Genomic DNA, 139,304 nt, shown 5'->3' on the forward strand with positions numbered 1-139,304 from the left:
CTTCACCGGTCAAATTATTTTAAGTTTAACCATGGTTACCAAGCTTACCTCGGGAAAGGGTAACCACATGCCACATATTGATGCCCACTGCGCAAAGTTTTTCATGAGATTTATGTTTATAAACATATTTTAAATCATGTCTCGAGTCAAAACTAAAACCCAAGTGGGTGTATTTATTCTACAGTAGTCCTGCACTTCCAACTTGTTTGCATGGAACAGTTTGATATGCAAAACTTCTGCAAGACTAGTTTATGATTGTGATATTAATCAGTATATGGAGCAGTTTTTATTATCCTGATATTGATAGCCCTCATTATTACTCTAAAGAAATATAGGGAGAGGGCGTCACGTCCTCTTATCATACTCGACGCATGAAAGGGATCACGCCAAGGAGAAGACACCAGAAGACAATATCCCTGGCCGTCACACACCAGTTCAGTCAGCAATGACGAAATAAATGGCCATGTCACTCCTATCTTTTAAGTTCCAATCGGCCGCCAAAACAGGTACATGCCCCAATTCTCACAGCAGTTTCTGCCCCCCACAAAAAAGAAGTGATCAGCTGCTACACCATCTTGACCAGATGCCAGATGCAGTCCCAGATCCTCAGAAACCATCGGTACACCACCGAACAGCTTCTGCAGTCCACCACAGGTAAACAACCAAGGTGCAAATGTAAAATGTTACGATCCCCAGACATGAGAAGCTCGCACTAAGTAAATGGCAAATTGGCCCTGGCTGCATGTGATTGCCACTTTGCCTGACGACCTTGGAAGAGAGATACTCCTTGGACATATGCAAAACAATCCTGATCTTTAAGTAGCCTTGATACTGATTCTGATTTCGGTCTGGTGGTCCGAAAGAAAGTATAGATAATTTCATAAATTGTCCCCCAAAAAAAGTGTCATGGACTCATGGTGTCAAGATTCCCCAACATGATGCCGTTGGAAACCAAAGATAAACTATCCAATGGAATCCACAAAGCTGTGGGATCAGCTAATTCCAGACAGGGCAACAGCAAAACTGATGCTCGTTTGGTGTTCACAGTTTGTGCTTTAACCACTTAGCTCATGCAGCAGCAATACAGCAGCGTGATTTCCAGTAAACAGATCACTCAGCTCGTTGACATTTGGCTCTCCCTAATCGCTTGTAGTGGGGTACTGATTAAATCCGACCTGGCTCTACTTTACCAAAAGGAATTCCAAAATATCCTCCAACAGGCAACAGTAGCAAAACATTGATTAAAGAAGTGCAAAAGAATGAATGATGCGACAAACAAATTGAATCATATGCAGACGGCAAACTCAAAATTAAAACATCTTTATGAAGGCTAGTACACAACCACTCGTGCAATCCCCTTTTTAAAGAGAGAAAGAACTGAGTCAAGTTTAAGCAACCTCTGAAACATCACACGATGATAATCTCTTCTGTTACATAGAACTTTTTTAGGCTTTTCATTGTCTATGACATCTTAGCAAGCAGCACAACAGCCAGCGCAGCAGCTCTTTGGCAGCAGTAGCAGATTTAGCAGCAGCAGAGCGGTAGCAGCGGCAGCAGGGCAGGGCACTCAATACTGAGGAAACAACGAGTACCCATTTGTTAAAGAGAGCTAATACCATTGTCAATTAAAAAATCTAAAAAAATAAATAATAAGAACTCTCTGCATTTAATATTTTGTTGATTTGTTCCATAAAGGGAAATAATAAAAGGTGAAATCTGCATGTTGACCCCATCTGAGTTGTCAATGGAATATAGATACACTGTAACTTAAACACTGGAGTAGACTTGAAACATGTCAAATGACAGATGACTCAGCTAACTATATTTTTAAGCCACTAAAGCACACCACAATAATTAATGATCATGTTAAAGCTGGAAGAATAATACAAGTATAGTGCGCTAATGATTACACAAAAAATTGTAACTTCACTTGATAGGAATTCATGACATGAAATAAATGATTCATTTTATCACAACCAAACTTCAAAGAATAATTGGAGGATAACATATCATAGATCATTTCATCAAACATCAGCCTGCATTGCAGACCAAGTCCACAAACTAATATAATTTTCTGAAACACTATACTCATATAATAGATAATATGTCATTGTTGTGTGGTTAATATGTCGAGAAACACTAATGGAACTAAGGAATAGAACTGACCACAATGGCAGCTGATGTTTAATCAAAGACAATGGAAGTTATCTCATATTAAAACATTTCAACAGTATATATCAAATGGCATGACCATATGGTGAACAAAATTAGCACATTTTAGAGAACATTTTCAACAATGCTATACCTCTTTGCATGGAAAGAGTACTAGTCTATGCTAGCATTTCATAGGTTCATGCTATATTACCCACATGATCAGTTGGCAAACAAAATTTTGCAACCTTAAAACATCATATGATTGCTCCAGCTGTTTTGAATGGACAGAACATCCATAAGGAATTAAGGTCTTAGGTAAATTTGATTTGGACATTTCTAAGGGTTGTATGCGCTCTGTGTATGTGCTTTGCAGCTATTTGATGCTAATTTGATTCTGAATTCAGAGGAAACAAAACATTGGATATAAGTTACTTTACTTTATCCAATAGAATTTGAGCTTGCAGGTGGATGGTAAAAGCGACAGGCAGGTCGATTGCATTCTCCTCGCTTAAAATCACGGCAAACTTCAACTTGGGTATTCATCACCTATTAGAAAATGTTTGGAAAGAACTTGCTAATTAGTAGCCTGTAAAACAAATGGTTCATGCCAGAAGAAGAAAATTATAAAAACCTCATTATTCAAATCCGGGTGTGCAAATCTGCAGGATTCTCTATTACACATGTTCTTCAAGTAGTCCCTGCAAACTTCCACTCCGTAGTTATTACCTGCAGAAGAGCAACTATCAAAAGCTTGCCAAAATAGCAACAGAATAGGGTAGACACTCAAAACTTCATTTACCAGAAAAGGCTGAACAGTAATAGGGAAAACTAATGTACCTTTTTGCTAAATTCATTAAAACTGAACATCAGTAGTAAATGGTCTATCATGCACTATTTACCAGAAAAGGCTGCAGGGGCTGAAGGGGGAGGCATCATCATAGGTACTCCAAGGGGTGCTGGTGGTGGCATGTAAACCTTGAAGGCAGTGAATAAAATTTTAAGACTATATTACTATAATCAAATTATGAAAACAGAAAACAAAACAGTAGAACACTCTTTACGATCAAAAGACAAGCAATTATCTATTTAACAATTCATTTCTTATTGCATCTGAATTCTGAACAAATAATGGCAAGTCTATGTGAGTTAAAGGAACACTAACTGTCTTGCTTCCAAAAAATATACTCCCTCCGTCCAAAATTATAATGCCTACTTTTTTTACACGGTCTTCAATGACATACTTTGACCATTAACTTATTCCATGTTATGTTCCCAACAAATATGAAATTAGCATCATATGAAAGTACTTTAAAATATGAATCTAGCAATATAACATGCATAATATTTAGCATATATATGGTTAGTATGATTATTAGACAAAAGTTACCGAGTTTGATTTTCCTTAAAAAGAGGACGCCCTATAATTTGGGACGGAGGGAGTATTAAATAAGGCAAGTACAAATACTCCATAAGAAATTATTTTCAACAAGCAACAGCGTAATTCTGTAAGACTATGTTCGGTACAACAACTTACCATATCAGGGTATTGCATGGGAATATCCCTCATTGGGGGTGGCATTGGATGGGCCATAACATGAGAGTATCTACATGATTTACGATCACACCTCCCACGCAAGAAATCTTGGCAAACCTTCCAATGAAAAAGAAAAACCATCATACAAGTGCCAAGAAATATGGGATAGCACAAGCAAAGAACAACGTATTCATAGTCATATATGAGTTTCTTTGCTTTGAGATTGAGTAGGCAAAGGGGTATCTCTATCTCTACAGTATAAAAGAACCTAGTGATGGTTGTGGTGAGTCTGCCATCCTGCAACCAACTCTTGAGTCTTGAGTTGGTGGGATAATCCATGATCATCTGTGCATGTGGTTGTATTAAGGATATTTGTGGATTGATATATCCTTGCAAATTGTATATGCATTTTTTTAATAAATATGTATTAATTTATCACAAACTTTTGAAGATAGGACTTACAGTATATTGTTTATTTGAAGCATGTTCATTACTTGGTTATATAACAACGAAGCAGAGCATTACACATGAAAAATACTTTACTTGCTGCCCTGTTACTTTGGGCTAGCGAACTGATGATATAATTTATCATTAAAATGGAATCTTACAATTGCACAATCCTCAAGGGGTGAATGGTGCAAGAATCGGCACTCGTTTGCTGATCTTGAACATCGTCCACGTGTAAAATCTCTGCAAACCTGCTGTTTATTAAAAGGAGTAGACTCAGTTGGTCTGTCATAAATGTTGAATGCGGAAGAGATATCCAATGAATTCATCATAATTCATACTAAGCTGCATAGAAACTGTAACACTTCATCTAATATGAAGCAGGACCTTCCACGTTCAGGTGATAGATGGTTTACAGCCCTTCTATGTGTTCTAGCTTTCAAAAAAGATTACTTGTTCCTTATGGACATACCATGCAAAACATCAAGCCAATTAGCTACCTTTTTTTTCTTGTTTGAAGCAGATAAACAACCTTTCCAATTAGCTTTACAATAGATAGTAAAAAACCATTAACTACTTAGAGAAATGACAAACCGATGCATGATTGATGAACAGATGAAAGGTTAAACAGGAGAAACTTACCATCTTCACCTTTGGGTCTTCCACACCAATTGATCTCAATAATGACCTACGTAAAAGAAACAAAAGAAAGTTGGGATCAGCTGGTTGCATCCAATGCCTGCATTTCATTTACAAAAATATGCTACCCTGCCTCCAAAGAGATAATCATAGGTCACAAAAAAAGCCATCAACATTCAAATATAAGTTTTCTTTTCAATCGCAAACTAGCATAAAATACAGTGCATTCCCATTTCAGCATTCTGCATCATTCCACTCCAGTGTCTCCTTTAACCTAGAAATCTAAAGCTTCTCCCATATAGCACCCAGCGCATACACGTGTGTGTGTGTCAAATAAAGAGCTACGTAATGTGAGCAGTGGCGCAGCTAGGGGGGTGCTGGAGGGTGCCAACACCCCCCTATCCAAAGACCACCACCACCACAACCCCCCTGTTTTTACTCTATATTAAGGTTAATTAAGATAAGTATTCATCTAGTTTATTTGTGTAACTTGAAAGTATTATCAGTTTAGTTAGTTAGCAAGTCCAAAAACATTAGCAAGAAACATGATATACAAAATTAGTTTGTGATTTCTCATCTTTTTCAAAGTAAAATAGATGATACTTATTTGTGAGATTATTCAATAGTTTACATTGAAAGAATTTAGCAATAAAGGCTAGTTTCAATCTTTCAATGATATTATTAAAGATCTAAAATTCAAGTTTTTTTTAAAGGACTAGTTTACGCATTGATTGTTATTGACGGTGACTATTTGACCTCCTTTGCTATCAATATTAGTTATTTGGTCTCATGGCTTATCCTCACCCCCACACCCCCCCTAATCTCAAATCTTGGCTTCGCCCCTGAATGTGAGAGTAAACACAATGTTCAAAAAAACAAAATAATATCAATTTACCCAGAGAGAATAAAGTAGAAAAAACAAGTTTTTCTCCCAAACAGCCAAACTCTGAACACATAAAATGTGTGAGAACACCTATACAACACACCGAGGGAATCATGGGTACACATGCCCATGAAATATAAAAACTGTGAGAACATAAAAACACGATAATGGAATTTTAATACAGAAAGTGGCTCATAAAACATTGTTCCAAGAAATTTCCATCAGAAGCACAAGTAAAAAAAACAATGTCAGGCAGCTAATTTAATCCTCCAGATAGCACAGTAGAGCATGATCTCATGTAGCCATGATGCTGTTAATATTTCAGGAATTGAACTAGAAACGGAAGACTGTATGCTTGGAAGCACTAATCGAGTATTAATCGACTTGCATCAATAAATGGACTTGCAGCAGCTTGTGCATCTCTAGAACATAAGACCATACACGCTACCAACCCTCGTCGACAAAAGCACGCAATGCAAACGGAACAAACAGCAACCGGGCATCATCGCATACTCCTGGATATGAGGGGGCGGGTGGTAGTAGCGGCAGGTCCTTCCCCGGAAGCAGTTGTTCCGCAGCGAGTCCGCGCACGCCGTCACCTTGCTGTCCCTGCACATACAAAACCCCCCAAAATCAGACACGGGCGCCGCAGGAAGGGGGGGGGAGCGGGAGGCGAGATCTCCGGGAACGGTGGGGGGGCGGCACCTGTCGACGGCGACGGTGGGGTGCGGGTGCGCGTACTTGCACTCGATGTCGGCGCGGGCGCACCTGTCGCGGAGGAAGTCGCGGCACACCTCGACGTTGAGGTCGTTGTGCCGCCTCCGCTTCCCATCGGGGTACCGCGGGCTGGCGCTCCGCCCGCGGCTCCTGCTCCGGGAGCGGCTGCGGCTGCGGCCGCGGCGCGGGGAGCGGGAGCGGGAGCGGGAGCGGGAGCGGGAGGAGCGGCGGGTGGGGGAGGGCGTAGGGGAGAGGCGGCGTTTGCGGGGCGGGAGCGGGGGCGACGGCGATCCAGCGGCGGCGGGGTCGGTGGTGGCGGCGGCGGCGGCTGGTTCGGCGGCGGCGGCGGCGGCGGCGCCGGTGTTGGGGATTTCGGCGTCGGGGTTGGGGGTCTCGGCGGACGCCATGGTGGTAGGGTAGGAGAGAGAGAGAGAGAGGGGAGGGAGGAGGTGGACTCTGCGGCGGGGGGTTGTCCGTGACAAGACAGGGATCTAGGTTTTGAGGGTGATTTAGCGGAGGATTTTGTTTATAAACGTCCACTGCTAGCCTATACTCCCAAAATACAAAAATTTTCACAATTTGACTCTTTGCAAAAACTATTTTCACAAATGAAGCGCCGCTAAAACTTATTTCAAAAATAACCTTTTGTTCAGGCACTGAACTTAGACACCTCAGCGCCAAATAGCGTGGCGCTGAATATGCGTTGGCACGCTGACTTAGTCTCCCATCCACGGTGGCATGGCATTCAGCGCCAGTTGACATGGCGCTGAGTTGTCTAAGTTCAGTGCCAGGTGATTTGGCGCTGACCAAAAGGATCGTGATTTAAATAAGTTTTGGCAACGGTTTATTTGTAAAAATAGTTTTTGCAAAGGGTCAAATTGTGAAAAGTTCAGCCCAAAAATAAGTTAATATAGGCTTTGTTTAGATCCAAAAATTTTGGTCAAAAACGTCACATCAAATGTTTGATACATGTATAGAACATTAAATGTGAAAAAAAAATAATTATACAGTTTCCATGTAAATTACGATACGAATCTTTTGAGCATAATTACGTCATGTTTTTGACAATGTGGTGCTACAGTAAACATTTGCTAATGATGGATTAATTAGGCTTAATAAATTCGTCTCGCGGTTTATAGGTGGAATCTATAATTTATTTTATTATTAGTTTATGTTTAATACTTCAAATGTGTTTATGTATACTTCAAAAACTTTACACACAAAGAACTATACACACCCATAGTCCTCTCTACATCTCAAAATAAGTAGTAGTACAACTAGTTGAAGGAAACTGCTCCCTATAGTATCAAAATGTAAAAACTGAAAAGGTCAATTAGGCCTAGAGGGGGGTGAATAGGCCAATTTAAGAACTTAAGAAAAGCGGAAGCAGTAATTTCCGGAACTAGGGTGGGAATTTTCGGAACTTCCGAAAGGATTTTCGAAACTTCCGAAAATGCACAGAGCAGCGCACACAAACAGAAGTATCTAGATATAGAAGACTACCACATGAAAAGAAAGGCACATACAACAACTAGACCAATAGCGGCACAAGCAAGCAAAGTTAGAGGAGAGGGATGAAGAGATATCACCAAGGTGAAGCTTGCAAACTTGTTCCCGGAGTTCAAATCCTTGGGGGATTCTACTCTCCGTTGAGGAGCTCACTAAGAGCCGGGTCTTAGCTAACCCTTTCTTCAAGAGGTTGCACTAAGCACTCCTCCTTCCACTAAGAGGTATCTCTTCCCTTGCAGAGGCGAGATCCGGCCTTCACAAACTTCTCCCGGCCAACCACAAATAGATCGGTGGCTCGGGAGTGACACCTAGCCGTCTAGGAGTCCTCAACCTCCAAGAGTAAAAGATGATGCAAAGAACTCCCGGAGATGATGCAAGTGCTCACAAATCTTTACAAAAGACTACAAGAAGCACCCACACAAACTCGAATCCACACTCTCACACACACACCAAATCCGAATCAAACACGGGTGGAGAGATGAATCGAGGAAGCAAGGCTCAAATGAACTAGAGAGAGAGCAAGCCAAGGGCACAAATAATTGGAATGAAACCGGCAGCCCTCACAAGTGAGGGGAGGTGGGTATTTATACCCACAACACAAATCTGCCCGTTGGAGTGCAATAAAAGTAATTTTCGGAACTTCCGAAAATTCCAGATCTGAGAAATAATCGAAGTCAACGCACTTTTCGGAACTTCCGAAAATTTCCAGAACGCTTCTGTGTATTTTCGGAACTTCCCGAAAATTTCCAGAGAGCTCTCAAATGGTCCTGTGTATTTTCGGAACTTCCGAAAATTTCCGGAATGCCCAAACACGGTTCTGTGTATTTTCGGAACTTCCGAAAATTTCCAGAACGCTCCAAAAGAGAAATGCTTCGAAGAGAAATTGATTTTGAGCACACGCATCTCTCCTTATATGTCTATGCATCATCTCCCTTAATAGTACGACTTTCCTACGACACAATGCGAGGAAAAAGATACAATATACCATTTGATCATTGTCGCATTGCATCGTGATGTCGCATTCACGGGATATGCATTATATTACAACACGTTGAGGACTTAACAACCTTCACATTTGCTTGAATAAAAATGTTAGTTCTCTCTAATCACATTGTAATCAATCATCAAAATCATTAGGGGCCTAGATGCATTTTCAAAAACCTCGTATACAATTTGATACTACATACTCCCTCCGATTCTATAATTCTAATGTTTTTGACGATGACACGGTCTTTTGACGATGACACGGTCTCTAAGATATATCTTTAAAAAAAATTTATTAAGAAGAGATCTGAATTACCTCTAAAATTATTTTATCCTTAACTAAAAAAATCAAACAATTTATACCCCGAATTTTTTAAACCGGACAAAGAAAATCCCTAGTCAATCCAAAGCGGTTTGGATCATACGAGCAATCCAGTCAGTCAAAAATAATAAAAATCAGTGGGCTGCACTTGTGACTTGTGAGCATCTTCTTCTCCTTTTCCTATCTCTCCTCTGCCTCTCACCTACCTTTGTTTTTGTCATTCTCCGTCCTCCCCCATGCGGCAGCCGCTACTGGTGAATGCGCGAGCTCTGAGCAACGAGGAGCTCAAGCTCGAGGCGGCGCGGTTGGTCCGAGAGACGGCTAGCAAATGAAACAACGGTGTTGCCTCTCGGGATCAAGCTTGGTGGGGGCTGGAGCTTGATGAGGATGTCCCGACGGATGCAAGCGATGCAGATCCCGACCGGCAGCGCCACGGCGGTAGGACCAAGTGGTAGCCGTCCCAGTGACTGGATCCAGTTGCAGAGGCCAAGGGAAAGGCAAAATTTGCTACAGGACATCGAAAGATTCTGATTTTTATTGTGAGACATCCGAAGATCGTGTATTTACTCGTAGACACTGTAAAAAAAAGTGGTAATTAGCTGCTGGATCCTCCTCCCATTATTTTATTATTTCCGGTCAAATGGAGAGAGAAAGAGTTGTGTAAGTAAAAAAAAAAAAACCCGTATACAGTGTTCTTCCTCTCACTTCTTTTCTTTTCCCCTTCTTCTTCTTCTTCGTGGAGCAGAGAGCGACGGCGGCCGGCCCGAGCCGGGACGGCTCGGCCACGACGGGGCGGCGGCGGCGGCGCATCGCCCACGGCGCCGCCGGCGACGCCCTCCGCGTCGGCGCGGTGCGCGGCGGCGGTGGCGGGCTCGACTTCTTCGCGTCGCGCTCCCACGCCGCCCGCCTCGTCGACCTCGTCACCTCGCCGTGGCCCGCCCACGTCGTCGCGTCCAAGCACGCCGCCGCCTCGTCGCGTGCTCTGCGGCGAGCTGCCCGAACAGCACGTCATCGGCATCATCGAGGAAGCCGCGCACCGCGTCACCATCTTTGCTTCGTCGGCGGCTTTGTGAAGGGAGGCTCCACTCTCGTCATGCGGCGCGACGAGCGGAGCCGATTTGGGGCTGCAGGAAGCAGCCATCGAGTCGAGCGGTCGCGAGGGAACAAAGCTCACTAGCTTGAGCGGCCACATGCCGCGTTTCTTTCTTCTCCTCTCTTTTCTTCTCCCGCGGGTGCTGCTCCGCCACGCGTGCGTTGTCGAGGTGAATGACGAGGTTGTGCGCGTCAACGGGCCACGGCCGGAGCCGAGGAGCACGCCACTGTTCCCGACCACGGTGCAGGTCAGGTAATGGTGCCCGAGGAGGCCCGTGAGGTCCCTCATCACGCCGGCCACATTCCTCCCGCGGCAGCGACGAGCGGTGGGCGGCGAGGAACGACCCAAGCGACGTGCGAAACGAGGCGAGGAGCTTCCCGTCGGGGGGCAGCACATCCACCGGGACGCGGTGGCCTGCTGGCCTGCTGCAGCACGCACGTGAGAAGTAAGAAGGTAGCAGGCCAGCAGCACGCACGCAGGAGGAAGAACCGAAGAAGATGAACATAGAAATGGAGAAAGAGAGATTGACAAGTGGGCCATGGGCAAACTTATCTTTAACCAATGTTTCTTTCTCCATTTCCACCGAAAATAATAAAATAATGAGGTGGGTGTCCAGCAGCTAATTACCATATTTTTACAGTGTCCACAAGCAGATACACATTTTTTGGGTGTCTCATAGCAAATGACACAAACTTTGAGTGTCCTGTAGCAAATTTGGCCCAAGGCAAAAGACAATGACCCCGTACTCCAGTTTTGTGACCTCTTACATTTAAAGAAAAATTACAAACTTTCATGACGATTTATAAAATTTAAGACCAAACTCAATCAATACATGGATGGAAGTTAGGGTATTGTCCTCTATTTTAGGGCCCCTTTAAATTGTAGGAATGAAAAAAAAATAGATGAATAGAAAAACACAATATTCGAGCAGAAATGTGAAGTGTAAAATAGTGGATTGTAAAACACATGAATGATCGTTTAATTGAGCCACAGGAAAAACGTAAAAATTGAATGAAAGAGACAGAATCAAAGGAATTTTTCCAAGAGGTTGGACCTCTTGTTAAATTTTCTCCAAAACCTACATGCAATGAGTCATTCCATAGAAATTATATAGGATTTCGAAAACTCCAATCATTTGAATTAAAGGGTCAAATAGGATATTTTCCTATAGGATTTCAATCCTATGAAATTTCTTAATAAATCCTTTGATTCAAATGGCCCTTATACTACTACGTCCATTCTAGATAGTTACATTCTGGTAGGAACCTGGATATACCCATCCTAAATTACTGCATTCTGGTACGAACCTGAACGGAGAGAGTGAATGTTTTGGTTTTGGGGTGGACATCTGGGATTCCCTGTTGTCATCTTGACCATTCCTACCAGGCTACCATTTGTGTTGGGCCTCATGTAGTCAAGGGCCCCTGAAATATGAAGCTGAACCTGAATTTCTATTTCTGAAGAAAACGAAGCTGAATCTATGACTATGACCATTGTCTTGTTCGCATGGAGGAAGCAATCTGAGCAATGTCAGAGCTTTCGTGTTGTCGAACGGATGGGAATGCTCAATATACAGCTTGAGCAACAGACAGATTATCAAACTGCTTTTCGTTTCAAGGTTGGAACTTGGAAATCATGCTGTCGATGAAGGAGTCGATTGGCGAGGGTATTAGGCGTAAGAAGGGATTTCCATGCTGTTAGGTGCTACTTGTTCTTAACTGTGAAGTTCAACGATTCATTGCTGAACTCTCCAAGGGTTCATTTGGATGGAAGGGATTAAGTTGCAGACTTGCCGTAATTCTGTTTGAGAAGGATTTCAGTTCAGTTTTACTGCCAATATATGGAGGTTAGCTCTAAATTCGCCCTTTATGGAAACAATGTACTCTGTCAGATATTCAGATTGTCAGGCTGTTGTTTTTTATGTCACAAAGAACAGTGGGTCTGTAGCAAAGTCTGAAATTATGTTATCTTCTCTAAAACTAGTCTGAATATATCCTCTGAAAGACAGAAACTAGTCTGAAATTCTGATCTCTGAAACTAGTCTGAAATTCTATTATCTGAAACTAGCCTGAGATTCTACTCTGAAACTGCACTACAAGAATACAGGCACAGCAACTACAGAAGTTCTTTCAAATAATATATCAATTACACTAGTCAGGACATTCTATTATCTTAAACTAGTCTGAAATTCTATTATCTGAAACTAGCCTGATATTCTACTCTGGAACTGATCGATGATTCAATACTACAGGCAGCACAACTTAAAGAAGTTCTTTCAAGGGACATATCAATTACACTAGTCACAGACATGTTGTACAATTTGAGATCAACATCAAAGACGAACAGAGATTTCAGTTTATATATCAGAGGATCAAACAAAGAATCATCAATCACAGACACAGATTAATTGATAGGAAAATCAACAAATTATCAGATATTTATTGAATTGGATCAATTTACATCAATGATATAATACAAAGATCGATTTATCAAAGACTAGATGAGGCACAAGATAATTTTGTGCCATACATTAGTCACACTCACATCAAGAACCCAAACTATGAATCTGCCCTATTACAGGACGCCTAGTATCCGTACAGGAAGACATGGCGATGCCGGCGACCCGCGCCGCGCGCGACGAGCAGGCGGCGCTGGAGCCGCTCCTCAGGTACGGATGGTGGCGGCGCCACGGCGGAGAAGTGCGAGACCTCGCATCGGACGGCGCAGGCGACGGGGGCGGCGTGCTGGGGTTGTAGTCCGGCGATGCGGCCCGGCGCGGAGGGCTCAACGGGGTGTACTCCGGTGAGGCAGCTCGGCGAGGGGGCGAAGACGGCGAGTAGTCTGGCGACGCGGCCCGGCGAGGAGGCGTCGATGGGGTGTAGTCCGGCGACGCGGCGCGGCGCGGAGGCGTCGATGGCGAGTAGTCCGGCGACGAGGCGCGACGCGGAGGGCTCCACGGCGTGGACGGGGCGTAGTCCGGCGACGCGGCCCGGCGCCACGGAGTCGACGGGGTGTAATCCGGCGACGCGGCGCGGCGCGGAGGCGTCGATGGCGAGTAGTCCGGCGAAGCGGCGCGACGCGGAGGAGTCGACGGCGAGTAGTCAGGCGAACCGGCGCGGCGCGAAGGGCTCCACGGCGGGGACGGGGCGTGGTCCGGCGACGCGGCCCTGCGCCACGGAGTCGACGGGGTGTAATCCGGCGACGCGGCCCGGCGCCACGGGGTCGACGGGGTGTACTCCGGCGACGCGGCGGCGCGCGGCGGAGGCGGAGGCGGAGGCGCCACCACCATCGGGCCGCAGAAGCACGTCGAGTAGAAAGCGTCGTCGGCGGAGGCGGAGCAGGACGCGTAGGAGGAGGAGGAGGACACCGTCGCCATCAGCACGAGGCCGCAGGCTACGTCGGAGGAGGAGAAGAAGAAGCGGAGGCGGAGGCGGAGGCGGAGGTGGAATGGATGCGGGGATCGAGAGGCCCACGCCGCTATGTAGGGCAAGGAGCTCCCATGTCGACTCCAAGTCGGAGTCGGAGTCCCATTGGCGGTAACTCGGCGTGACGGGAAGGGAAAATGGGGAAGGCGCGCGCGCGAGCCCCTCGCGTGGAGGCGACGCGGAGATTTGGGAAATTGGGAAGCAGGTTACCTCCGTGGGCCAGATGGCCCAATTTTTTGGGCTGGGTGATTCCCTGTAGGAATAAGTTCACTTAAGATCCTTCATCTTGACGTCAAGTTCGAATTACATTCTCAAACCGCAATACCAGATATAACATATCCCTCAGCTTATAAAACTGGTGTATCAGAGACCTTAGAGCAGTATAGTGCCCGGTGTTGGCCAATGTGACCAGTTGACTACAATCAACCTAGCTGAGTCTTCCTCCTCTCTCCCCCTCTTCCCTATCTCTCACCAGGCTAGGTTGTTGGAAGGCGGGTAGTGTAGAGAGGGACGGTGGTTGACACAAACAAGGTGGGGTGTGGCAAAAGGCGAGCGGTGGGATTCCTCGAGGAGGCATGTACAAGAGGTCAACGGTGAGCACGGTGAGGGAGATCACTAGCAAGCTTGATGGGGTCGACGATGGTTGCAGCCTTAGCGGCAGTGTCCTCTGAGCAACTGGATCTATTTAATGGCCCTCTCTCTTCCTCCCTATGTCAGTGTTCGGCGAGGGATCGAAGGGATACGAAGGAGGTAGGGAATGCATGGTGTTTGACTGTCGCTCGTTGCCACCGCTGCCGCAACCAACAGTAGTGGGAAAGAATCAACGAAATCGCACATATCAAGAACCAAAAAAGACATAGAAATGCGGGGGCGACGAAGCATATCGGAGAAGACGGCGACCCCATAGGGGTCAGAGAAAAGCTCGAATAGGAGGTCGACTGTCGGTGTGTGTTTTAGAGATAACGAAGGAGGAGGGTGAGGAAAGAGATGAGGAAGAGAGAGGAAAGGGGGAGAAAGAAGGAAGAAAGTTGGCTGCTGACATGTGCGACTCATGCTGTCCTCAAAGTGAATTTATTTCTTCCCTATATTACTGATATGAGTTGTATTAATTTGAAAATTAGGCCCATCTGCCAAGTCTTTAGTCTTATCTCCGAGTACTTTACATTAATCTTACATGTTCTTTTCTCATTTCTCTAATTGCGTGTGTTCTGCCATCATCATCTATTTGGTGAGCTTAAGTTAAGTTATATGACTTTGTTTGTGAAACCAGGTGATTTAGTCTTTAGTGAGTGTAGATGTGCTCAATATAATCCTTCACGTTGCATACTCGCATCACACAAATCAAACCTATGCATGAACGACTGGTTCAGCCATCATCTGAAGAAGGAAAAAAGAAAAGCCGGCCCTATGCATGAACTGCGCGCGCGAGGGCCGTTGGATCGATGAATCCCCAACACATGCAAAATCTACCTCGACACGCGGCACCAACACGCTAGCTTAGCCCCCCGTGCGACGGCGACACATTGATCGACAAGGACACGTACTGTCCAGGCTTAGCCCATTACGGCATTCGCCCCGGTGACCACACCTCGCACCCGGCCAGACTCCGGCAGCGGCCGCCATCATGGTCCCTCGCCTTCCCTTCTCTCGCCACTGCACTGAAGACGCGAGGTGGGGGTCCGACCCCATTGATGGGTCGGGCGCGCAGCATCCGGCGCCGATCCCCGCGACCGCGACACGCACTCGGACAAACACACCGCACAGGCGAACGGTGAGACCGATCGATGGTCCATCGTCTGAAAATGCTGAGAAAAAACGGCCTAGAATCTGTCAATCTGTACTACTCCTTCCTTTCATTCCCAAAAAAAAATAATACAAATTTATATAGCAATTTGACACCATCTAAAATAATAAATTTGGATATAAGTGAGAATTTGACATCACCTATACTAAAGAATCTGAACAATCTTACATATAGATTCGTTGTTCTGGAGGATGTAAAATCTCTATCTAAATTATCTTTCCTTTTTAAGGACGGATAGAGTAGCTAGCTCGCTAGGGTTGGATTAAGCTAACCCAAAGGTACTGCCCTGACGTTCCGAGGCCAAAAGTTGAGGACCAAAATGCCATGCGTACAGGCTACAGCGTACATCAGACTCGTCCACAGTGCTCTTGATGTCAAATTGCCCTAAGATATTTTATACTATCAACGATGGCAAAAGTCATCGTGTTTTTATGCTAGATACAGGAAAAACACACAGTGCATTGAACAATGCGAGACAATATGATTAATTTGCACTAATCAATGATGCGTGCTGGGCCTAGCTAGAACGTTCTCTCCCACAATCCATGGACCAGATGTGTGTGCCCTTCGTGATGACAAAGACCACTTTTAATCTTCTGGTCTGTTCGCATAATAGCATCGCGCGCGTGCATCCGTATGTAGATGTAGGACGGATCGTCACTCGTTTTTGCTCGGATTGTGTCTCCCAACTCTGCTCTGCTCCACTCCCAGCCCCAGAATCATTAGCCTGTCTATCAGGCTATCTATCATCGATCGATTCAGCACTATCTGCTGTTGTTGCCGTTTGCTGCCCACTGATAAACTAAAAAGAGTGGTGGGGAGAGATTTGGATATTGCGCTTATCGATCCATGACAATATGGACCACATGGAATCTCTGGTTAAAATCTGCTTGACAATATGTGCAGGTTCTTGACAATTGACAATTTGACACTGACTTTGCCTAGCAGCTGTTTTTAGTACAAGAAGAAATTTATCAGAACTAAAGAAGAAGAGGAGGAGATATCTGGGTGCAGAAATAACATCGGTTACTGTTGTTTGTATGACTCTTACATCAGAGTTTCCGTTTCAACCTGAGAACGACAGATACTTGTGCAGTAAGCGAATCTACTGGAACTTGCCCATATGCTTCTTTTGTACTGCACACGTTGCTTTATTATCAGATAAACAGATACTCCCTCAACTCCCTCCGTCCAAAAAAAAGCAAACCCTCAATTTTCGTGTTCAACTTTGATGGTCCGTCTTATATAAAATTTTTTTATAATTCGTATTTTTATTGTTGTTAGATGATAAAACATGATTAATATTTTATGTGTGACTTGTCTTTTTAATTTTTTCATAATTTTTTCAAATAAAACGGACGATCAAACATTGGACACGGAAACTAAGGTTTATCTTTTTTTAAGGACGGAGGGAGTAGATATGGTCATTGGTCAACGAGTTCCCCGGCCAAATCATACGCTAGCAGTTTACTAGTTTCCCACAACTTATGTTGCAGTATGCGTCGTCGTCGTCGCAAACGTGAGGCTGCCTTCCTAATCCCCATTGCAGATGTGCCGTGTGCGGCGTCAAACGCGGCTGTCCGCGCGCCCTTGCCTTCCCAGGGGACGGAAGCGTGGAAGCGAAGAGTTCTCGCCCCGCACGCAAGGGCCCCGGCCCAGGAAGAACGCACGAACCCATGACAAGGAAAGAGTAAAAAAGAATAAGGTTCTCTCGTTTCCTCTTCACGAAAGAAACAGCCTCTCATTTTGCTTGGGTCCATCCATTGCCCATTACCAGCCAGCCATCAGGCATACTATTCCTTTATCTCAAAATAAACCAATATAAGAGTTTCACTTTGATGACATTTTCAACATTACTAAATTTTGATAAAGTTGCTAAAAATTAGCTACATTTAGTTTGCTGCCAAATTTTGGTAACTATATAAGAAATCCTGCTAAAATTTTATATAGTTACCAAAATTGATGCTAAAATTTAATAAGGTTTTTTTCATCAAAATGAATAGGCCCTAAAATACTTATCATCTGTTCAGGTTTTGTTGCATAGAAAGATAATATTCTACTATATTTTAAATTAATTTATTTTGGACGGATGGAATATGTGATATATCAGCGTGACAGCTTTGATACAGTGTATGTTATGCTATCAGCTTACATAGTCGCACCACTGTTAATTAATTAAGTGACCATTAATCATTCAATCCTCCCTTTCATACATGTACACGTCGAATGGGCAGGTGATCGATGACCCAAGAAAAGGAGGAGGAGAAGGCATCGGCCACACGGCAGCTCGGCTCTGATATGTGCGTGTGCGTGTGCGTTATCCGTTGGCATCTGGTCAGTATCTGGCCGTGGCCAACCGATCCATCGCCCATGTGCGTCGTCATGACTCTAAAACGTGATTATAAAGTCCGCAAACTGTATACTCCATATTGAATCTATCGGTGTTCTCCATTCGCTTCATATTACAATTTTTTTTTCAAACTTCTTTAAATTTAAATAAATATATAGAAAAATATAATAATATTTTTAGTACAAAATAAACATATTATTGGAATATATATTTAATATTAGATTTAATAAATATGTTGCTAATTTTTTTATAATCTTGATCAAATTGACCAATAAAAATACATTTAATATAATATAAAACGGAGGGTGTAGCAGTTTTTCGGTTGGTTCTCCTGCGGTGCCGGTCGATGGAGACGAAAAGAGGGGGGGGTACGTTAGTTAGCCGTAGCTGTCTGTTCCGTCGCAACGGGCTTTGGCGAGGTAGCCACGGCGGCTACAGCGACGTGGACTTCTTGTGTCACTTGTGTGCTGTGGACCTGTACGGTGTGGGCTATATGATGCGGGGTGCGTACGTGGACGCGTGCGTGCGCACGGATTCAGAAACCATCGATCAATCATCGTCGTCGTTGTCATCACCGGACACCGGGCAAATGTTTGTTCCGTTGCCGTGGTAACTTCCTATTATTGGTGCTGCATCTGCTTTGTTGCAGCCTGATCTATTATCGTAAGCGTGTCCGGAATCATCATAATAAAAAATTTAGACACTCTATTACAGTGGTATAAGATGTGACATATCTTGAAAGAACCAATCTGAACATAAGCATGTCCATATTCATCGTATATGATGCGTCATATCTCATAGGAGGTTGGTTTATTTTGTAACAGAGGGAGTGAGTATCATCATGAGTTGTCGCTCGCTAGATATGATAAGTTATATTTTCTCTGCCCTAAAATAAGTTAATCTAGTACGAAATATAGCATATACTAGTACTATGAACGGTAAGACATATATCACCTGTCCAAATTCATAGTACTCCCTCCGTCCCATAAAAATTACATTTCTATCTAATTTAGGACCCTCCGTCCTATAAAAATTACATTTCTACCTAATTTAGGACAAAACAGTATGATTGGAAACTGATCACAATGGCCTTATTTAATGAACCCACTGCATGCACACATTCCATATATACAAAATGATTAAAAGGAAGTTCGAGAGAATTAACCCATATAATTAGCATACTAAATTACAAGCATTAGTAGCCCAAATTACATGCTTTAGCGCCAAATGGATTTGGCACCAAAAATTTGCTGCTTGTATTAGGAATCTTATCTAGATCAATCAATTTGCTGGGCCCCACATGGCTACAAATATAATTTTTGTGGGACAAAGCCTTAGAGTTAGAAATAAATTTTTTTTAGGACGGAGGTAGTAATAGAATATGCCATATCTCGTGTTAGATTAATTTATTTTGTAATAACGGAGATAGTAATAGTACTAGTTGTTTTACTATTTTTGAGGAGATACTTTAAAGAACCATAAAAGTTCTCGACAAAGTTGCATAGTAACCACGGGACACAACATAACGGCGTTGTTTAGATCAAAAAAATTTTGGCCAAAAACGTCACATCAAATATTTGATACATGTATGGAGTATTAAATGTGAAAAAAAACAATTGCACAGTTTATATGTAAATTGCGAGACGAGTCTTTTGAGCCTAATTACACAATGATTTAACAATGTGATGCTACAGTAAACATTTGCTAATGATGGATTAATTAGTCTTAATAAATTCGTCTCGCAGTTTATAGGTAGAATCTGTAATTTATTCTATTATTAGTCTACGTTTAATACTTCAAATATATATCCGTACACTCCAAAAACTTTACACCCAAAAAACTAAACACACCCAAAATAGCCCATCTAAAGAACGAGGAAATGCTTTGCTTGAACAGACGCTGTACCTGCAAGTCATTCGGCCGCGGCTTGGCACCTAATCCCAGGGATCTCCCCTGTCCCATCCCATGGGGCCAAGTATCTGATGCAACCGGCCGGAGATCCCTCTGAAAGGCCTTTTATTTTAGGGCACGTTCTTATACCTTGCAGTCTCCTCGGACAAGGAACCAGGTAAAACTCCCAGGAGATTACACATCGATTTGGGTAGTAAATAACTCTGCGGTTTGAACCAGATTATTGCAACCACAAGTTAATTATCTACTTAAGTTAGAGATATTAAATATTTCAAAATAGTTGAACAAATACTACCAGCTTAGAATAAGCGGTCTAAATAATACAACACAATAAAAGTTTTTTTTTCTTTTGAGAACTCACGTTTTTAGAAGCGAGGAGTATAATCAACGGCAGTAATCCGATAGGGAAGCTGAAAATAAAGAGCCCAAGCATTAATCTTGCACACGAAAAAAAAATGTTCACTGAGCTTAATATGTAATACTCCCTCTGTACTCATAAAGAAAGTCGTTTAGGACAATGTTTAAGTCAAACCTTGGGAATATAAATTATGAATAACTCTCAATTTGTTGAGGTTGAAAATGTAAAAATTATATGAATAGATTTGTCTTGAAAAATACTTTCATAAAAGTATACATATATTATTTTTCAATAAATATTTTTATAGAAATAAGAAGTCAAAATTGTGTTTTGGAGATCGTGTCGCTGTCCAAAACGACTTCCTTTCCGAGTATGGAGGGATTAAAAAACAAAATGCTTGTCATAACATTCCAGCAAAATTCTTGTGTAAGAATGCTCTGTTTCAACGGCCCCCAAATTAAATTATGTGCCGCATGCATGAATATGTATATATGTCTCGATGCATTGAGAACGCTTTATATTTCGCTGTAGCAATTTGCAAGGACACCAAAATTATTTTTCCCTGCCATTTCATTGTCTACATTTAAGTAGGCCGTGTACGTGGTTGACTAATGATGCTCGATCATCGGAGCATTAGCCGGTAGTGTGGTTCCTGCGACTGTTCGTTCAAGTTCAGTCGGTGCATCAATCTCAGCAATAAAAGCGTTATAACAAGAGAGACTTGACTATATATATTTTAGCCTAATTACGTATAGTGCGTGCTCTAGCTACCAAACTGGTGTACCAATTAGTTAGCGCATCCCAGCAGATTAAATGCAAATTAAACGGTTGCTCATGCGTGCAAGCATTTGATCAAGAAGTAGCTTAAGCTAATTAAGCGTCAACATTGACCGTCTCTTAGCTAGCAAGGTGCATTTTACGTAGAGTTGTCTTCACTTTTCCTTTAATTTGTTCCCTAGGTTTAGTTTAATCTATACAGCAGAAATTTTACATAATTTTTATAAAACAAGTTCAAGCTTTTATAGGTCCTACGAATTAATTTCCTTTTCTTTTTTCAAAAGAGACTATAAATTTGTGAAACTCGACTTCGCCAAACAGCTATCACACCGGTTTAGGGAAACATGTTGTATTGGATAAAAAGCATACCGTATTCTTTAAAATACAACTCCAACTACTGTTGTAATATATCTGCAGAAGTTGGTAATATCATGGCAGGAGTAGTTTACCTTTCCAGGCAAAATATATACATGTTATGATTTATGTGTATTAGGTATTTAGACTCAAAACTAGGTAGTTATATGTGTAGACAAGTTTGGTGGCGTTAGCTTATCTCAGCCATCCGTGCCCTGCCAATTACCAAACGCGTAGCACGAGGCCACGACGAGCTACCAAACCCACAATCGCTTTCAGTACGTGATTTTGCTAGGGTCACCTGTGAAACCTTACCCCCTGCAAGGACTTGGTCCGGCACCGTCGCATTGAGTGTTTGGCTTCATATGAATAATTGGTCAGAGAGAAATGTGCATTAATTAGTAGTACAAAATTGTTAAGGAGACCAAAACAGGTTCACAATTTATACTGATATTTTAGGACTGTACAGCAGTATGCTAATTAATCAAACTTTGTTTATCCTTCGCATTATATATCCATGTGTATCATGAAAACCCGGTCTACTCTTTTATACAATAAATATATTGTCTCGTTACCTGCATTTTGCAGGTCGTAGAAATGTCAAACTCGAAAATCGAAGTCAACTTTTGTGCACTTCCTACAGTGTTCCTTGGATTGGATAGGAAAGAATGTAAGCCCATCCAAGATATTGAACATGGACTTTTTTAGGACAGATGAATGACATTGTACTAACACCTGTTTTGACTTTTCTTTATTTTTTTTCCAATATGGAAGACATATGTACGCGGACACCACACTTACATACTCGCAAACCTCACTAAAATCCAGCATTATATATTTAACCCATGCTATTGCACTACTGCAATTATAAACTTGTTCTAACTTAGGTAGAAGTATTCAACCCCATCATCTAGCCTTCGGTTTGTAATTATAAGTATAATTTTAAATTTTACAACTTTATTTTAAATTGATTTGGAAGTTCTTTTCGCTGTAGTTTATTCAAGTATTTACTTCTAAATCACTAAAAACACATATATAAACATTATATTTGTAAAGTTAATTTTAATTACTAATAAACGGCTTGTTATGAGCGAAATGATTATATGTTTTAACCATGTCACTGTAATTAGAAACAAGAAATGTGGTTGATCCATTTCTGCTGATAGAAATAAGATTATGTTCATGGCAAAGTAACATATAATATCATTCCTGACTGGAATATGTCTAACACAATACTAAGGATTTGTTTAGTTCACGCCAAAATTAGAAGTTTGATTGAAATTGAAATGATGTGATGAAAAAGTTGAAAGTTTGTGTGTGTAGAAAAGTTTTGATGTGATGAAAAAGTTAAAAGTTTGAAGAAAAAATTGGTAACTAAACTAGGCCGCTATATTCTAAAAGGCAAAATTTGCTACAGGACACGCAAAAAACGTGTAATTGGCTGAGGGACACCGCAAAAACGTGACGCTACCCATGGACACTACGAAAGTTGTGTAATTGGCCGTAGGACACTGGACGCATTATTTTATCATTTTCGAGGTGAAAGAGGGGAGAGAAATTTCTAAATGACGGGAATGCCCCTCTACTCCTCTTCCTTTCTTCTCACTGCAGCCGACATGTGGGCCCGCGCACAGTGTCGTCCTCCTCCTCTCGCCAACGCTCAACGTCGGCCGCCCCTTCTTCCTCTGCCCGTTGCCTCAGAGTGGCAGTCTCTCCATCTCCCCCGTCTCCGCCGTGTCCACCGGCAAGTGTGGCAGGTCACCATCGCTGCCGAGCCCGGTCATCAGCGAGGGCAGGGATGTTGAGGACGCCGACCCCAACCTGCCTGGCTTCTTCAAGAACCCTTCCCGCCTCTCCGACAACGAGATAGGGGAAGACGGGTTGCCTCTTGCTGCCGAGCCTGATGGATTTCTTGGACATGACGAGGGGGGCGATGCGCCGTCAGAATTTGATATTGCCGCTGAATTGGACGATCTGGACATCGCTTGATGCCCCCGCTGCGGAATCCGGTGGGGTAAGCGCGGGTGTGGGTGAGGGTGTCGCGGAGGAGGGAAGGTGCGGGTGGGGCAAGGGGGGAGGTGGTTTGGGTGTAGGCGCGTCGACAGGCGAAGGCGACGGCGGCATCGAGGGCGGGGATACGGCCGGCGTTGAGCGTTGGCGAGAGGAGGACGATGACACTGTGCGCAGGCCCACATGTCGGCTGCAGTGAGAAGAAAGGAAGGAGGAGTAAAGGGGGCATTCCAGTCATTTAGAAATTTCTCTCCCCTCTTTCATCCCAAAAATGATAAAATAATGCGTCTGGTGTCCTACGGCCAATTAGATAACTTTTGTAGTGTCAATGGGTAGTGTCATGTTTTTGCTGTGTCCCTCAGCCAATTACATATTTTTTTTTGTGTGTCCTGTAGCAAATTTTGCCACTCTAAAGACAAAAGAAGTGACACGTGCAGAGAGAGAGAGAGGGGGAAGCTGGCCAGAAATCCAGAAATGATCGTGAGGGCAGTTGCGTAATTAGACGAGAGAAAGTAAGCGTTCTCCTCGTGCCACGTTTCCCCTGGCCCCTCCTGCATAGTGGGGAAACGCGTGTCCCCAACTAGCAGCAGCAGCAAACGCAATCACCTGAGAATATACCGCACCTCCTCACTGACCCGTGGGGCCATCGTAGATCTGGCCCCACGTGTCACTGACAAGCAGGCTACGTGGAGGATGCACACGTGGACGTTATCCGCTTCCGGTTTCCGACGCCAGGCGTGAGCCTCGCTGACGTGCCCGTCCCTGCAGCAGCTCAGGCAGATGCACCGCAAGGCAAATGTTGGAGTACGAAGTACTATCCATTGCCCTTTTTTTAGAGGAGGGTATTTTTTATCGGTCTCTATATCCAGCCGATATATACAGTCTTTATCCATTGCACTTTTATCTAACACAATTTAACCATTTAAAAAAATATCAATGGTCAAAGTCGAAGCAACGTCGGGCCAACAGTGAGTCAGCCACAACTGACAAGTGTATTATGTAGCTAATTCTCAAATTTTAAATTTGATTTTAAGTGTAAAAATAATTCTTCATCAATAACTTTGTTCCACTTTGTTCCATTATTTTTTACTAATATTTTCCTAACTTTGTTCCATTATTTTTTACTAGTATTTTCCTATGATTAATAGGAAAACAAGTAAAGATGCACGTAAATTTTTCTCAAATATCAAAATTCAAATCAAGATTAAATTACAATTAGAAAATGAGCAAAGTACACAGGTGCCTATATCTAAACTTGTATAAGTGTGTCATCTAGATCGCTAAATTCTTAAAATATAATATGCAAGTCTCCAAACTTTATCTAATGAGTGTCATGGAGATCAAAATGCTGTCTAACCCGCTCTGTATATGCCACGGTGACGCATACGTGTTAGCCAGACCTCTATATTAGTCGCATAGAAAAAATAAAAAAAAACATCTTCTCTATGCACGTTTTTTTCCATAGCCTCGTAGACCTCCATTATTATCCACCACGAGGAAACAAAGTGATCAACTCATTGGCCACAAGCAAAAGCAGCCTAACCTTTGCAAAACCGGATTCGGACACCAAAGCGAAGCCGCCTACACTACAGGGGCAATTCCGTCCAATCCAAAACCCGATCCACAAACGAGAAAACCGCGCGGGGCCCCACCGCCCCGAACCGTCTCGAACCCCCCCACCCCCGCCCTAAGGCCTAACGCCGTCAGTGACACACCCCTACTCAAATTACCGAAACACCCCTCCATCCCCGCCTTGCCGTCCGATCCGCCTCGAGATTCGCAAACCGCTTCCCAATACTCCCCCCACCCGCCGTTATATATTGACGCCTCACGCGAACGGCGGGAAAGCGTAACAGAACAAACTAACTTCTTCTCGAGAGAGGAAAAAAAAAAGAAAAACCAAGAAGAAGTCGAGGAGAAGAGAGGAAGAGTAAAGCAGCGCGAGGAAGGAAGGCGAGTCTGCTTTGCGGGATTCGCCCGTAGTAGAGTTTGATTCCGCCGGGTTGGTTTGGTGGTTTGATCGGGGGAGGAGGAGGAGGAGGATGGTGGTGCGGGAGCCGGTGGCGATGGAGATACCGGCGGTGGAGTCGTCGGCGGCGGGGAGGATGCCGCCGAGGATCAGGCGGCGGTTGCTGGAGGGGAGCCGCGTCGGAGGCGGGGGGCCGACGAGCGCGGAGGAGATCGAGGCGAAGCTGAAGGATGCGGAGCTCCGGAGGCAGGTAGGTGTCCCTGTCCGGGTTCCCTTTCCGTCGCTTTTTTTGTTTTTGTTTTTCTTTTCTTTCATTTCGTCCTTCGCGGTGGATTGTGGGGGGACGAGAGTGAACTGTGAATTCGAAGCTTTTGGAGCCTTTTGATTTAATTTGAGTTGCTTTGTTTCGGTTTCGTAAGAAATGTTTTACTACTGATTAAACCATAGTGCCCTTTACATGCTGATGAACAGTTCAGAGTGGTGGTTTTGATGAATTTCGCTGCTATTTTTAGACTAGGATTAGTCCTTAATTTTCAGATTGTTTTTTTTTTTTGGGGGGGGGGGGGTACTCACGACCAGTTCTTTCTTAATCACTTGTGTTCTACTTTAATTGGAAACTTATTTTGGCTGATTAGTGGAGACGCAAAGTTGGGATTACGTGGAAGGATTTCTGTGCAGTGAGGTTCTTTTTTGTTTTTGGTGGTTGGGATTCCTGGTGGGGAGTTGAAGTAACATTCTTTGGGGGATTCTGTTCTTGGTAGGTAGTCGTGAGATGAAGTTGGGTTCACGTGTGCCTCGAATTCGATTTCTTTTCCATTCGATTTTCTCTCAGCCGCATGATTTTGCGGCTCTGGATTAAAGCGTACTTTCCCCATATAAAAGGTCCCGTTTTTATCTGTTTGTTGGATATACACTGCACTAATAATTTAATGCAGTATATAATTATCTTTTGGTTTCTACCTGCGGTTTGCTAAAGAGTAATCAGTGGATATCAGTAACATATTTAGTTGTCTGCATCGAGTTACGACAGGTTGCCTGTAAAATAATTTCTTTTTTTTTATATTCAAATTAGGAAGATAATATTTGTTGTAGAAAAAGGGTCATGAGCAAACAATTCAGCACATGGTGTCCCGTCGGTGAAAAGATTATGGTAGTTTGGTATGAATAGTTTGTGTACCACCGACCACACTTGGATTCGCTTAGAAGTTAGAAGTAACTTTCGTCGCACTTGTAGTACTGAAAATTTGGTGACCAGTAAGTAATAGGGGTGAAACTTTTGTTGGTTGATGTGATTTGGTAGGTTCAGTTCACTTGAAGTTTTTTTCTTCTTCTTTTTGGGACCGTATCGTATGACTCGTATTTGGGTCTAGTATATTTGATTGATTTGTTATTAAGATGTTGGTACTGTATTTATTGATAAATGATTGATCAACATAGCTTATGGTCATATGTTGTTTGCACTTTGCAGCAATTCCATGAATGGGTGTCCTGCAAAGCGAGGAAGAAGCCGCGGAGCCCATCATGGTCATCACAAGAGGAAGATCAAGGTCAGCGCCTCGAAGCGAAGCTTCAGGCCGCCGAGCAGAAAAGGTAATGAAAAAAAACAGTGCCTGATATTAGTTATTTGCGGTCTTATGCAATTAGAGGAGCTCTGAGAGTCTGATACTAATTATTTGTATCTTGCAGGTTGAGCCTCTTGGCAAAGGCACAGAACAGGCTAGCCAAGTTGGATGAACTCCGACAAGCGGCGAAGAACGTCGTGGAAATGCGGATCGAGAAAGAAAGGGAAGAACTCGGGACTCGAGTCGAGTCTCGTGTTCGTCAAGCAGAGGCAAATCGCATGCGTCTTTTGCATGCACATATGCAGAAGCGGGCGGCAATGAAGGAGAGAACGGCGCGGTCCCTTGTGCGGAAACAGACATCTGAGAGGAAATACACGGAGCGAGTCAAGTCTTTGATCTTACAAAAGCGCAATGCTGCTGAAAAGAAGCGACTGGCATTGCTGGAAGCTGAGAAGAGGAAAGCCCAGGCTAGGATTTTGCACATCCAACGAGCTGCCAAGACTGTATGCAGCAAGAGAGAATCAGAGAGGAGACAGTTGCAAGAACAGCTAGAAAGCAAGCTTCAGAAGGTATGTTTGTGCTCTCATATTATACTCTGATATTGTTGTTTTAGCCCTTCTATTCTATTTCTTACAGTTAAGTTAACTTAATGGAACAGGCAAAAAGGCAGAGAGCTGAGTACTTGAAGCAGCGGGTAAGTCCCCGTAGTTCTGCCCATGCTGATTACATCAAGCATGCAGAATTTCTTTCAACAAAGCTGGCAAGGTATGGTGTCACACAGTTGATTTTTGGAATATTATTTTCTTGCATTTGCACATGTGAAAGTTTTAACTAATTGGCAATGTTTTTTCCATTTTGTTGTACTTCAGATGCTGGAAAAGATTTTTGAAATCTAACAAGACAACATATGCACTGGTTCAAGCTTATGACGCCTTGGGAATTAATGAGATGTCTGTCAAATCTATGCCATTTGAAAATTTAGCTATGTTGATGGAATCTCCAACGACTCTCCAGACCACCAAGGCAGTGCTTGACCGGTTCGAGAAACGTTTGCTTCTTTCTCAGCCAACTGGTTCATCATCAGCCGAGAACATTGATCACCTTCTGAAACGCCTTGGATCTCCAAAGAGGAAGGCACCTGCTAGCAGATCTAGGGTAGCTGCGAAAAAGCCAGCGAAGGGTTCCGAGACAAGCAAGCTTTCTAGATACTCACTGCGGGTAGTCCTCTGCTCTTATATGATACTGGCTCATCCAGGTGCTGTATTAAGTGGACAAGGGGAGAAGGAGAATCTACTTATGGAGTCAGCAGAAAACTTTGTTAAGGAGTTTGAGCTATTGGTTAAGACAGTACTTGATAGACCAGGAGGTGCCTCGACGCAATCGACTGATGCTGCCAGTCAGAAAAAGTTCAGGACTCAGTTGGCTGCTTTTGATAAAGCATGGTGCACTTACCTTTACCACTTTGTTGTGTGGAAACTGAAGGATGCCAAATCATTGGAACAAGATCTTGTCAGGGCTGCATGCAAGCTTGAGCTGTCAATGATGCAAACATGCAAGTTAAGTTCAGATGGGCAGTCACATGACCTTTCTCATGATATGAAGGCAATTCAGAAACAGGTTACTGATGACCAGAAGCTGTTAAGAGAGAAGATTCAGCACCTGAGTGGCGATGCAGGCATCGAGCGGATGAACTCTGCTCTTTCGGATACAAGGTCAAAGTTCTTTGAGGCGAAGGAAAACGGAAATCCATTAGCAACATCTGTTGCAAATGTATCTACTCCTTTGAGCATTAATTCATCTGGACAGGTTCCAAACCCTACTTCCAAGCCTACTGTGGAAGGATCAAGTTTCACTGCCCAATCTTTGCCTGGAGCTGCTTCATCGTCAAGCAGTACATCTCCAATGAAACCGCCGACGGACAATGAGCAAATGGTCAATGAGATGCTTCATGAGGACGATGTTTCTTTTGCTCGCAACTCTGATAACGTCAGTTCCGCGGATGACTTTCAGGCCAAAGTGAAAGCAACGATGGAGAAAGCCTTTTGGGATCTTGTTACTGATTCGATGAGAGGGGACAAACCAGATTATAGCCAATTAATTAACCTCGTAAAGGAAATCAGGAATTCGTTACATGAGTTGGCCTCAAATGAGTTGAAGGAGGAAATTCTTGAGAACATTGACCTCGAAATTTTGTCTCAGGTAAGGACTCGGTGGTCTTGACAAAATAAAATAGTTAGTATTAATTTGCTTTTGTTAAACCCGGTATATTTTGAATTAATGTTGTTGTTATTTTTTATGGATGAAAGGTGCTTCAGTCAGGCTCCCAGGACACGCGATATCTGGGGCAGATTTTGCAGTACTCCCTGGATATGGTCAGGAAACTATCTGCCCCTGCAAAGGAAGATGACATGAAGAGGAGTCATGAGAAATTGTTAAACGAGTTGGCTGCAAGTTCCAAAGTTAATGACAATGGTATCAGCTCCTTTGTCATTGCTGTCATCAAGGGCCTGCGTTTCACTCTCGAAGAAATAAAGGTTTGTTCCTTGTTAACACCTTGAATTAGTCCTGACATAGATTGCACTTACATTGCGCCGTGTTTTCCTAACATTTTTCTGTGATTAACAGCAACTGCAAACTGAAGTTAGCAAGGCTCGCATCCAGCTCATGCAACCAATTATAAAAGGCTCTGCCGGAGTGGAATACCTGCAGAAGGCTTTCACGGATCGCTATGGACCTCCTGCTAATGCATCAGTGTCTCTCCCTATAACTAAGCAGTGGGTTTCGGCAACGAAGAGCATCGTGGAACAAGAGTGGAGCTCACATTTGGAGTCTCTCCAAGCTTTGCCAGCAGATCATGTATGTTTGTACGATCAAAACAATTTACAGTTGTATTAGCTTAGGCAGCAGTCTAAGTTTTTCTCTGACTGACACGAATTTATCCCTTATTGACAGGCTCAGCACGTTGTTCCGGTACTTCGAGCTGGTCACGGTGCTCCAGCGCCGCAGGCTTCTTCGTCTGCAGCTAGCAGTTCTGGTCTCCCAGAATGCAAGGGTGAGAAGATTGACAAGCTGACAAGGGTTGGCTTGTTGCAACTTATCAGCAATGTGGAGGGCCTGAACATGCAGTCAACCCCTGAGACCTTCCAAATTAATCTGCTGAGGTTGAGGGCTGTGCAAGATCAGTTTCAGAAGGTGATAGTGATCGCGACGAGGTAAATAAATATCATCCCCCCCCCCCCCCCCAACCCCCAATACTTTGAACTAAACCGGTCATTCAGAACAATTGATTTCTACGATAACTGAAATCAATTTACCATGTCTGTCTGTTCCAGCATGCTTGTCCTGCATCAAGTTCTGATGTCGAAGATCGCTCCTCCGGAGTTACAGAATACCATCTCAGAGCTCTACGACGCTCTCGTGAAGCTCCTCGACAACAACGCTGACGCATCAACGAAGGAGATCGTGGAGGCGATGACGCGCTCTCTGGCCTCGGTCGGCTCTCTGCCGGAGGAACAGATTCAGGACACGACAGAGCTAGCAACCAAGATGCTTCTCAAGAGCCTCCAGGCCGGCGACATCGTCTTCGGTAAGGTGTCCCGGGCGGTCTACTTTGCCTTCCGCGGCGTCGTCCTCGGTGGCGGCGCCAAGGGCAAGAAGCTAGCCGAAGCGCCGCTGCGACGCCTCGGCGCGGCGAAGCTCGCCGACAGGGTTGTCAAGGCCGGGGAGGTGCTGATAAAGATGGCAGTCATATCAGAGAAGGTCCATGGACCATGGTACAAGGCACTTGCCTTGTGAAGAGCAGAATAGGGTTTGTGTTGTTTTGTGAATATACATTACGGATTACGGACTGTAAATTCTTGTCCTACCGGGGTGAGGTAGGAAATATTGGGCATTGTACATAAATTTATATAGGTGTTAATTGGTAGGCTGATTTCAGTGTCAAAAATTAATTCTGGGTGCAGGGCTAATATGGATGACCCTCACCCCAGAATTTAGCCAGTGGTTAGATGTGCTGAATTGCACCTGGGTGTAAGTTAAATCTGGTGTAATCTATTTGCTCTTGGAACTGAAATAATGTGAATATTTTAATTTAAATATTGTGATGTAAATATTTCGATCGGTTGTGCAGTGGGGTGATTGAAATTTGGTTGGCATTCACCAGAAATCCTCCTTTTTTGTTCTTAAGATCGTATAGGTGTGATTAACTTCTTACAGAAATATAACTTTTACAGTATATTATACTGTGAGTATATACTTACATTATATAGAAGGGTATGTTAGGAATTTGACAGAAAGTGGAAAAGAGCTTTCTACGTTTAGAATTAATCCAATCCAATAAATAAGATTCAGTTCGTGCGCTCGCGAAAGACGACGGCACGCTAGGCGGCGGTGTGATTCGTCCCCGGCGTCATTCCTGTGCTCGCGAGGGACGGTGGCGCGCTAGGCAGCAGTGCGACTAATTCTCTTGGCTGTCATTCGGCCTTACTCCATGTGTTTCCATATGTTCTCTTGAAACTTATGTGTAATTGTTCATGCAGTTGAGCACATGAAGGATGTTTAGAATATAATTAAAGATGGCACAATTTTCATATCTTCCCTTACAAGAAAAGGCAGTACACTTATAACAATTCGAATGTGCTTATCTTGTAATATTGCTAGTATTTGCTTGTGAAGTGCTGAAGATTTTATAGTACTGCTTTCAGTACCATGGAATTGTTTGGTTTTATTGTACTGAAAATTCAGTTAATCATCTTTGCTTTTTAGGTATCACATTCACCGAGTTCAGAAATCATGCATATCAAAAAGAAGGTTCAGAAGTATCTTCAAATATGCAGTCCTGAAGCAAATGAAGAAAACAAGTGTGTTTTTTTTTTCACTTTTGGGAACACAAGCCAAAAGAGCAAATAGCTGAACTGTTCCTGCATGAGCATCCGCCATCCGGTCATGATGCCTTTTCACTTAGGCTCCCATCGGATGGCCTAAATAAGCCTAAAAAAAAGCCAAATTTTAAATTTTCAAACTTAATTTTGAGAACGATTTTGAGATATTTTCAACGTAGTTTTTTTTTTCAGTATTGGCTTTTAAGTCACCAAGAACACATATATAAAAGTTTTATTTATAAATTTATTTTTATTCTCTAATAAGCCGTTTTGGCGTATTAGAAAAAAAGCGAAACGATGACGCCCTTAAATTCTTCCGTCTCGAGAGGGAGAAACCTCATTAAGTACCCAGCCTGGTTGTGGCGTTGTGCTACTTGGCCGTAGTCATACGAGAGTCGAATCAGCAATCAGATACGATCATACGAGGCCGTTGTCGCCGCGGGGTGGAAGACAAAATCTGCCATTGAGTACACGACCCTCTGCATGCATGCTGCTGATCTTCCTCCTTGAGCGCCGTCGCGTCCGCCGTGGCTGCTCCTCCTCTAGATAGCGCATGCCTTGGGTTTTTTGGTGGATGGGAAGGCAAGAAGAGGAGGAGAGGAGAGCGAATCGATTCCCGTTGGCGGCGGCGCGGTGTGGTTGCGGTCGCCGGCAGTGGTGGCACGGCGCGCGTGGATTCGCTCGTCGCCCGTAGTGAAGAAGAAGGAATGGGGAGGGCCGAACGACAATTTTCTTTTGTCGAGCGGTAAGAAAATACGTCCACGGGATAACATGCAAAGTCGAATTTACCCTTTAAAATTTTATAGTACAATCTAATTCAATGAAAGATTAAATTAATCTATACTGTTAGATCGGTTATACTTGTAGTATATACTGTTAGTATATCTATCTATCTTCTATCTATTATATATTAAAATTAAAAGTCCATTAAACTCCCTACAAACGCTCTCAAACCGCCATATGTCATCCTACAAACGCTCCTAAGTCGCCACATGGCATTCTAATAAATAATAGAAATTCCTAGAAAAAAAAAACAAAACATCTGTCCATCCGTTTTCATTAAAATCGGTGGACCCATTATTTCAAGCCATAAGATTTATCTAAAAAAAAAATCTTTCCACCTCCACCTCCTTCCTCCCACACTTAACATCACTTTCCCTTGTATATGTAGTCACGTATAAATATACAACAATTGATTTACACATGTACAGGTGTAGAATAGATTAGATCAAATCATATTAAAGTAATTAATCCCTCTCTTCTAATCTCGTGTATTTGCGAGAGAGAAAAATAAATCTATACTATTCATCCGGAGAAAATATATGTATGTATATATGCATGTACATGAGATTATTATTTGGAAAAAAAAGAAAACATGCATATGTCCGTACATAAAAACACCATATCTTCCTAAAAATACTCCTAAACCACCACGTGTACTCCTAAAAACACTCCTAAACCGTCATGTGGCACTCTAATTAACCAGTGGACCCACTATTTTAGATTTTTAGCTATTAGATTTATAATTATATAGTGGACCTAATATTATACCTCATTAGATCTTTTTTTAAAAAAAAAGAAAATAGCATTGATCCCCTCCCGTCCCGCTTAAGTACATTTCCATTTACGTGAACTCCATCTGTGTACGCCTTCCCCTCTGTTCATTTTCTCTCCTATTTTCATGATTTTCATGCTATTTTAGTTAGATGGAAATCACAATTTATAATAATATTTTTTTTAAAAAAATAAAACTAAATCACCGTCCTATAAAACTAAAGTCCTATAAAACTAAATCACCGTCCTATACACTTTTGTAGAAACGGACGTATGCCTCCTCCTTCGTGTTCCAAGGCCGGTGTCCACCCTCCTTTTTTTATATATTATTTAAATTCAAACTAGACCTTATTATTATATCAAATATATTTTTAAACCTTTTGATTAACAAAATGCACTAAAATTAGAATAATTTAAGTAGTTTAATTAGAAAATACAACACCCAAAGTATTTTAAATTAGATCTAATATTAAATGTATTTATAAAAATAGATAACTCTAAATTATAGTGCACATTCGATCTATTTTAAAAACACTAATCTCCTCCCATCATCCTGTCTTTCATAATGCCACTCTCCTCCCACTCTGCCTCTCGCATCCTCTCTTCTCCAATGCAATTATCGCCTCTTCTATATTTTTCTAACTAACATAATATAAAAATAGTCATAACTATTATTTTATTTATAATTAAACATTCATTAGCCATATTTTGCTATATAAAAGTTAAAATATATCATTTGAAGGTAGACCCTACCGTTTGCATGAACACTAAATAAACACGAAAATTAATTGAAAATATGTATCGTGTTATACTAAATCATTGTACACAATCAAAATCAATTAAATGCCCTTCGGAGTGTTCGTAAGTCACTAACTACATAATTAAAACAACCATAAACTACATATATGGAATACTCCTATGCTTTTTAAATCTGTGAAACCATTATTTCTAACCATTAGATCTATCTTATATATAAAAAAAACAAGTGTGTATTCATGGTACATCACATTTTAAAAATATTATTGCGTAATTATATTTCGTCGTTATCGTATTCATGTTAGATTGCGTGGAGCCTCTCACTCACTCTATATGAAATGAATGTTCAGATGGATCATCTCTCAAACTACATCAATCATTTTAGGCTATATAAACCCATACATTTACTGGAGCTTCATGTCCCACCCAATTTATCCTTTAGTAAACTATGATAATATATACGCAACTAAAAAAAAGAAAACCAACTTACTTTTACTGACATGTTTTCTAAAGAAAATAAGTCTACCTTCTTTCCAAATGATGAAGAAGATTATAAATAATCGCTTATAGATATTACTTAAATATGATTAACATAAAGCTAATAGCTTATAAACTTATAAAAGCAATTAATGCCATGAAAACAATTTATAGAGAAATCATGGGAGGTGTTCTCCGGTTAATATTTCACTTTTATAAGTATCTTAAACTTAGCGTACGACATATGCCCGTGCATTTGCGCGGGCTACCTTCCTAGTTGTACTTTAAAAGTTCTCTATATCTATCGCTGCTACTATTTACAAAGTAGTATAAAAGTGCTGATATTGTTCATTCTTGGATATACTACTAGGCACCGTACAATACTATATGGAAAGCAAACAAGTATATAAACTACTAGGCAGTAGCACAAATTTTGACAATTTGACCCTTTGTAAAAACTAATTATACAAATGAACCGTGACCAAAACTTATTTCAAAAATAACCCTTTTGTTTAGCGCCAAATCTCATGGCGCTGAACTTAGACACCTCAGCGCCACGTCAACTGGCGCTGAATGTTGTGCCACCGTGGATGGGAGTCTGAGTCGGCGTGCCAACCTGCATTCAGCGCCGTGCTATTTGGCGCTGAGGTGTCTGAACAAAACGGTCGTTTTTAAAATAAGTTTTGACTACGGTTCATTTGTATAATTAGTTTTTGCAAAGAGTCAAATTATCAAAATTTGTGAGGCAATAGTGTACATACTATAAAACAAAAAGTTTGTACTTGTGTGCCGAGAAAAAAAAATACATATACTAGTAACGTGCTTCCTCAACGATATCAAAAAATTTGAACCTGCATATGTAACGGCCGGAGTGCATGCACGCAGAAATTAAAAAAAAGAAGAAGGGAACAGTAATTTATTTTTCTCTTATAATCTAACTATTCATAATCAACTAATGGATATCCAATGAGAAAAAGGAGTACATACACTGTATATAAAAAATATAGATATATTTAATTTTTTATATGTATACATTTTTAGTGAATAAAAAATATATACACGTATATAACCTTTGTAAACGTACATATACAAACTTTACATATGTATTAAAAACCAATAAAAAAACTACAAACTGTGTAAATGTGAGATACTACGTACCTATACAATCTTTGTAGATGCAAATATTAAAAAATAGTAAAAAAGGAGAGAAAAAACCCAAAAAAAAGCGTACGTACACACGTATTAAAAAACCCAAAGAAGAGAAAAAAAACAAAAATACCGAGAGGAAACCGAGAAAAGAAAAAAAAACCCGGAAAAATAGGGCCTCCCCGCGTCCTCCATCTCCGTCTCGGACCCCCCTCCTCGCCGTCCGATCCGCCTCGGGATTCCCAATCCGTTTCCGAATACTCCCCCCACACCCGCTGTGTATATATTGCCACCTCAAACGACAGAGGAAAGCGTAACACAACAAACCCAACTTCTTCTCTCTCGAGGGAGAGAGAGAAAAACCAAGAAGAAGTCGAGGAGAGGAGAGGAACAGTAAAGCAGCGAAGGAAGCGAGTTTGCTTGCGCGCGCGCGAGATTCGTCGCCACCATCGTCGTCTCGTCGATCGGCGCGCGAGGGAGGGAGAGATGGCGGTGGTGGCGATGGAGCTACCGGCGGTCCGAGCCTACGACGCCCTGGGGATCAACGAGACGTCCGTCAAATCCATGCCGTTCGAAAACCTGGCCACGCTGATGCAGTCTCCGGCGACGCTCCAGGCCACCAAGGCGGTGCTCGACCGGTTCGAGAAACTCTTGCCTCTTCTTTCATCGCCGGTCATAAACATCGATCACCTCCTGAAACACCTTGGATCTCCAAAGAAGAAGAAGACACCACCACCTGCTGCTGCTGCTGCTAGCGCGTCTCGATACTCGCTGAGGGTAGTCCTCTGCTCCTACATGATCCTGGCTCATCCGGGTGCAGTGTTGAGTGGACAAGGGGAGAAGGAGAAGCTACTTATGGATTCTGCAGGAAGCTTTGTCAAGGAGTTTGAGCTATTGGTTAAGACTGTGCTTGAGAAGCAATCGACTGATGCTGCTGCCGGTCAGAAAATGTTCAGTGCTCAGCTGGCCGATTTCGATAGAGCATGGTGCGCTTACCTCTACTGCTTTGTGGTGTGGAAACTGAAGGATGCGAAATCGCTGGAGGACGATCTTTTCCGGGCTGCGTGCAAGCTTGAGCTGTCGATGATGCAGACGTGCAAGCTAAGTTCAGATGGGCAGTCACATAATGGCCTCTCTCATGATATGAAGGCGATTCAGAAACAGGTTGCTGATGATCAGAAGCTGTTACGAGAGAAGGTTCATCAACTGAGTGGCGATGCAGGCATCGAGCGGATGAACTCTGCTCTTTCGGACACAAGGTCAAAGTTCTTTGAGGCGAAGGAGAGCGGAAACCCATTAGCTGCATCAGTTGCAAACGTATCTACTCCTTTGAGCATTGGTTCGTCTGGATCGAGCTTCACTGCCCAATCTTTGCCTGGAGCTGCTTCATCGTCAAGCAGTTCATCTCTGATGAAACAGCCGACGGACAATGAGCAAATGCTCAATGAGATGCTTCACGAGGACGATGTTTCTTTTGGTGGCAACTCTGATAACGTCAGTTCCGCGGAGAAGGAGTTTCAGGCCAAAGTGAAATCGACGATGGAGAAAGCGTTTTGGGATCTGGTTACTGATTCGATGAAAGGGGACAAACCAGATTATACCCAACTAACTAACCTCGTGAAGGAAGTCAGGGATTCATTACATGAGTTGGCTTCCAAGGAGTTGAAGGAGGAAATCCTCGAGAACATTGACCTCGAAATTTTGTCACAGGTAAGGAATCGGTGGTCTTGACAAAATAAAATAGTTGGTATTAATTTGCTTTTGCTAAACCCAGTATATTTTGAATTAATGTTGTTATTTTTTTTTTTTGGATGAAAGGTGCTCGAGTCAGGCTCCCAGGACACGCGATATCTGGGGCAGATTATGCACTACTCCCTGGATATGATCAGGAAACTATCTGCCCCTGCAAAGGAAGATGACATGAAGAGGAGTCATGAGAAATTATTGAACGAGTTGGCTGCAAGTTCCGAAGTTAATGACAATGGCATCAGCTCCTTTGTCATTGCTGTCATCAAGGGCCTGCGTTTCACTCTCGAAGAAATAAAGGTTTGTTCAATGTTAACACCTTGACTTAGTCCTGACATAGATTGCACTTACTTTGCGCCGTGTTTTCCTAACATTTTTTCTGTGATTTAACAGCAACTGCAATCTGAAGTTAGCAAGGCTCGCATCCAGCTCATGCAACCAATCATAAAAGGCTCTGCCGGAGTGGAGTACCTGCAGAAGGCTTTCGCGGATCGCTATGGACCTCCTGCTAATGCATCAGCGTCTCTCCCTATAACTAAGCAGTGGGTTTCGGCAACGAAGAGCATCGTGGAACAAGAGTGGAGCTCACATTTGGAGTCTCTCCAAGCTTTGCCAGCAGATTATGTAAGTCTCTCTACGATCACAACAATTTTTACGGTTGTATTAGCATAGGCAGCAGTCTTAAGTTTTTCTCTGACTGACACTGAATTTTAACCCGTCTTGTCAGGCTCAACGCGTTGTTGTTCCGGCACTTCGAGCTGGTCACGGTGCTCCAATGGCTCAGGCTTCTTCGTCCGCAGCTAGCGGTTCTGGTCTCCCAGAATGCAAGGGTGAGAAGATCGACAAGCTGACAAGGGTTGGCTTGTTGCAACTTATCAGCAATGTGGAGGGCCTGAACATGCAGTCAACCCCTGAGACCTTCCAAATTAATCTGCCGAGGTTGAGGGCTGTGCAAGATCAGTTTCAGAAGGTGATTGTGATCGCGTCGAGGTAAATAAATATTCTCCACCTTGAACTTTTGAACTAAATCTGTCCATTCAGAACAACTGATTTTTATACTTGATGCATGTGATAACTGAAATCAATCTACCATGTCTGTCTGTTCCAGCATTCTCGTCCTGCATCAAGTTCTGGTGTCGAAGGTCGCTGCTCCGGAGCTGCAGAACGCCATCTCGGAGCTCTACGACGCTCTCGTGAAGCTCCTCGACAGCAACCCCGACGCTTCGACGGAGGAGATCGTGGAGGCGATGGCGAGCTCTCTGGCGACGGTCGGCTCTCTCTCTCTGCCGGAGAAGCAGGCTCAGGCCACGGCGGAGCTCGCGACCAAGATGCTCCTAAAGAGCCTCCAGGCCGGCGACGTCGTCTTCGGCAAGGTGTCCCGGGCGGTCTACTGCGCGTTCCGCGGCGTCGTCCTCGGCGGCGGCGGCGTCAAGGGCAAGAAGCTGGCCGAAGCGCCGCTGCGACGCCTCGCCGCGGCGAAGCTCGCCGACAGGGTTGTCAAGGCCGGGGAGGTGCTGGTGAAGATGGCAGCGATATCAGAGAAGGTCCATGGACAATGGTACAAGGCGCTTGCCTTGTGATTAGCAGAATAGGGTTTGTGTAGTTTTGTTAATGTATATTACAATACGGATTATGGAATGTAAATTTATATGGGTAGGAAATATTGGGCATTTTGTACATGAATTTACATAGGTGTTGATTGGTAGGCTAATTAAATTTCAGTGTGTCGATTCTGGGTGCAGGGCTAATATGGATAGATGTGCTCAATTGCACCTGGGTGTAAGTTAAATCTGGCGTAATGTATTTGCTCTGGGAACTGAAATAATGTGAATATTTAAATTTAAATATTGTGATGTAAAAATTTCGATCGGTTGTGCAGTGGAGTGGTTGAAATTTGGTTGGCATTCACCAGAAATCCTCTTATTTTTTTTCTAAGATCATATAGATGTGATTAACTCTTACAGAAATATACTACATTAGGATTTAGTAGATACCTGTTCCTCCAATATCTCCCGTGGACCCTTAAAAAAAGTACAAATGCAAGAACAAAACCAACTTCTCACTATAAAACAGAATATGAAGATTAGAGCCTAATTTTCTCATTAAAACAAAACATAATAACGAGACAACAAAACAGAACAGTTGATAATAAACAGGTAATGGTATAGATTCATGGAACTCGACAAGGCGGAACAATCATATCCATAGTTCCATACAACGGATGGACCTCTGCACTCTCTTCACTATACAGAGGATTTCTACTGCTTAACAACTCTCAGTTACCCAATCCTCCAAAATGGATATGGGATCATCAGCTTATAGCAGCATGACTCCACTCGAATGCGATCTTTCCTTCAAGCAGCTCGCCTAAGCCGACTATGTCTAAATGACAGGTTTCCTCTTTTGGTGTATCAACAGCTATCAAGGACCCAAAACAAACCGCTACAAGGGTTCAAAGGGTAGGTAGTAAAAAAGAAAAAGAAGATGTCAACCTATCAAGTATCATATCAACCAGTAAGAGCTCAGTTTTCCTTCCATTTGTTGACATACTTGAGGAATAACATCGAAGGGTTATCCCTTGGTTGGGCCTGTACACGAGAGGATCGCCGCAGTGCAGCCTCTTGGAGTAGCATTTTCTGGGTGACGTCCTTCGTTCTTTTTTCCAGAGCATTACTACATCGGCCAACACAAAGGTCAATTGCTAAACAAACAGAGCAAAGAGTTCACCATAATAAAACAAAACGGTAGCCTAAGTGTCCAATGCCCACAGGCTGAAAAGTAACATGAGAGCATATGGTGCCCATGCTTAAGGTTTCCTTCATGTTTGAGAAACACACAAAGAACATTTTACTTGTACAAATAAAGACTGCAACTGTAAGGCAAACAGGTCTCAAAAAACCTACACTCGATGATTAATCTTTCAAGATATATTTTTAGGAGCTTCGATCATGTCTAGCAAGTATAGCGCGTCCATTCAGTGAAAAATGGAGGCTACGGTGTGTTATTTAGGCCTTGAACTGAATGTTCCACCAGTAAAGACCATTCTGGACCATTATCTACATTAAATAACATTTTGTTTTTTAAAAAAATTAGATGTAGGCCTTCAAAAAATTGACATGGGATGATTAACTTCTTTCCAGCTAATCTGTCACTTCCAAAAATTAACAGAAGCAACCATCAAACATGCAAAAAGTACCCAACTACAGCAATGAGTGAATTATCTTATATTTTTTTCTTTGAATGAAAATTGAGCACCTTATCGTATTATAGAACTTATCAAGCTGCCGTTTCAGTGCTCTCTCCCTTATGCCTTTAACATTTAACGATCCAATAAGCGCATCAAGCTGTGGATTACAAATTGAAACAGAACTGTTAGCCAGAAAATAAAACATAGGGATTCCCAAAGTTTGTAAAGTGATCACCTCTTCCTTAGTGCTGTAGTAACCCCATTCTTTGGAATCTGCACTTTCGACAAAAAGTCGTCCTTCATGCCTAAAATACCAATATCTGTTGTAGTACCTGTCTTTTCCAAGGGAATTGCTTTGTACAGATTGTTTCTCCATTTCTGTTCCAAGGTGCCTCTGCTATGCAGAAAAAGCAAAGATTAGCAACAAGACTTGCACCTGCTGTCATGGATAGCTTCAGCAGAGACATGCATTTGCATATGTAAGAATGAACGTGCACATGCAAGTTCACATGAAGAAGGGTATAGGTTCTCACAGGATGTACTTTCCCCTCTCCCATCTTGTTGGCATAAATGTTTTTCTTCTCCTTTCCTTCTTTTTCCACAACCTGACCATTTACATTCCCGTTGACATTTTCTGCAGCATCTGTCTGACTCATTTCCTTTTCTGTCACCCCTTCCATGGCCAGCTTATGCTCTTCCTTTTTATTTCTAGCAAGCTCTCTTTTTGATGCTGCAATAGCTTGTTGCTGGTCAATCTTTTCATCTATATTCTGTCTTACAGCAGAAGTTGTTATGGCTTCATCTACCAGTTCCTGCAGAATTTTAAGCTTCACGGCAGTGTGAACAAGTCCATAATGCCCCCTTCTTACAGTTGATAAACTACTGGAGAATTCTTCTTTACTTGTCATTTCCAAGAAATCACATAGATACTCAGCCCAGGTGACCAATGTTACCTACGCATAGTGCAAGTTAACAAGAAAGGACAAAAAAATATGCATGCTTAAATGATGGATAAGGCAAAGTCACCTTTAATTTCCTTCTCTTGTTCTGGAGAAACATAAAATACCCGCCTCCATCTTTAATGAGCAAATGGAAGAGTGCAGCATGTAATTCCACAAGAAGAACAAGGTTGCTTTCTTTGTGGCAGATTGCATTCTCCAGGTCCGAGAGGGAAAATGGAGACAAGCATAAAATCCTCCCGTAAGTCATGCAGAAGTCCCAAACCATAAGTAGATCCCCAACAGAATCTACAGGCACTCTGAAATCTGTAGACAGTGGACGTCTTTTTGACAGACTGGGATCATCTGCTGTAGGCCTTAATAAAAGATCATCAATTGGCTCACCTGCATAGTCATGCAAAAAGTGAACAATAAGAAGCTGGGCAAAAATGTAGTTGTATGGAACATCAAATGAACTGAGAGGATGACATGGTTATCTGTTAAGTCACCTTTCTTCAATTTTTTTCTGACATCATCTGTGGTTCCATTCTCGAGTCCTCTCCTCAGTTTTGGCAACCCTTGACCATTCTACAAGCCATGGTTTCTTTAGGTTTAAGATAATAAGGAACACAGTAAATAAAATGAGGGAAGATGGTTACCAATAAGTCTTTTGGGGGCTCAGTGGGTATTCCATATTTCTTTGCAAGATTTGCATGTATAATCCATGGGGAATTCTGTGATGTTGACTCCCTAATATATATTTTCAGCATGCTACGACTAGCACGTGCCTTCTTGCGAATTACTAGATCATCGGCTTGAAGAACTGAAGTGTTAGTCACTGCATTGTCCTGACCAATCCAACCCACCTCATACATCTTGGTGTTACCAGAGCCAATAATAACCTTTAAGATCTTGCAAGCAGACACAGAACCATCTTTTCTACCATTTAGTTCTAATCCTTCAAAAAAGTCTTCTTGGAGAATACTGTATATTTTGTTGACAAGGTCAGTCAAGCTAAGAGTGCCTGAAGCAAATGTAGTAGAAATTCCACTCTATCAAAATCATCAAATAATCCAAAATATTGTAAAGGGAATAATTAACTTGCCTTCACAGAAGAGAATTCAAAAAACTATATAAGAACACTAATGATACACATCAGTGATACCACTCAAAACACCAATAATATAGTACAGATACTAAATATACAGTAGATCAATAAGTCACAGATTGTCCCTTTTGCAAACTATAGTGAAGTTGAGGACTAGGCAAACAACCTCCACATGGGCGCACAATTACAGGACGACATCTCATCAAAATTATAAAAAAGAGAGATTTGTCACACAGAAAGCCTTCTGCGTGTTACACTACACCCCAAGGGGAAAACTACGGACCTAATATATCTTTCAAACAGTATTAGCTCAGTCAAACTTCATATAGCACAGGAAAAATGAGAAAATGCATAGACAGAATACTAATCAATTTGGACACAGACCAACAGTGTGCACCATAAAGAAATAAAAAATCATTGCATTTTCTGGAAATGTGCAATCATAATAACGCTGCCAAGAACTGTAACAGGTTTAGGAAAAGCTTGGTGGTCATACTGTATTGAATCATATGTAGAACAGGCGCTATTAACTCTCTTGGCAACTGTTGAGCCTTCTCTGCAGCATGATGCTCTGAGACCAGCGCTTCCTCATATGTTAAATTTGATTTTCCAGACACCTTACATGTCCAAACTCTTTCACGATAAAGGTTTACCCTATTCAGGTATTCCCTAATCAATAGTCAAGGACATAACCATATTACTTCAACATAATCTAATACAAGTACATAATATCAGATTAGAATGGAAATTATTCTTCATATAAAGGACAACTCAATAAGCAGCCATTAAGGCATGAAAGAGGATACTGGTAATCTCGGAATATCTCCTTGGTATACCGAACTTGGAACACCTTGTCCTCTGGATTCAAGTCCTTTGGCGGATCCAGTAAGAAGAACGGTCTCCTTTTTAAGAGAGGCATTGCATCCCTGTAATTCAACAAAAGACACCTCCATAAGTTTTTAAACTATTCACTTCTTCATGGGAAGCTCTAAATTAGCAACAGCCAAATCACAGATAAAGCATGAATCTCTTATAAGAAGATATGGCATATCATATAGTGTCAAATTTTTCATAACATTAGTTCAATACTGCATGGGATATGATAGTTTATCACATTTAGCACCAAATGGTTAAAAAAAGTCAATACAATTTTCTTTTGTCGTTTGTGTCAATCCGACTTAGAACGCTTCACGTGGATGCTAATCTTCACAACAAAATTAAACAGTGATGAGTTAACATTTATCTGATGTAACCACACAAATATGAACTAAAATGCAGCACCGCAACACTCATAAATCCAATGAGCAACTAGTTCTTTTACTTGGTGTAGCTGCACTAACACTAAGTCAACAATACACCCTTCATGTTTCGTTAATCCAGCAGCAACGTGTTGATATCCCTATACCGCAAGAACTAACAAGCCCCCGAATGCACAGCCACAAAACACACTTATCATTTCCATCCTTCGGTTCGGTCGACAAGCACAAATTTATGGTAGAAACAGAGTAGCCACTTTTAGCAGACAAGAATGCAGCATGAAGTAGTCATTCCTCAGCTCCAATCCACGTCCGATTGAAGGATTGAGAACACCTAGGGGTAAACCACCAGTTCACCACCCAATGCCCCCCACCTTCAAATCATCAACCCAAGCTCCCCGCAAAACCCCCATTCAGTGCACCGAAGCTCTCCCATTCCCCACGCCGAATCCCCAAAACCCCAATTCCCCCCAAATCGAGCGGCTCCAAACCCTAACCCAACCCCCAAACACAACACAACACAACACCACCCCCGCCGCACCCAACCGCCAACCTGACACCTCCGTAGTCCGTACCACCCTCGGGTACGAACAAAACCGCACAACTCAAACCCGCGATCCTGCGTCACCCACCCCACAGCCCAACACGACGGCGGAAGAGAGCAAATCATTATTCCCGAGGCGGCCTCACCCAGAAGTCCGGGCCCCGGTGGAACGCTACGGCCGACGGCGCGCCGCAAAAAAGGCGACGCTCGCCGGGGGAGTAGCTGCGGAGTCGGAGGTTCCAGCGGGGGCGGAGCGAGCGGCGCGCGCCCGGCGGCCTCGCCGGGCTCCGGTGGCGCGGGCCGGAGGCGAGGCAGCGACGGCGAGAGGAGGACGGAGGGGGGAGAAATCGGAGAAACGCAGGCGGCAGCAACGGAGAAGAGGAGAGGGAGCGACGCGTGGCTCAGGCGAAATTTATAGCGGTTTTTTGATGTGGCCAGAAATGGGCCTGTTTCCTTGGAGAATCTCTCCCGTCTCGTGGAGGTTGTTTTATTTTGCTCCTGGGTACCTCGGTTTTAAGAGTATTTCTGCGCCCACCGTCCCCAGAGGACTTGATGATTAATGAATACTCCCTCCCTCTAGAAAAAAAATCTCCCGTACCAATACAACGAATCTAGACAAATGACTGTTCAGATTCGTTATACTAGGTGGGATCACATCCCCTACTAAATTATTATTATTTTGGAACGGCGAAAGTAGTATTTAGCCGCCGTTCGTGCCAGCCGTCGTCGAAGCCACCACCGCCACCGCCTAGGGTTAGATTGGAAGGGGATCGGGGGTGTGGAGCGTGGGCGACGAGTGTGATTTACCACACCTTATCAGGCTTACATACGACTAAGGCCAGAGCATTTATATTCTTTTGAAATTTCTCTCATCTTTTTTCTCGGGAGTGATAAGATATTGTCTCGAGTGTCCACAGCGAATTACACAAAAATTGTGGAGTCCATCGGAAGTGTCACTTTTTGCGTTGGATGTCCAACTTTTGTCTAATAATAAATACTCGTAGTGTTCTCACGTAAGGTAAGGTAGGTAAGGCTATTGAAGAGATAAAGCCTATTTAATATATCTCGATTCATGAGCCGATCTGCCAATGTTAGGTATGGGGCTAGAAATCAATTCTTTTGAGATAACTTTGATGAGGTAGAAAAATCGACTTATTCTTTTACGGAGGAAGTATATATCTCAAAACGTTCGGTATGGTTGAAACTCATACAGTCATAATGTGTGAGTCTGTGACTGACTAGCTGGAACACTAAGGTCTGAACATTACAAATAGCATTTGATGTGAGTTCATGTAATGTTTCATGTACTCCTGCTACCTTCATCCACACAATTGTAGCTAGTGAAGTTCAAATAATATCGCGCATTGAACAGGGGAGAAAGATTGAAGATGGCCAATTCACTAAACGGAATTAGGGTGTTACCTCTCATCGGGAAAGTGTGAAACATGTCTAAACCTTTGTCTCCTTGCATCCATCTTCTTTTAGGTTAATTTCTTGAGCTACCCTTTTATTATTTCCAAACATCGACACAAACCATGAAGATTTATTATTGGTAAAATAAAGTTAGCTTAAATACAACTAGATCTATTTGTTTTGCGGGACAATACAACTAGATCTATAAATCTGAAGAGAGGGTGAAAAGAAAAAGGCAATTTTTTTTAAACGACTCGCACGAGACGGTGCGAAGTTCTATTGATAGAGTAGGAAAAAATTACAAGATTACAACTTTGGAGGGCCGTAACTAGGAAAAAGGAAAAAATATATCACCACCCGCACAACGACATCACCAACACACAAGCCCAGAATAAGGCTAGCACCGGATCGACCGCCGCTAAGCATGACCGACCGCCACTAGTCAAAAAATTTGGTGTAAATGTGAGTTTGTAAAATGGGTACTGAAAAGGAAACATTGCTTGGTTAGCTGAAGTGATGTTATTCGGTGCAAGTGTGAGGTGCATCACCCAATTATACCTTCCAACTTTCCTTGGTTTATTTTTAATTAATTGCTGCGTATATTAGTTGAAAGAAAATTGAAAATATATCTTTTTTTATTATTTTATGTTTATATATCTATGTAGCGAAAATTTGCACAAATATACCTATCCCCCGATGTGTTACGTGGGACCAAGACGGTCCCGCACTACCATCCCACGGGGACCGGTGGTCCCGCAGCACGGACGCACGGTACCGCGGACCGGCCGCGCATGAGCGGGCAGCCAAGCTGCACATGTATGCATATAGCACTGTTTCGACACTGTTCTGCACTGTTTCGACCCTGTTTGATACTGTTCAACACTATTTTGACACTGTTCATGAGCCGGTTCCACATTGGATCGGCGGCACCGCTGTTTGAACAGTGCAGAACAGTACTGATACCGTAGAAAAATGTGGAACCGAGCCGCTCCCGCACGCCCGTTCCGTGGGACCGTGCCGCTCCCGAGGTGCTCCCGCATCCCCGCCGCTCCCGCATACTCGTGCCGCGGGCTGCATCGCTTCCGCGCAACCGTCGTGCGGGACCAGCGGGCGCGACCGTGCTTACCGTACCGCTCCCGCTAACCTAGGATGAGGTATATTTTCACAAATATATTTTTGTAAGTATATTTTTGTAAATTGAAAGGAAACAAAAGTATATTTTCAATTTTATTTCCCTATTAGTTATCACGTGAGAAAATAAATAGACGAAGGTGACACGTGAATTGTGCTCGGAGACGCAGTTGCCCACGTGGCCGCACGTACAGCACCACGCACGGCCTATTTGGGGCCCACTTGAGGCCTGGGCCTTCATTTCCTGCGGTCAGCAAAGGAATAATGGCATTATCTTTTTGCTTTGCTTGTGCTTACACTTATCAGCTAAAATTTTAATTTTTAACTTTAAATTTGGAGTCGATTTTAAGGTTCTTCCATTAAAGTTTTTTTCGATCTTTGATTTTAGATCGCTAAGAACACGTATATAAAAGTTTTATTCATAATTTTTTTTTCGTTTGCAAATATGTTGTTTGGCTTATTCCGCAGATAAGCCAAACGATGAAGCTGTAAGTTCACTTGCCATCCCTAAACTTTAGGCTGAGTTTGATTTATATCAGAAATCTTCACTCTTAAACTATAGAAAAAAATACAACTTAGGTACATGGCATTATATATAGGCCTCATCTTTTTATGTTTATTCTTAACTGGCATATGATTGGGCCCACTTGTCGGTCTTAGAAGAGGAGGAGACCTCGATGTCTAGATGGGTGTGCGCACGTCGAGCGATTTGATAATTTACCACTCCTTTAAATGAGTTTTGATTATTTGACATCCTGACCCACTTTCATTCACTCAGATGGTCCCACTTATCATCCTCACAAGTACCAATTTAAATAATTGGGCAACAAAAAAAGTGTCAAATTATCAAATTTTTCGCGCGGGTCACGGGCGATGGAGGAGATTGAGGGCCGGAGCTCGCGGAGGACGACGAACAGCGCCGCGGCCCCGCCGAGCACGCCGCCGTTCCTGGTCGCCGCCGCCACCTTCTCTTCCGGCGAAGCCGTGTCACGTACGGCATCTGGTGTCCTCCCCTTGCTCGCCTCCTACTCGTCCATCATCCCTCCTGGGACGCAAGAACCACAAGAAGAATCGTACTAATCCATAAAATCCCCAAAGGATCAAACAAGCTAGCCATGCAAAAGAAAACATCACAATTTAGGATGGAACAAGAAGGCTAAACGAGACAGGCGAGAATCATCAGACAGGTTGGCCGTTAGCCTCGACGACCGATCCAACAATTACCACGCCACGAACCATAGTGAACCACGAGAGCTCTCCTCTCAACAAGCGGGTAAACCATGAACATTCCGGCGAGGAACCACGAACGCGGCACCGCCGCGGATTTCTGTTACGGCACCAAGTAAAAAGCCTCCACCCGATGGCGCGCGTGTCGGATGTGCAGGGTGAGCTCTTCGCGCTGGCCGTCGTCTTGCTGTGGCGACCGCAGCGAGCATGAACCACGAGCAGCGGTACAGCTGGGGCTGGATGGACGGACGGACAAAGGATTTTCAACACATAACTACCATGACATTTATCATTTGCATACGACTCAAATAGTTGTAGAAAAAATTTAGTAACATTATTTGTGATGATATAAGTTTATATACAAACATGCAAGACTAAATTCGATCTACAACTAGAGAAATAAAAATAATAAAATCAGACAATGAATAGTACCCGTACAGTGCAGATAAAATTTGTTATTTTTGTTTCTTTATATATCGATCGAATTTACACTTACATGTTTACATATTGTCTTATATTATCATGGGCTATCTTATCAAATTTTATGAAATTTTTTATAACTGTTTGAATTACATGCATACACCTAGGCACCTAGGTGTAGAAAATACTTTTTGTTGGATGGACGGCGAGACTGCTATGTCGCCAGGAACAGCATGTTCGACGGGGGCCACGGCACTGGTTGTCGTTCTCTGCGAGCTCCGGCCCTCGATCTCCTCCACCGGCGCCTCCGCCATCTCCTCTCAGATTGCCAAATGGGCCCGGTCATCTGCCATGTAAGCAAAAACAGGAAAAACGGGTCTATACTGTCATGGGACATAAGTTACGCACGGTTTTGTATAGTTTAGGGGCGAAGATTTCTGGTATCGAGGATAAGGGAGGTCAAGACGTTAAAGTTGAGGTATGACAAGTGGACTTATTCTGTCAGGAAATGGAAGGAATAGTTGGGCCCAAACTCAAAATTTGGCCCAATGAATGAATCGCTAAAAGATACTCTGAATTTTACTTCTAGCCTATCTTTCAATCTCCATAACTAGGCCCAACCGACAAAGCCCAATTAGACTTTGCGCTGCTCTTCTCTCTTCTTCCTTTTTTCCCAAAAAAACGTCAGTTCGTTGCCGATGATTTATATAAAAAACAATGTGACACATTTTAAAGAGTAAATACGAATAAACCTTATAGTGCACAGTTAATTAGGAAAACCTGAGCGAAAATCACAACCACAACAACTAATCTAACCTAAACTACCACGACCTATACCCAACGCGAGGTATTGTCACCGAGCTTATCGTAGAAGTGACACAACAGCCTCGACTACACAAGACATGTGTTACCATTGCGAACTTGCCACCCAAGTTACATAGGAGCTTCGACTTCACTGTAAACATGTCATTATTGTCAAACCCAACGTCAAAAACAAATAAACAGTTTCGACGTTCCACGATAGAACATCAAGATTTTCAGTACTCTCTTGGAGTTGCAGGATGCAATGTTTCAGTTTAGTCATGGTTGCTATCTTCTCGGAAAGATAGTTCTCCAACCTGTAATTTGATTAATTTTCACCCTCGCAAAAGGAAAACCTGTAATTTCCATATTGGAAATTGAACAGCTGAAATAGATGAGCCGGCTCCAATAGTCCAATACAAGAGTTTGTTTTTTTAAAAAGAGATGTTTGGTTAATCTTTGAGAAAAATAATTGTTTTTTAAAAGCAGTTGTTTACCGTGTGAAGCAACAGGGGCAGGGTGGTTAGTAGTTATAGTCATCAGCTCTATTAGCCGCCTAGGTCCCAAAATTTCAGAGCAAGTCCAAAATGTTTAAGCATCCTTACACTATTAATAAAACTATTGCTAATAGCACTTGTCAATTCCTACTCAAATATAAAAAAGAACGTCACAATAAGCAATCCACCATAACAAACTATACTCCATAAAAAAAAACGATATTTTAGCTTGTGCATTTTGAGATTTCTGTCCACGTCGAATGCTAAAGCTGCCAAGTTATCCCTAATGGAGAATGATTAGGAGGAATAAAAACGCTTGGTAGGTGAGATGATTCCTCTTCTGCTTTTGTCGATTCGAGCTGCGAGGTCAGGGCAGCAAAAATCCCCGGTCAACAAAGCTAAGCACAACGCAAAACGTAGAGCAATATAATGACAGGTCAGGAATGTGATTAGCTGTAGGGGATGAGACAACGATGCGTCAGGGTTTTGCATAATTATTGCATTGCTTGCTCAGCAGATGATCTCTTCTTCTTCACTGAAACAAAGAGGCACGGTTTATGAAGTAATTTGTGATGGAGAAAGCAGGGAGGAGTAGTTGTGTGTAGAATTGCATGCGTAAAGCACTGACGAAAAAGTTTATTCAGACTGAATTTTCAGGTTTGACTGAACCGCGAATCAACTGTTCTTTGTGATGCCTGCGTTTTATTTTATGTGATCTTTTGCAAGAAATCGCAGATTTACGATCCTAGCTTCTTCTGGAGTAGTAGACAATTGAGGCATGCTTTGCGCCTCTTTTTTTGGATAGTAAAGTGAAGTCAAAATTGGCCCTAAATAACAACCAACCCTGAACATTTTTTTTTTCATGGATCATGAGAATTTAGAAGCATTAGCCAGATCGAGACGACGACCATGCACATGCACCATACTTAATCAAGGCATCAGTTTAATTATGCTCAGCAATTCTTCTTAGCCTTAATAAAAGAACTGTATGATGAAAACGAATGTGCAGAAGAGCTCGAGCACGTCGGTTGCACTTATGCTGACAGTAGCCATTTGTTTTTTCTTTTTTTTTTTTTGCAGCCGCCGAAATGGGATAAAAACTTACACTGCAAGTGTTGAACTGTCCAATGTTGTTTATGGATTAAGTACACCAAACTACTTTATTACATTTCATTTTAGAAGGTTCGCTCGGTTCACCACCGTCCGCTGGGATATGCTAATTAAACTTGACTAGTACTATGCAATCAGAGTGTTCAGAACAGTATTAATTCCAAGAAGGGTTAACGAATTAAGCGGATTGTTGTTAAGAATTATCTACTTGATTATATGAATGAATTAATTTTTATATAAATAAACTTAGCAAATAACTTAAAATAAGTGTTTTGGATAATATAGTAGAAGAAAGTTCTTTTAAGGAAATGTATTTTTCGAAGCTGGATCAAATAATCCATTTCAACGATCCGATAAATAACCTGAAAAGAACTTAGCTTAAAAGTACTCAAATTCAGTGCGTTATTCTATGAATCTAATAAAGATATGGAAGAAACCATATCAGATACAAATCTCGATTGGTTCTATCACTAATCTTGCAAGAGAGTATATACTGTTCTCCATTTATCTATTATATTATTAAAGGAATAGAAAAAGGAGCCTCCACGTTCGCTCTCATGACTTGGAAATTCTCACATTAATCAGAGAAAGAAAAAACAGAGTCTATATAGAAATACAATTTAGAAATAACTGAAATTCGGAATTAAAAAAATAAGGAATATTAGAAGAGGAGACTAGAGTCCATATAGAAATACAATTATGAAATAGCTGAAATTCGGAATTAAAAAATAAGAAATATTAGAAGAGGAGACTAGAGTCCATATAGAAATATAATTTAGAAATAGCTGAAATTCAGAATTAAAAAATAAGAAATATTAGAAGAGGAGACTAGAGTAGAGTATAGAGTTCATATAGAAATACAATTAGAAAATAATAGAAATTTGGAATTAAAAATAAGGAATATTAGAAGTAGAGTATAGAGTCCATATAGAAATACAATTAAGAAAAAAAAGAAATTCGAAATTAAAAAATAAGGAATATTAGAAGTAGAGTCTAGAGTCCATATAGGAATTTAAAACTAACTAAAATTCAGAATAAATATAATAAAATGAAAAGTAGTGTTTAGAGTCCATATAAAAATACATTTTACAAATAACTAAAATTCAAAATTAAGAAAAACATGGGAAGAAGAGTTTAAAGACAATATAGGAAAACAATTTAGAAGTAACTGAAATTTGAAATTAAAAATTAAAGAATATTGAAAGATGAGTTTACAGTCCACATAGAAATAAAATTAGAAATAATAAAAATTCAGAATTTAAAAAATATATTAAAAGACGACTCTAGAGTCCATATAGAAATATATATAATTTACAAATAACTAAAATTTGATATTAAAAATAATTAATAACTAACACGTATATAAAATACAATATGAATATTACACATTAATAGTTTCGTAAAGTTATTGCAAAACTTAAAATTATATTGTCATTGTAATATATTTTAATAATATAATGAGAAAACATATATGCTATTATATGAGAGAAAATATAATGATGCTAGCCGCGCAATCTGCGCGGGCCACCATGCTAGTTTATATTATAGTAGCTGCAACAAGTAAAGTTCTGATCTTTCTTCTGAACTCATGTAGTTAAAGGACAGAAATATCTTATCAACCCAAACTTTGCTTCCTCCAGCCTTGTGGTGAAATTTCGGACGCCAAGAACTCCATCCTATCCGGGGTCAGCAAATGTTAGGCAGCAATGAACTGAAAACGATTTACCCTTGTCACCTCAATGGAATCCCATCATCAGCCTAGAAAACGCGAGAGCCCTAACAACTCCCGGAGAAAGATGAGACCCTTGATGCTGCAGATTGCGCACACACACATATATCCAGTAAACGGATCAGCAAATTAATGTGTGGTTTTAGCTAATTTCAGGACCATTTGCATCTGGTGTTTCAGGGGTAGGTAGGTGAGTAGGTAGGTAGGCGAGGTGTGTTCCTTCAGAGATTCAGGCTAAGTTCTTGACCCTGACGGATCATTTCGACAAGCAGATTTCGGTTAGGTTCCATCTGATCTCAGTGGTGCAGGTTCTGCAAAAATGCCAAAGAGGATGATGATGATACAGATCAGATGTATGCATGTTGTCACAATCTCAGAATGAGAATGTCAGACCCGAGAATCAAGAAGGAAGATATTGTAGTAAACAACATTGGTGGTGATCACTGATCAGAGCATATTGTACAGCTCAGGTCTGGCCTGACCTGAAAGAAATTACAAATAGTATATACTATTACTTGTTCTGTTTTTTTTTCTTCTGAAAGAAAAAAAAAATGTTCCTTGCGTGGTCAGAATTAAGCCGATAATAAACATTGATCAAAGAACTGATTAGATTTTGTGTTTTGTATTCGGTATTTGCATGAATCTCGTTGCAGACATCTCATATGGTCAGAGCATATCTAACCACTATATTACGTAAAATAAATAGTATTTTCATTCTGCATGAGGGCACTATGCTTTGTCTTGCCTTTTTTTTTTTCCTTCGGAGCATTATGCTTTATCTTTTGATTGGTGTCTATGGGCATAATATTCAGATACCAAAGTTGTAAGATAGTTAAATACGTTTTCATTATCTAAGAAACAAAAGTACACTGTACACACTGTTAAGGGTATGTGCCCTTAACATATACTCCATAATATTATGAATGCCTAACTGGAACACAAGATAAGAAAAAAAAATGTTCCTTGCGTTTTTAATTTAGAGCTCTGGTCTGACTTGAAAGAAACTACATTACTTGTTCATTTTTAATTTCCGAGAAAAAAATTGTTCCTTGCGTGGTCAGAATTAAACCAATCATAAACAGTAATCAAAGAACCAATTAGACTTCGTGTTTTATTCCGTACTAGCATGAATCTCGTTGCAGACATCTCATATGGTCAGCAAGCATAGTTACCTGCTATCACAAAAACTAGTAGTACCATTCTCATTCAACATAAATACACTATGGCGTTTCTCTTTTGATTTGTGTCAATGTGCATAATATGCTGACACCGATATAAAATAACTTATCATTATGTTAAAAAAAAAAGTGCATGACATGATGAGTGCCTAACTAGAGCACAAGAATTTCGCAGAAATTTCATGGTTTTCAGTTTTCAAGTTTCAAAGGGAGGACAACGAACATTACTATAAAGCAGACAAGTTGAGTTTACTGCTTACTATACGTAATTATCATAGCTAATATAGGTCAGTAAAAAGGGACGTCCACCACAAATCCCCATCTCCTACACGCAAATATTCAGAGATCAAAGTTGTAAAATACATAAATACCTTATCACTGCTTGGTAAACATAAATGTACCATACGGTTCTATAATTCTTAATATTTTAGAAAATGACACGGTCTTAAAAATTTATCTTCGACTATGATTTTTCTATTATAAACATATAAAAAATAAGTTGTAAGATTAATATATACATCGTGTTATAGTGTTTTCAATCTAAATAGTTTAAAATTTATTGATTCTCAGTCTTATCTTAAAACGTCAAGAGTTATGAAACGGGGTGAGTACACTGTTTAAGGGTATATACTAGCATACATGACATTTATGAATTGCCTAACTGTGGAACACGAGAATTCCTCAGAAATTATAGTTTTTTCACTTTTCAAGTTTCAAAAAGGAGGAAGACGAATACTCCTGCAAAGCAGGCAAGTTGAGTTCACTGCTGACTGCTACCTCATTATCATAGCTAATCTAGGTCTGTAAAAAGGGACATCCACTCCAAATCTCCATCTCCAACACGCAAAACGAGCCGCCAAGAACCTGTCACCGACTGAATCACGTATTCTTGTCCATCAAATCGGTAAACCAGCACGAAGAATTTTCCCCCATGTGATGGATAAATAATGGATGCATTCAAAATGAATTCAGAATTCTTCAGAATTCGACACCAGAGAGGCAATGCATGGTCGGTATGGGATCCGCGTTGGTTGGTGAGGTGCTTCACTGCCTAAAAAATAAATTTATAAGGAAAACAAAATGGAGAGAAGTTTGATCATCGATGAGGACTTGGAGTGAGTTCAATGGCTGTTTGGTACGACTCCACTATATATGCACACATATCAGTACTGTTCCCTGACTTTGTTCTTCAGTTAATTGCGTATGGGAGAAACCTCTCAACAGCAACAACTACTGCACACCAACTTGTACTAGAATTGCGCCTTGTTAGCAATATGATAGTACACTGATTTTTTTTTTGTCGAAATCACAATGATTTAATGATTTTAAGTTGTTTGGTAGAGTTCATGACTAGTGATTGATTAGGTTTACGGCCATAGAGTCAACGCATCAGAATACATGGGCGATGACAAACAGCTACAGTAGTTCTATTCCAAATACCGCGTACAAATTTCATGCGAAATATCTTTCAATAAGTAATGATGTGGAGTATTTCTTAAAAAATAGTAGAATATACATTTTATACAAGGGCATATGTATATATAGTGTATACATGTTCTTTTTTTTTGCATCTTCTTTAAAAAAAAAGAATTTATTTGATATGTACTTGCAACTACCCCAATGTTACATCTTGCTAATCTTGTCAATTTATTTGATATATAGCTGCAACTACTCTAATATTGTAATACTGCATTTACTAGTCTTATAGATTTATTTGATATATGCTTGCAACTGATATATAATACTATATTTTGCTTAGGGTTTAGGGCGACTATTGCAAGAAAATTGTCGAGGAAGACTTCAATATATGTATATTAAGACCAGAAAAGAACAAAAAAGGGGGGGAGAAAATCCAAAAATATTTCAAATCAAAACAATGTCAGAAGACCATTTACACTAAAATTTTGATTCTTTTCTATAAAATACTAATGAATGTTCTGTGACTAATGCTAAGCAATAACAATAAAACAAACAAAAAATCCTCAAAAGAAAACTCTCCTCCCCGTTGTTCTTGCGCAAGGGAGGCCAACCATGCAAATGGGGGCATTCCATTCCACGACATGCCACGTCACGTCGCCGTGGACCCATCGGTGCACGACCGTGACAGCGCGGGCTCGCCGCCGGCGCCGGCGCCGCCTTCCTCGTACTCGTCGCACGACGCCACGGCCCGCTCGAGCACGCCCACGACCTCGCTCATGGTGGGGCGGTCGCGGCCGGCCAGCCTGACGCAGTCGGCCGCCAGGTAGCCGACGTAGGCGACGGCCTCCATCTCCCACGGCGTCGGCAGCGGCAGCCTCGCGTCGAGCACCCGGTGCACCCGGTCGCCCTCGATGTGCGGCACGGCCATGTCCACCACGTTCTTGGGCGAGCCGCTGCCCTCGTACTTCTGGATCGCCTTGCACCCGGACAGCAGCTCCAGCAGCACGACGCCGAAGCTGTACACGTCGCTCTTGTCCGTCAGGTGCTGCAGCCTGTAGTACTCCGGGTCCATGTACCCCACCGTCCCCGCCGTCACGCACCGCTCCTCGTCGTCTCCGTCGCCGGCATTGCCTCCGTCGCCGGCGGCGGCATTGTCACCGTCCAGGGTGTTGAGGAGGGAGAGGCCGAAGTCGGAGACCTTGGCGGTCCAGCAGGAGTCGAGGAGGATGTTGGAGGACTTGATGTCGCGGTGGATGATGGGCGGGACGGCGTAGGTGTGCATGTACTCGATGCCGCGGGCGGCGCCGAGCGCGAGGCGGAGGCGGGACGGCCAGGAGGCGAGCGGCGGGGAGAGCGGCGCCGCCGCCGACGCCGCACGCCTGTGGAGGTGGTCGTGGAGGGTGCCGTTGGGCATGAACTCGTAGACGAGGATGCGCTCGCCGCCGTCGGCGCAGAAGCCGAGGAGGCGGACCAGGTTCTTGTGGTTGACGCGGGAGAGGAGCGCGAGCTCGGAGACGAATGCCGCCTCGTGGTCGACGCGCCGCGCCGCGGCGGCGGAGGAGGAGGAAGGGCCCCCCGTGTCGCGGCGCTCGGCGCGCTTGATGGCGACCTCGCGGCCGTCGGGGAGGGACGCGCGGTACACCGCGCCGAAGCTGCCGGAGCCGATGCGCTTCGCCGGCGAGAAGCAGTCGGTGGCGGCGCGGAGCGCCACCAGCGGGAACTGCTCGACCGTCGTGTTCGGGCCCTTGGAGAGCAGCGCGCTGAGCCGCCGCTCCACGCGCGGCGCCGTGCCCGTCGGCTCGGCGTGGATGCGCCCGGAGACCGGCGAGCTGCTGCCACGGTGCCGGCGCAGGTAGTAAACCGCCGCGAGCGCGGCGAGGAGCGCCACGAGCGCCGATCCAGCTCCGGCGCTGATCAACGCTATCGCCAGATTGCTCGGGCGACGCTTCCCCTTCGATTGAGAGCTCGACGACGACGACGAGTTGGACGTCGGGGACAGCGCCATCGGAGGAGGGGTGTAGCCGCAGGGGTAACAAACGGACACGTCTCCGCCGCCTCCCCCGCCGCTGCCCGCGCAGAGCTGCGCGGAGCCCGACCAGACGCCGCACGAGCACGACTTCGACGGCGCGCACGGACCCGGGAGCACCTTGTCGAACACCTTCCTCACCCCGCCCGCGACGCCTGCGCCCCAGCACTGCAGCGAGTAGTCGGACATGAGCACCCCGCACACCACCTTCCCCTTCGCCTCCAGCGCGACGAACTGCTGCCCCGCCAGCGCCGGCGGCGGCGACGCCTCCCCCTCGGGCCAGCACGAGACCGTCCAGTTCCCCCACAGCACGCACGTGACCGCGTCGCCCACCGCCACCGTCGACACCGCGCGGCTGATCCTCGGCGGCGACGCGGCCGCCACCGCCGCCGCCTCCCCCCAGCAACCCACCACCCCGCCATCATCCACGCCGCACGCGTGCCTCTCGCCGGCGGCGAGCAGCATGAACCTCCTCCCCGCGGGCTCCCTCCCCACCACCTCCCCTCCACCATAGCACCTCACCTCCCCGCTCCCCACCACCAACCCGCACACGAACCCGCCACCCACCGCCACCGCCGAGAACCCCACCCTCGCCGGCGCGCCCTCCCCCCACGGGCACCTCCAGCACTGCATCCTCTCCCCGACGAGCCCGCACACGGACTCCCCGCCGCCGGACACCGCCGAGAGCACCCGCCCCCTGTACACCCGCTTCGACCCATCCCCGGCCTCGTTCAGATCCCACCACCGCATCGACATTGGCGGCGACGACGTCGGCGCAGCCGAGCACAGGTACCCGTCCCCGGCGACCACCGCCGAGTACGGCGAGCACGTCCCGTCCCCGCCATACGCGTACACGTGCGGCGCCGCCGCCGACCTGTTCGACACGCTGGCGCACGAGATCCTGTACCCCGCCGCCGCGCCCCCCGCCGCCGGCACGAGCCCGCACGCGAGATGCTGCTTGGAGGGGTTGGAGCTGGAGTTGGAGACGGCGGCGATGGCGATGGTGGGGAGGGGGAAGGAGGAGGAGGCGAGGAGGAGGGGCGGCGAGAGGAGGAGGGCTAGGAGGAGGAGGAGGAGGTGAGGTGGAGACATTGGGTTGGAGGAGAGGAGGAGGAGGAGTTTGTGGAGACGACCATTGTTGGCGCGAGTTGGGGAGGAGGAGGAAGAAGATGGAGAAGGGGAAATGGGGGAGGGAGGGAAAGGGTGGAGGTTTAAAGGTTGGTGTCTATGTTTTTCTTTCTCCTCTTCATCACTTTTTGTTAGATTTTTTTTTATTTTTTTTGTTGTTGTTTGAGAAAAAGTAATGGGAAAGATTTGGGTGTTTTTTGTTTTTCTTCTTTTTGGCTAACTTGGTTGTTGGGTAGTATGGAAATATGAATGCACTATTGGTATTTCTCTCTCTCTCTCTCTTGTTGAGTGATTTTTTTTTTTGAGAACTTTGTTGAGTGATTTGATGTGTGTCAATAGCTTGTCAAGAGGAAATAGGTGGCTTGTTAATTAGTTATGGTGTTGCATTTTGGAGGACCACGTTGTGATTAGTAATGGGATTCTTTCTTTTTTTTCTTTTGTGCATATGAATTTTAAGCAAGCTGTAGTACATTTCATCAGAATCCTCTCTTTTGACATATAGCCACTATCCTTTCTGTTGTGATGATAGTACAATGGTGGTTGTGACTTAGTGACAAGTATCTTCCAATGGGGTCGCAATCTATGTTCGAAGAAAAATTCTAGGTCCGCCACCATAATCGGAGATCTTAATATGAACTTTTTGTTAAGTTCATTTTTTTTATGCACGATCTTCACAAGGTCATATAAGCAGATGATCATTTCTTCTGTTGTATGATTACAAAAGGGAAGGATGAAATTACTTACTGATATTTTCCTTCTAATGTGTGAAAGCAAAGGTAATTTCTCATATGGCATTTTGTGCAACTCCCACAATGTGGCCAGGCCTTTCAAAGTCCAGCGAAGTTGGAGAAAATTATTGAATCATCATTGTGCTCATCTCACTCAGCAGAGAAAATGGCCAAGAAACTGTACTTGTTTTCTTTTCTTTTTTTTCAGGAAGTGAGATCATGGGAGAATACTAGGAGCGGTTTCCGGATCTAGAAACACCTCCCCTAATACTTTCATTACTCATCAGAAAAATCTATTGTTTCCGGATCTAGAAACACCTCCCCTAACACTTTCATTACTCATCAGAAAAATCTATCTTATTGATAGTGGTTATTGTTTAAGTATCAGATTTGGACGCAATCATCAGAGATCATCACATATAAGGTTTCTTCTAGGTCTTCTTTGCCTTGCCACAAGCAAGAGTCCCAGCTAAGATCCAGATTCTCCATCCATGGCATGTGTGCTCTGCAGATTGCTGAGACAGCCAGCTAGTGACTGAAGAGAAAAAACATTTGATTACAAGTCAAGATCATTTCTTTACCCTGCAAGATGGCAATTAACAAGCTCCAACACTGCAATTAAATACAGTTTAAGTAGCTGTAATACTTTTCTCTCTGTGGGCTCCTGATTCCATTATGCCGTATAAAACAGACATGGAGTGACATCGGACAGCTATTTTTGGTGTTTTCTCTGACGAAACTGAAGACTGAGACCTAAAGGCTGAAGCACACACGCACATCTACGCGGTTTCAGGGCTTTGCTGACCAACGAACTGAAAAACGAAGATCAGTCAGTCGCTGGTATTTTCTTCGAGGTCCAGAATGGAGGAGATGAGAAACATTCGGTCTCTTCTCGAGATGTTTGTGAATGGGACGACATGGCCAAAGTCAGAAACGAATTTTCATCTCGCTGTAATCTTTGATCTACACGCGGTAGACGCGTAGAATTAACAGGGATGTAGAGAAGAACTCCGTGTTCTTGATTTCGATAGATGAACTTTCGTGCAATTATGAGATACAGACCGGCCTAATCCGTGTACATTCTTGTACTAGTTTTTGTGCATTTTTCGTGCAAGCCACAGGGGTTGAGGTGTCAATTGCATTCTTGTACTAGTTTTTTCTGTCTCTGAAAAAGTTTGCAGTTGAGGAAACGAAACCCTGCATCTTTCCATCTTTCTTCTAATCTGTGTTACCTTACAAACATTTCACTAACCTTGCAGTGTTCTTTTATGAATTTGTGTTGGTGATAAGATAATTAAGCTGGTGCAGGAGACTGTTCAGACAATATTGTCTTGATGTTAGGTTAGCTCAGCTGAATGCTTCTTGTTACGTGAGGACATAAAGATTTTGAGAACACAAGTGTGCAACAATCTGAACACCGAATTGCTGCGTGTTGCGCCTTTTCCAGAGACCTTTCCTGAATTACAATTTTCCTCGTGACAGTGTTGTGGCCTTTTCAATGCGAATGATGCAGATCAGTCTGCGCTTTTGGCCTGAGAATCAGTTTTTAGTTTTACCTGGTCATTTTTTTGGGGGGAAAGGTTCTTCAGAGCCTTTCTTTACAAAGATTCCTAGAGCAAAGACAAAGTGCTGTACTGTAACTATCTGGAAAAAATTGCTGTAATATATTTGTGGTGGGGATCGTGTTCAAACATGAGAACCAGGTCAACTAGTAGTTGCATCTGCATTTTTACTGAAGGCCACAGCCTTTTTTTTTTCACCTGTACTTTTAGTTTTCTATAATATGTGTGATAAATTTCTCGTGTTTTCGCCAGCGATAAGCCTTTCTTGCGAAATCATAGGCTTTTTAGATTTTGATCAATATCAAATTCTGAATTCTATATTTCTATCCGTGTAAATGATGCAGAGAAGAGAAGAAAAAAAAAACATGTATTGGTTTCATAAAATGAACATCACCTTTTCTTCAAAAATTGGCAGTGTGCGAGCGACAAAGCACTATTCAGAGTGCAGACTTTTCTGTATCTTCAGCTTGAAGTTTAATTTGTTAATACATCCATGTCGTTTCGTTGACTATGTTTGTCTGAATCAAGAACTCATTAACATACTGCATGTTGCCGAATGCTCCAACATAGCTATGATTTCAGAAAGGTATCCGTCATTGAAATTTATGTAAATACTGAGGCCGATGCAGCACTGACCAGACCCAGATGTTTATTTTACTTTGAACATGAAAACAACTTTACATATTTTTCGAAGTCGTAAAGCGGCAGACTGTACAACTTCAAGTCTTCGATTGCGAACGTGACAAAAAAAAAAGCAGTGGGACATCAATCTTGCGATGTACTACCCTTTTTTTCGTACCAATAATCATTAACAGAATCACATTTAAAAAGCAACAAAGGGGAGATCAGAGAGTGCTTATCTCTGAGAGTTGGTGGGTTTCCTGAATGGAACAGCTGAACTGCAAACAAACCTTGCACCCTCATTTGCTAAGAGAAAAAAACAAACACCTGTAGAGCTAGAGCTAATGGGTCTTGAAAATTACAGTGACGTCTTAGAATTTACGAAAACAACATATGAGAACAACTGGCCCTAGTGATAATAAAGCAATCCAATTGACCAACAGAATCACTTTCTCCCCACTTAAAAAACAAAAGATTGTTTGTTTCCTCCCTCTATATTCGGTCTCATGCGGAAGCATTATTGGTGCAGTGGTAGAATGGAAAATGCATGGCACAACCTATCAGATTTTAAACGTTACTCCATCCGTCCGAAAATATAATAATTTCTCCACCTACATTTTTTTCTCAACCAATCATAATATTCCACCATTCATATTCTCCACCAACTCTCTATTTTCAACCCATCACAATATTTTTACCATTTAACTTTAACCACTTTGTTAATACTCACGTTAAGCCTAAAACTCTATTTTGGGGACGGATGTAGTAATATCATAATTATGACCACGTGTATTCTTAGTTGCTGCAGTGGCTAGAGGTTATATATACTTTCTAAAAAGAAAATATTGTTTCACCTCTCCAGTGCAGCCTACTCAGCCTACTCTTTTGAAGTGAAGTCGCCTCTTTTCTCACCGTTTGTGCCGGTGCTCGGTAGCCGCATTTGAGGATTTTGTCACAACAACGACAAAAAAATAAAAAGTCCGGACGGATTGGCTGGCGCGCCATTGCTGCGATTACGAACGACCCGTTGGGCGGCGCGCGGGGTCCCTGCGACGTATGCCGCGAGTCAAAACGCTGATCGCTCGTCTGTCTGAGCGAGTAGTAACGACGCAGCCTCAGGCTCAGACACACAACTTGTCTGACGACTGACGGGGGCGACTGGTGTTGTGGATGGTGTGAGACCGTGTGACCTCATCTCGAATCCGCCTGCACTGCGGGCTGCGTCCCTGCGTGCGGCAACTTTGCGCTAGTTATACCGCTGCTGGTGCTCAGGTGTGGTGGTGGTGGTGGTATCTGACGGAGGATGGTGTTACGTACGTAGACGGGACGGGAGGGCGGGGGGGACGGTGGCGCCGGTGTGCGTGGCTGGCTGGCTGGCTGGCTGCGTATAGTAGGGGGTGGGGGTTGGACACCACCGACCTCCCCCGCCACGCACACGCACGCGTCGTCTACTACCTGCGGCTACGAGACGTCGAGACCCGGACAAAGAAGAAGAGAAAATGCGTCGTGTGCGCGCGTGGTGAGCCGTGACGCAGGTGCTCCGCCCGTGTTTGAGGCCGGAGCGCAGCGGTGGCCTTCGGCTCTCACGCCTCTCCATCAAAACAAAACGGCGTGAAGCAAACTCAAAGCAGCAAAGAACCTGTCTTGGATAATGGAAATGGAATTGTTGATCGCATCGTTTGCCGGGAGAGCCCCTCATATGGGAATCCAAACAGAGCACTAATGGTAGATCCACCGGATCTCTCTGCTCGTGATCAGCTGAAAGTAGGCAGTTTGTCCTGGTTACCTCACTGGTAGACAATGGTATCCTGGAACCTAAAACATACCTCTATCACTATGGTATGATCATGAGCTCAGTAGCCTCAAGAACTTGAATTATTAGCCTCCAAATTATATGTAGAGTAACACAAGCACCAATCGAACCAAGTTGCTTTGGAAGATAGTAAACGTGTTCGCTTGCATTGCAATGCTAACACAGATATAATACATAATATTATCAAAATTGAGGTGATATGAACTATCTCTGCATCTTCACAACCTACCACAAACCTCGTAACGTCAAAGCACAAGCTACACAGTTGTACGGGGGCGCGGGGATGTAAATAAAAAAAATCCTTAACTTCGCTTCGTTGCCTGCTCTGGCTTGAGGCAGGGTCACTACCAAACCAAACACTAGGCGATATGATGATGTACATTGGCAACTCAAAAAACCCTGACAGGAAAGCTTTTACATCTTGTCCGTAATGACTGAACAGATGAACTTCGTTTCCTTTTACTCAGCCGATCAACAGATGTTACCGCAGCCACTTGGAAGAGATGATAGGGCAACAAAAATCAAAACTGCAATCTCACGGCGACGATCCACTAGCCATTAATTTGAGGGAAGATTTGTGATATCTTCATAAAAACATCCATGACCTAAAAGCAGACTCATCAAATTAGAAAGAGAAGCATGATGCAATCCATCTCAAGTCTTTGAGTAAATTGATAAAGGTCCAATAGATGACCGGAATACACAGAAAACATACCTCTTTGTCGTTCTGGTATTTTACAATATTGAGCGGGTTTTGTGAGCACTGCATCAAGATGATTCTTTGTTAGAAGATGCAACAGTTTATTCAGTAATGAAATGAATTTGTACAGAAACTTACATCCATGATCGCTGTTTGAATCTTTGGGTTCTGGAATGCAACAGCAACTTCTGGGTTTGCCATTATTTTCGATACTACCTCCTCTGGAGTCATGCCAACTTGCGCTGAGCAAACACAAAATAGATTGATGTCATATATGCTCATTTGAATTTGAATAACTTTTTACAAAATGCGATGGAACAATTTTGCAATAGATGAATTGTTGCAAACAATAGAAAACTAGTTCAGCACAATGGAATCACAATCCAGTTTAATTATCTCCACCCACCTACCAAGTATGCAAGGACATAATAATGGGAGCAGGTGCGAAAAACTCTGCTAGGCGTATCTAGCACCAGAAAGTGACAAAGGGGGTAAAAGAACATATGCTCCATATGACTTCACTATAGCCCAAAAAGAAAGAAAGGAAGACAGAAAAGAAATAAAAAACAGGTTCGCATTAGGGGGGGAATAGCACATATCATCGAATTGCTCACTGGGACAGGGTACTAAAGCATAGCATGGAAGCTAAACAGAATTCCAGTGTTCCAATCAGGAACTACTAGGTAAATGTGGAAATGTTTAATTCACTCACCAAACTGCTGCCTGACTTCTGGACTGCTAAGGTCAAAATTCTTCAAGTGATCGAGCATTCGGTTATCCCATTGATCAGGAGATCCACCCATGTTGTTTCTGTTTAGAGAAAAACATCAGCATAGTCTAAGGAAAGCCAGATAAGATTTGTATATTAGTTACATCATGCAATAATACCGCAAGTCTGCAAGGGACATAATAGACTGTAGGTAATGATCAGTGGCACTAACACAACTAAAGTTGGCATAACCCATCAAATACAAGGCACAATTCTACAGGCCAGTCCACCACAATTCTAAAAGCCGAGATGTAAAAGGCTTAAGAGTCTTAGTTTAGGTTATGGTGTTTTATTTGAGTCTAGCAGGGTCTGCTGCAGCTCGAGGATGAGCTGCTCGAAAAGAGGTGAGTAATGTCATGGGCTTTGGGCCGGGAATCCTAGGCCCATTGGATAGTCAGGGTTTGTTAGGATTAGGTTAAGTAGTCCTCCATCTATATAAGGAGGGGATCCTATCCCAGATCAATTAGGCATTAGATCAATATTTATCTTAGTGCCCATCAGCCCTGCCTTCTCAGTGCGACGGAGAGCGTCGCGCCGTTTAGGTTCAGGGTCATTCCCTGTTTCTTCCTCTATTATAATCCAGTTCATTTTCCTTCACCCCGTTTCATCCCAAATAATCCTAGCACGTGACAACTTCATTGTTCAAGACAAATTAAAAGTGACCTAGCAACAACTGGCTTGGAGGGAAAATATTCAAGGAAGAGTGTATTACAGCATATCCTGTAGTTGTTGGCGGTACATTGGATTCTGCAGCATCCCTGTAACATAAGATTTCCAGACATCAGTCCTCACTATATCAGAACATATATTTATGTAATATCGGAGTGTTAAAAAGTAAGTAGGAGCATACACTTGAATGAATCAGGGTTCCTCATCTCCTCAGGCAAATAGCTGCAACATTTGAAGAAATTAGCAACCTTCAAAATTCTTAGGTACTTCAAAATGTGAGCTCTTAATTCACAGTTATTATTCCACGTTTTACAAGAACTGAAGACTTCAGAAATGAAACAATTAGTTATTCCATGCAGAATTAACTTCATGTTATACTGTTGTGGCACTGTCCTCAAAGATGTCAAAGATATCTATTCATGTAGACAAAATTCTGACTTATATTGGTCCCAAACTTACGGGTAAACCATCTTCTGCACGGCTGGATCTTCCATCATTTTCTCAATTGTATCAACGGACAACATAGGCCCTGAATTGCCTACATACATAATCAGTTTAGGACATTTATCAACAGCAGATAACTAAAAATCCTTCAACAGAAACACAAATAAAAAAACTAAATGTGAATAATAAAAATGTGCTAATGATAATAGTACTTACTAGATTCAGTTGTCCCGCTAGCAGAACCTTCATTCATCTTAAAAGCAGTTCCATTTGTTGGAGCCTATGAAGATCATTGAAAATGATTAGTTGAATTGTACTTGGAGCCTATTACAAAGCTTCTTCATGCAACTTACTTTTTGCTCAGTATCCTCCATAGTTTCACTCTGTTTACTCTCACTTTTTACATCCACTGTCTCCAGTGAAGATTGAAGTTCCTTTTGCTGCAACTCTTCAGGAGAAACGTCAACAAAGGCTGCAAACATTTTGTTACAATAACATGAGATATGCATGACAAAAGTATGAAGAAAACATAAGATTAGACACTAATCACAAGCTCCATCCCCTATTCACTGATAGTTGGAGAAGAATTCTCAGAGATAAACGGCCAATACCAAATTTCTTCTTTGGCTGTTCAGCCACATCAGCCTCTTCCAAAGTTCCAGTTGCTTCCACTTTAGTAGCTGAAACATCGACAGTTGCAGATTGAGGAGAGGTATCTTTCCTTGGTTGTGAGTATGGGTAACTGCTAGGAGCTGCAGGAGCTGCCTGTGGTGGCATGGCAAATGGGAAAGGCGAGTTTGAGCCAAAAGTGTTTGGCGGTGCCTGGGTCATCATTGACTTGAATGCTTGTTGCATTGCATATTTCTGCATCAGAATTAGCAATGTGTCAAAACTGGCAAGCAAGGGAGAGAGTTATACGATTTTAAGTTCCAACAAGACATTATACAGATCAAACCTACAAAGAGAACATTGTATTAATTAAATCAGTGCAACAATGGATACATCACGATATACTTTCGAGAAAAGAAGTGGTGCAACAATGTTAACTCTCTAGTAATTAAAAGAACTAGTGGAAGTGATGATGCTGTATCATCCTCACTTTGGATCTTTTATGGGTGAATTTATGTATACGTGTGTGTTACTTATAGGTTTTTTTTGTAAAATATTGCACTATTTTACATGCCAATATTTTGAAGCTGGGTGAGGTGATATGATCATATTTTACATGCAGAATTTACATTAGAGGACTTCCTTTAGTCTTTTATATATAAAAAAAATTGATCTTAGTGAGTACTCCCTCCGGCTCCATAATTCTTGATGTTTTGGACAATGACACGGTCTTCAAAATATATCTTTGACTATGTTTTTCTATTATAATATATAATAAATATATATATTTTTACTTTTATTATTGTACTTTATAAGACAAATCTAAATATGCTGTTCTAGTACCTTTAAACTAAATATTTTTAAAGTTATTGGTAGTCAAAGTTATAAAAATTTGACCTCAACTTTGTCCAAAACGTCAAGAATTATGGAATCGGAGGGAGTACACCAAATTGTTTTGACATCCATCACAATGCATGGATATTATGCTATTTTATCAATATTGAAAAGAACTAGAAATTATGTGATAAGAAAATGAATTGTCTAACAAAACTACAATACTCCCTCCGTACTCGTAAAGGAAGTCGTTCTGGACAGCGACACGGTCTCCAAAACACAACTTTGACTTCTTGTTTCTATAAAAATATTTATTGAAAAGTGATATATGTATACTTTTATGGAAGTATTTTTCAAGACAAATCTATTCATATAATTTTTACATTTTCAAACTCAACAACTTGAGAGTTATTCATGATTTATATTCCCAAGGTTTGACTTAAACATTGTCCTAAACGACTTCCTTTACGAGTACGGAGGGAGTACACTGCAACAGTACCACCTTTGCTAGAACATATGCCATGCATTGCTTCAAACTATTAAGAACTAGAAAGGAAGGCATGGCTCACATGTGGGTATGTAGGTTCATCACAAAAAAAGCTCACTAAAATACCTCTCTTGCTTATGTACTAGTATGCAGAGGTGACCATGGGTCATTCTCAAGATCAAGTATGCAATTGATAGGGTACATACCATTTGAAGATGTAGAAACAGAGGAAAGTTGTGAACTCACCTTTACCATCGAAGAGACCTGATATAACAGCCAACACCAAGTATTAAAATACAACTCTAAGAACATTTAATCACAAAAAAGCATTACAGGTAATTGTATTCACACCATAGAAAATGCTGCGGACAATGCTACACCAACTCCAATCCAGAAAACAGGCGAACCGCTGCACAAAGGATTTACATGTCATCATGCAGTGTAAGTTGAGAAAATTGTAGCCAGACAAAAGAAGGGAAACTGGCGCACATGTATGACGATGGGGGTGGCATGGGAGGTAGGGAACCCGTTCCAGTTGACATATTCTCACTGTTGGTCGAAGACGACATGCTTGCAAATCCATTTGTCTTTAATCCCTCGAAACCTGTTGTTACAACTAAACAATCAGAATAATGGAGATCCTCCGGCGGCATAAGATTAAAATGGGGGAAATCCTAAGCTGATTGGGATTGTCTATTCGTCGGCTATTACTACAAACAAGGACAGATATGCTGACCATTTTGTACTCATCATTTGCCACACTACCAATACTGGATAAGGTGGCCATTACTAACTCACCAACTGCCACCATACTACGAAAATAAAGACAGTATTCCATCACGGATGCATGACTTAAGGTCACTAAATTCGCAAGGATAACACACTCAATTCCACTAACGAAGCCCATGGCACAGCGATGGATCCAGCTGATACACAGAGTATAATAAAATTCCTGACAATCCCACAAAAAAAAAAACACTATAGCACGGACACTTGAAGCGAGCGCATACGAGAGCTTTCAGCGCGCACCTACCCAAAGAGCGCATCCGGCTCGCATCTAACGAACAAACCTAAAACGGAAGCACACCCACACAGAAGCACACCACCCCCCTCACCGTTCCCGGACCCGCGGGCCGCGGCGGCGGCGGCGGCGACGACGACGAGCTTGGACCTCCCAGCTCCCCTCCGCCCGGACGCCGCAGCCGTCGCCGGGAGAGTCTGCGAGGAGGGGCGGCGGCGGCGGGCCGCGGAGAGGGGAGGCAGGCGGGGAGAAGCGGAGCAGGAGGAGGCGAGGACCAGGCTCTCCATGCCGCCGGCTGCGCGCGCGGGGGGAGGGAAAACCCTAGCTTAGCTCTACTACTGCTGCTACTACAACTACCACCCCCTCGCCCCTCCCCACTCGCGCTAGGGTTTTGGGTGGGTGGGTGCGCGCGTGAGTCGACGAGAGACCTCGGGCTCGTATTGTGTAGGCTACGTTCCCCCTTTTACCCCTGCGGTGAGCGAGAGGAAGCTGAAACGGAGGGGAGTCATCGCCTTCCGCTGCGTGGGGCTAGTATCCATCGCTATCGGGACATTCAGAGTTTCAGACTGTCAGCGGCTCATTTCAGGCACTAATTGCAGACAGCAACATTTAACCACTGATGAAAAAAATAATACTACTACTAATTAAGATGCGATGTTTCAAAATTCGAATATCTCAAAATGCAATTCGGGCCAGTTCAAAAAATGAAAAGGGAAATCCAGTAAAGTCGAATAAACAACTTTTATGCCTTGTTATTAACTGACAAAGTTCAATGTTTTGGTTCTGAATTTGAGAGAAGAGAGAAAATTAAAGTAATCCCGTTCACCATGGAATGGAGTGTAACTAGTAGTAGTAATTAGTGCCATTGCAGAAATCATATCGCGTTCAATCACTCAAGTTACAAAAGTACAACGGTATACATGAATGAGAACATATGCATACAACCTTCAGTTCACTGTGCTAAGTTATTTCCCATCTTACAGCAGAACAAATGTTCAGAAAAGCCGAACGAGATATTCTAACGTTGAAGGGTTGCCTGCACATATATTTTGATCAAGTAAGGTAGAGCATCATGCAGATCAAACCAAGGGGATTATCTCCTGGAAATGCTAGAAGGGTGAAACCATCCATCATTTTACAGTCTTCCCGAAACCTCAAACAAGAATATGATGACCTTAGCCTATAAGAAAAAACTCGGTGAGTATCTCTGCCTCGTACTTCATATCTGCTGCGCTTTGGCTTTCTTCCGCGCCAGAGCTCTTTCTCTGGCAGCAGCAAGTGCATCAGCATTTCTCTTATAGTGTTCATCCGTGATCTGTGCTGGTTGAGTATTCTGTGGATTCTGGGTCTGAGGAGCTGGTTGGGTATTTTCTGGTGTCTGGGTCTGAGGAGCATCCAAGGAAACATCTGCATTTTTCTCGGTAGATCTAGCAGCAGCTGAATCCCTTGATTGAGTTGTAGCAGGTTCTTCCACACTTCTACTTTCATTGGCCGTCTCTGCTCCTTCACCGGAGTCCCTTTTGCGCTTAGGAGAGCGATCGGATACTTCAGCACCAACCTTGCTAGTTTTAGCATCTTGAACTTTCTCGTCTAACTTTTCAGGTTTAGCATGTTTTGTATTGTCATGTGTCTGTGCACCGAAAGCAACATTCTTACTAAGACCAAAGTAAAAATCACTCAAGTCTTTCTTCTTAGTAACCTGTACAAAAATAGACGAAGGAAACGTAATCAGTTACAGTGAGCCAAAAGAATTTTTTGTTGTGAACCATTAGAAGTAATTTTATCTTAGCAAATACTCCCTCTATCCCATAATATAAGGCGCGGTCAAAGTTGGCACAGTCTTCAAAACGAATGTTAGCTTATAATTTCTCATATACCATAAGGTTTGTAGTAACAAAATTATAACCATATGAATGTAAATTTAAATCTCGATCTAATGATATAATTTTTAACAAATAAAATTCATTTTATATTATACTAAGTGTTGGTCAAATGTTTGAAATGTTGAAACTTCAAATGCATGCGCGCCTTATATTATGAGATGGAGGGAGTATCTGATTTGGAGATAAACAAAACTATTGCATTAATTTGGTGATCAACAAACATATTTCAGATTCCCGAAAGGTTGCTTGTGTAAGCAGCAACCAGAAGATAGTGTTTTTCGTAACCAGCAAAAAGCAAAGTGAAGACAGTCCTTTAAAAAGAATGCTAAAAACATATAAAAAAAAGGTAGGTTTACAATTTTGCATAGCAATATAACATAAAAATAAGTGAAAAGGTCCTCTCTTTTCTCTCTCGTACTCTTCTAGCAATATAACATAAAAATAAGCAAAAAGCATCTGCATATTAATTTGAAGATTGTGAACTCAAACTAAAGAGTTTGACTATAAACATTACAACAATTCAATTAATATCAAGTTTAATGCATAATTTTGTTATGACCAACCTCACAAGAGACAACACAAGAAGCATTGGTAGAAATAAATTATGGAGATAAACATGCACATAATCAAGAGTCATGAAAAAAAATTGAGAAAAGCTTACATCTTCCTTTTCTTCTTGAAGCTGCCGCCGCTTCTCTTCCTCCAGCCATTTCCGCTCCTCCTCAAGTTTCTTCCTGTAGGCAGATGTAACAAATTTGTCTTTGTCACCATATAGGTGGTCTTCCTTACTCCTCTCTTTTTGAAGCTTCCTCTCATAAATTATGTCCTGCTCTCGTTTACGTTGTTCGGCTTTCTCCTTAAGTGCCGCAATGTATTTTGACTGAGAGAAGCATAGCATTCAAACGATGAGTAGCCATTTACATACTCTCTGCGCTAGTGCACATTTGGGAGAACCAAACAATTCCTTGTAAAAATAGCAAATCACAAACTTGCACTACCGACAATCAACCATGAAGGTAGATTTCAGTTAGCCCTGAAGTATGCTCCAATATACATCTAGCAAACATACCAGCTGGCAGCTGCTAATCCCCAAAAATGAAACTCCCTATGCTCAAGCAACAACTACTGCTTTTTTTTTATCAAACAGCACAAAATCTCTAAGCTTCAGCAACAAAAGTAAAACCCGACTGCCTCACATCCATCATTAAATCAGTACCACGAGGGGAAATAATACAACCCCTTCACTAAAAATTAATAATGTATACTCTTTGGAACATCCCGGTGACCATAAACAAAGCACAAGAGAATTAAGTAATCAAATCAGAGGGAGACTTACCTCGCGAACTACCCTGTCCTGCATCTTGGGGAGGGCGGCCTTCTGCTTCATGTCGTCATAAACCTCGTCGTAGGCGAACACCGAGGGATCCTCTTCCATCGCCTTCTTCTGCTGCTCTTCCACCTTCAGCACGCAACGCAAACCCCAAACAAGGGTAATAAGTAAGTCAATCTACTCGTGACCCGCACGGCCCAGCCGGCGACGGTGGAGGGGTTGGGGGAGGGGATTCGAGCTAGTTACCTTCTGCTGGGATCGCTTCTTGTACGACTGCCGGAGGATGTCGGCCTCCACGTCATCGTCGCCATCGTCGGCGAAGGCCGCCAGGGGGCGGGCCGGCGGCGGCGGCGGCGCCCGCGACGACGAGGACGCCGCCGGCTTCGTGCGGAGCTGCAGCCCGTACCTCTGCATCGCGGCGGCGGCGTCCAGGTGGTGCGCGGATTCGACGCGGAGCAAACCCTAGGCTCGGGCAAGGGGAGGAGGCCACCTGACGCGGAGAAATCCCTAGGATTCGGCAAGGGGGAGGAGACCCGTGGATGAGGCGGGCAGCGAGCGAAGGAAGCAGGGGCGACGAGCCGGCGACCGACGGCGACGGCGGTGAGGGTCGCCGGCGGCGACCTCGTCCAGCGACTCGCGAGGAAGAGGAGAGGAGGGCCCGAGACTCCGAGAGTGAGTTAACGGCGAAATCCAGATGGGTATTTTAGGTTGGATCCACTGATACTAAAATCCAGCGCGACCCATACAGCCCACCTCCGCGAATTGGGCTGCGATACCAGATTTCGAGGCCCAATACATGAGATACAAACTGGCCCCGTACGTTTTCGTGAGATTAAAATCCCGAAAACTATAGCTTAATGAGCACACTAATATTGAGATCTTTCTTTCCTAGCTATTGTCGTATCGAATGCAATGAAAATTTTACTGAACTGCGAGATAGTAACAATTTAAACACTTGATAGTGTTGAATATATTTGGTTTCCAAGCTTAAACAAATTTCGGTTGTGTTTTTAAGAGTAGAAGCTTTCAAAATTAATAATTTTCAACAGGTTAGCATTGGCAATGGTATGTAGTTTGAACACTTCTCCCTCTGTTTCACAATATAAATCATTCTATCATTTCTAGCATTTCTTATATTCATATAGATGTTATATATATCTAGATTCTTTTAACATCTATATAAATGTGAAAAATGCTAGAATGACTTACATTGTGAAACGAAGGTAGTACCAAATTTTGGTAGTGTTAAAAGTAGCAAAAACTGAACAGGCCATAGCTCCACAAGAACAACTGCTCTTTTCCTAGCAGGAGAAAAATACATTCAGAAAGAAGAGATTAAGGCACCCAACGAATTGTTAACAATCACATTTCATAGAAGCACGAGAACTTGCTCAAGATTAAAACAGCAAGCACCTTTGATGCTGTACATCATATCATCATTCTTAACAATACCCCCATAATTATCTGGTGAAACATTAACAGGAAGACGCACACCATCAACCTCCACATGTCAAAACAATACCACATCCCGTTACTCAGGGGGGGCAGGGGCACAAAACCAAAATGAGATGCCACTTTGCACTCTAGGGTAACTTCTGTTGGTGACCACGGTCGCAGCCGCCTAAACAGTGGATTCTCATAATCTATCAACTAATTCACTTTTATTTAGCAAACCAGGCAGTCTGATAACTTTTTTTTATCTCTTTTGTAGATACATGGCACCGCTAACCTGCGAACAGTAGTCAGAACCAGACCTCTTCTTTCTCTAGAGATATGTACACCCATCTCTGATTAGTTGAGGTCGTGTATATTCTCCAGGGGTCTCAGAAATATGTGACCACTGTCACGAGGGTAATGATGCCAACCTAAATCCTTCCATTGCTCCAGAATAGCAACCTTGGGCCCAAATCAAATCTCACCCAAAGCAATCAAGAGCTACCTAAAGTGGGTTATGTTAATTCACTATTGCTGTGAATCAAATCATATAAGCTCCCTTTTCAGCTAAAGCTGAGATTTCGATTGACAAATCTGAGATTGCACTTCATGGAAGCATATGATCGGGGGCATTTTGTTAACAGTACTTCACAGGATCAAGCTGCAAAATCCAGAACTCCACAACTTGCAATATCTGTTTTGATGAGTATCTGCAAAAGAGCAAATAAATTAGCGTGTATTTGGTGACACACTTCTAGTAATTCTTTTTCTTGTGGTGCATGTGTTTTGATAACCAAAGACCAAAACAAAATTTCTGGACCACAAATAGTTTACCATCATTGGACAAGATCACGTCGCCGAGCTTGATTTTTGAACCCACACTTGCCTCTACATATAACATTCATATATTATAAGAAATCTAGTGAATAAAAATCATTTCACGCAAAACATAGGCCCTTGAAATGTCAAAGGCAGAATAAAAAACTATATTCTGATCACACCTCATGAGCACCATAGTTGGCAGAGGCTCTCTTTGAAGGCTTTCCATCAGATGTGCTTGCAGAAATTTCCATCTCCTTCAGACCACGAGGAGGACCACGGCGGTTAGCATGTCTATGTCCTGAATTGAAGATTGACAGTATTAACCATAGTACAGAAAATGATCTGGAGAACAGTTTGCATCATTTTTCATGGTCATAATTGCAACAACTAAATATACAAACCATTCTCCACAGGGCCTCCGCGAATACCACCATGACCCCTTGGGTCTATTTTTCTCTCTCCATGGCCTGCTTTGCATCATCAAGTCACATAATTAATAATAGGGTGAATAACCAACATGATCCTTGAACTTTCACTTAAGGATCAATTTAGTCCTTGACATTTCATATTGGCCAAAATAAGTCCCCAAACTTTATAGTGTGATTTAATATAGTCCTTGGACCCATAAAAATGCCACGTGTACATGCCACATCACATGTGCATGCAAATTCAACATTTAAAATGTCCATTCTACCCTTATACATTCTCCATAGGAAATAAATAAAAAGAATTAAGAAAAAGATGTTGCATTGGTAACTAAAGAATGTGTCATTTTTCTTTTGTTTTAAGATTGCTTTCTTCATGTTTTCCTTTTTTTTTCTTTTTTCTATAGAAAATGTAAGGGTAAAATGGATATTTAATTGTTGACTGTACATGCATGAATGATGTGGCATGTCCATGTGGCGTTTTAAGCCACATGATAATCTTTAGGGATTTGTTTGGACAACGTAAAACATCAAGGACTAATTTGACCCATGAGCAAAAGTTTAAGGACTGAATTGGCTATTCACCCTCAATAATACAATAACTCAAGAACTCAAATGAACAGTAATAAAATCGCTTCAAAAGGAATCTTACCATCTGCTTGCTGACAGAAATTTTCACCAGAATGTTGCTGCATTGGTGAGAACTCAGATGACGAGGAATGCGTCCCACCTGATGCAGATTTGTCATAGCGACGAGGGGCCCATACACCACGATCAGGCCTATCTCTATTTCTAGCATGTCTTTCAGTCTTTTCACTGATGGGCCCAGAACCATGGAGATGACTATGTTTGTCATCCAAATGGTTTTTCTCAGCATTTTCAACTACCTGATCTTTAACAATGGAACGTGGGTTTGGAATCCGTGGTGGGCGCTTCTCAGCTGTAATTATGTGACCTTCCTGATCATGTTGAGACGTAACCACATGCCGTCCTTCCTTGTTTGAAAGTATAGTCTTAATAATTCTGCCACTGCCCTCAAGCCGCGGATCTTGCCTAGAACTAGATTGTGCAGCATTTTTCATAGGGGTCCCTGACTGCTGCTGAGATGTGACATCAGATGTCTGGAAAAAACATATCAAATGACAGTCAGTACAGTTACCAACAAAATGGTCAAACTATTCGTGGAGCTTATATACTTACATTAGAATCGACCCTTGCTCTTCCTTTCAAAAGCACAATTTTCTCTTTTTTGTTTTCCGCGACATGAGCAGAACCAGAAATCCCGCCACTTGTAGCATCTACAAGACAATTGAACGAAACAGCAATATTAACAACTAAAAAGGAACTTTCATCAAGACATATGGGCAGAAAGTGCAAAAATAGCATACATCAACAATTTACAAATTGGAAGGATAGAGGCTAACAGAAGACGACAAGAATAATACTATACACTTCTTGGAAAGGTAACTGACTAATAGAACTCCATGCAAAGACAAAATGATGGAAGTTCAAAATGAAATCCATTTTCTATAGGATAGGGCATTGACGTAGTGTAGCAAAAGTAGATGTCACCCAACAAGGTACGCCATTGCCATAATTGGATGGCAGGTAGCCATACAAATGTCCACAGGCCTATCTCAACACAATAGCTATTATGACAAATAAGTAAACAAGCCCAAACTAAACTTGTCTATGTTGATGGTGCTTTTAGCATTGCAGTGGTTTTAGTTTTTGTTTTGGAATAGTCATAAAAACAACTAAGATTTAACCTATTTACTTAAATTGTACAGGTTTCATATAGCTAGATTTCACCATGCAACACAGCATAATAAGATCAACTTGATCTTGCCTCAGTTCTCACAGAATTGAATCAATCAGTGTCATCACCCTATTACCTAACTCAGCTCAAACTATACATTAGTTGATACAACCTTTTATCAGCATATATAGGCATGGATATGTTATAGCAGAGAACAGATACTTAGTAATAATCAATAAAATAAAAGGACATGTTGATATGAATGGTTACAACAAAGTTATAGTGATTATCTATTTCTTGAATCAGTACCACCTGAAGTTCCAGCAGTACCTTTTTCCCTCTGCGCATGCTCGTCTCTCTTTGGCACTAAGATATAAGTTGGCTTCTCCTTAGCATTCTCTCGTAGAACATATTGCTGAAGATCACATGAAAAAAAGACAAACAGTAGCTTGTCATAACCTCATGGCATAGTTTTTGTGCGGAATGAACTGGGTACTTTTTATAACAATGCAGCATGAAACCCAAAATAACCAAACTGAGACACAGTGCACTGTTTGTTAAATATAATAGCATAAACACTTGCAAAGGTTGAAAAAGAATAGATGAAAACTCACAACAATAGCCCAGAAATAAAATATACTCCCTGCATTTCATATTATAAGTTGTTTAACTTTTTCCTTAGTCAAACTTCTTTAGAAAAATATAATGAGATTTTTAACACAAAACAAACATATTATCAAAATATATTCAATGCTAGATTTAATGAATCTAATTTGATATTTTAGATGTTAAATTTTTCTATAAACTTGGTCAAACTTAACAAAGTTTGACTAGGAAAAAAGTCAAAACGACTTATAAGATGAAACAGAGGGAGTATAAAACATATAAGAGCATACAATACACAAACAGTAGCACAAACAGAAATGCACACTGGGGACAGGATTTTGTTTTGAACAAAGAAAACATGACATAGGTCGATAGTACAAACAAACTGAAATTAGGGCGAACACCATGGCGAGAAAGGGCAATAAATATTAAAAGAAATAAAAAGAACCTATTGTGAAATAAAATAAATGGGTCCCACCTCTTGTGACCATTTAAAATAGTAGTATTTCGTGAAGAAAACATGACATAGGATGTGTTCATTTCATGAAATCCAAGACCAGACTATGAAAATATATGCATGAAAAAATGAAGCCCCACCTCTTGTGGCCATTTAAAATTGTACTATTTTTTTCAAGCAAGAAATTTACCGTCGAAGCAGAGGTCCTGCGCTTCTCAGAACCCCTTTTAGAAGGACTAGGACTGCTAGTAACAACACCCGCAACTTTTCTACTGAGTCTACTACTTCCAGATCTCTGTAACATGTGGAAGTACTAGTTAGCCGACCCTCAAGTTGATAAAATATAATATAAACCAATACTACAGTTTAATGAACACGTATACCTGAGCCATACTCTTAGCTGCCCTTTGCTGGCGAACATAGACCATAAGAGGCGTCACAACAGGTGGTTCCTTTCCAGCAGCTGCAATAGTGATCAAGTTGATAATAGACCCTTCTTTTATGCTTGGCATCTTTGAAAGGCATAATTATAATCTGATATTACAAACAATACTTTACCTGCCCTTTCAGCTTCTTTCCTTTCGAGCTGAATTTCAGCACTTGGCAGATGCTCAGCAGGCTTTGAAATCGATTCAAGAAACTCCAAGTATTCCGGATCTGGATATTAAATCCCAAAAAAGATGCCAGCTAAGTTTGAAGTAATGATAAATATGAAATTGTGTCACCTACAGGATGGAGAATGAGATTAAATGATTGTCTAGGACCTTTCATTATAGTTCCTTGACGAGCATCTTTCTTCGTGTTTGACTTGGGGACCTGTTGCGATGGTGCATATTCCACAAGAGCTTTAAATTGAGCACCTGACAGGAACCATAGGCCGCATGCATGACAATAAAATTTAAAACAAAAAAGCATAGTCCAAAATTAAATTTACAAGCATGTGCTTGACTGTTGAAGGAAAACTCAACACCTTGATTACATTAAAAGTATTAACTTATGTTCCGACCTAAAATATATCACATTATAAGCAGTGCTTGCTTGCAACCATCAAAAGTCAACCTCTTTTTTAACTTGAATACCAAAAATAAGAAAATAACTTAACATGAATGTCAATTATACCAGCATGCTGAAAATAGGCATCTGAAAATGTTAAAATGCTATGAAGTGTATAAGAAAGAATAGCAATAACATACATCAGTAATCAATAAATAGTAACAAAAGGTAGTGTTTGTAGGATGGTCTCCAGCCTCCAAAATGCAAGTTAGGTTATCAATTTCTACTGTGATATATTTGGAGAACCTAACAGAAGTATAGTATTATCATAGTACTTTATTGTCACAGCATTACACAACATTAGACAAGTATGTTGGCAAATACTTAGGTAGCTTGAATGCATATTCAACTGTACTAGTAAAGGAGAAAAGACCAGAATACACCACAGTTGCCCCCAAGCTTAGATATAAAGGAAACTCTGTGCTTAGGAATGGAATAATTGGACAACATATAAAAGGAAACTTATAGCAAAATCAAGTACCTAGAACGCTATAACAGCCACAGTGAGACCTCTATATCTCTAATAACACCAAAAATGGTAACAACAATGTTGGGCCTTCTCAATTTAAACTATTTCCATAATATTGGAATTTATATAGTTACAGTTGAATATTTTCTTTGCTGCGCACTAATCAAAAAGGGAAAAATAATACTAGACATCAATAAGTTGAATAGGGAAAAATATGCAAAACCTACTGTTTAGTCCCAAAATCCTATTCGACAAGATCAATCTCCAATTCAAAGACTATGTAAATGCTCAATAATTGCAATTTCATTCTGATTCTCTATGTTGCACTATTAGTTTGTACAAAGATCCACACTGCTTATATTGCTGCATGTGTATCTAGTTTTGATAGTGACAACATTGACATAATCAGAATATAAGTTCTGAATCCTGAATATAAATTTGCATGGCAAAAAGAAACGTTGGTACATAAATGTGAAAGTTACCCTTTTCATTCACAAACACATGACCATTGAAGACCTCAGCAAATTCAACGACATCTTCTGGGCCCTTGAAGTTAAGGTAGAGTCGAGAATATCTGTGATTCTTTTGGCTGGACAAGCAATAACATTGTCAGAAAAATGAGAATAAAAATGAAGTGGAGAATGCCACTATCATTTAGCTTCCACGGCAATGAGTTAAGAATTGCAGACATAACAATTGAATCACTAGCTACATACGAATGGCCACAGTACGTTGCACATCACTCAGCACAAACTAAAAAAGGCTCAATGCTGCCAAGTAGTTTTGCAGTGTGCATGTTTTCTTATAGGAAATTTTCTCTATAACTAGCATGTCTTAAGGCAATCCTACAGAAGCATAAAAATGAACAAACAGAACAAAACCTCTTACTCCAGCAGCCAAAATGGCAAGGTAAGGTAATTTTTTTATAAAAAAAAAACATATTGACCTCACTTATACTAGCTGCAATCAAAAGCACATTTAGTTCACTTACAGCTAAAATTATGCAACAAAACTAAGAAGGTGGGCACTATCTCCAAGCAATAATTTGGTCACAGCTAATATTAAATCTAATAAGAATAAACTAAAATACACCTCCAAAATATCCTAGTTACAATTTGAAGTACACAATCCACTATGCTTCGAGATCACAACAACGCGAAAGAACTGTAAATGGCCCACAATCAGTTAGGATTGCAAACTTAAAACTCAGTAACTACTTGATCACAGCAACCTATTTGTTGCTAGACATAACCAAATGCACTAGATAGAGGCAAACAGTCCAAACTTGTATCTGTAAATTGCACGATTATAGAATGCTAATTGCTGGCCACAGCTACTCAATCAAAACCAGCCAATGAAATCTACTAACGAAATTTCATGGGGTGGTACCTCCCCGTACACAATTCGCAGGCTAATAAACAGCTTCGAACCCAATCCCTAGCTACAGACCAAACGTGCCCCCGACGCCCCCCAACCACACGCACGCACGCACCCGCACGACGCACACGGAGGGAGCAAGGCGAGAGGAATCGCGCGTTACCTGGCATTGCCGGGGCGGAAGCACGACCAGTCGTACCGGCCGCCGAAGCGCGCGTCGACCTGTTCCACGACGGCCTGCTGCGCGATCGCCGGAGGCAGCCTCCGGAGCACCACCTTGGTCCGGTGCGCCGGGTCCTTCACGTGCGCGCGCGCCGCCGCCATCCCCACCCAACCCCCACCCCCGCGAGCAGGAGGGCCCCGTCCCCCCCGGCCCAACCACCACCACCACGCACCCCGCCGCAAACCCTAGGGCGGACGGGGCTCACCTCGCATCAGCCGCGCGGCCGCCGAGATCTGGAGGAGGAGGAGGGGGTTAGGGTTTGGGAAACGATGGGATTTCTCTCGCCTCTCGCTCGCTTTCGTCTGCTGCGCGTCGTCGCCGTCGTCGCTGGGGTTTGGGTTTGGGGGTGGGAAGGGAAATTTGGCAACTGTCGGAGATTGGGGGAAGAGGAAGAGAGGAGAGAGCGAGGTGGGGGAAAAGAGAGAGAGAGAGAGAGAGAGAGAGAGGAAAAAAAATAAGGAAAGGAAATTAGATAAAAGGAGGGGATATAATTGGGGATAAAAGTTAATTAAATCGGAGATTAGGAAAAACCGGGGGCAGTCAAGGTGCGTCACGGAGGAGGGCGACCCAGGAAGCAGAGAGTGGGCCCAGCATGAAATTGGGCCTTCTCGCCAGTCAGGCCTGGCCAAATCTCAGGCTTCTCAGCACGGCCGGCCCAATCTAATTTAAGCCCACAAACCAGGTACTATGGCCTTAATTTGTCCAAAAAAAACTAATGGTCTTGGATTTTTTTTTCTCAATTACAAACCCATGGGCAACCGAATTTTGATTTTGAAGATAATTTTGAGGTTTTCATATCGTAGCTTATTTTTCAGAACTGGCTTTTAAATTGCTAATCCGTAAATGAAAAAAAATATTCATAAATTATTTTTTGTTGCTCTGTGTTTACGACTTATCACTTTGTTTGGGCCCAACGATCAAGCTGTAAAAGTTTATTTTAACAAACGGGCGACACGTCAATTTCATTCAATAGATATCAAGCTACAAAAGCTGTGCATTCGTTAGCATCAGGAATTCAGGAGCTTTGTATCCCATGGTTGGATCATAAACGAGTGCGCTTCGTAATTCGTATTGCCTGATTACAGTAGAATACTACTCCCTCCGTTTCAAAATGTTTATGTTTGACACCGTTGACTTTTTATCACGTGTTTGACCATTCGTCTTATTCAAAAAAATTTAAGTAATTATTTATTTTTTTCATATCATTTGATTCATTGTTAGATATACTTTCATGTACATATATAGTTTTACATATTTCACAAATTTTTTTAATAAGACGAACGGTCAAACATGTGCTAAAAAGTCAACGGTGTCAAATATTTTGAAACGGAGGGAGTATAATTTTACATCCATGACTTGGGGTTGGATTGTTGGATCCACCACGCTCACATACCACTCACTCTAATAAATCTATGAATATCATTAAAACAACTTGTTACAAATGGTTTCAATTTGCTATTATGAACAGTATATGTGATTATCCATTCATGATTCATGCGAGAAAAATAGTAAGCGATTAAGTTTCGAAGTAGACAAACTGTACGCGATAGATTAAATACAATGGTTTTTCCCAACAACGGAAAACAACTAAAAATACTATTGATATCCATCTACTTTCTTAACTTTGACAGTAACATCTTTCAATTTTCTTGACATTATGAACAAAACCTTATTAACTTCCTCAGGATGTTCATCTTTGTCTTCATCTTCGTCTTCATACTCATCTTCTTCGCCATCATGGTGATTCACATCTTTGTATATGATATCCACAAACTTTAAGCTGGAAGAGATCTTCAACTTAGGACCATGTTTCCTAACATCAGCACCATTTGAGAACTATTTTCGGCAACGACAAATGTATATTAATTAGTAAAACCAAAGCAAATATTAATAGAGTCAAAATTCTAAAGATGTATACATATATTGCAAGGTAAATTAACTAAAAGGAAATAAAAGTTTGCATGCTGTTTACCTTGCAATTCTGAAGAGTGAGCTTCTCCAGCGCAGGGGTGTTCTGCAGGAAACGCCACAGCATTTTCATGCTGTTATTTACATGGATATTGCACTCGCGAAGCACCATGGTTGTTAGGTTAGAGAACACCGGCAATCCGCCATGGTTGTCATCCAGCATTGTTTGCAACAGGGGCATAGGTTGACGGTGTTGCGCCGCCCAATTAGGATGCTGGTAATTATAAGGTGGAAAGAGAGGATGGAGTGGTATATCATAATACTGAACTGGTTGTTGATACTGAAAGATGGGAGGCAATGCTTGATAATACTGAGCTAGGTTGTTGTCTGGATTATGATAGTGCTGGCCTGCTGGTGCTTGATTGTAAGGATCATTTCCCTCTCCTTGCAATGGCATCACCTGAAATACAGAAAACCAGGAGTAGCTAGTTAATTATAGGAACAGTTAATTAGTTCAGAATTACCAAATCAATGATAATGTAACAGGAACAATCCCTCTAGAGTCTTTGTTATGTCCTCGAGGCACCAAATTTTACGAAATACTATATACGGTATCTCTCAATGTCCGATCTCTCTTTAGGGCGATATACGACTATGATACTCCTTGATATCTCCTCAAGGATAGTAACATTTCTCTTTTATTTTATACGGTTCGGTTTCAGTGCCAGAAGTAAATGTTTGCATCCTCGGTATTGGCATGAAACTATTTTTCCCGAAATTTCCTTCTTGTTTTTAAATTTGGTAGAAATCTATTTAAATTGGACCAAAATTTGTTAAGAATTCAAAAAAAATGTTGTTCCGAAATTTCTGAAATACTCCTTTGGCACAGATGTTTCAAAACGAAGTACTCCCTCATTTTCATATGAGTCGTTTTACTCTTTCCCTAGTCGAAATTCTTCAAGTTTGAAAGAGTTTATAGAAAAATATAGTGGTATTTTCAACACAAAATAAATATATTATCAAAGTATATCTTATGTTAAATTTAATGAAACTGATTTGATATTTTAGATGTTGCTAATTTTTTCTATAAACTTGATCAAACTTAATAAAGTTTAACTAAAGAATCAAATATAAAACGGAAAGAGGAATATATATATATATATATATATATGGGAAACTATTCTAATCCCTCGAGGGGATGTTCCCTCGTTTGCTCAAAAACCATCTAAATGGTTATGAAAAATTCTGGAAAAATTTGACAACATTCATACAACACATATATACAACTTCACAAAATCTTAAGTCCAAACTCAACTCACACGTCGAGATATAAAAAAGACAAATTCAGCGTATGAATAGTAGTGTACTGTTTATATCTAAATTTGTCTTTTTTGTTTCTCGATGTGTAGATCGAATTTGAACATGAATTTTAGTGGACTAGTAGGTATCATTATACTCTACATTGTCAATTTTTTTCAGATTTTTTCACAACTATTTGCATCGAATTTGGAAGAAAAAGGTATACGAGAGGATATCCCCTCGAGGGATTAGAATCCACTCCCTATATATATTGAGAATTGAAGGATTTGACGCGTACCAGTCCATGAAGGCCTGACAGCTCTAGGCTACTGACGTGGGAGATGCCAGCAAGCAGATTGCAAAGAGATTTCAGCAAGCTCATCCTCTGCGTAATCTGCGGCTCAGGTGCATGTGCATCAATGGCGGTGGCGTGGAAGACTTGGATCGATGCTTCGACGAGGGACGGCGTGGGCCCCTCCACGGCGAAGGCGGGCCAGTTGGGCTCGAGGTAGATGCCGAGGCGCAGCGAGGAGAGGCGCGGGGCGGAGATGACGACCACGCCGCCGTCGTCGCCGGTGAGGTAGCCCGCGCCGCCGCCGCCGCCGCAGCGCTCGACGGCGAGCTTCTTGAGCGTGGCGGAGGCGATCCGCGCGAACGGGTAGTGGGCTGCCCTGAGCTCCAGGTCCTCCAGGACGGGGAGCCCCGACCCCGAGGCGAGCATCGCGTCGAACCCCGCGGGGAGGGTGACGCCGTCGAGGCAGAGCCTCGTGAGGCGGCGGTGGCAGCCGGAGGGCAGGGACAGCGGCAGCGCCGCGAAGAGCGGCGCCGCGGCGCCGCCGCCGCCGTAGTGGCGGACGACCTCGAGCGCCGCCGGCGCGTGCATGACCATGGCGCGGCGGACCCACCTGCCGTAGGTGGTGCGCTGGCATCGCTCGTCGACGCGCAGGCGCAGGGCGTCCAGCGGCGCGGCGGCGCTCCGGCGGAGCAGGAGGTTGTCGGCGAAGTCCTCGAACCTGGCGAACTCCGCCGCCAACAGAGCCGCGTGCTGCTGCTGCTGCTGCGTCGACGCCGGCGGCGGCGACCAGAAATCCTTGCAGTCGACGTCGAGGCGCGGCACGGAGCGCCAGAGGTGGCGCCACCGCCGCGACAGCACGCACGTCTGCACCACCTGCCGGGCCTTGAGGTGGGACAGGATGTCGTGGAGGAGGCAGTCCGGCAGCTCGCTCAGCCGGTCCTCGGCGGCGGCGGGAGTACGCTTGCGCTTGCGGGAGCCCTCGATCTCCATGGTCGACGACAATGGCGGACGCCCCCAGCCGAGCCGCGCCGCGCGCGCGAAGTTGTGAGTTGTTGCTTTGATCGATCGGATCTGAGTATTACGCGGCGCGCTAGCTGTTCCATCTTGTTTAGCTTCGGTAGCTAAACGTACTGGATTAGGCTTCAAAACCGGACCGGACTGTTGCATATCCGCGGTCGCGGTGGCAGGAGATCGATGAGATCATATGATCATAGTATCTTCCGATCTTCGTTAATTTCCAACTACCACTAGCAAACCTGTTGGTTTCCTATATCTTCGCGAGTCCGCATGTTCGTGAGTACCGGTTGCTACTCCCTCCGTTCCAAAAAATATAAGTCACTAACACTCTTAACCCAAAGACCAATAAATAATTATTATCATCTCCTAGTTTAGATCATCCTAATAAATACTCCCTCTGTTCCAAAATATAGGGCGCAACTACTTTTTAAAGGTGTTTCATAATATAAGGCGTGCATGCATGCATGATAATTAATTGCAAATTCTCTCTCCTAGATTATTATTTTTTAAATCAAGATGCTTAATTCTATTGGGTGCATGTATTGTATTAGTTGGGATTATTCAAATAAAGAGGTGATAATAATTATTTCTTGGTCTTTGGATATAGGGTGGCTGTGTCTTATATTTTGGAATGGAGGGAGTATAATACATGCATCCAATAGAATTAGAGATCTTAAGGATGGAGGATTTAAAAAAGTACTAATTTAATGTAGAAGAGGTCCTAATTAATTAATTATATGTATGCATGCATACAATTACTTCATCCGTTCCATAATATCAAACGAAACAAATTAATTACTTCGTCCGAGCCGCGCAGGTTTCTCTTGCTGTTGCCGTCGACCGACGGCGACGCCCGTCGTTCTGCACTTCTGCTTCTGCTGATGCCTGATTGCTGCCTTTACTCTATGATTCCATGTGTAATCTGTTGCATGTTGGCTGTTGCTGATTCAGTTGGACCATGGATGAACCCAGTCGGACCATGGATGAACCGATGAAGCCCGAAGGCACGAAGATGCAATAGTGTGTTCCGACCAGGGTTTCCCAAACCGTCGGGGCCAAGGTTACCGTGCCCCGGTGATAAGCACGGTTATCACGGTAACCGCAAAAAACCGTGCAAAATTTATCAAAAAATTAAATTATTTTTAAAATTTATTTGAATTTAAGGAGGTTACCGCGGTATTTATATTACCGTACCCCCAAGGTAAGCCCGGTAACCGCGCAGTTACCGACGGTAAGGGAAACCCGGGTTCCGACGCACTTGCGGACTTCCCGTGCATTGCACACTTGAACGGCACTGCGCACTCAAGTCGGTAATTCAAACCAAGATTGAAAAAATACTACTCCCTTCGTCCCATAAAAAACGAATCTATGACCGGATGTGACATATTCTAGTATTACGAATCTAGACATATGTATATCTAGATTCATAGTACTAGTATGTGTCACATCTGATACTAGGTTGGTTTTTTATGGGACGGAGGGAGTATTCACTATTACGCACCTGCGTCTAGAATAAAGAGGAAGGTATATAGGTTCTTTCGAAAAGTAGTCATGGTATATTCTCCAATGATCAGCCAATTTATCAAGATCAATCACCTCATGTCTAAAGACAGACCCACTCCTGTCGATTCTTCAATGTACTTACCATACATTATTTGAACCACCTCAAGAATATCAAAAATAAATCTATTGTCATCATTCAACGAAGACTCATCATTCAATAGCATTAGGATGAGGTTGCTTCGACCACTCATCTACCCATGGGTGCTTTGACCACTCATCTACCCATGGGTGTATAAACATGTACATCCTGGATCATTATAAAATATCAGTCGATCAATACAACTTTCGGCGTATCGTCACCCTAGTTTACTCCCGGCGAGTTCTTAGTTTCGAGCATGGGCTACGTTGGTTAAGTCCGACCTCCGGCGAGAAGTAAGTTACATCACCTTCGCTTACAACGGCGTGACTAGGACTTCCTCGGTTAGGTCCAATATACTATTCGGGCCGAAGCAAGTGTTCCCTATCTGATATATTGTCTCTACTTTTGATTGCATTGTTGTTTAGAGTAACATCGACTTAGAACTTCCTCGGTTCGGTCTGATATTATGATCAAGTTGATGTCTCTTTAAACATAATGCTATTTTAAGATAGATTTGTTATATCTATCACGTTTGCTTATATCTCATACTCTCTCTCAGTTAGTTTTGATCTTTTAGATTGCTACTGATAATCTAAGTCTTGTTAAGCCGAGAGTTTTTAGGCTTATGTTTCATCGGAGTACTAGCCGATAAGTTATCTGGTTACTGGTTCTAAGTGTTACATTGGCTTATAAAGATTAGTCTAGTTGTTAGATAAATCTATATATATATCAACTTCAATTTTATACTATCTTGGTTAAGTCCAATCTATCAAGATTGTCTTTCATAAAGAAAGGTTTGCTAATAATTATACATAAGTTAGTTTTAACCAATTGTAGCAAAGGCTTCATTTCTTATATAACTATTTGAATCTATTTGTATCGGACTTCCAGCCGATCCAATTCTACAACAAGCTTTCAGGTAATCGTCCAAAGTCCCATTAACATCAGTTGGCATCAACAACCAAAGGCGTTCAGCGCTAAGTACTGGCACCGAATCCTTCAATCGATTCTACACCAAGCTATCGGCTATCAGCAGACACACGCTTTTGGCACACCCGAGACTCGAGTCTGCAATTGTTATCAACATCTGGGTTTCCAAGTCTCCAACAACCGATTGTTCAACCTATCGGCTAATCGCTGCTACATCAATGTCATGTCAGTTGCACGATCAAACCTCAGGATCAAACCTCATCAAAATCTAGGATCCTACATTGGAACTAAGCAGATTTTCCATACCTCAGGTTGGCGCGATCAACACACATCTCACACGTTAGGCATCTGACATGTTAGGCAGAAAATTTCGTGACAACAGGTACCCTGTAGTACTAGTTCCTTGAGGTACCTGTAAAAATTCTGTATGATCAAGTATAAGTTCAACTTACGACAAAATCTAAACATCAGAATGGAGGGGCTTTGAGAGAGCACACCATGAATTAGGATATGAAACACCATTATACGTCTATACCCATATAAATCTGCTGTTTATTAAATCGTTTTGTTGATAGTATGATATAAGCTGTAGAGACGTATAAGTCCTAAAAAAACATGGCACAGCAAATTTCAATAGAGACGTGCTTTTGCTGTGCTCATTGTAGACATTGTACTAGGCAACCAGGAGCATGGATCATCATACGTTTTGAACATGCTCTATAGTAAGAAATTGGTCTGTTCATAGCCATAAGTATCAATCGCTATCACTTCATTAACCTAGCATCACAGCGCGCAAGAACACATGCAATAGCTAACAGAACAGAGCAGTCTTAAACCGATTAGACAAGTCAAAAGATAGGTGCATTTCAACTACACAACTGACAGTGCATCGGAAGACAGACAAGACATGTGAATTCAGGAGAGGCCTAAGAATCGGTCATCACAAAAGAGGGCCTGAACTAACCATACTAACGATCAACTTTGCTGAGTTTTATGTTGTTAGGAAGATTTGCTGAATCGTTCAGCAAAAGCCCGACCAGTTGGAGGACATCATCAGCATCGTAGATGATTTCAGTAAGCTTTAGGTTCTCACACCGGATATCCACCAAACGTGTTTTCTTCGCCTTGGCCTTCCCTTTCCTTTTCTTAGAATCCTTTGGCAGCTGTTCGCAGTATAGTAAAGGATGTCCAATAATGAGCCAAATTTAATTATGTAAGAATGTTAAGGCCAAAATAAGAGCATGAATACCTCGCAAAGCCGCAACGTGAGCTTCTCCAAATTAGGCGAGTTCTGCAGAAAGTGCTTCAATAACTGGAAGTTGTCACTAAGATCACACTTGTCAAGGGATAAGATCTTGAGGTTCTTGAATTCTGGTAACTCAACCGGTTCCTCAGGTATAATCTGAAATATATAATGCTGAAATGGCACCACAAGGTAAACGTATAGAAGAAGCAAGTCTGTGAAGACAGAATACATACCATTGTCTGAAAACCTGACAACTCTAAAGTTGTCACATTACAGGGGCTACCAAGAAACTTGCTTTGATTGTGTTGGAAGTTCTTTCCGTCGTAGGTGGCTGAAACAAGAATGGATGCTTTCGAAAGGAATGGCATTTCATTTACAAAGAGACCGCCGGGGAAAAACCACAATTTCACAATAAGGCACAGGGAGGCAATGGCAGGAGCCGTGACAACCAGTTTGGAAGGACAAAGCTTGCTGTCGCAGCTGTCGATTACCAAGCTCTTCAGTGAGTGGGACGTGATCTCATTGAATGCAAATCTGCATCCTTTGAGATTCAAATCCTCCAGAGAGCAGCACATTGAGCTAATGTGCTTTGCGAACAGATCATCCAGACAAATGTTAGAAAGATGTAGTCTTTTGAGGCTCCAAGAACTGCAGCTCAATCCCGGGCGAGGAATGCCAGGAACCTTGGTGTTATACTTGATGCTGCGACGAATCCACCTAGATGCATGTTGACCCCAACGATACACATCATTAACATGCAGCTGGAACGTATCCAGGTGTGCAATCTGGTGATGAAGCATCAGGTTGTCCGCAAAATCCTCAAAATTCTGCCACACCTCATTGTCGCCCTGTGCAGCTTCACCTGTGCTTTGGAACTCCCGATGATCTACATCGAGGCACTGCACGGTGCGCCAGAGGTGCTCCCACCTCTTGGACAGCATGCACGTCTGCACCACCTGCCTGGCCTTCATGAAGGACATGATGACATGGAGGAGGCAGTCCGGCAACGCGCTGAGCCGATCGACGGCGACGCCGCTTTCACGGGGCCGCTTTCGTGTGGTGTCCAGATCCATGGAGACCTGGAGAGCTCTGCTCTCGGAGCAATTCCACTACAGTCTACAAGAGTGCCAAAAATATTGCATCAACCACAGTAATCCCCATTTCCATATATATAGCGAATTCACAAAATCAGCTTAAGCTTGAAAAGGAGATGCAACTAGCAGATCATAGTGGCTGATGCAGGATTTCAATTATAAAAAACCCTCTTTTTTTTCCTGGTAACGGCTTATTATCCCCAATCCCCTCCAATCTCCACGGGATATATAAGGGATTAGACGAACAAAAGCCCTATAAATTCTCCACTTCCATTTCTTACCTGAACCCACACAATCACCAAACTTAAAAACGGGAGATCGTTTGCTACATCAGTAACTGAATCAAGAATTTTCCAACCAAACTCAAAGCATTACTCCAGTACATTGGACTCGACCGAACATAAATAAACATTAGAGAGGTTTGAAGAGATGCAGGAAAAAAAATAAACCGTCGGAGAGATGGGATCGCCGGGGACTAACGTCGGAGCAGCCGGCCGTCGCTGCACAAGGCCCAGCCGCGTCGCCGGAGTTGGCGGAGCCTCGGAGATAGCGCGCAAGACCGATGGAGTCGAGACCCACGGACAGACGACAACTCCTCGGCTCCTCCGGACGGAGAAAGGGGAGGACAAAAGGGAGAAAATGGGGGGACCCCCAGACGCTATATACGGCTGCCGTCTACCATTGATTTTCAATCGGGCTGTTTGTCCATGTCATATTGGATGGTTGGATATTAATTATATTAGAAGTATTAAATATAGACCAATGATAAAACTTATTTCATAATTCTAGACTAATTCGCGAGACGGATCTATTGAGCCTAATTAATCCATGATTAGCCTATGTGATGCTATAATAAATATGTGCTAATTATAGATTAATTGTGCTTAGAAAATTTGTCTCGCGAATTAGCTCTCATTTATGTAATTAGTTATATTATTAATCTATATTTAATACTCTAAATTAGTTTCAAAACATACGATATGATGGGAACTAAAAATTAGTCCCTGAATCTAAACACCACCTTAACATGCATTTCCTAAACTACCGTATGATGTTTTTTTTAAAGAAAATTTCTATAGAAAAGTTGCTATACAAATCATATTAATTTATTTTTCAATAATTTTAAGCTAATATTTGATTAATCATGCATTAATTCATCGCTCTGTTTTACGTACGGAGGGGAAGGGTTTCCAATCTCTCCAAAAGAACACAGCCATGATGTATAGTAGGAAAAGCATATCGTAAAGTACTTCTATCTTCATTTCATATTATAAATCACTTTGAATTTTCTCCTATTCAAACTCTTTTAAGTTTGATCAAATTTATAGAAAAATATAGTAATATTTTCAACATAAAACAAATATATTATAAACATATTTCCTTCATCCCAATTTGGTTATCTTATAATATTTGGTCACCAAGACCGAGGATAATTTAAACCGTATCAATGAAGACGCCTGTTGACGGTCGTTATGGACAAATTTAAACCGATACAAGCCGCCGCTCGCCGTTGTCAACCACCCGTGCAGCAGCCGCTCGACGGTGGCCGCCGGGCAACGAGAGGAGAGGGGCGGCCTCGACCGAGGAGGGTGGATCTGGCCGCCCATTCGCCGCTCCCGCGAAGCCGACGCCGCCGCTGCTTCGGGGGAGGAAAGGAGGGGTGGATCTGGCTGCCCGCTGCCGCCATCGTCACCCCAGTTTTGGTGCCGCCCAATGCCGCCCTCGCCCGCGGCAGCTTCTGTGCGATGGGGAAAGGAGGAGATGCGATGGGAAAGTAGAGGAGAGAGAAAGAGAGATAAAAAAGTGAAAAAGATGATACTAGTGGGACCTTGCCGGAGAGTGAACTCCTCGAGTGGGGGACTGTGAGGCCCCCCTCTGATAGTTCGGCGGGGGGCATCGGGTGAAAACTGAGGAGTTGGATGGAAGGAAGTGTAGTGTGTTCTAGAGGGGGTCGGGCCCCTTGGTGAAGATGAAACAAAAGGGGGTTATACAGGTTCGAGTCGTCAAGAAGCGTAATACCCTACTCCTATGTATGATGATTTTTCCGAGCTTTCAAAGTCTCTGAATCTCTGGTGTACAAGCTAGAGTTAGCCCCAACCTTCGACCCATGGATCCCCCTCCTTGCTAGGCATTGACCTCCTTTTATACTCCAAGAGGTTACCACATGTGCTGCGAAAGCTACCTAGGGAAGAGGGAAAATATTCTCTATATTAAATACATGTCTTGTGCCTTAACCTGGAAACTATTCGCACGTCGGCTGCTGCGTGGGGCCCATCAAATCATGCCGGCTGACATGGGGGGTGCCCTTGTCATTCACCATTTAATGGATGAGGACTTTTGGGGGCATGCTCCAGGAACACAATCTCGGGCACGTCCGGAGCGGTCAAGCCGACTCCGGATTAGATCATCATGATGGGATGGGGCATACTTGCCTCCCGCTGCCTAACACATGGTCAGGGCGTGAGTAGATTGTCGCCGTCCCGTCTGTCATTCGGCCGGTCACAGACCGGTCGCAAACTGCTATTAAATGTGACGTGCTACACCCGCTCCGCCCACATTAAATGCGGTTAGGTGGACGCTGGGGGGCGCCCACCTAACCCCATACCCATGGTGGCCACGAGGAGGGGTCGGGGGCTCGAAAGGGATGGCTGCCACTCATCCACGGGCCCGACCCCCTCGGGAGGGAGCGCCACGTGGACGCTGGGGGTGGCCTCTCCCCTCTAAGCTTGGCATCCTCGGGCCTATATGACCGACAGACCCATTTTATATAACTTACATTGTGAAGTATGTGGCTAATGTGGTTCTTCGTCTAGCTGGCATGCGACATTCGGTAAAATCGCATGACAGACTGTGAATGGCCTCAGGACATGTGGCCATGCTCCGAACCGAAGCTTCGCGTTGAGTGAATCAAGGCATTTCACTTGCCAAAAATTTCATTCGAAAGAGCTACGTTTTGCTAACAATTGAATCGAATTTCATGGAGCAGCGGCTCGGAGGGCAAAAGCACCAAGTCACAACTCAACAAGACATATCCATGGGCTTTGATGGACCTGGCATACCATATCCCGTAGATAGGAGAGAAATATGCTACCAGAATTTTGGAGCACCTTTGCAATCCATGCTTTTTTTTTTCTTTTTTTTCCCAGAAGGTTTGGTAAGAATACTGTCAAATTGACAGGCTATACCAAAGTCTGGCAGCACTCATGATAATGGCTAAATTGCTTAGGCATTACAAACTTATTTTGTTATAGTCAGTAGTAGCTTTTACAACCCATGAATATATAATACCTCAAAACCTTCCATGGCTTTTGTTGGTCTCCTTGAGCCTGCAATTAAACGCTACTAAACAGTTCACCACGATGCACAAACAAGACATGCAGGAGGCTTAGGAGTCCTACCACCATCTAGATTAGATTCAGGAATAGGACCTTAGCATTAGATTTGCAACAAACAGTACATCTGCAAATAGAAGGTATCGATGGAAACCAGATAGTGGGAGGACTAGTCAGGTTCAGGGCTTCAGGCTGATAATTCCTTCATATTTTGGTGAGCGCTATAGTGTTCTTCGGTAGGTGCCCTGAGACGTCCAGCAAAAGATCGACAAGCTCACGAACATCATCAATGTCCTTGTATATGATTTCAGTAGACTTCAGCTTCCTACAGTTCACCTGGTTCTTATGCTGGGATGATTTCCTCCACTCCAGGGAACCTTTTGAGAACTGCTAGACAAAAGGTTTCATATGAGTTAATCAGCAAACACAATTCAGCAAGAGTTACTGTGAACTGAAGGACTATACAAAGAAATACCTTGCAGCAATGCACAGTGAGCTTCTCAAGATTAGGAGAGTTCTGGAGAAGGTGACGCAATAACTCATTGTTGTAACTCGGACGGCATCTATCCAGCAACAAGGTCCTCAGGTTTTTGAATGCATGGAATTCGACTTGATTGAACTCCAGCCGCACCTGAAATTAGGATAATATTACAGTTAATAAACTAAGCAACAGTTGGTTGCCAATAAATTTTTAGAAAAAGAGAAGCATACATGTTTCGTTGCAGTTGCATTAACTTAGTAGCAAGCATAAATAAAGAGAGCACAATAATTTTAGCATTAGCATTGCTTACTAAAATTCCTCCTAAGAAAAAACTGAAGGAACTAGGAGTGATGTTTTTTTTATACAAGGGGTGAAGAAGGGAGCAGCATTCAAACATACTCGTTAGCCTGTAGCCTCTGATGAATGCAGTTGCATTGCTTACAAGAAATGAAAAGCACATAGCCCATAGGATACAAAGATTAAGCAAGGTAGGCATCTAGCTAAAGATCAATTGAGACATTTGTGCATCTATTTCAGCTCAGAATTTCTCAACACCCATCCTTTTGCCACATGATCTATTGAGTGGAAAGTTAGCGAGAAAACATTTAGATGCTCAACTAACATAAGTGCTTACAGGAGACATGTATTAGAAACAGAGGACTCACCATTTCACGGAAACCCGACAATTCTAGACTTGTCACATTAAACAACACGTTAAGAAAGTTGCATTTGCACGGAAAGACAACACTGAAACGGATTGATGCTCTGACAAGAGACGGCATCTCCTTTAAAGAAATTTGACGCATGTCAACTGGAAGCACTAAATTCAGATAAGTAAGACAAGGAGCCCTGATAATTAGCTCCTTATAACATTTTGCATTTGCACCAACTGGAAGTTCGTCTTCATCATACACTGCAGGCCCATGCAGAACCAAATTCTTCAGCTTGGGATGTGTAATTTCTTGGAGATAGAGATTACATCTGTTGAGCTCTAGAACTTCCAGAAGGGTGCAAACAGTAGTGATGTGCTCCATGAAGCATTCATGCAATGAAACACTAGTAAGGTGCAACTTGGTGAGGCAGCCAGAATTGGAACCCAACTTATGCATCTCAAGCAAATAGGAGTCATATCTGTAATCAAAATGCAAGTGAAACTCTCTCGGGGAGCACTTGAGGCCGCGCCGAATCCATCTATCAGTATCTGAAGAACGGAGAGAATGATATCTGTCACATATGCGAAGTCGGAATGTGTCCAATTTCGCGGGCGATCCACAGCGATAGGCCAGCACATTATCTGCAAAATCCTCAAACTTTTCAAGGTCACTTCGGGAGATTGCCCAATTCTCACTGGCGGCCGCGAACTCTCTCTGGTCGATGTCGAGGCATGGCACGGAGCGCCAAAGATGCCTCCACCTCTTGGAGAGCACGCTCGTCTGAACCATCTGTCGGCCCTTGAGTGAGGAGAGGATGGTGTGGAGGAGGGCGTCCGGCAGCGCGCTCAGGCGGTCGCCGGTGGAGATGGTGTCTGGACAGCTCCTCTTCCTCGCGGTCGCCATGGATGCAGAATAAGCCAACCCTGCAAATCATCAATCAGGCATGAACAAAAAAAACCCCACATTCTAACAAAAATCTATGGGCCTGTTCAAATATTGGTAGTGTGTATAGAATTTTGGTATCAATCCTATCAAAATTTTAACAATGTTACCAATTTATCTAAATTTTAGGCATTGCCAAATTTTGGTAAGGTTCACCCTAAGAACCAATTCTATCACCGGCGGGAAGTCCAAGCCCTCTTGGTCCGCTGACTATAGAAGCTCCTAATCTTGCTTCTCTGCTCCTAGAACTCAGCTTTGCAAACTTCCAGATTTCAGACCAAATGCGGTACCTCGTGAAAGCATCAATACATCCCAACAATTACAGTTCTCACAAAAATAACCGCAGCAAGCAATGCACGCTTCTTAGCAATCTACTTAATGTCACAAATCTTGTGCTGGTGGGCTTCAATGTGATGGTATGCCTTTCTATCCTGGATAATGATATATGTATTTATCTTGCAACTCTTATTATCTTAGACCAAAGATCCACATCTGATCTTTTGTGGTGATTATTACTTATAGCTTGTATTTCGATGCATGTCTAGCTTGATGCTTGATTTTACCTTTCTTACAACTGATCCAGTACTAAATAAAGCTGTACTTGTTAAGATCGGATAATTATATTGTTATCTATAGTGTGTGTTTCTTACCGTATGTAAGTTTTTTCTATTGTCCGATGAAAGCCAGCAAGGAGCACTGGCCCTGGTCCTGATTAGTCTTTTTGGTCTTAGAGAATGTGCATCGTGATTATGGTTACAAAACTTTGAGATGGTAATTAAGTTTTCTTTGTGCTGTGATATCTCAAAGTTTTATTTTTGCTGTGATATTCCAAATAGGTCATTTGTTCTTGTTATTTTGTTCTGTAACACTTGTGAGCAAGGCGAGCTGAGTTACAAACTCACGATGTTCGCTCAAAAAAAGAGCAACACTAATAACGAAATTACTCTGCACTCTAAAGTCTATGCTAGTAACTTTGTTGGGCCATACAGTTAAAACCAAAATTATAAGTTTCCTCTCTTTCATTTTACAATGAAACAGGTTGGTTTCAAGTACTTGTTTATTGAGTTCTATTTTTCTATCTTTTAGGTGATGCCAAATGAGGGACCATTTGAATTCCCTACATTCAAAAACCTAAGAACCTTGTTGCTGGAAAAGTGTGATCTAGGTGACAATTTCGGGATATTGTGGCACCTTCTTAAGAAGTCTCCTAATTTGGAGAAGCTCACTATGCGGTGCTGCAAGGTAAATTTGCCTTCATTTATTTTTATTCTCACTTGATTGAGTTTGATAGCTTATACAAATCATTGTGCGCTGCGAAGGCCTCCAAAAGTTCCGATATAGGGAAAAGAAAGACCAAGTCGAGCAAGTCTTAAGGACCTGTTGAAGATTCGATGTCGAAAGTTGAAGCGTACTGAAATCTTGTACGAGGATACGGATGATGTTTGCCAACTGGTCAATACTTTGCTAGACATTGCTGGAAGCCATCTGATGAATACAATAACCATTAAGAACGTAGGAACTCAATTTGGGTCCGATTCTGAGTAGCATTACCGTTTTCCGCTTTCTAAATGAACTTGCCATTTCTTTTCAGAATGTTCTAGTTTCAGACGAATTCATGTACTGTTATCCTGTAAGGGCGAGCGTGTGCTTCTGTCTCGTTTCCAGATGATGCTGTTCAGTGTATGCCCTATGGTATCGGTTCTTTGATTCGTACTCCTGCATGCTGCACATTTCTGTCAACTAGTTCTGGATCATCATTCATCATGATCTCAGCAAGTAACGCGTGCTGTTGCTTTCTGATGATCAGCTCCTGTTTGGAATTTCTTTCATGGGCGTGCGCTTATTTTTGCTAGGCACAACCGCACAAAGCATGAATTATTTAGTTTTGTGTTATTTTCGATTCAACCATCCTTCAATTGAAACTCATACATATAGACATAATGAAGAAAGCTAAGTGATCTGTATGTTTGTGATCTTTCAGAGAGAGAGAGAGGGAGAGACTAATCAGCATGTTGTGCTGTATTTTGTAAAGCGTTACTCCCTCCATTCCAAATTGATCTACATATTTCATAGGTACACCAAGACCAAAAAAGCTAATAACTCTCTCATACTATATTTACTCTAGCAACAAACTCAATGCATACACCATCCCCACTATTTTCTAGCTAATAGCAAATCAAAATATTGCATGTGGGTTATAAATACATGTGTGCATGGATGCATGCATCAATGTTCATTTACTCATCTCCAATGCACAAATAACGAATAGACCTAATAAATGAACATATTTAATATGTAGATCATTTAGGAATAAACTCAAAAAAACTATATGTAGATTAATTTGGAATGGAGGGAGTAGTTCACTGTGGAAGTGTACCCGGGGTCAAGGTCACACTCATCTCTAATCCTGTATTCCAACAAAATGAAAATAAAAATTTAGAGTGCAATTATCAGTTGGGCCATAGAATTGAGCCCGGTACGGTTTCGGCCCAAATTGTCCTCCTCTTTACCCTCGGAGAAGTGGGACTGTGCCACTGTGACAGTGAGAAAGGGGGGTGCTTGTGCTTCCCCTCCGGCAAGCCGGCAACGTCTACGAACCTCCGCCGCTGCACTTCGCCGTGAAGGCCCTATATCTGGTGAGATCCCCTACCATATCCCTTCTTGTTTCCTCTCTAGTAAGTAAACCCTAGTTTGATTTCATCCAGCCTGATAGCTCAAGAACTCCTCGGATCTATCAGGACTCATTTATGAGAATAGAAAACCATTGGACCAATCAAGAAGCTTCTAGAAAAAAAAAAGTTAACACTATGTTTGGTTAATTAATCTCCAGATTAAATAAAGGAAAAAAAATACTCAGCTATAAATTCATACTGAATTTATTAACATCCATGATTATCCTCAATAAGTGATTTGTAGCAAATTAGCATTAGATCACATTCCATTTCTCCATATGTAATGTCTGAGCATCAAAGTTTAAATAGATATATGTTTATCTGCAAATTTTATTATTTTCCAATTCATTCTATATGATGCCACCATGTAAGCTTTTCTTATATGTAGGTTTATATCTATAATGTAGGATAGAGTACGTATATAAATACTATGTTACAATTTTGCTTGGTATTAGAGCACTCAACACCTAAGCGGCATGATCAGCATCCATAGTGTACCATTTTTCTAAACACAGGACAAATATGTGAGCTCATATACAAACGAGTACACTCGTCCCCATAATAAACAAACACATGCATGCCTTACCCCTATAAGCACTTAATGATATTCCTCCCTCCGTACTAAAAATAGCATTATTTAATATTCAAAATTTATCATAAAACATAGCTACTTCTACGTATACTCCCTCATCTCAACCAACCGCAATGATATCATATTTAATTCCTTCGTCTACTTTTTTTTTCAATCATACAAATGTTGCTCCATTTAATTTTACCCCTCTTATTAATCACTAAAAAGACACTGGTTCCGATTCACGGAAATCAATACATTTGTAGTCAATCAGATGTTTAGATGAGGAATATAATACAAGCAATTCAAAATTTGACAATAAGATGATTGAAAGCAAATATTTTTCCTCATTAATCTTAATCTTTACTAAACAAATTACAAATGCTCCTATATAGAAGTGAACCGAGTATATTTTAGAATGGAGGAAGTAACTTACTTACAAAACCGAGCTGTCAATATCATGATAAATGATCCATTCATACAAGCAAGATATGCCGACAATCAGAGTCGCTGAGTGGCTAGTACATGATGAAACATGCAAGGAACACCACGTGCAAAATTTGTAAATAAACTAGTGAAACATCAAAAAAAATTGAAACATCCAAACGATATCGTGCGCAACAATAAAGATCCACTATAACATAAAAACTTAAAATGTGCAACATAGTCCAATTTTAATAATTTTAATTGAAGTGAAAATTAACCTTCATTGGTTGAAATATATATTTTTTAGTGTCTAAATATAATCATGTGGCATTTTGTTATAAAGATTGTATTATAATGAGTACAATTATGTAATCGAAGTATAAATCAAATACGTAATTTAATTGATTTTTTTTGTCAAGAAGCGAGAATGAAGAGCATGCATGCACAAATGCCTCTTGAGAGAAGGACACAACAAGCGCATGAGCAGCCAACGGAGCGTGGGTGCCTGATTTTTGATTCTGTTGGCATGGCTTAGGCCCTGTTTTTTTCAGTTTGGGATTATTATAATCCAGATTATTGTGAGTAAGCTAAAAGAAACAGACAACTTATTGAAGTAGCTTATTATAATCTGGAGCCCAGCTTATTATAATATGATAAGCTCATTTATGTGAGTTTTTTTTCCAGATTATTGGGTGAAAAATTACCCACCATGCCACCCCACTCCCTCTTTAGACTTGCAAACCCAATAATCTAGGTTCTAATAATCTAGGAAAGAAACAACTAACCGCTTCTACTACAGATTATAACAATCTAGCTTATAGTAATCTGACTCAATAATCTAGATTATAATAATTTCAAGCTGAAAGAAACAGGGCCTTAGGCTATAGCTATATGGGTTTTTTTTTATTCTACTGGTTCTTGTTTGTTCTATTTATTAGGATGGAAACCTGACGCGGAGGCTTCTGATTTTTGTGTTTTATTGGGTGCCCGACGCATAGTTGTATCCATTTTTTTTAACACACGTAAAACTAGACAAGTCATTACAGTATGATTGATTGAGTTTTAATTATTATAAAATTAAAAATTGGATTTATTTAATATTTTAGAACAGCTTTTATATAGAAAGTTTTTTGCGCGAAACACATCGTTTAGCAGTTTGAAAAAAGTGCTAACGAAAATAGAGATAGAATTTGCATCTTAATCAGAAAAGAATGGGACCTTAGGAATGGAGGGAGCAAGTTATCACATTGCTCGGAGTAGAAAGAGATAAACACCGTACATTGTGAACCGGATGTAGGAGAGTGTAAGCATGGGTAAAAAAATACAATAGTTTAAAATAGTGATGGTGTTGTATACTCTCTTCGTGCCAAAATAAATTAACCTATTTTAGGATCGGTGGAGTTGTAAATATATTCTATTGAAAATAGTCCCATGCAATTGAGCGGGAACTCCTGGTTTTGGTGAATACTACCGTCTTTTCGTTGTTTGTCCAAATGTCCCACAAAAGTTTAGAAGTTTCACGTTCCTTTTCATATTTATACTTGATCTCTATCACCTTCAAATTCGGACATTGTGAAGTGTTGAAATCATGAGGATCAGGGACAGAATCAAGGTCCGTCTCGCCGTCTTCACCCCTTTTGAGACGTTCTGAAATCTTTTGACAGATCATAACATACATGTAAGTCAATAAAATATATTAATAGCAAAAAAAAATTAGTCATGATATTACTATATTTATCATTAAACAACCTATCATAATATGTAACTCGTTTTATATAAAATATATATTTTTTATAGATATTATTGGTCAATGTAGCATCTCGAAGACCGTGTTGAAGTTAAAAAATACTTATATTTTGGGATGGATGGAGTACATGTTAGGAAAAAAAATGGAGAAATAGAAAAAAACATATGATTTTGGTAGGAATGCAATTGCGAAACACATGAAATACACATGTATGATCTAAAATCTCCATACAAATGTCCATTAAATTATATGATTCAATCCTTTAATTCCTAGGTCTTCATAAAAATTCCGTATGTTTTTGGGCCCTCAGCGTGATAAACATGCATCATCCTCATTGCAGATTTTACAGAATCGCATGAAAAGTCCTTAGAGCATCTCCAACAGCCTCTCCAAACAATAGCTAACTCTCCATTTGATTTGGCTAGCCAAACTAGTTGTATGTTACTTCAACAGCATCTCCATCTACCCTCTCTATAACAAATGGGATCCATATGTCAGTCTCTACTACTCTTCTTCCTCCTCTTTCAACCCATTCTCTACTACTACTTCTTCCTCCCTTCATCCTACTGGACTACTGCATCCTCCCCCACAATATCTCCTCCGATGTGGTGACGGCGGCCGGCGGGCACGTGAGGCGACGATAGGCCGGCGGAGAACAGAGAGCGGCGGCGGCGGCGCTGCCGAGCCTCGCCGCGCAGAGGCTCGCGGCCGCGGCGAGTGGAGACGACGGGCGGCGCCGCGCGGAGGCCGGCGGCCGGCGACTGGCTTGGTGCGGCGGCGAGCGAAGGCCGGCGGTCGCCGTGCTCATCGTCGTGCTCATGCTCCTCCCATGCCTTTCCCTGTTGTCGTGTGGGGATGGAGGAGATTAGCTATGTGGGGCCCACCATTGGCCAACCAAATAGAGTGACCAAATTTAGCTAGTGGAGAGAGGGTTTTAGCCATCCGATTGGAGAGACTGTTGGAGCACGTTTTTGGCTAGAATAGCTAAAATTTGGCTTGGAGAGTGGGATGGAGAGGCTGTTGGAGATGCTCTTAGTCCACAAAAAATTGATCTTGAGGTGTGATTTTTTTTCCTTTAAAAAGTGCAGGAGCTCTGCTGAATGCTAAATCAAGAGAATGAAAAATACCACTGCCCTTTCTAGCTCATACAATTATACAGATGTCCACAAAAGTTCAGAGATGCTGTAATCTTTAAAAGTGTCGATGATTTATGTTCAAAAAGATCAAAAGAATGAAAATCAACGGAGCAAGAGTAGTGAGCAGTGACAATATAAGGGATTTTGGAGAGATGTGACACTTCCTAGGACTATGAATCTGGACAGTCTCACTGTCCAGATTCGTCGTTCTAGAAAACGTCACTTTTCTTTAAAATCCCTTATATTATGGGACGGAAGGAGTACCATGCAATGCTGCAAAGTAAGGTTCACAATTCAGGGGATTTCTGCAGACAAATCCCCAGAGCCCTAAATTTGTTGGGCATACCACAACGTTCGCTGACGAAGCAATACTACAGCAACAAGCTCTCTTCAGGTTATAGAACATTGATAATTCATCAGGTTCCTGAACAAACGTCACCTGAAACACACAGAACGTACTTGATATGAACAGGTGAAACTTCTTCATGGTAACCTTGTAGTAGAACTGGCATCAAAACATTCAGATATATAATTTCATCGCTTCTGAACTAATATACCTTATCCTCAAGGCGGTGTAAAGATAAAATTGGTCGAACAGGCTGCCAAGAATCCAACGCTGCATCCACGTCTGCATCTCCTAGGGTTTCAGAGAAATCTTCACAAAGTTTTGTATGATAAATTGATAATATACATGGAATTATTGCATCATGCCCAGCTGAAGCTACATACAGTATATATTAAACGTGAAGGCATACTTGGTGGCTACTGAATACTATTCGTTCCATAAACATCAACCCATACTGGTTCCGTAAACACCAGCATATCAGTTACTTGTTTGTTACATAAACATCCAACAAAGTTTCTAAGGAGCATACCCAAGAGTAGTCTACTTCTCTAGTCTCCACTACGCCACTAATAACGAGAATAATACATATATCATTTGAAGAGAGTTGATAGTAGGTGGTTTTACACCCTAAACAAGCAGGGCACAAGAATACAAGATGGCATTTCACATAGCTAACCCGATGGAGAATCCTAAAGCGAGTTTTTAGTAAGAATGATGGTAGCATTCTTTAGGTTCCTCCAGAAGGCCCACATCAGTTGAAACAGTTGGTGATCACCACCGAATTCATTGTCATGTTTGATTTCAATAAACTTCAATTTCTGACAATGGAAGGACACTTGATCCTTACTTTCGAGACAGAGCCCACTCGTTCTGGTCTTTCTCTCTGCCCTTTGAGTAGAACCTCCTAAAAACTATTGGCAACATAAGATAAAAACTATTAAGCAAGGAAAGATCGAATAATAATAATAAATCATAAATTCAAAGTGGATAAAGATCAAAGTTGAATACCCAGCAATGCTGCAATGTAAGCTTCTCCAAATTAGGACACATTTCTAGCAACTTTCCGAGAGCCCTGAATTTGTCCTTCAAATCACCTTCAGCTTGAAAACAATTGTCTAGTGACAAGGTTCTCAGGTTGTGGAATGATTGGGATTTATCAAATTTTTCATGAAGTATTGCCTGAAATTCAGATATTTCAACGAGAGTAGTAAAAGCCAGTCGCCAAGACTGTTTAATCTGCAGTCCTACCAGAAAAACTAGCTATCGTATTGTCAAGTCAGAGTGACATTAACTGAATAAAACAATTATGCGGCCTCATGACACAATAAATAGGCTGTTTGCCATCTTGTAGGCTGATAAATCCTGTTTGTTTAGTTAATGCAGAGCTGCCCATCTGGACTTATTGATGAGCACTAATGATACTTTTTTTTATCATAGTTGTCCATTATCTTGCCATCCTTTGAGTAAACAATAATGTTTTGATCAAAAAAAAGGTATTATGTCTATAATAAGCACTAACATCAAATGAGCACACAGTAATGTGTACACCATACATTAACATAATTGCAATTAATTGTCTCTGTTCTGATTGATGATTCAGGGTTACCTTAGCTGTCAGACAACCGTATTTCATTTTTTTATAGCACTTATCAAAATTAAAGACCAGCTAATGCATGTCAGAAGTTCTTACAATTGCTAGTGCAAAATCTCAAGTAGCATATACAATACTAATGGAGTTAAGAATGGAGCACGAATATCGCTAGTAAGGAAGGCGTACCAAATTGCTAATGACAAAATCTCGTGTAGCATATATAATAGTTGTGGACTATTTCATGGAGCAAAAACATCGCTAATAAGGAAGGCTTACCAGTTCCTGTATACCCTTCAACTCCAAATTGGAAACACTGAACAGGCCGCAAAAAAGCATGGCTTCACCTTCTGGCGAGGTTCGGCCAGACTTCACAGCAACAGAAGCCTCCACAAGGGAATTCGCTCCGCTTAACGAAACACCATTCTTGTATGTGTGGAACAGAAAGGCCACCAGGCGCAGGGAAGCAAGACGAGGAGCACTGATAGCTAAACTATCGGAGCCACCCATGGAGTCTTCAATGACCAACCTGTTCAGTGTGCTGGACTCAATGTGGCTAAACTTGGTGAGACAGCGGTGGAGCTCCAAGCATCGGAGCACGGGGCAGCTATCGCGCACCTGCCTCGCGAAGCCGCTGTGCAGAGCCACATAAGAAAGATGCAACCTTCCGAGGCGACAAGAACCGGAGGCCAGATCGGGCAGCCTGTACCTAGAACCAACGGTTGCGACCGCGATGTCCAGCACTCGGGGGCAGTACTTGATACCACAGCGAATCCACCTATCGACATGGCGGCCGTGCTTGCCAACAGCTACGTCTGCACGGATGCTGAACGCGTCTAAGGTCGGAGCGTGGTGGAACATGAGCAGGTTGGTGGTGAAATCCTCCATCTTCTGCCATCTATCATATATTGGTAGGAGAAATTCCCTGCTGTCGAGGTTGAGGCTAGGCACCGAGCGCCACAGATGTACCCACCGCTTGGACAGCACGCACGTCTGCACCATCTGCCGCGCCGGGAGGGAGGACATGACGGCGTGGAGGAGGGCGTCCGGCAGGCTGCTCAGGCGATCTACGGCGGCGGATCCGCCTCCGCCGCCCGTACGGGCCCGCTTGGCGACGGGCTCCATCGTCGCAGGCAGAAGGCAGCGCAGGGCGACTGAGAAGAGCTGGGCTCAAACTTACATGGCTCAGCGTGCGTGCTCAGGAGTCAGGACGCCGGTGCAGACCAGCCTCCGCCGACAGGGGCGGGCCCAGGATTTTGAGGTTGGGTATTCAAAATAAATAGGGAGAAAATTTTTCTACACTAAAAAATCCTAACAATTGGCTCATATAATATAATATCACATACTATTAGTTGTATAATATATAACATATATAGCACAATTGAGCATAAGTTCATGTATATAGAATTTTTGGTTGGGTATAATGGAGTGAATTAATTGTACTAATGGGCCAACAAAGAAGGGGAGGACACGATTGGATGGTTTCTTTGCTTGATGGGCTGTTTGATGTCTTCTCTTTAATTTTTTGAATACACATATAAAATACATAGTATATATATCTATCTTTTTGCCAAAATTCTTGGGTATTCATTTGAATACCCTTGAATTGTTGTAGGCCTGCCTCTGGCCGCCGATCTAGGTCCGTTGTCGAGCGACGCAGGAGGGTTTTGGGAGAGGAAGAGGGTGGGTTTATTTTTATTTTTTTTTCATTTTTAACCCGCACACGGTGCCTTCTGTGCGGTGAGAATTACTACTCTGCCCTTCCAAAAAAGAAAAACCGAATCCTACAATATGTGTGCAGTCAAATATCGATATCTTTAATTATTAAAAAGTAAATATCATATTAATAGAATTTTTAATGAAAACTCTTCTGTATAACTGCATTTAATCTCTATAGATATATAGTTTGTTAAAACAATGATAAAACATGTGTAATGGAGTTGGTCTTGATTTTGAAGATGATATTATGTTAAGTACACGGGTAGTATAAGTTTTGCAATGTTTTATAAGAATTAGTTAAATTTTATCGAAACTTAAGAAAAAATAGTACATTCGAATAAAATTTGCAATTAATTTTTAAGTTCTAATTTAACATAGCAAATCACTTTATTATGAAAATTCTTAAACTTTCTCCTTTTTATGTCCACACTATTTAGGGTTTCTTATTCATGAAAAATTGTCGTTGAGTTTCCTATTAAATGATAAAATTGGTGATGATATTTTTCGAAAAGTGTTCCAGATTTTGTTTAAATTAAGGAGCTATGCTCCTCATTTTTGTATAGCACAACATGGCATATTACAAATGTATATAGTTTATGGCATATAAACTATATACACATATTTACCATGACGCGTGCGTGGAGCCTTTATTCAAAATAATTAGAGCCCCCGATGATCATTCTAGATGCTAAATTCTGTAGTTCTTTCCGGATTCAAGTGCAGCAAGCCTGCAGCACACCAACAGCGTCCAAGCTGATCTCACTCCCAGTTAGTATTAGCTCTAGTCTCTAGAGTACTTTTTTCTCCATGTCATTTTTCTCTCAAGATTATTGCTTGATTTATTTGAAATGCTAAACATTAATTCCACGTGTACCAATCAATGTTGCTAGACTCAGCCAACATTAGATAAGCCAATGAAAAGCAGCTAACAAACCAGCACAAGTTGCAAGGGTAATATACATGGAATTATTGCATGAGTAGACGAAGCTACATATATAATACTATCTCTGTATTTTAATGTATGACGCTGTTGACTTTTTGTCCAATATTTGACCATTTGTCCTATTCAAAAAATTTATGTAATTATCATTTATTTTATTTTGACTTGATTCATCATCAAATGTTCTTTAAGCATGACATAAATATTTTCATATTTTCACAAAATTTTTAAATAAAACAAATGGTCAAACGTTGATTAAAAAGTCAACGGCATCATATATTAAAATATGGAGGAAGTATATTAGACATAAGGAGAATATTTGGTTGCTGCTGAATACTACTGGCTCCATAAACATCAGATCACCAGTTACTTGTCCCTTTTTTTTTTTTTTGAGGGAAAAGTTACTTGTCTGTTACATCCATCCAACAGCGTTTTCAGGGGCCATACAAAAGAGCAGTCTACCTCTCTAGTCTCTATTGTGCCACTACTAACGACGATAATGCATATATCATTTCAAAGAAAGTTGATAGTAGTTGGTGGCACGCCCTAAACAATGAGCATAAAAGATGGCATTGCGTGGTAAACCTGAGTGTCTGTTAAAGAGAACCACTGCTGAGAGTATACCATACCACTATAACAGGAAGGCTTCTCTAAAGTTTGGTAAGAATGATGGTGGCCTTTTTTAGGTCCTTCCAGAAGCCCCACATCAGTTGAAACAGTTGGTGATCACAGCAAAGTTCACTGTCATGTTTGATTTCAATCAACTTCAATTTCTGACAATGGAAGGTCACTTGGTCCTGACTTTGGAGACAGAGTCCACTCGTTCTGGTCTCTATCTCTGCCCTTTGAGTAGAACCACTTAAAAACTATTGGAAACATAAGGATTCGTAAGATGTTAAAGGAAGACCACAAAAATAATCATAAAACCAAAGTTGATAAAGATCAAAGTTGAATACCCAGCAATGCTGCAATGTAAGCTTCTCCAAATTAGGACACTTTTCCAGTAATCTTCCGAGAGCCTTGAATTTTTCCTTCAAATCACCCATGCCTTGAAAACAATCGTCTAGTGACAAGGTTCTCAGGTTGTTGAATGATGAGAATTTGTCAAATTTCTCATGAAGTATTACCTGAAATTCAAATATATAAAACCAGTGTACTATAAGTCGACCGCGAAGACTGTTTAATCAGTAGTCTAACCGAAAAACTAGCCAAACCGCGCTGTATTGTCAACTCAGAGTGACATTAACTGTGTAAAACAATTATGCAGCCACATGACACAATAAATAGGCTGTTTCATGTCTAATAGGCCAATAAATCCCGTTTGTTCTTAAAAAAAATAACTAATGCACAGCTGCAGCCCATATGGACTTATTGACAAGCAAGCCCCTTAAATAATGGATAAAAAACCGGCCTGTATATCCATAAATGGATATACATAGCCAAAGGTTACATGAGTACATACACTCCACGTCTCGTAACCGAGATACACAAAAATAAATAACCTAAAAGAAAAAAAAAGACTAGATTTTTTTTCTCAACACTTCAAAAATCGGAGGTTGCAGAGCTAGCCCGCCTTTTCGCCACCACACCTTCTCGTTGACGTTGCAACAACCGTAAAATTTCCTTCGCTCTGCCATGAGCAAAGAAAAGGGACAGGACTAATCCGTCCAACCGCCTTCACGTTGCCAAGCATCAATTTCAAGTCGGGCGGGCAATCTATGCCCCCTTAGCGTGAATGCGACCATCGCCGCCATGCCATCATCATTGCAGAGTACCATCTCCGTCGAGCCGCTGCAGCTTATCCCGCCAAAATTCATCACCACATCACACGAAAGCGATCACGCTGCCCCTTTGTTGTTGCTATATAAACTTGACCACTGCTAAGTCGTCGAAGCGTATCTCGTCAGAGAATTGCCATTGCCAAACCACGGCCTCCGTCGAGCTGCCGTAGCTTATCTCGCCGGAGAGCTGCCGCCACAACATCATCATCCCCGCAGTCCACAACCTCCATCGAGTTGTCGTCACAGCCTATCTCGTTAGGGAGCCGCCGCCGCCACATCATCTTCGTCGCTGACCTCTGCCACCACCCTTGGCGCTACCAAATGCGCTCAGCTTCGCTCCTAGCACGCCACCGAGCTGACCAGCCATCATCACCACCACCGAGAAGACCAACCGCCATCGCCACCTAGGTCCCTAGGGCCGCCGCTGCGCACGCCACTAGTGCCCACCACCGTCAACCCTTCCGCCTCTCAGAACGCCCCCATCAACACCAAGCTCTGCACACCATGCCCTATCTCCGTGGTCGACACCGTCAGCCACCAGCCGCCTCTATTCTAGCCATGACCCTCGCCAGCTAGGGCCGACAGTGTCGTCCGCCTCCAACATGGTTCTGCCCCGCCTCGGCCGACGAGACAGGAGAGACTGAGGAGGGAGGAGGGAGAGGAAGCCCCTTGCGCCATCGCCCAGCAGCCGGCCGCCTCCATCTGCGCCGCTGCCTCGCCTCGCCACGCCAGTCGGAGACGCCGCCACCATCCGCCACCAATGCGGCGCCGTCCCGACTCGGACGGCGAGGTAGGGGAACAGAAGGGAGGGGAGAAGGAGAGGAAGCCCCCACCTCCACTCTCCTCCATCTATACCGCGCTGCGTCGCCAGCCGGGGTCACCGGCTTTCTACCGTATTCGTCTTTTACAACACTAATAACAACTAAAGATCAGCTAATTTATGTCAGAAGATCTTACCATTGCTGATGGCAAAAATCTCTAAGAGTATCATATATAATACTTATGGAGTTAAACATTGACGGTTCGTTTGGTTGGAGGGAGTTTTTAAGAGGGATTGGGAGTTTAGAGGGATGAGGCTATTAAGTGTTTTGTTTGGTTGGGAGACATGGAAATTTTGGTGGGATGGGGATGGGGAATTGAGGAAGGAACTCCCTCCTTTTCAATACCTGGGTAGGGGCAGGTAATTGGGAGGGAATTCCTCCTTTACTTTGTCTAAGCAAATCTCAGCCATCCGTTTTTATTAATGACCTAATCTCCAACTAAACTCCCTATCAATTTCCATCACCTCTACCAAACAAGATATTATGATTAAAAATCAAATTCCTATATTAATCTCATCATCAATTCCCTCGTATAAACTCCCAATCACCTTCCCTCGAGTTACCAAACAAGCCGTAAGGAAGGTTTACCTTGGCATGAATAGCCTCCAACTCCAAATTGGTCACATTGAATAGACCGCAAAGAAGCATGGCTTCACCTTCTGGTGAGATTTGGAAAACATTTAAAGTAACAGATGCCTCCACAAGGGAATTCAGCCCATTTAACGAAACACCATTCTTGTATGCGCCGTACGATAAGTCCAGGCACAGGGAAGCAAGTCGAGGAGCGCTGATAGCAAGACTAAGAGAGCAGCCTATGCAGCCTTCAATCACCAGCTTGTTCAGCGTGCTGGACTCGATGTGGCTGAACTGAATGTGACAGCGGTGGAGCTCCAAGCATCGGAGCACGGGGCAGCTATCGCGCACCTGCCTCGCGAAGCCGCTGTCCAGAGCAAAGCAAGAAAGACGCAGCCTCTCGAGACGACGGCAGCAAGAACCTGAGCCCAGGTCGGGCGGCGGCCTACACCCAGAACCGGAGGGCGCGACCGCGACGTCCAGCACCCGGGGACAGTACTTGATTCCGCCGCGGATCCATCTACCGACATCGCGACGGCGATTGTCAGCCACGGCGTGATAGTTGATATCGTTGTGACGGTGATTGCGACGACTGCGATTGCCAACCGCAGCTTGAACTACCACCCCGGTGCACACGGTGAAGGTATCTAACGTCGGAGCGTGGTGGAACATTAGCAGGTTTGCGATGAAATCCTTCATCTTCCCCCATGTCTCATCATCATCATCATCATCCTCCTTTGAGAGGTTACGAAACTCACGGATGTCGAGGTTGAGGCTAGGCACCGAGCGCCACAGATGTACCCACCTCTTGGACAGCACGCACGTCTGCGCCATCTGCCGGGCGGGGAGGAAGGACATGACGGCGTGGAGGAGGCCATCCGGCAGCGCGCTCAGACGATCCATCGCAAGACGTCGCCGCCGCCGGCCGCCGGCCGCAGGGGAGGAGCGTGACGCGACGCGACGCGACGCCCGCCGTCGTCGGTTGCCGCCGGCGATTAGGGGAGGTGAGGGTTTACGCGGCACAATGGTTTTGGGACGAGACGATGCCGAAATTTGGGGAGGGGAAAAGGTGTAAACCCAACAACCCCCGCTCCTTCTCGAGCGCGCGGATAAGCCCACGGCCTCCCTGACGGAAGCCATCGCCAAGAGCACAAGGCAGGGTTAACAATTTAAGTGGACTCCGGACTTTCCTCACTCGATTTTTTTGGTCAAATTTTGAAAAAAGAAATTCAAACTGAATTTTATTTTTATTGACAAAATTCAAACGGATTTTAGAAAAAAAAAACCGATGATATCGCTGGTGATGGTATCAGGATCGTGAACTCTGAGGTCTGAGCCCAAGATGGCAAGACGCAATGTTGGATTGGTTCGCTTCTTCGTTTTTTTTTAAATGATGGTATCGTGAGGATGAGTGGTCAGTGGATGCCAGAGAATACAGTATTATGGAAGTTTGTTGGACTGAGCGGGCTTCATATCGTGATCTCAGATCAAGCATGGTACATAAGCGAATTGGATTAAAATCTCATTACTATCACAGTCCACACGATAGCTAATGTTTATCTGTTGACAGCGAACTGAACTTGCAGAGCTTGCCCCGTACTTAATATACATGGAGTCATTAAATATGTGCCCAGATGAAACTGCATATATTCGACATAACGAGAGAATACTTTGTTGCTAATGAATACAGCTGGTTCCATAATGAACATCAGCCCATCAGTTACATACACGGCAAACATAAAGAGTAGTCGATCCTCTAGTCTCTACCGTGCCATTATAAGGGCGCTAATACATATATAATTTCAACATGGGGCATACAAAAGAGTTCTCTAGTCTCTACCATGCCATTATAAGGTGCTAATAGTTGGTGGTTGTACGCCTAAACAAGCAGGGTAATGGCATTGTATATGCTAATCCGAAAGAGAATCCTCCTCACTCGGAGAATCCGCAGAAACAATAGAAAACTCATTAGAGATTTTAGTAAGAACGATGGTACCCTTCTTTAGGTTTCTCCAGAAGCACCACATCAGTTGAAACAGTTGGTGATCATAGTGAAGATAATCATCATATTTGATTTCAATCAACTTCAATTTCTCACAATGGAAGGACATTTGGTCCTGATTTTGGAGACAGAGCCCACCTGTTCTGGTCTTTCGCTTTGCCCTCCGAGTCCCAGAACCTCTTAAAAACTTTTGGCAGCAAAAGAATTTTTATGAGTCAAGCAAGAAAGGATCACAACAAAAAATCACAAATTCAAAGTAGATAAGAGCAAAGTTGAGTACCCAACAACTCTGCAACGTAAGCTTCTCCAAATTAGGACACATTTCCAACAATCTTGCAAGAGCCCTGAATTTGTCATTCAAATCAACTTCATCACTGAAACAACTGCCTAGTGACAAGGTTCTCAGGTTGTCGAATAACGGGAATTTATTGAACTTCTCCTGTAGCATTGTCTGAAATTCAGATATCAAAAGTAAGGTCAGCTAACCGAGGTCGGCAGGTCTTACAAATTGTTATGGAGTTATAATAGCTATGGAGTTATGCATGGAACAAAAGATATCTCTAGTGGGCTTACCATTGCCTGAATACCGTCCAACTCCAAATTGGTCACATTGAACAGGCCACAAAGAAGCGTGGCTTGACCTTCTGGCGAGATTTGGCAAGGTATTACACTAACAGAAGCACCCACAAGAGAATTCGCCCCATTTAACAACACACCGTTCTTATGGGTGTAGTACGGAATGTCCAGGCGCAGGGAAGCAAGACGAGGAGCACTGATAACCAAACCACCAAATTCGCGAGATGAGCAACCTCGAATGCCCAAGTTCTTCAATGTATCGGACTGAATGTGACAGAACTCAATCTGACAGGAGTCTATATCCAAATCTTCCAGAACAGGGCACCCAGCACGTAGCTGCTCCGCGAAACGGCTGTCCAAAATCAACCGGAGAAATGAAGAATGGAGGTACAACCTCTTCAGACGGCAGGTGGCGGAGCCTAGATGTGGCAGTTCATAGCTAGCACAGTTTGAACCAAGAACATGGATGCCCAGCACTTGCGGGCAGTACTTCATGCCCCCGCGGATCCATGTAACGAGATCTCGAGACCGCTGGCCAATGACGTGATCCACATCAGATCCTATGCTAAGACAGAACGAATCCAAGGTCGGAGCATGGTGAAGCATCAGCAGGTTCGTGTTGAAATCCCGTATCTTCCCCCATTTCTCCCTGATGGAGCCTGGGAAATCCTCGCTGTCGAGGTGGAGGCGAGGCAGGGAACGCCACAGATCCCTCCACCTCTCGGACAGCACGCACGTCTGCACCGCCTGCCGGGTGGAGAGGGAGGACAAGATGGCGTGGAGGAGGCCATCCGGCAGAGCGCTCAGCCGATCGCCGGCGGATCCGGCTCCGACGAGGCTAGGTTTACTTACATGACTCCGCCGGCCTCAGCACCGCCGCTCCAGACCAGCCGCACCGCCGCCGTCGATTAGGAAGGATCGCGACGCCGTCGGCTGCCGAGGGTTTTGGGGGGCTAGAGAAAGAGAGAGAAGTTTAGGGAGAAAGAGGATACCGCCAGTAGATATGTTCATGGAACTTATTTTATTTTATTTGAGAAAATGTGATCAATAGCACAGAAAAAACACCGGTACCAAAAAATGATATAAATTTTTTCTCCTTTCATTTTTCTCCTTTCAACCAGAAGCATTTTTCTTCTACTTATAGCACTTCCATTACATTCTCCTTCTAAATTGATGGGTTAGTCATGATTAGGGGCGTGAAAAGAGAATTTGCATTTTATTCTAACCAAACATAAATTTGGATTGCTGGGCTATTTGGCTTGGCTTGGCTTGGAGCATCCCAGTAGCTCATCCATATTTGATCCTTCAAATATCTATATGGTTGGTCATCCAAAAAAGATTCATGATTCATATTCCTTCTCATTCCAACAGATCATCTATATTACATCATCTATATTCCACCCTTCTATATATTTTAGTAATATCTTCCAACTAAGCTTATATTTGTGTTTTTAAGGAATATATTTTAAACTACTAAATTTTAACTGTGTTATTAATCGTAATAATATTGGAAGAAAAATTATTAATAGCAAAAATCTAAGAGCTACAGTACATGAGTGGGAGACGGAGAGGCTACGAATATCCTCTCGCTAGCAAACGGACTTATCCTCTCGCTTAGAGCAAGTTTAATAGTATAGTCCACTATCAACTCCAATTCATATGTAGTCAATCTAATAATCAATTCGTACAATAGTTGCTTACTATACTATCAATATATAGTCCCACCATCATACACACATTGCGTCTTAGAGTTCGTGTTGCAGCTGGCTACAGATCTGTAGCCCGCTACTCTTCTCTCTCATCTTTTATCTCATTAAAATATGTTTACAGCTGGCTAATAGTCTGCTATTGTACCTGCTCTTATAGGAAAAAAAAAAAGAAAAACGCGAGTGGAGACGGAGTGGCGAGGGCGATGCGGGACGACACGGGCAGCGAGCATGGCGGCGGGGCAGGGCGGAGCAACGAGGGAGGGCGAGGGCAGGGCTGCTGGGCGGCGCGACGGAGGCGGCCGCCGCTCGGGTTGCTGGGCACCGACACGGAGGGGCGCAGGGGCAGAGGCAGCAGGCGAAGGACGGCGTCTGCTAGCGTCGAATCTCGGTGGCGGCAGGTGGCCGGCGGGGGGCGGCTACACCCTCCCTCTCCTTTCAGATCTGGTATGCCTCTTCCTTGATCTCTAGCTTTACTCCTCCACTCTAGTCCCCATCGCCACCAAAAACGAGTAGAGGAAGAGGAAACTTCGGTGGAAGGCATCGATCCGAATGGGGGCGGGAGATTGGTTGTGGACGCTGGCGGTTACAGGATGGTGTGAGGAGAGAGAAACGCTAAAGTTGACGTTTCTCTCTCCCCGGATGGAGGATGAGCTCAATTTGGATTATGGGATGGAGTATCTGCTGGAGCTCTTTTTTCTACTCTGAACCTCTATTTTGTGGATAGAGGACGCGATGGAGTATCCGCTGGGGATGCTCTTGATCCTAACGGATGACAAGGGCGAGTGAGTGGGTGTGGGTGAGGTGGCTGAAGGAATGGAGGTCGTGGTGGCAGCGATGGATGAGGATAAGGTGCAGCCGATGAGGGCATGAGGCTGCACTCCACAATCTGCTGGGAAGTTGAGTGGCCACCACGACGAGTAGCTACATCGAATGTTGCGTCCAAAAACATGCCGGCCGCCGTTTGCCTCGTCGTCATTGCACTGTGCGCCTTGCCATCGTTGCGCCGCATGCATTGGCCGCAGCATCGGCCTTAGTCCTACACTCCTACTCCTATCACCTACACCACGCGCAACCGCACCGCGCCCTGGCTGCTACGTTGCGCCGCCGCATCAGTCGTAGCTCTTGCAGCCGTGCCGCACCAAAACTTTATGTGTACATACTGACATACTTTATGCCGCACCAAAATTTTATGAGTACATATTTTAGACATAAAAGTTTGCATGCATATATATAAAGTTTGTATATACGCGTATAAAGTTTGTATGTATGTGTACGTAAATTTCTGACTATCATGAAAAAATGTAAACAGGCTGAGATCAATACATTATGAAAACTTTGTACTAGTATAGTGTATATACATTAAAAAAAGATAAAATTTGCTACATAATACTTAAAATTGGTGTGATTTGTTGATAGATATCATAAAAACATGTCACAACTGAAAGACTATAAAAACCAAGAATTTGCTGGAGGACATTTTTGACTCAATTAGAGATAAATTCTTCAAAGAGACGAAAATGCCCCTAGAGTTAAAAGAAAATGCCCCTAGGGTTAAAAGCTTTTGAGCTGCAGCTGGAGTGAAGATGGAATATGATGCATACTAGTGGTGTACTTAGGGTGAAGGCAAAATTAAAGTTGCATAGTTTCTAAATTTTTACTCTAATATCGTGTTTGAAGCATGTGGTCCTAATGGTATTATCGTTTTTCTTAACAATTTATCTCTCTAATTGAACCGAAAGTATAATCTACTACCTCCGTCCCAAAATAATTATATTTCTAGGATTTAAAATTTGTCCCAAAATAATAGTAATTCTAGAGTACTAATTGCCCCATCAATCATCTCTTATTCAAATTTCTCCCTATTTTACCCTCATCCATCTTTCCACTCTCACATAAACACCATTTAATGAAGGGCACCATAGTCTTTCTTATCAAATCTTAATATATGCTAAACAACATAGAATTACAATTATTTTGGGATGGAGGTAGTAGAAAATTACCAATTTTTTAAATGTTAACCGAAAGTGTAATCGGAGTAGCCAACTGTTTTTGTTTCATGCCAAAAATTGCCAACTCATGCAGCTACTCCATACATAATATCTCATTGGGGAAAGAGATTTGCTAATAGGATAGATTTTGCCTGCAATATTTGGAGAAGTCAAATATGTCTAAAAGTACGAATAGTTTGTTTGTGGTTGATTTCAGGGTCTTTTGTTTAATGGACTTAACTTCTGATATTGACATACACAAAATTATTTCTTAAAAAAGTGGATATTGCATCAGTTTATTAGTTATCAAACCTAGAAAATAATAACCGAATGTGTCATATGTGCATGGAATACCAAATTAATTTAAGTCTGATGCAACATGTAAAAGGATGGGGATAAACAGAAGCACCACGAGCACCTGAATTTTTCCTAGAACAGAACTTGTATTTCTGCACCATGATGCCTGAAGAAGTATGGGATTTATGCAATTTTGTAATGAGATATAAGCACTACAAACACCACTAGTTACAGACAGAATGACACATTTACACCATAACTGACAATATCCAAATGCCCAGTAGATTGCTGCCACTTCCCTTGATCGAAAACAAACAGTCAGTTACTTGTAAAGGTGGTGGGCATATATGCAACATAAAGATAACATTTGGTTGCTACTTGATACTACTGGTTCCATAAATTGAAATCATCAGTTACTTGTTTGTTGTTACATCCAACTGTCTTCTATGCCGCTACTACGTTCAACAAAAAGTAGTTTACCACACTGCTATGCCTCTATTAATAGCGCAAATACATATATCATTTAGAAGAGAGTTGATAATAGATGGTTCTACTCCATCAACAAGCAGAACCAAAAATGGCATTGCATATGCCAAACTTCAGGAGTGTATAGGGAAGAGAATCACTCGTGAAAGTACCATACCAGGGGCTTCTCTATATTTTGGTAAGAACGATCCTAGTCTTCTTTAGGTTTCTCCAGAAAGCCCACATAAGTTGAAACAGTTGGTGATCACAGCGAAGTTCATTGTTATATTTGATTTCAATCAACTTCAACTTCTGACATTGGAAAGACACTTGATCCTGATTTTTGAGAGGCACACAGGTACTGGTCTTTTGCTTTTCCCTCTCAGTCTCAGAGCCCCCTAAAAACTTTGGTAGGCATAAGAATTTATAAGTTCAGAAAGGTAAAGAAAAGAAACACAAACACAAAGTAGCTAAAGACCAAAGTCATACCCAGCAATCCTGCAAAGTAAGCTTCTCCAAATTAGGAGACTTTTGTAGTAATCTTCCAAGAGCCTTGAATCTGTCACTCAAATTACCTTTGTCTCGAAGACAACAGTGTAGTGACAAGTTTCTCAGGTTGTTGAATAATGGGAATTTATCCAATTCCTCATCCAGTATTGCCTGAAATACAAGATTTCAAAACTTAGGGCAGCAGGTCGTTAAAACAACGAAATCATAGAATTTCACTTCTTATACACACACACGAGATAAGATCTCCCATAAGGAAGGCTTACCATTGCCCGAGTACCCTTCAACTCCAAATTGGTGGCACTGAACAGGGCACCGAGAAGCATGGCCTCGCCGCTTGGCGACATTTGACAGTTACTTACATCAATCGATGCCTCCACAAGGGAATTCACCCCATACAATGAAACAGTACCATCCCTAACCCGAATGAGTAGACGCAGGGACACAAGACGAGGAGCAATGATAACCAAGCTATGTATGGAGCGAGATGAGCAATATTCAATAACCAAGTTCTTCAACGTGCCAGATCGAATGTGGCTAAACTCAGTGCGGCAGTAAGCGAGCTCCAGGTATTCCAGAACAGGGCAGCCAGCGCGTAGGTGCTCCGCGAAACGACTATCCAAAGCCACAGAAGAAGAGGATTTTTACGGTACAATATACTGCTAGTATATATGATCTAACGGTGTAGATTGATTTAATTTTTTATTTAATTAGATTGCAGTATAAACTTTGAAAGGGTAATTTTGTCTTTTCTTCGTTATACTATCATCAAATCGTGCTATCGTCATGTGCTTTGTCATCAAATGACGCTCAGTATGCTCCTCCCCAAGTGCACGATAAGATCCAGGACCAGGTACTCTCAATTAGATTCAATTTGAACCAAAAATTACTAAAGTGTTGTTTTATTTTTCTATCAAATTCCTAATATGCCCTTTTATATACTGTCAGTATATACTGATAGTATATTGTACCGTAAAAGTTCTCAGTAAGGCGCAACCTCTTGAGACAACAGGAGCTCGAGGATCCTAGATGGGGCAGTTCATACTTGAGGCAGATACCAACATGGATGTCTACCACTTGTGGGCAGTACTTCATGCCACCACGGATCCATCGATCGACATGCCGAAAATGGCCAGGGTTCATCGGATCCATTCCTGTATCAATCCGGAACGCGTCTAGAGAGGGAGCATATGGTGAAACATCAGAAGGTTGGTGGTGAAATCCAGCACTTTCCCCCATTTCTCGTTGGGTCCCCAATACTCGATGGATCCCGGGAACTCCCGGGGTTTGGAGGTTGAGGCAAGGCATGGAGCGCCAGAGGTGTACCCACCTCTTGGAGAGCACGCAGGTCTGCACGGCTTGCCGGGCGCGGGGAGGAAGGACATGACGGCGTGGAGGAGGCCATCCGGCAGGGCGCTCAGCCGATCGCCGGCGGCGGACCCGCCTCCGCCCGCACGGGACGGCCGCTTGGCGACGGGCTCCATGGCGGAAGTCCTGCAGTTCTGCACGGGCGCGTGGCACGTGCGGCAAGGAGCTGTGCAGAGGAGAGGGTTTTGGGGGCGAGAAATTTGGGAGAGAAGGGGATAACGGCAACAGTGTAGAACTGTAGATACGTGGATGGGTAATTCGTGTATTTTTTTTCGACTCCTCGGAACAGGTAGAATAGCAGGCTATAAACAAGCTATAAACATATTTCGAGGAGATAAAAGATAAGAAAAAGTAGTAGTGGGCTAGATTTGTAAATAGTACTAACTTTAAAGTGTATGTGTGTATGACAGATGAGACCATATATTAGTTATGAGAATAGTAGTGGGCTAGATTTGTAACCGGCTGTAGTACTAACTTTAAGGTGTATGTGTGTATGACAGATGGGACCAGATATTAGTTATGTAGTATATGTTTATAAGTAACTATTGTATGAGTTGGTCATTAAGTCGACTATAGATGATTCTCTTTTTGATGTAAAATTTTAACAAAATGCCATTCTAAAAACCTAATATATTAACAGCTCCAACTTTACGAATTAAAATTTAAAGTAACATTATTTTTCATAATTTTGCATATACACATGTTTTTAAAATATTTACGAAAATATGCATTTCCTGCGAGTTGGGCCATACCACCAGCGATGCTGGAAGATGTGGGACTGAGGGGAGGGGGTGGTGGCGCGGAGCAAACACACGCGACCGCATTGGTCCTGCGCAGCACATACGCGCTGTCACGAATGTGGCATGGAGGCGGTCGGTCTCGCGTGACCAATCCGTAGGAACACGTGCGGTTGAGCATGACCAATTTGCTGGACCGTCCCTGTCGTCACTTTCACTCCTTTCCCGCTGCACTTACGGAGCAGTGGCCCGACTTCAAACCACGGGCAATGTGTATTTCCATACATATTTCAAAAATTTAATTCCCGCCTTTCAAGATATTATTTTGGGACTAAGAAAACATAGGTTAAAAAAAAGTTGAAGGACATTTTGGGACTGAGATTAATAAAACATAGCTTAAAAAAATTTGGAGCCGGGACAAACAGAGCCCAAATCATACATGGAACATAAACACTTTTGTAAAGGCAAATTAAAGTAGTACTTCCATAATTCCAGCAAACTACGGGCGCCTTACCTTTGCCTGTATACCTTCGAGCTCCAAGGTCGTCACATTTACCATGCCGGCGAGAAGCACGGCTTCAACTCCCGTCGGCAACGCGCGCCGCCGCCCCACCCTGATCGACGCCTCCACGAGCGAATCCGCCGTGGAGCCATCGAACGAAACACCATGCCTGCACGCGTACGACGTGATCTTCACGCGCACGGAGGCGAGGCGCGGCGCGCTGATCACCAGCGTCTCCTCCTCCTCCTCCTCGTCGCCGCCGCCGGCGTCGCCGCCACCACAGCCCGTGTAGTGGAGCACGAGCGTCCTCAGCGAGCCGCACCGGATGCGGCGGAACCCCGGCGCCATGGCGCACCTGCGGAGCGCCAGGTCCTCGAGGAGAGGGCAGCCGTCGCCGAGCTGCTCGCCGAAGCCGCCGTCCAGCCACGCGTGGGACAGGTGCAATCTCGTGAGGCGCCGCCATGCGCGGGAGGTGATGATCAGATCCGGCATGGTGTAGCCGTCGTAGTGGCCGGGGGGATACGAGGGGGTGACGACGTTGATCTCGAGCACCGTGGCCGGAGCCCGGCGGCGGCGCGGACCCATCTCTCGACGGATTCACGCCGGGCGGCGCCGAGGTGATCCACGAAGAGGCGGAACGAGTCCACGGCCGTCTCGTCGCGGGATCTGAGCCTGAGCAGGGTGGTGACGAAGGCGTCCATCCTCTCCCACTCGCCGGGAGAGCCGCCACCGAGGAGGGGCATGAACTCCGCGCCGTCGAGGTTGAGGAACGGCGCCGAGCGCCACAGGTGCCTCCACCGCTTGGAGAGCACGCACGTCCGCACGACCTCCCGGGCCGCCATGAAGGACATGACGGTGTGGAGGAGGTCGTCCGGAAGGGCGCCTAGCCGGTCCTCGCCGCCGGTGGTGGATGTTGATCGTCCGCCGCTACGGTGGCGTTGGCGTCGACGGCGGCGCTTGGCTACGGGCTCCATCGCAGGCAGGTACGATCGAGATGCCGTCGTTGCCGGCGGTAACTGTGCTCAGTAATTTCGGGAGATATATATATATATATATACACGGGAAGTGGATTTTATCCCTCGAAAGGACGTCCCCTCGTTTTATGCTTGTCATTATAAAATATTAAAAAAATGTATAAATTTGTCAAGATAGATTAATATATGATATATCTTCTCGTAAACATGCGACTTAAAATTCGACTTATACAATTTGAAACAAAAAATAACAAATTTGACAATGAATTACGCGTTCTATTCATAATCAAATTTGTTATTTTTGTTTATACTTGTATAAGTTAAATTTGCATGTTTGTGAAGTGACATATCACCTACTCCCTCCATACTCATAAAGGAAGTCGTTTAGGATAATGTTTAAGTCAAACCTTGGGAATATAAATCATGAATAACTCTCAATTTATTAAGTTTGAAAATGTAAAAATTATATGAATAGATTTGCCTTGAAAAATACTTTCATAAAAGTATACATATATCACTTTTCAATAAATATTTTTATAGAAAAAAGAAGTCAAAGTTGTGTTTTGGAGACCGTGTCGCTGTCCAAAACGACTTCTTTTACGAGTACGGAGGGAGTATTGATCTATCCTACTAAATTTTTTTTCAAATTTTTTGATAATTTTTTAAATGACACGTAAAAATAAGGAGATATCTCCTTAGGGAATGATTTGAGTGTTCCATATATAAGCGGGTATAAAATATCTGAGAGAATCTGTTTATCCCTTCTTATCTTGACATATTATATCTACTGTATCTAACTACCCGATCATTAATTCCATAGGCAAAGACAACGGCTCGGATTAAAGAAAAGAGTGAAGGTAACACAGAACGGAAAATGTCATGGTTGAGCCATATTTTAGGGCATTCCGTTCTTCAGGTTCAAAGAATGGTCTGTGATGACAATACTTTGCAATAAACCACATGTATATAGTGAGGTACTCCCCCGTTTTGTTTTAGAATATAAGACTTTTTTTTTACTTTGATCAAAGTCAAATTGTTTTAAATTTAACCAAGTTTATATAAAAAAATAAGTAACATTTTTAACCCAAGAAAAATTTATTATGAAAATATATTTAATTATTGATTTAATGAAACTAATTTAATATTATAAATATTACTATTTTTTCTACAAACTTGGTTAAACTTAAAGCAGAAGTCAAAACGTCTTATAAACTGAAACGGAGGGAGTAGTTAGTTACTCCCTCCTTCCAAAAATCTGAGACCTATTTCTTTTTCATCAATACCAAGAAACAATTAACTCACTCACCATGTGGCAAATCCAATGAACATGCAACCAATAAGTACTAGAATGACTTCTTGATTTTTGATCAACAATTTAATTTAGCACATAGTGACTACAAATAAGACTTAGATTTTTGGAAAAACCTAAAAATGAAATAGGTCTCAGATTTTTGGAAGGAGGGAGTACTAGTTAGCGTAAATTAGAAAATAATTACATATAAGCATAATATTATGAAATTTCTTGTTACGCTAAACTGAAATGTAACATTTACGTATTAAAAAGCATATATTTTAAATGATTTCTACGCACGGTCAGTTAAAGTAAAATCATGTTCATAGTTGTTGACTATACTTTTTTGGAGCTGAGACTAGCTGGAGTAGCAACAAAGAATCATCCGTACGAGGAAGCACGTCCCAGGTCTGTGCAGTTGCCACAAAAAGTTCAGAAATGACAAAACCATTATAAAAAAAAAGCACAGCATATAACCATTGGCAATATATATATATATATATATATATATATATATATATATATATATATATATATATATATATATATATATATATATATATATAAAATAAAAAAATACGCAAGGCCGTGAAAAATTTCGTCCGTCATCCGTTTTATCGGCACGAGTGGTCGATTCCATTAATTTTCGTCCGTGCGTGTAGGACTCCGATTGATGTGGGCTCACTAACCGAAAAGATAGCAACACATTATGGCACAACCATCCACGTTCTCAGTTGGTTAGGTGATGAAACTTGTGGCCCAAAGGTTTGGAGTTTGACTCCCATCACCCCTCAGATTTATGCTGCTTATCCTCTCCAATTTTTTCTTTCTCTCCAAAGCAGATTATATTTTTTTCAAAAGTACACCCATATTTTGAAATTCATATTAAACCAACAATATATGTAATTTACTATTGTGTTTTTCTACACTTTATCACCTCCTCTTATTATTATTTTTTTGAAAAGTATGTCCATATGTTTGAAATTAATACTAAACCAGAAACATATGTAATTTCCTACCGTGTTTTTTCTACACTTTATCACCAATGATGCTTATCCTCTCCAATTTTTTTCTCTCCTAAACTGATTATATTTTTTAAAAGTACATCCATATGTTTGAAAATTCATATTAAATTTCCTACTATGTTTTTATACATTTTATCACCTCCTCTTATTAAGAAAATGCCCGTGCGTTGCAACGGGTTGTAAATAACATTCATTGAAATAAATTAAAGTCCTAAACTACATATCACAATTGGGCAGAAATGATGAAAAATTGAACATGTTTTTCTGGTATTTTGGTACGTCACCCGTATTGGAGTCAGTTTTTTAGTCCGTTCGCTTTTGAAAATACAGATTCGTGTTTGAGTCAGATTTTAAATTCGTTTGCTTAGAAATATTAAAGGTGTCATATAAGAAATCCCTTTTAAAAAACTCGCATGCTAACTTAAGATGAAACTCATACTCTTAATTGCAGTTCATGATTTTCTTAAAAAATATCTAAGCGAATTCCAAAGTGAAATTCATACTAGCTAAACCGTATAACAATAATAAGATTAAAATAACATTCACCCGTGGCAACGCACGGGCATGTTTTCTAGTATATATATATATATAGTCAGTTAAAGTGGTCCTTAGTTTAGCAATGGCATCGGACAGCGATCATTCAACGATCCGTCCCTTCGGGTTGATCAACCCTGCTTCCTGCATTGGACGAAAACAGCTCAGTACTTTCCTCTTGACTGCTGTTGGATTGCAGAAAGATTGAAAGCCAAATTGCAATAGCTAGCAGAACAAGAGAATATATAGAAATAGGCACACCAAAAACAAATACAGAGACGCAAAATTCAGCCGACACGTCTGTGAGAATGTAGTCTCGTGCAATTTTTCTCGATAACTTTCTCTCTTTTTTTAAGAGTACGTGCAAATTTGAACGGAAGCTATATGCAATATTTTGAAGAACAAGCATTGCACAGGAAGCCAGGTCAGAGTTGTTTTATACCTCGGTGATTATATATGACAGTTTTCGTTTCTAGCTTCCTCTGGATGCTCGACAGAATTTCAAAGGTATCTCTGGTACTGAATTCGTCAGACTTGATTTCAAAGTTTATTATCACTTTCTGAAATTGGGGAGAAGCCTCTGTCTTGTTACTACTTCTTTCACTCTTCTTTGAACCAGCCCAGCCCGACCGTTTTGACAGAACACATTTCAAGATTAGTCCATGATGAAGCAAAGAGATTACAAAGCAAGTAATGTCAAGTTATATACACACACACACACACACACACACACACACACACACACACACACACACACACACACACAAACAAAGTACCTCGCAGTTCTTTAGAATTACTTTCTCCAGGGTAGGGGTATTCTGCAGGAAGAGGCGCAATATCTGAAACTTGTAGTTCATAACACATCTATCCAAGAGCAAGGTTGTCAGATTGTGGAGGTCTGGGAAATTTTCTGAACATTCTCGCAGATACTTTGACTGATACACAGAAACAGGAGCAGAATTGAGTTTACCATCACGCAGAGAGCCAATGATTTGTAAACTACAAAAATTCTCTTTTTCATGCAGCTCGGGAAGAACAGCATCGTTAGTAATACATACATAAAAAAGAAGATAGCTGAACATAATTAAGCGATCATATTATACACAAGAAACGATCATTTATACTAGTATTCTGAATTGTAAGAAACGATCGATGAGTAATTAAGAGAGGATATACGCACAGTTGGACCAAATCCTGACAATCTGAGAGTCGTGACGTTGGGCATCATGCGGAGGAGCCTGAACAGATTGATCAGGTTGAAACCTCCGCGGATCGAGACCTCGGAGATGGAGTCGCCACTCTCGAAACGGAAAACCTTGCAATCGCCATGGCCGAAGGTGAGCAGGCGAAGATAAGCGAGCCGAGGCGCCACGACGGACACGGTCCTGTCGCCATTCGTGCCCGACGGTCTCCGCATCCAGAGGCACGACTCCATGGCCAAGCTCCGCAGCGTGGCGGAGCTGAGCTCGTGGAAGAAGCACTTGCACCGGTCGAGCTCCATGTCCACCAGCGCGGGGCAGCCGGACCGGAGGTCGCCGGCGAAGGTGGACTCCAGGACGACGCCGCGGAGGCGCAGCCGTGTCAGGCGGGACGGGGAGGACGAGGACGTCGTCGTGAGGGCGGGGAGGCTGGGGGGCGCGAACGCGGCGAAGCGGCCGGGCGGCGGCCCCACGGCGAGCTCGAGCGCGGTGGGGCGGCGGCGGATCCAGCGGCGAACCCAGCTCTCGACGTCCGCGCGGCGGTGGAAGGGGGTGGCGACGCGCAGGCGGAACGCGCCGAGCACCGGGGCGGCGTGGGACATGAGCAGCCTGGCGGTGAAACGTCGGAGCCTCTCCCACGGGTCGGTACTGCCGCGTCCGTGGAGGAGCCACGGCGCCGACGACGGCGGCGGACGAGCGAACTCCGCGAGGTCGACGTCGAAGCGCGGCGTGGAGCGCCAGAGGTGGCGCCACCGCCGCGACAGCACGCTCGTCTGCACCGCCTGCCTCGTGGTGAGGCAGGAGAGGATGCTGAGGAGGAGCTCGTCCGGGAGCTCCCCCAGCCGCCCTTCGCCGCCGCCGCCGCCGCCGTCTCCGGCGCCGGTGGTGGGGACCCGCGCGCGCTTCCTCGAGGAGGAGGCCGCCGGAATCATCGTCGCCGTCGTCGTTCGATCGGCCATGCACGCGCGGCGGAGACGAGGCTTTCGGTGTTTTAGGGCTTCACCCGTGGAAGGCCTGGGCCGAACTGGGCTTGGGCTTATCTAGATTTTCGGCCCACCAAGAGGAATACGGAGCGGCAGCAATCCAACGTAGAGCAGGTACAACAGCACGCTATAAACTAGCTATAAACATATTTTAAAAAGATAAAGAAATAGATAGAAAAACAGCGGGCTATAGATCTGTAACCAGCTACAGCACGGACTCCAAAACGTAATGTATGTATGATAGGTGAGACCAGATATTAATAGTATAGTAAGCAAGTATTGTATGAATTGATTATTACTCCCTCCGTTTTACAATATAAGTCATTCTAGTATTAACATCAATATGAATGTGAGAAATACTAGAATGACTTACATTGTGAAACAGAGGAAGTACATTGGCTCAATGATTTGGGGCTAGTAATGCGTTATACCGTTAAACTTGCTCGAAAAGGTGAAGCGCACCACGCTGCAAATCTCTTCGCCGTTTCGGATTCCACACTCTCCAGCTTCCGAGGCAAATCTCTCTCCGCCGCTTGTATTAATCACGTCCTCCTCCATTCGCCTTCATCTTCCCCGCTTCTCCCAACTCGAAAATTCCCAGTTTCTCTTTCAGTTTCAGCTACTCCGGTGATCTCTCAGCTCTCGATCGATCCCATCATGGGCGGCGGCGGCGGCGAGAATCGCATCGACAACCACGACGACGACGACGACGACTGGGAGCTGGCCGCCGGCGCCGCGCTCGCCGACGTCACACTCGTTCTCGTCGGGAAGGTCGGCTCCGGGAAGAGCGCGACGGCGAACAGCATCCTTGGAGACGAAGCGTTCGAGTCCAAGTGTTCCTATGCCGGTGTCACGCAAACCTGCCAGAAGAAGAGCACCACGGTTCAGGATGGCTGCTTGATCCGCACTATCAACGTCATTGACACTCCAGGTAAGAAATAACAGTGCAAGATTACTGATGTTGCTATTTTGATGAGTAGTTTTAGGCTGAACCCCTCCTCCCGACACGCAAAACGAAACGCAAAACGAAGCACGTATTATTACATGATTAATTAAGTATTAACTATTTTTTAAAAAAATAATTAATATGATTTTTTAGAACAACTTTTGTATATAATTTTTTTTTAAAGAAATACACGGTTTAACAGTTTGAAAAGTTACCCGCAGAGAACGATAGAGATGAGTTGGGATAACGGGGGGAAGAACACAGCCTAAATTCATTCTCACTACAGCAGCATGGGCGTATACACTAATCAAGAAATGTATATGGATCTAATTAAGGTGCCGGAAGAATGAAATCCCATTTATCTGAAAAAGAAAAATATGTATTTGTTATATTTGCTTAGGTGCAGAGTTCTCTGCTTGTTATGTTGGTAATTGCCCTGCTTTAGTTTTGTGTATGGATAAATTAAGATCAGTGGCATATGGTTTAATTCTGAAGACCTGCTCGTGCTCTCTTGCTCGGATAGGTTTATTCGACATGGACATTAAAGCTGAGGATGTGCGTAGAGAGATCGTCAAGTGTATGGACATGGCCAAAGATGGGATACATGCGATGCTCATGGTTTTTTCAGCAACATCTCGCTTTTCCTGTGAAGATGAGAAGACGATCGAGACTCTGAAATCGTTCTTCGGCGATAAAATCCTTGACCATATGATATTGGTTTTCACACGCGGAGATGAAGTAGGTGGGGAGACCAGTTGGAAAAATATGTTATCTGACAGTGCCCCTACATATCTTCAGGTATACTTCACAATTGTCAAACTGTATCGCTTGTATTGTGTTTTGTATAGTTTGATTTGATGGTAATTTTATCATCCTTAATAATGTACCGAGAGATGCCATATTTTCTAATGTAAAACTAGCTGTCTAGGTAGCTATATGTATTTTCTTTTGATGAGTTCGATGTTTGGGTGCTTGACGGCTTGTGGGTTACATTTGACTATTTGGGCGTGATTTTGTTTACAGGACATTCTCAAGTTGTTTGAAAATAGGGTGGTTCTTTTCGAGAATAAGACCAGTAGTACTCAGGACCGCCAGGCGCAGCGGAAAAAATTGCTGATGCAGTGGACTTTGTCGTATCAAGCAATCATGGGAAACCATTTTCAAATCAGCTGTTTACTCAGATTCAGGTGAGCTTCTATTAAATTACCATTGATATTTTAATTTCTCTTGTTTGATCTCGTTTCTTTGTTGCAGGAGGTGCATCACAGACAGAAAGATGCCAATTCTGAGGTGTATTCATCAATGCAAGAGACTGACAGTTACATTTCACTCATAACCAAGATGGTAAGGCATTTGTAATGCATATAATATAACAAGTTTTATAAATTCAGGAACATGTAGATGTGATTGTCCACCGAGAACAGAAGAACATTTTTTTAGTAACAGATAGCAATTTTGTGAACTTTGCATATCATTGGTTACGCTAGCTTACTACTCCTCCATCTACTTTTGATAGTCATATTTTATCTTGACACACAGACCAAGGATAAGTAATTTTACTTATCATTCATTTAAGCATGCTACTAGTCGTTCCTCGTAAACAAGCGATTCATTAATATTTACATTTCTCAAAGCCCATGTAGCCAATCATGTGTGGAAGAATGGAGAGTCACGTATTAAATTCGAGAAAATCATTAAGATGATAGATTGTTGGATTGAAATATACCTATCAAAAATAAAATTTTCAGATTTGGAAATATGACTATCAAAAATAGATAGAGGGAGTACTACATAATACAGATACAGATCATATATTTAATTGGGACTTGGGAAAATATTAAGGGGGCAGTAAATATTACTGTGGGGTTCTATTAATTATAGCGCTATTTTTGTGCTTACGTAATACTACCTCCATCCAAAAGTCTAAGACATATTTCTTCTCACCAAGATCAAGGAGTAATTAACTCATCCACCATGTAACAAAACAAATAAACTATACACAATCATGCAACCAATAAGTACAAAGAAGGTTTTCTTGGGTTCCGATCAACAATTTAATTTAGCACATAGAATCCACATATAAATCTTAGACTTTTGGAAAAAAAAACCAAAAAAATAAAATAGGTGTTAGCAGGGGCGGATCCAACGTGAGTGCAGGGGGGACTCGAGTCCCCCCACACCCACAAGACCCATGGATACCCTCCGGAGCACCCCTTTTAATTTTTTCACCATAAATGATAAACTAAAGATCCATAAATGTCTGGAGGTTGAAGAAACTGTGTAATTGAGGCCCCCCCCCCCAAATTTTTTGTTCCTGGATCCGCCACTGGGTGTTAGACTTTTGGATGGAGTACTAATTCAGTTATTATGAGCTACTATTTTTCTAAGGAAAAACAACATGAGATTGTATCTTTTCATTGAATATAACTGTGGAGTTAAAAGAGGGTCAAACGGTTACTACGATTTTGAAAAAGCGGGGTCAAATGAGCAAACGTAAAAAAGCGAGGTCAGTTTAGTAGTTAGTCTTCAAAAGAGGGTCAAATAAGTAATTATCTCATTTTGTTATCAGCTACTATTATTCCTATTGATTAAATACCTGATCTGATTCTGCATATGATTCAATAGGTAGAAGAAAAGCTAAACAGTACAATCCTGAGGTTGGAACAACAGCTTCTGAAAGAGCAGGAAGCGAGGCTGGATATACAGAACGAGATGACGAAGGCAATCCTAAGATCAGAAGAGGACATCAGGAGACTGAGGCTGAGCCTAGAGAAGGCTGAACAAGAGAGTAACAATGCTCGAGAGGAAAACAAGAGATTTAGAGAATCGGAGAAGGCTAGGCAAGAACAGGAGAAGCAAACAGAAGCTGAGATTCAGAAGCTTAAAGAGAAGATGGAGAAGGACAGAGAAGAAAGGGAGAAACAAAGAGAGGAGGAGATTCGCAGGCTTAGAGATGATCTGGAGAAAGCTAGCAAGAACAGGACAAGGAGAGAGAAGAAAGGCAGAAACAAAGCGGTTGCATCATTCTTTAACTCGTCCGATCTTCTGTTGGGAGAGTTCGGCCCTTGGAGCATTGTTGTTAACCGGATGAATTTTGCCTGCTGCTACTGAAGACTTTGAAGTTCCTGTTTGATGCATGCTCCGTTTATATGTTGTCGTTCCACTGCAGAGTGTGTGTGTATGTTTTTTTTAAAAAAAAATTTTTGACGAGATCAAGACGTGAAGACCTGGGCCGAACTCTGAAATTGCCACCCATGAATTGTGCAGTATCTTTCATGCTTCGTTAATCTGAATGAATTTGCGCCTGTTGCATACTGAACATGAAAACTCTGAAATTGTTGGTTTCACTCTCTTTAAAGAGCTGCCGTCTCAAATATTTTTCTTACAAATCTTAATTCATCATTTCACTGCATGCTTAATGGTCAAATTAAGTTTTTCTAGATAGTAGTACTCCTGCTACGTTCGTCTCCAAGGCAAAGCATAATGTATTTCCTATTCCTTATCAAAGTAGAGCCTTATAATTTCAACCTAGCATTACTCATTTTCTTCATTTCTCGCCACTATTCCTCGTGCATGTATACATACATACATACATACATACATACATTACAGCTATACGCATATACAGTTTTCAGTCGCATAGAATTATAATTCTATGTTTTTTTTTCTTCAGATGATCTCCTTGCCGTTGCCGTCGCCTTCGGCGGCGACCTGAGCGGAGGCGGAGGCGTCGCAGCCGTCGTCGGCGCCGCCGGAGTTGTACCACCTCGCGCAGAGCAGGTAGCAGAAGAAGTTGATCACGCTGAGCACGGCAAGCATCCAGTAGAAGAGGTCCAGCCTGTCCTTGTCCAGGTCGTTGTCGCCGAGCCACCCGCCATGGCCGCCGCCGCCGCGGCTCGCCGTGACACGGTTCACGAGCGACACGAGCACCGAGCTGAGGTAGAAGCCGAAGGCGTAGGAGCAGTAGGTGAGCGCCGTGAGGAAGGACTGCATGCCGGCGCCGCGCGCCTGCTTGTAGAAGAACTCGATGAGCCCCACGGCGGTGAACATCTCCGACACGCCGAACACGAGGAACTGCGGCACGATCCACAGCACGGACATCGCCCGCGGCGGCGCGCCGCCGGCGGACAGGGACAGGTCGCGGCGCCTGCGCTCGACGGTGGCGGCGGCGACCATGGAGAGCGGCACGGTGCAGAGGCCCACGCCGATCCGCTGGAGCGGGGTGATCCCGGACCGCGCCCCCGTGGCGCGCCTCATGAGCGGGACGAGGAGGAGCTCGTACGCCGGGACGAGCGCCAGCAGCATGGCGTAGGGGATGGCCTGCAGCGACGCCGGCGGGATGCGGAACGAGGAGCCGGCGCCGCCGAGCGCGGTGTCCATGGCGCTCCCCTGCTGCACCGAGAACGTCTGCAGCTGCGCCAGCACGGTGTTGAAGACGATGGTGCACGCGAAGATGGGCGCCACGGCGAGGAGCGTCTTGGCCTGCCGCACCTCGGCCGCCGTGCACAGCCGCCACGGGCTCTCCGGCTTCGTGTTCGGCCCCTGCTCCGCCGCCCTGATGCACGCCTTGTCCAAGAACCTGCACACGTTTCCGTCACGGATCAGTCACACGCAGACGCAGCAACGTGCATGGCGCGCGGCACCGCCGGCGCCGGCGCCGGCTGCTGGGACGAGGAGCTCACCTGAACTTGCTGGCGTGGCGGAAGCTGCCGCCGGCGAGGTGCGCCGGCTCGCAAACGCCGGCATTGACGGGATCGGAGGAGCTGGAAGGGCAGATTTGCTTCCTCTTGGTGTAGGCGGCAACAAACACCTACAGGAACAGTATCAGTATTGTCAGGGTTGAAGGTAAACTAACCTGCAAGATTATTTTTTAAAAAAAAAATTAAAAATTATATCGAAATGAGAAGATTTTTGAAGATAAAAGCTCTTCAAGAATAAACCATTTTGCAAAAAAAAAATCATGGTACTGTTATAATATTTTTGTTTAAAAAATATGGTGTTAATTTGACATGAACAACAAACACATGATACTGTTCTTACTTGCATAAAGAAAGCTTGTCATATTGAACCCATGCTAAAATAATGCAACTGCATATATTGATGATTGATCATGTGACAGTTTAAATAATAGGCAGACAGTTCTGTCATCATCGCTAAGGATCAAAAACCATCGCTGCACTGAACTGACAGGCTAACAGTACTTAATTAATCATAAGAACATTTTAAACAGCCTCTCAGACAAAACCTAGCAGATGGCACATCGGTTCATAGTATCTTACTAGATCTGATCGACAAAGCAGATGCAAAAACTATTTTGGCCCATGATCTGGTTTCGAACCACTGAACTGTAGAATATGACAAAACTGACGACCATGATGCATGGCCATGGAGAGCCACTCTGACTCTGAAGAACTCTGAATGGTGACAAAAGGACATCTACCTACTAATTCGAGCTATATCTTATCTAATCACACGGTTGCGACTATAATATAATGCGTGATCATATCAATGATCATGACAGAAAGTTTCATGCAAATGACAAACTGCAGTTTCTTGGAACTCCCACTAACCACTGCCCTTGTTTAACATAATTTGGCGATGGGCACGCCACTAACACAACAGTCCATGCTCTGTCAGTTTTTAGAATGCAGCGAGATTGTACGGTTGCAGGTAAACCACCTCGCCTATAGCTATTTAACTTAATCATGTTGCTAAGATAATTGGACAACCATGTCTGAAAACATTTGGCTCCTGTGGGCTAGTGAGGCAGTGAGCAACCTAGTTCAGTAGCTGACAGTCTGACAAGAATCTTATCAACTGTTCGACCTTAAAAATCAACTTGGTAACGAATATGCAGTTTTTTTTAATGCAAATACATATCTCGGCTGTAACAAAATTCAAACGAGAGCATCTTGATATTTTCAGTTATTCGGTTATTTTACGGTTTCAGAATGGTATCATCCTATCATTACTTTTTCTTTTAAAGATGACGGAAGAATATTGCACCCGGCCTCTGCATCATCATTAGATGCTCACAGTCAACGAGATTATGTAAATATAAATATATTAGTACTATGTTTTTTTCAAACACATCAAACTGAAACTAAAGCCATATTAATCTTGTAGCTCATTGTTGTTTCAAATTAAGGTTTCAGAATTAATGGTATTATAAAAGTGTGTTAATTACTTATTTTCCTACCCTTGCAATGGGCGTGAAGATGCTGCCCTGAGGAGGCTTGTTCCGGTAGAAGGCGGCGCCGGAGACGAGGCTGACGAGCCCGGCCGCCATGGCGGCGGCGGAGATGCCGAACCCGACGTCCATCCCGGAGTGCGTCTGCACCCAGACCAGCGCCGTCAGCGCGACGAGCTCGCCGGCGCAGAAGCTGAAGTAGGCCGAGTTGAAGTAGGTCGAGAGCCTCTTGGCATTGTCCGCCGCGGCGGCGCCGCCGCCGTCGGCGGCGGCCGCGAACTGGTCGGCGCCGTGCGCGATCATGTTGGGCTTGAGGCAGCCGCTGCCGAGCGCCACGAGGTAGAGCGCGGCGAAGAAGATGCTCGCCTTGATGCCCCTTGCCTGCTCGCAGCCGCCGTCCGTGGCCGCCATGTTGCACGGCGGCGGCTTCAGCTGCGGCAGGTGAGCTTGCACCGACAGAAGTATAAAACCCTGCATATACCCAAAAAAACAGAGTAGTTTTTTAAAAATCATTCGCAAACAGTGGCGGATCCAGAAAATCGATTTGTTGGTGTCATAACATGTCTATCGATATCATAGTATGCTAATTATATTTAGATCATGGTGTTATAATATATGGACAAACAGTTTTGCTATAGTTTTTGTGGAAAGTCGTCGGTGTCGCTTGATACCAGCCCTAGTTCTGTAGATCTCGCAAAGTTGTTGTTAACTCTGAACCTGCAATCAAATATGTGCATTTGTTTCCTCCTCATTTGTAAGGAAATATGATTCAAATGCTATTAGGATTCTTGAAGATAAACCATGATATATGGTCAGAAAATACTACTATTTTTAGGTGAATTACACAAGTTGTAGGAACACTACAAAAAGTGGCTAATGTGTCCAGTACTTAGTACAGGTAGTACAGCTCTGTCTGGGCCAGTTGTTTTCCCTGTAGCAAATGTGATGCTCGTCCTGCAACTCTATCAGTTTGCTTTACGTTAAAAGGGATAAGAAAGAGCAATTTGCTCTGCGAATTGCGAGCCGCGTGTACCGTAGCAGCCGTGTCATCGTTGAATTCAACCTGGTCCTTAAAACATTTAAGCAATCGGGAACAAAATCCCTGGTCCATGCATGGTGATTGGCACCTTTTATTTTTTCAGGCCCATCCATCCATGTTCATCGCCTCTCTCTCTCTCTTTACGTGAAAACAACGGTCAACAACAAAAGAAAGTAACTGTGCATTCCATAATTCCATTTCCTTTCTCGGTGCAGCACGCACAAAACCGTCATCGATCAATGTCTCACATTTAAACAGATTGTCCGTCTTTTCTTATCAGCTTAAATTATTTAAAAAAATTTCTAAGGACAAACAGTTTGATTGCATGCATGAGATCCTCAACCCTCTCAGCTCTAGAACAGAACACGATCAAATTATCCGTCTTTCCTCATCAGCTCTAACAACGGATTGTTTGGTTGCATGTACGAGACTCAAGAATATATAGAGTTAGTTTGTAGCTGCAGCTTCTTGCATAATCATAAACTCTACCAAACAGTGTAGCTTTTTGTTTAAATTCTGAGAAACTGTAGTTATAGAATCTAAGAAATGAACTGAATGCATTGGGAAGGATTGAGGAGGTGAATGGGTGTATGTATGTACCGAGAGCTCGACGAAGCCGAAGATGAGCATGGTCCAGAAGCAGCCGAGGTAGGAGTCGGAGAGGAATCCGCCGAGGAGGGAGAGGAGGAAGATGGTGCCGACGAAGTTGGTCACCACGTTGGCCGCCTGCGACAGCGGGAAGTGCATCTCCCCGAACACGTACGTTATCAGGTTGTTCCCCACCGCCGCGATCGCCATGATCTCGAACGCCTGGATCCCTGCGTGCAGCACACATTCGCCGAATCAAACCCCACATCATCCATTGTCCACCACGCACTGGCCATGATCAACCAATATTGGTCCCTAGCTCAACTGCTCAAGCACAGGAGCACTCACCTAGCACGAAGACGGCGGCGCGCATGCCGCCGTGGCGGCGCGGCTCGCACGGCCGGCCGCGCCAGTCGACGGCGGCATCGGCGGCGGCATCCGGCGGCGGCGACGACGACGCGCGGCTCTCCACATCCATTGCCGCGAACGCGCACAAGGATTGCACGTCAATAGCTCTCTAAGCCTCTCTACCTCTGTCTCTCTGCTTTCTTGTTGCTGTCTGTCTAGCTTAGGTGTGGTATATGGCAAGTTGCGACCTGTGAGCTGGAGGCTTTATTTATAGGCTGCTGCTGATGCTGCATCCGATCGTGATTATCCCAGCAATTAATTAAGCCCCTTTAATTAATTCTGCTACATGATGAGCAGCAGCAGCAGCACAGATCGCTTCTGCTCTTGTGAATGAACTGCCGAAAGGAGCAGCAAGCAAGCGAAGCTAGCAAAGAAAGATAGTGCGGCTGGGCCTACCCTCCATGTCGTCTCGTCGACTACTCTCTCTCTCTCTCTCGCTGCCTTTTCATATCGGAATTTCGAGGTCGATCCATCCATGGTGCTGACTAGTGACCACTCGTGTTAGTTGGGAGGAGAGAGGGTGAAAAGACGTATGGATCGATCGATGGACATGCATCATGCATGCAGATGATAAGCAATTCGGAGGGAAAGAAAAAAACTCATGGCCTGGAATTATTGGTGATTTGTTTAGGTGTTTCCTGTGCAATCGGTGTTGACAAAAATCGGTCAAACTGTTTGGGCAGAGGCGCCTGTTTTCGTGTGATGTTTATGTAAAGTTTGTAAACTGGAGCAGAAAAGGTGTGAAGACTTTCAGGTATAACAAATAGGAGTATTAATTGTTATCTGAGCAAGTAGGCTGAAGGAGGAAAAGGTTCAGATAAAAGAGTTTTGTTTTCTGACCAGGAATTTTTTGACGATGGTCTCTGTAAACGGTGAATTATCGAGTTTTTTTTATCATCCATGAGTGGTGTTTAACAGCTTGAACCATCGCAACACGGCAAGTAATCTAATAAGCTAACCTCCCACACCTAAAAAGTCAATACATACTGAAAACTAGTGGAATGCGTTTACTACCTCTCCTCCTTTCAGGCATTTGACAGCGACACCAACTAAGCAAAAAACGAGAGTTAATTAGCTCCTCCAAATGGATAGAAATTCTTTCTTGATAGACCTAACAACTCTAGCGACCTAGAGTAATTATCCTAGTGGCTAGCAGGAATGTCAACGAAATGAGAGGGCCATTGCTGCTGCAACGCAAATATGCAGTCCGCATATCAGTAGCAGCTAGCCACAAACATTTTGCATGCCAATTTTGTATAATGATAACAAAATTCAGGTATCTTTTGATATGTTTAGAGATTTGATATCTGATATATATGGTGGAGAGACCTAACAGGAAGATGGATGGTTAACCACTAATCTTGTAGCTAGCTAGGTTTGCTAGATGCCCATATATGCTGAGATGAGATGCCTCCTGATTCTCTGTATGTGCTGTGCCTGTGCTGCTGCTCAAAAAGGCGGCAGCTTTGCACGGCAAATCTTGCAGGGCATGGTGAGAGAGCCCAGTTGCATGCTCAGTGAATGAGTTAAATATATTGTTGTTACCAATTATCTACTTGATTATAGAGATAAATTAAATGTTTCAATAAATAACTTGAAACAAGTGCTCTAAGTAAGACAATAGAACAATTCTTCTGAAAATGTAACTTTCGAAGCATGAAACAAATAATCTGAAAAGAACAAAGTGTTAGCAGTACAAAAATCATTTCGTGGCACACTTTATTAGTATTCCCCAAGTTGCTGAAAAGTTGATGTGCTTTTATTGTCCTCACTCCCCCGGCAAATTAAGATCAGAAGGCATAGATTCCGCCATCACGTGCTCGCGCTAGTGATTCTCCTTACAAACATCGCGTAAAAAAATGCCAAATCTAGAACGGTTCTCATATCAACTATGGGTAAGCGGCAAAGATGCGGAACATGATAGCTCAGATCGGCTGTTAATTACTATTCTATACTTGATTAATGATTGTGAAAATCTGAAGATGGTTGTAGTACAGATAGTCGCCACACCATACATATTCAAGTATAAACTCGGTCTACAGAGATTTGTCACTGTTTTTCTCAATGTGTCTATTTTAGACTTGGAATTTTGAATTTTCTAGGATAATATAAATACTGTAACAATATTAATATCTCCATTTTAAAATATATATAATATTATTGACATTTTAACATGACATTGGAGCTTTAGTTTTATATAAAAAACTAAATTAGGTTTTTTTACTTACTTTATTATTACGGGTAATTTAGGCATAACTTATATTTTTATATTTACACTACTTTTTTAATAAAATAAGTGGCATGTCATGTCCAAAAGTTAACAGTATTATATATTGTGTTATATATTTACAAACATGGGAGTAGCACAAATCCCTCCTAGGGAATGAGAGGAGTTCCGAAGAAAAGAAACATCCACCGCGGACAATCTGGTCGTTTCAAGCCGTGTAGCCCCGAGGTTTACTGTTTCTGTATACGCTGAATTCTTACCAGCCACTCCCTCTCTCCTAAAATATAAGAGATTTTGGGTAGATGTGACACATTCTAGTATTACGAATCTAGTTAAGGGTGTGTTAAGTTCACGCCAAAATTAGAAGTTTGGTTGAAATTGGAACAATGTGACGGAAAAGTTAGAAGTTTATGTGTGTAGGAAAGTTTTGATGTGATGAAAAAGTTGAAAGTTTGAAGAAAAAGTTTGGAACTAAAAAGGGCTAAAAAAACATGTCTAGATTTGTAGTACTAGGATATGTCACATCCATCCAAAATCACTTATATTATGAGACTGAGGGAATATATATACGTGATACTTTTAGCAGGTTGCACTTGTTAATTATGTGCTACGTGCTCCATCTGTTTTAGATTATAAATCGTTTTGATTTTAATCAAAGTTTAACTACTTTAAATTTAACTAATTTTATAAATAAATATAGTAATATTTATAAAACCAAATTAGTTTCATTAAATCTATAATTGAATATAATTTATAATATATTTTAAAAATATTACTATTTTTTTCTATAAATTTAATTAAATTTAAAGTAGTTTAACTTTTAGCTAAAATTAAAATGACTTGTAATTTAAAACGGAGGGAGTACTACGCGTACCCCGCTCAACTCTCAACATACCCAGGACAGGACAGGAGCTCCTGTGCGGTTCGTACCTAACACGCCTGAAACGCGTGTCATCTGAACGCGACCTGATGAAGCTAGCTAGCCGGCAGAGAACACGGCCGATCAATAGTCCAAGACACATCATCTCATCTCCGAATAATCCTCCGAGCGGCGATATGATCTGCAGGTAGCTAGCCTTGAGTGATCTCCGATTAATCAAGGGCACCCTGTGTCCTGTGACGATCGATCCGGCCAAAAGAGAAGACACGGACCAAATCTTCGGAAAAAAAGTGGCGCGCCGCCGCTAGCTCCGCCCCGAGATCTCATCAGAATCGGGAGAAATTCGCGTAGGGGGCCGGCCGGGCGCCGATCGATCGTGTCATCCATGTGTGGGTGCATGCATATGCACGATACCGGATGACGACGATGATGGATGAGAGAGACGAAGGAATTTCCCCATGTTGTGTGTGGGGTGGTGTACCAATGTACTTAGCGGTGTTTAGCTCCCTTCAAACTTCTAATCTTCCTATCACATCAAATATTTTGACATATATATGAAGCATTAAATATATAGAAAAAAAATAATTGCACAGTTTGCATGTAAATTACGAGACGAATCTTTTGAGCCTAATTATGCTATGATTTGACAATGTGATGCTACAGTTAATAACAGATTAATTAGGCTTAATAAATTTGTCTCGCAGTTTATAGGAGTAATCTGTAATTTATTTTGTTATTAGTCTATGTTTAATAATTCAAATGTGTGTCCGTATACTTAAAAAAATTTTGGCATAGGAACTAGGTTTAAAAAAGGATCAATCTAGTATTAGATGTGACGTTTTCTAGTATAACGAATTTGAATACGAGTATATTTATATTCATTATACTATAAAATATTCATCTAATAATAGGTTGATTTTTTTTTCTGTGACGGGGGAGAATGTGCCGTCGTGCAGATCGCTGCTTAGCTGAAAAGCGGGGTGGCTTTGTGGGATGGAACTGCTCGAACAAATGGGGGTGTGGAAGAGGGAGGATCGAGGACCTTTCCATCGGAGTTGGGCCATTGTTGGAGCCAGCCAACAGTGGAATGTTTTTTTTGTTCATAGCTTTTCTTTTTTTTGCTCTCTGATTTTTCTGAGGAT

General features: G+C 42.7%; 15 protein-coding genes and 3 pseudogenes across 21 annotated transcripts; 3 read left to right on the top strand and 15 right to left on the bottom strand.

Moving 5' to 3' along the window:
• Positions 1-1,264: 1,264 nt before the first annotated feature.
• On the bottom strand, positions 1,265-6,847 carry LOC127770552 (zinc finger CCCH domain-containing protein 28). Of its 2 annotated transcripts, none has more exons than XM_052296313.1 (9): positions 6,363-6,847; positions 6,171-6,266; positions 4,778-4,823; positions 4,297-4,386; positions 3,689-3,805; positions 3,054-3,129; positions 2,786-2,880; positions 2,592-2,700; positions 1,265-1,573 (listed from the first exon to the last, which is right to left on the bottom strand). In XM_052296313.1, the coding sequence occupies exons 1-8, from the start codon at positions 6,779-6,781 to the stop codon at positions 2,593-2,595; spliced, it is 1,047 nt and encodes a 348-aa protein (XP_052152273.1). In that variant the 5' UTR covers positions 6,782-6,847; the 3' UTR covers positions 1,265-1,573; position 2,592. The 2 variants fall into 2 exon arrangements, with proteins under 2 accessions (XP_052152273.1, XP_052152272.1); XM_052296312.1 differs by having other exon boundaries at positions 4,297-4,389.
• Positions 6,848-25,126: 18,279 nt separating this feature from the next.
• On the top strand, positions 25,127-30,917 carry LOC127770594 (uncharacterized). Its single transcript, XM_052296369.1, has 9 exons — positions 25,127-25,490; positions 26,709-26,830; positions 26,927-27,371; positions 27,461-27,567; positions 27,672-29,001; positions 29,109-29,336; positions 29,428-29,658; positions 29,755-30,014; positions 30,135-30,917. The coding sequence occupies exons 1-9, from the start codon at positions 25,314-25,316 to the stop codon at positions 30,595-30,597; spliced, it is 3,363 nt and encodes a 1,120-aa protein (XP_052152329.1). The 5' UTR covers positions 25,127-25,313; the 3' UTR covers positions 30,598-30,917.
• A 5,120-nt stretch (positions 30,918-36,037) lies between these two features.
• LOC127771893 (uncharacterized) lies at positions 36,038-39,360 on the top strand. Its single transcript, XM_052297839.1, has 5 exons — positions 36,038-37,325; positions 37,434-37,661; positions 37,755-37,985; positions 38,089-38,351; positions 38,470-39,360. Exons 1-5 carry the CDS (start codon positions 36,102-36,104, stop codon positions 38,939-38,941), a joined length of 2,418 nt encoding a protein of 805 aa, XP_052153799.1. The 5' UTR covers positions 36,038-36,101; the 3' UTR covers positions 38,942-39,360.
• Positions 39,361-39,441: 81 nt separating this feature from the next.
• LOC127771894 (uncharacterized) lies at positions 39,442-44,762 on the bottom strand. 2 transcript variants are annotated; one of them, XM_052297840.1, is made up of 10 exons: positions 44,541-44,762; positions 43,401-43,520; positions 43,091-43,263; positions 42,146-42,510; positions 41,996-42,074; positions 41,575-41,891; positions 41,082-41,501; positions 40,784-40,945; positions 40,617-40,705; positions 39,442-40,034 (listed from the first exon to the last, which is right to left on the bottom strand). In XM_052297840.1, the coding sequence occupies exons 2-10, from the start codon at positions 43,511-43,513 to the stop codon at positions 39,884-39,886; spliced, it is 1,869 nt and encodes a 622-aa protein (XP_052153800.1). In that variant the 5' UTR covers positions 43,514-43,520; positions 44,541-44,762; the 3' UTR covers positions 39,442-39,883. The 2 variants fall into 2 exon arrangements, with proteins under 2 accessions (XP_052153800.1, XP_052153801.1); XM_052297841.1 differs by having other exon boundaries at positions 40,784-40,942; positions 44,541-44,760.
• A 10,931-nt stretch (positions 44,763-55,693) lies between these two features.
• LOC127769850 (serine/threonine-protein kinase-like protein CCR4) lies at positions 55,694-58,633 on the bottom strand. The gene has a single exon (XM_052295509.1). The coding sequence runs from the start codon at positions 58,435-58,437 to the stop codon at positions 55,969-55,971; it is 2,469 nt and encodes an 822-aa protein (XP_052151469.1). The 5' UTR covers positions 58,438-58,633; the 3' UTR covers positions 55,694-55,968.
• A 4,666-nt stretch (positions 58,634-63,299) lies between these two features.
• On the bottom strand, positions 63,300-69,181 carry LOC127771209 (protein TIC 40, chloroplastic). Its single transcript, XM_052297055.1, has 14 exons — positions 68,825-69,181; positions 68,199-68,313; positions 68,061-68,118; positions 67,956-67,973; positions 66,391-66,643; positions 66,133-66,251; positions 65,996-66,059; positions 65,795-65,873; positions 65,517-65,557; positions 65,379-65,424; positions 64,610-64,707; positions 64,036-64,139; positions 63,913-63,960; positions 63,300-63,802 (listed from the first exon to the last, which is right to left on the bottom strand). Exons 1-14 carry the CDS (start codon positions 69,015-69,017, stop codon positions 63,749-63,751), a joined length of 1,290 nt encoding a protein of 429 aa, XP_052153015.1. The 5' UTR covers positions 69,018-69,181; the 3' UTR covers positions 63,300-63,748.
• A 382-nt stretch (positions 69,182-69,563) lies between these two features.
• LOC127771210 (uncharacterized) lies at positions 69,564-72,629 on the bottom strand. The gene is made up of 4 exons (XM_052297056.1): positions 72,190-72,629; positions 71,950-72,072; positions 71,275-71,493; positions 69,564-70,429 (listed from the first exon to the last, which is right to left on the bottom strand). Exons 1-4 carry the CDS (start codon positions 72,355-72,357, stop codon positions 69,950-69,952), a joined length of 990 nt encoding a protein of 329 aa, XP_052153016.1. The 5' UTR covers positions 72,358-72,629; the 3' UTR covers positions 69,564-69,949.
• A 681-nt stretch (positions 72,630-73,310) lies between these two features.
• On the bottom strand, positions 73,311-80,998 carry LOC127771208 (regulator of nonsense transcripts UPF3). 2 transcript variants are annotated; one of them, XM_052297053.1, is made up of 13 exons: positions 80,509-80,998; positions 79,451-79,557; positions 78,211-78,306; positions 78,005-78,103; positions 77,830-77,909; positions 77,637-77,741; positions 76,714-76,798; positions 75,825-75,922; positions 75,277-75,745; positions 74,601-74,666; positions 74,379-74,497; positions 74,212-74,265; positions 73,311-74,087 (listed from the first exon to the last, which is right to left on the bottom strand). In XM_052297053.1, exons 1-12 carry the CDS (start codon positions 80,667-80,669, stop codon positions 74,227-74,229), a joined length of 1,524 nt encoding a protein of 507 aa, XP_052153013.1. In that variant the 5' UTR covers positions 80,670-80,998; the 3' UTR covers positions 73,311-74,087; positions 74,212-74,226. The 2 variants fall into 2 exon arrangements, with proteins under 2 accessions (XP_052153013.1, XP_052153012.1); XM_052297052.1 differs by having other exon boundaries at positions 76,696-76,798.
• Positions 80,999-82,164: 1,166 nt separating this feature from the next.
• On the bottom strand, positions 82,165-85,060 carry LOC127769324 (MEIOTIC F-BOX protein MOF-like). The gene is made up of 3 exons (XM_052294875.1): positions 84,074-85,060; positions 82,541-82,936; positions 82,165-82,404 (listed from the first exon to the last, which is right to left on the bottom strand). The coding sequence occupies exons 1-3, from the start codon at positions 85,058-85,060 to the stop codon at positions 82,165-82,167; spliced, it is 1,623 nt and encodes a 540-aa protein (XP_052150835.1).
• A 1,814-nt stretch (positions 85,061-86,874) lies between these two features.
• Positions 86,875-90,615, bottom strand: LOC127769640 (MEIOTIC F-BOX protein MOF-like). 4 transcript variants are annotated; one of them, XR_008016826.1, is made up of 5 exons: positions 90,480-90,615; positions 89,139-90,021; positions 88,909-89,061; positions 87,966-88,822; positions 86,877-87,866 (listed from the first exon to the last, which is right to left on the bottom strand). XR_008016826.1 is itself a non-coding variant. In XM_052295245.1 (4 exons), exons 2-4 carry the CDS (start codon positions 89,976-89,978, stop codon positions 88,628-88,630), a joined length of 1,188 nt encoding a protein of 395 aa, XP_052151205.1. In that variant the 5' UTR covers positions 89,979-90,014; positions 90,480-90,615; the 3' UTR covers positions 86,875-88,627. The 4 variants fall into 4 exon arrangements, 3 of the variants coding, with proteins under 3 accessions (XP_052151205.1, XP_052151204.1, XP_052151203.1); XM_052295245.1 differs by having other exon boundaries at positions 86,875-88,822; positions 89,139-90,014; XM_052295244.1 differs by having other exon boundaries at positions 86,875-88,822; positions 90,449-90,615.
• Positions 90,616-93,535: 2,920 nt separating this feature from the next.
• Positions 93,536-96,988, bottom strand: LOC127769641 (MEIOTIC F-BOX protein MOF-like; annotated as a pseudogene).
• Positions 96,989-100,490: 3,502 nt separating this feature from the next.
• On the bottom strand, positions 100,491-105,018 carry LOC127770847 (MEIOTIC F-BOX protein MOF-like). The gene is made up of 6 exons (XM_052296630.1): positions 104,173-105,018; positions 103,314-103,484; positions 103,153-103,216; positions 102,517-102,614; positions 102,306-102,398; positions 100,491-100,730 (listed from the first exon to the last, which is right to left on the bottom strand). The coding sequence occupies exons 1-6, from the start codon at positions 105,016-105,018 to the stop codon at positions 100,491-100,493; spliced, it is 1,512 nt and encodes a 503-aa protein (XP_052152590.1).
• A 2,184-nt stretch (positions 105,019-107,202) lies between these two features.
• LOC127769273 (MEIOTIC F-BOX protein MOF-like) lies at positions 107,203-110,630 on the bottom strand. Its single transcript, XM_052294808.1, has 5 exons — positions 109,743-110,630; positions 108,628-108,688; positions 108,142-108,182; positions 107,509-107,679; positions 107,203-107,418 (listed from the first exon to the last, which is right to left on the bottom strand). The coding sequence occupies exons 1-5, from the start codon at positions 110,628-110,630 to the stop codon at positions 107,203-107,205; spliced, it is 1,377 nt and encodes a 458-aa protein (XP_052150768.1).
• Positions 110,631-111,118: 488 nt separating this feature from the next.
• On the bottom strand, positions 111,119-113,166 carry LOC127769996 (MEIOTIC F-BOX protein MOF-like; the record flags this gene model as incomplete). The annotated part of the gene is made up of 3 exons (XM_052295664.1): positions 111,119-111,916; positions 112,010-112,180; positions 112,303-113,166. Coding segments are annotated over 3 exons (1,314 nt in total), but the record flags the coding sequence as incomplete, so codon positions are not given.
• A 3,516-nt stretch (positions 113,167-116,682) lies between these two features.
• Positions 116,683-118,814, bottom strand: LOC127770848 (MEIOTIC F-BOX protein MOF-like; annotated as a pseudogene).
• A 5,752-nt stretch (positions 118,815-124,566) lies between these two features.
• Positions 124,567-125,860, bottom strand: LOC127771888 (MEIOTIC F-BOX protein MOF-like). The gene is made up of 3 exons (XM_052297835.1): positions 125,420-125,860; positions 124,879-125,251; positions 124,567-124,631 (listed from the first exon to the last, which is right to left on the bottom strand). The coding sequence occupies exons 1-3, from the start codon at positions 125,858-125,860 to the stop codon at positions 124,567-124,569; spliced, it is 879 nt and encodes a 292-aa protein (XP_052153795.1).
• A 750-nt stretch (positions 125,861-126,610) lies between these two features.
• On the top strand, positions 126,611-129,941 carry LOC127770849 (immune-associated nucleotide-binding protein 9-like; annotated as a pseudogene).
• A 404-nt stretch (positions 129,942-130,345) lies between these two features.
• On the bottom strand, positions 130,346-135,459 carry LOC127772278 (protein NRT1/ PTR FAMILY 4.3-like). Its single transcript, XM_052298298.1, has 5 exons — positions 134,996-135,459; positions 134,660-134,877; positions 133,030-133,491; positions 131,513-131,640; positions 130,346-131,409 (listed from the first exon to the last, which is right to left on the bottom strand). The coding sequence occupies exons 1-5, from the start codon at positions 135,123-135,125 to the stop codon at positions 130,500-130,502; spliced, it is 1,848 nt and encodes a 615-aa protein (XP_052154258.1). The 5' UTR covers positions 135,126-135,459; the 3' UTR covers positions 130,346-130,499.
• Positions 135,460-139,304: the final 3,845 nt, after the last annotated feature.

This window comes from Oryza glaberrima, chromosome 4 (genome assembly GCF_000147395.1).
Source record: "Oryza glaberrima chromosome 4, OglaRS2, whole genome shotgun sequence".
In the NCBI taxonomy this organism is placed as follows: Eukaryota; Viridiplantae; Streptophyta; class Magnoliopsida; order Poales; family Poaceae; genus Oryza; species Oryza glaberrima.

Excerpts from the sequence above, each read along its gene's own strand:
- LOC127771209 (XM_052297055.1), bottom strand. The coding sequence starts at position 69,017 with ATGGAGAGCCTGGTCCTCGCCTCCTCCTGCTCCGCTTCTCCCCGCCTG. Across the intron at positions 65,874-65,995 it reads TAGCGGGACAACTGAATCTA|GCAATTCAGGGCCTATGTTG; the intron begins GTAAGTACTATT and ends TTATGTATGTAG. Across the intron at positions 65,425-65,516 it reads GAACCCTGATTCATTCAAGT|GGATGCTGCAGAATCCAATG; the intron begins GTATGCTCCTAC and ends CTTATGTTACAG.
- LOC127770594 (XM_052296369.1), top strand. The coding sequence starts at position 25,314 with ATGGTGGTGCGGGAGCCGGTGGCGATGGAGATACCGGCGGTGGAGTCG. Across the intron at positions 25,491-26,708 it reads ATGCGGAGCTCCGGAGGCAG|CAATTCCATGAATGGGTGTC; the intron begins GTAGGTGTCCCT and ends TGCACTTTGCAG. Across the intron at positions 26,831-26,926 it reads CAGGCCGCCGAGCAGAAAAG|GTTGAGCCTCTTGGCAAAGG; the intron begins GTAATGAAAAAA and ends TGTATCTTGCAG.
- LOC127769273 (XM_052294808.1), bottom strand. The coding sequence starts at position 110,630 with ATGGATCGTCTGAGCGCGCTGCCGGATGGCCTCCTCCACGCCGTCATG. Across the intron at positions 107,680-108,141 it reads GTTGCAACGTCAACGAGAAG|GTAATACTTCATGAGAAATT; the intron begins GTGTGGTGGCGA and ends TTTGAATTTCAG. Across the intron at positions 107,419-107,508 it reads TTACATTGCAGCATTGCTGG|TTTTTAAGTGGTTCTACTCA; the intron begins GTATTCAACTTT and ends TGTTTCCAATAG.
- LOC127771208 (XM_052297052.1), bottom strand. The coding sequence starts at position 80,669 with ATGGCGGCGGCGCGCGCGCACGTGAAGGACCCGGCGCACCGGACCAAG. Across the intron at positions 78,104-78,210 it reads TCAAGGAACTATAATGAAAG|ATCCGGAATACTTGGAGTTT; the intron begins GTCCTAGACAAT and ends TTTAATATCCAG. Across the intron at positions 76,799-77,636 it reads GCAGGACCTCTGCTTCGACG|CAATATGTTCTACGAGAGAA; the intron begins GTAAATTTCTTG and ends TGTGATCTTCAG.
- LOC127769850 (XM_052295509.1), bottom strand. The coding sequence starts at position 58,437 with ATGTCTCCACCTCACCTCCTCCTCCTCCTCCTAGCCCTCCTCCTCTCG.
- LOC127770847 (XM_052296630.1), bottom strand. The coding sequence starts at position 105,018 with ATGGAGCCCGTCGCCAAGCGGGCCCGTACGGGCGGCGGAGGCGGATCC. Across the intron at positions 103,217-103,313 it reads TTACATTGCAGCATTGCTGG|TTTTTAGGAGGTTCTACTCA; the intron begins GTATTCAACTTT and ends TGTTGCCAATAG. Across the intron at positions 102,399-102,516 it reads TACACCGCCTTGAGGATAAG|GTGACGTTTGTTCAGGAACC; the intron begins GTATATTAGTTC and ends TGTGTGTTTCAG.
- LOC127770552 (XM_052296312.1), bottom strand. The coding sequence starts at position 6,781 with ATGGCGTCCGCCGAGACCCCCAACCCCGACGCCGAAATCCCCAACACC. Across the intron at positions 3,130-3,688 it reads CCATGCAATACCCTGATATG|GTTTACATGCCACCACCAGC; the intron begins GTAAGTTGTTGT and ends ACTGCCTTCAAG. Across the intron at positions 2,881-3,053 it reads AGCCCCTGCAGCCTTTTCTG|GTAATAACTACGGAGTGGAA; the intron begins GTAAATAGTGCA and ends GCTCTTCTGCAG.
- LOC127769640 (XM_052295245.1), bottom strand. The coding sequence starts at position 89,978 with ATGGATCTGGACACCACACGAAAGCGGCCCCGTGAAAGCGGCGTCGCC. Across the intron at positions 89,062-89,138 it reads TGTCAGGTTTTCAGACAATG|ATTATACCTGAGGAACCGGT; the intron begins GTATGTATTCTG and ends TATATATTTCAG. Across the intron at positions 88,823-88,908 it reads TCACGTTGCGGCTTTGCGAG|CTGCCAAAGGATTCTAAGAA; the intron begins GTATTCATGCTC and ends TACTGCGAACAG.
- LOC127771210 (XM_052297056.1), bottom strand. The coding sequence starts at position 72,357 with ATGCAGAGGTACGGGCTGCAGCTCCGCACGAAGCCGGCGGCGTCCTCG. Across the intron at positions 72,073-72,189 it reads AGAAGCGATCCCAGCAGAAG|GTGGAAGAGCAGCAGAAGAA; the intron begins GTAACTAGCTCG and ends TGCGTGCTGAAG. Across the intron at positions 71,494-71,949 it reads AGGACAGGGTAGTTCGCGAG|TCAAAATACATTGCGGCACT; the intron begins GTAAGTCTCCCT and ends TGCTTCTCTCAG.
- LOC127772278 (XM_052298298.1), bottom strand. The coding sequence starts at position 135,125 with ATGGATGTGGAGAGCCGCGCGTCGTCGTCGCCGCCGCCGGATGCCGCC. Across the intron at positions 134,878-134,995 it reads CGCCGCCGTCTTCGTGCTAG|GGATCCAGGCGTTCGAGATC; the intron begins GTGAGTGCTCCT and ends TGCTGCACGCAG. Across the intron at positions 131,641-133,029 it reads TCTTCACGCCCATTGCAAGG|GTGTTTGTTGCCGCCTACAC; the intron begins GTAGGAAAATAA and ends CTGTTCCTGTAG.
- LOC127769324 (XM_052294875.1), bottom strand. The coding sequence starts at position 85,060 with ATGGAGATCGAGGGCTCCCGCAAGCGCAAGCGTACTCCCGCCGCCGCC. Across the intron at positions 82,937-84,073 it reads TGTCAGGCCTTCATGGACTG|GTGATGCCATTGCAAGGAGA; the intron begins GTACGCGTCAAA and ends TCTGTATTTCAG. Across the intron at positions 82,405-82,540 it reads TCACTCTTCAGAATTGCAAG|TTCTCAAATGGTGCTGATGT; the intron begins GTAAACAGCATG and ends TGCCGAAAATAG.
- LOC127771888 (XM_052297835.1), bottom strand. The coding sequence starts at position 125,860 with ATGGCCGATCGAACGACGACGGCGACGATGATTCCGGCGGCCTCCTCC. Across the intron at positions 125,252-125,419 it reads GCGCGGACGTCGAGAGCTGG|TCCACCTTCGCCGGCGACCT; the intron begins GTTCGCCGCTGG and ends GTCGTCCTGGAG. Across the intron at positions 124,632-124,878 it reads AGGATTTGGTCCAACTGTGC|TATCTGCGAGAATGTTCAGA; the intron begins GTATATCCTCTC and ends TATCAGTCAAAG.
- LOC127771893 (XM_052297839.1), top strand. The coding sequence starts at position 36,102 with ATGGCGGTGGTGGCGATGGAGCTACCGGCGGTCCGAGCCTACGACGCC. Across the intron at positions 37,662-37,754 it reads TCACTCTCGAAGAAATAAAG|CAACTGCAATCTGAAGTTAG; the intron begins GTTTGTTCAATG and ends GTGATTTAACAG. Across the intron at positions 38,352-38,469 it reads GTGATTGTGATCGCGTCGAG|CATTCTCGTCCTGCATCAAG; the intron begins GTAAATAAATAT and ends TGTCTGTTCCAG.
- LOC127771894 (XM_052297840.1), bottom strand. The coding sequence starts at position 43,513 with ATGCCTCTCTTAAAAAGGAGACCGTTCTTCTTACTGGATCCGCCAAAG. Across the intron at positions 42,075-42,145 it reads AGCCCCCAAAAGACTTATTG|AATGGTCAAGGGTTGCCAAA; the intron begins GTAACCATCTTC and ends CATGGCTTGTAG. Across the intron at positions 40,035-40,616 it reads AAGTTCTATAATACGATAAG|TAATGCTCTGGAAAAAAGAA; the intron begins GTGCTCAATTTT and ends TGGCCGATGTAG.